At 60.4% G+C, this 138,489-nt stretch overlaps 2 protein-coding genes across 7 annotated transcripts; both read left to right on the top strand.

Moving 5' to 3' along the window:
* Nucleotides 1–12,698: 12,698 nt before the first annotated feature.
* Nucleotides 12,699–41,733, top strand: H6PD (hexose-6-phosphate dehydrogenase/glucose 1-dehydrogenase). Of its 3 annotated transcripts, none has more exons than XM_079777456.1 (5): nt 12,699–13,022; nt 21,987–22,623; nt 23,617–23,734; nt 34,553–34,822; nt 36,416–41,733. In XM_079777456.1, the coding sequence occupies exons 2-5, from the start codon at nt 22,006–22,008 to the stop codon at nt 37,774–37,776; spliced, it is 2,367 nt and encodes a 788-aa protein (XP_079633582.1). In that variant the 5' UTR covers nt 12,699–13,022; nt 21,987–22,005; the 3' UTR covers nt 37,777–41,733. The 3 variants fall into 3 exon arrangements, with proteins under 3 accessions (XP_079633582.1, XP_079633581.1, XP_079633583.1); XM_079777455.1 differs by lacking the exon at nt 12,699–13,022 and adding an exon at nt 17,888–17,977; XM_079777457.1 differs by lacking the exon at nt 12,699–13,022 and adding an exon at nt 19,522–19,601.
* An 8,223-nt stretch (nt 41,734–49,956) lies between these two features.
* Nucleotides 49,957–110,170, top strand: SPSB1 (splA/ryanodine receptor domain and SOCS box containing 1). 4 transcript variants are annotated; one of them, XM_079776392.1, is made up of 4 exons: nt 87,511–87,761; nt 88,189–88,490; nt 103,222–104,030; nt 108,234–110,170. In XM_079776392.1, exons 3-4 carry the CDS (start codon nt 103,337–103,339, stop codon nt 108,359–108,361), a joined length of 822 nt encoding a protein of 273 aa, XP_079632518.1. In that variant the 5' UTR covers nt 87,511–87,761; nt 88,189–88,490; nt 103,222–103,336; the 3' UTR covers nt 108,362–110,170. The 4 variants fall into 4 exon arrangements, with proteins under 4 accessions (XP_079632516.1, XP_079632518.1, XP_079632519.1 ...); XM_079776393.1 differs by having other exon boundaries at nt 88,186–88,490; XM_079776390.1 differs by lacking the exons at nt 87,511–87,761; nt 88,189–88,490 and adding an exon at nt 49,957–50,110.
* The last annotated feature ends 28,319 nt before the right edge of the window (nt 110,171–138,489 follow it).

Raw genomic sequence — 138,489 nt, 5'->3', positions numbered from 1 at the left:
GGCCTGAGTAGGTGCCTGGGTTCCTTCCCCGGTGGGTGAGGTGAGGAAGGAGGAGGCACTGGAGACATCTTTCACATTCCTGACCAAACTCATCCAACGAGGAGAATTCCCATTCGCTGAGGCTCCCCCCGACTGGGCCATGAAGGCCCTCACTGACGCCTGGCTGGCGTAGCTCAACCACTTGAGTGTCGACCTAGAAACCAGGAGGTCGCAGTTCAATTCACAGTCAAGGGCACATGCCTGGGGTTGCAGGCTCAATCCTCAGTAGGGGGTGTGCAGGAGGCAGCCGATCCATGATTCTCTGTCATCATTGATGCTTCTCTCTCTCTCTCTCTCTCTCTCTCCCTTCCTCTCTGAAATCAATAAAAACATGTGTGTGTGTGTGTGTGTGTGTGTGTGTGTGTGTGTTTGTGTGTGTGTTTAAAAAAAGACCTCACGGACTGTGAGCACTCCTACTGGGGACTCGTGTTTGGGGGCAATTCTCTGAGCCTCCTGAAGTCCCTCAATGGTTCACACGGGTCCCCTGAGTTCTGCTGGAAACATTTCACCTTTTAGGTTTAGTATTAAGCGCAACCCTGAACCGAGGGGGGGAAAGAAAGCCTTGCTTTTCATCAATCCCGCTGTCATTTAACAGGATGCTAAACGGGACTCGGGCTCCATGTCAGTCGCAGGCCCAGGCTTGAGGCCACCATTCCCAGCTCCAGGCTGAGGTGGGGGCGCCAGGGCAAGCATGCACAGGACGTGGCCGGTGGCTGCTCTCGCCCTTAGCTCAGTAACTACCTTGAGGAAGGAAAGAGAGGCAGCAGGTTTGCGATGGAAGAAAGTTTCCCAGAGCCAGTGGCTGGCAGCAGCGCCCCCACGTGGAGGAGCGGGGGCTTGCCTCCATCACCTCCCGCTGACCCAGAGGATCTGTAGGGAGAGGATCCAGAGGTCAGGCCCGTCCCCCAGGACCCCGACATGGCACTCCCGGGCGAGAAAAATTCTGGGGTCGAGGTGTGGGTCTGGAGAGTCTTAGACCTCCCAGAGGACCACCTGGAGGGAAGGGAGGCCTCCAGGGGCTGAGGGTGGCACGAGAAGCAATGAAAGAGCAGCTAGAGAGGTTTTCACTGGAATCCAAGGAACAGCAGGTGCGTCTTCCCTGCGGAAGGAGTCCCCGAAGACCCTTTAAACACCTGCGGAGCCCAGGGAGCAGGCAGACCTCACCTGGCCCCTTCGTCGCCTTCCTGCCCTGCTGGGATCCCGAGGCAGAGGCCACAACTAGCAAGGGAGACACTCACCTGTGTGTGTGTGTGTGTGTGTGTGTGTACACAGGATCCCCCCCACCCCCACCCCAGGAGCCGGGGCAGGCAGAAGCTGTAACGGGGTTGTGACTATCACATGGGACTAGACTTTTGAAGTCTGGGCTGGACAGAGAGGCCAGGGAGGTGGATTTCATCCTTAGGTTTCCTCCAAGGCGGAGCAGAGCATTCCAGCAGGCGTGTACCCGCAGTGGGAGGAAGATGAAGTTCTCTCTCGCAGCCAATGAGTCCCGGCGGCCACACACAGAAGCACAGAAGCTTTAAGGGGTCAGGGCTCATTTACCCTCTGCAGGGGGGCGCGATTGGCACGTGCACTAATGAGGGCTCCATCTGCACCCCGGCCTCACCTCTAGATCCTGCTTCTGTGCAGGCGGCGCTCAGGGCCGCACTCACTGGTGTTCTGTTTGTAACTCGTGTTTCTTCGAGGACCCGGGAGCCTCGCTCTGACATTGCCTGACGTCCTGGAACTCAATGCAGACACTCACTTGGTGCCTCGTCCACGTGGCGCTCACTTCTGGAAGCGCCAGGGAGACGTCATGGTCGCATGACCCAGTTGCACGGGTCCTGGGAAGGGAAGGTCTCGGAGACCTTGGTGTCACCTTGAATTTCCTTCTGACTTTGGAGCAGGGACTCACATGAACTGAACCTTCTCCCATCCTGGACCGGTACTCAGGCAAAGGGTCTGGTTTAAGCCAACACATGGCCATCCTTCACAATCAAATTGCGGTGGGACAGGTGCGGCGGCGAACGGGCCCAGGAGGTGTGGAGGAAGAGCTGGGCCCTTGAGGCGGCTTTTGCTGCGTGGACATTGGCTGCAGTCCCAGCTCTGATAAGTGTCAGTCTTGGGGATAACCCTCCATGTGTCTCCCTTTTCAGTGATTTTTAAAAATATATATATTTTTTATTCATTTCAGAGAGGAAGGAAGAGGGAGAGAGATAGAAACATCAATGATGAGAGAGAATCACTGATTAGCTGCCTCCTGCGCGCTCCCCACCGGAGGATCGAGCCCACAACCTGGGCATGTGTCCTTGACCTGAATCGAACCTAGACCCTTTAGTCCGCAGGTCGACGCTCAATCCATTGAGCCAAACCGGCTAGGGCTTCAGTGATTTTTTAAAAAATTGTGATGAAGCCCTAACCGGTTTGGCTCAGTGGATAGAGAGAGCATCAGCCTGGGGACTCAAGGGTCCCAGGTTCGATCCGGTCAAGGGCATGTACCTTGGTTGCAGGCACATCCCCAGTAGGGGGTGTGCAGGAGGCAGCTGATTGATGTTTCTCTCTCATTGTTGTTTCTAACTCTCTATCCCTTTCCCTTCCTCTCTGTAAGAAATCAATAAAAAAATTTAAAAAAGTTGTGATGAAGTACTCATCACATAAAGCTTACCATTTTAATCATTTGCAGTGTTCAGTTCAACAGCGTTACGTACTCAAATGCTGAGTAACCATCCCCAGCGTCCATCTCCAGAACTTTGCTCATCTTCCCAAACAGAAACTCTGCACCCAAACAATACCACCTCCCCGTGGCCTCCCCCGCCCCTGGCACCCACCTTCCTACTTTCTGTCTCTCTGAGGTGCCTATTTGGGGCTTCCTTCACTCAGTATAATGTCTTCCAGGTTCATCCATGTTGTAGCGTGGATCCGAATTGCCTTCCTTTTGTGGCGGGATCATATTTCACGGTGTGGACAGCCACAAGTTGTCTGTCTGCTGACTGATACTTGGGTTGTTTTCATCTCTGGACAAATGTGAATATGCTGCTGTTGAGCGCTTGTGTACAAGTTTCTGAGTTGAGGGCTCCATCTGCACCCCAGCCTCGCCTAGCTTTCGATTCTGTGTGTGCAAACCTAGACGGGGAATTGCTGGGTCCCACAGGAATTCTGTGTAACCTTTGGAGGGGCCTCTAGGCCCGTGGTCGGCAAACTCATTAGTCCACAGAGCCAAATATCAACAGTACAACGATGGAAATTTCTTTTGAGAGCCACATTTTTTAAACTTAAACTTCTTCTAACGCCACTTCTTCAACATAGACTCGCCCAGGCCGTGGTATTTTGTGGAAGAGCCACACTCAAGGGGCCAAAGAGCCGCATGTGGCTCGCGAGCCGTGGTTTGGCGACCACGGCGCTAGGCTGTTTTCCAAGCAGCGGCACTCCACCAGCCACGCACAAGGGACCCGATTTCTCCACATCCTCACAGCACCGACTTCCCCTTTTGTGCGTTTGATCCCAGCCACCCTAGTGGGTGTGAAGTGGTGTCTCATTGTGGTTTTGATCTGCTTTTCCCTAAGGACTATGATGTTGAGCATCCTTCCATGTGCTTGTTGGTCATTGTGTCTTCTTTGGAAAAAACATCTATTCGTGTGTTTTTGGCCCATTTTCAAACGGGTTTTTTTTTGTTTTCTTGTTGTTGAGTTGTATGATATTAGATATTAGTTGTAGGATATTTTAGATATTAATCCCTTATCAGACACATGATTTTCAAATAGTTTATCCTATTCTGTAGATTGTTTTTTCACTCCCCTTAAAAAAATGTTTTTATTGATTTTTGAGAGAGAGAGGAAGGGAGAGGGAGAGAGAGAAACATTGATGTGAGCGAGAAACATTGATCAGTTGCCTTCCGTATGCACCCTGACTGGGGATTGAACCACGACCTGTGCATGTGCCCTGACCAGGAATTGAACCGGTGACCCTTCAGGGCATGGGATGATGTTCAACCAACTGAGCCAAACGGGCCAGGGCTCTTTGCACTCTCTGGATAGTGTCGTTTGATGTAAAAAAAACTGGCCTGATAGAAACCTGCCACTGAGGGCTATGCTATAGTAACGAATTCACCATTTTAACCCACAAGCATGAATTATGGGGGGCCTTGTGCTGGATGCTGGGGAGGGTTATGTTCATAAGACACAGAAGCCACCAGACAGCTCACCTTCCAAGTGTCTACGGTCTAGCTGACAAGACACATAAACCAGAAGCTGAAAAACAGTGACAATGAATGTCAGCAAGCGCCATCCAAGCATCTCAAAGATGTGAACTGCAGTCATGTGACCAGAGAGAGCCACCGTCAAGGGAGGTGGGTCAGGGCAAGCCGCACAAGCCCTTCACCGCCTGCCCCAAACCACACGATCCAATCTCTCACCAGCAATCGATACTTCCGAACGCATGGAAGGCGCGCTGTGATAAATCAGCAAGAACTCGAGAACCACAACTCCAGGCGTTGTACCATCTGCAGCTCATTGAGCCCCTTGCCAGGTCGAGGGTACGGCAGCTTCTCTGTAGCTACAACTCCAGTCCTGCTTTTGGTTGGCGGCTACGCCATCACATCAAGTTACAGAAAACTTTCTACTGAGCACCTATTTTATGTCATAGGTGTTCTGTTTTCTTTATCTTGATTTAAAAATAATAATAAAAAAGTTATTTACTGTTACAGGTCATTGGATTTAACTAGATTAGATCTTACAAAACAAAAGAGTTAAAGGACAATTCTTTACATGAGCAAAGGAGTCTTTCTGAAAGGCTTCGTCCTAAACGCCCACGAAGAGATTTCCTCGCCCAGAGAAGACGGGTTTATAGCGGCACTAGATTCCCCGACTCGGGCAGCAGAGACCCTCTAACAGAAGGGTCCTGAGCCTCGGACAAGGGAAAGCGAACCAGAAATCACAGTTTGAGATGAATGAAAGTACACATGGGACACACTGATACCATTCCAATAGCACGGTTATTAATTAATAACTGGAAAGGAGCAAAGGGAAGCTGCTTAGCTGTCAGTCACACCCAGAAGCAGTTCATTGGCCAGAACAGTGTGGCCACTGCAAGGGTCAGAAAGCTGAGATGCACAAGCTCCTAGACCAGTGGGCGGCAAACCGCGGCTCGCAAGCCACATGCGGCTCTTTGGCCCCTTGGGTGTGGCTCTTCCACAAAATACCACGTGCGGGCGCACATGTACAGTGCGCTGACTAGCTTTCCCTACTTGAAGTGGCCAGCTTTCCCTGCTTGAAGCCAGGCTCTCCCACGACAGTCTACACCAGTGGTCGGCAGACCGCGGCTCGCGAGCCACATGCGGCTCTTTGGCCCCTTGAGTGTGGCTCTTCCACAAAATACCACGTGTGGGTGCGCACGTACAGTGCGATGGAAACTTCGTGGCCCATGCGCAGACGTCGGTTTTCAGCCTGGGCGAGTCTATTTTGAAGCAGTGGCGTTAGAACACTCAAGGGGCCAAAGAGCAGCATGTGGCTCGCGAGCCGCGGTTTGCCGACCACTGGTCTACACTCCCTGTGGGCAGCTACGTGGCCCCAAAGACTCGCTTTGAGAGTGAGGGGCCCCACTTGCTTAAGCCGAAAGCCCAGACAGTATCTTTGATTCTTCCTCTTCCCTCGTCACTACATCTAACATATCAGCAAACCCTGTCAATTTCCTTCCTTGAGCCTCTCTCTGCGGAATACAGGTGCCTCCTGTGTGTTAACTGTGAGTTTCTGAGGCTTTGGCATCGGGGCCTGGCTGACCCTGAAGGAGGTGCCCCCCCTCAAGGCCAGCCAATTCCTAGAAATAGTAAATGATTCACCCTGGAGGGCACATTTCACTTACAAACCAACCCATAGGAAGCCCACACCTCCAACGTCCTCCTCCAGGGGGCGCTCACACCCAGGACCGCTGTCCCCTGCCCTGATCACCCAGGGCAGGTACCAGACAACCAAGGGCAGCCCTTAAGTCCCCAAACCAATGAAACTATTCACACTGGCTGGGCCTGAGCCTGCTCACCCCGTGTTCCCACAGAAACCGCAATGCAGGCTCTTGCCCGCGTTCCCCTGCTCCCTCTGCCTTCGGACCAACCCTGGTCCTGCCCCATGTGGCCGTGCGGGTGACATGGCCTGCCCCCTCCTCTTGGGGACTGTAACAAACCATCTTCCCAATGGCAGTCACCTCCCGATCAGCTGGCCTTGCCACACCGGAATGATCACACCTTTCCAAACACCCCGGAGTTGAGTCTCTTGCCTGTCTGGACCCTTTGAAAACTTCCCGCCCCCTCAGTGTGCTCTCCTTGGGGCCCGAGGCCCAGGGACCGGGGACTTTTTCCAAATGAAAACAATTATTTAATATCCTCCAGAGGCCTCCACTACACCTGAGAAGAAAACCCACGTTGCTCCATGGCCTCGGAGCCTGTGCGCCCGGCTCCTACCTCTTGCTCAGTATCCCGGCCACATGGCTTCCTTTCAGTTCTTCAGAGCCGCCAGGCGAGCTCCTGCCTCAGGCCTTTGCACACGCCATTCTCTCTGCCTGGAACACTGTCCCCAGCTGTGCAGGACCGGCCTCTCCCCCTCTCCTCTCAGTCAAAGGTCACCTCTCGGAGTGGGCTTCCTCAGCTAGGCGGTCAGACATCCCATTCCATGTTCCTGTTGTATTTTCTTCACCACACTTGTCACCCTGCCATGTTCTTTACTTGTTTATTGTCCGTCTCCCCGCGCGCCCCCCCCCCCCCCCCACATCCCCACTTGGAGTCAAGCATAAGGTCCTTGAGAACAGGGGCCTTATTCACACTGTGTCCCCCAAGTCTACACAGCCTGGGGTGTAGCACTGGACAGATTCATGCGGGGGCCTTACCTGTACTTCCAGGACCGGACAGGGGAGGGGTGGAAGGAGCTGAGGGGTGCTGAGTTGTCCCAGGCCGTGGCCCTGCAGCCGCTAGGGAGTGACCGGCTCAGCAGAGGCTCCCACACTCCTGGCCCGGGGCCAGGCCGCCGCAGTGCCAGGGCCGGGAAAGGCAGACCGTCCTGCTTCCTGGCCCAGCTGACGGGAAGCGCCTCTGTCTCGTGAGGTCCTGCTGACCATCGCATTTCCCCTGCGAGCGAGCGTGCCCGGTCCTTCCCCAGACCCCAGGCTCATCGGTCGCCTGCTCCACAGCTGGGCTGTCCCCGGCCGCACCTCCGCTTGGCCCGCAGGGTGCAATGCAGCGTTGCTGGTGCAGAGACGTCTGGGGTGGCTGCCAGCGCTTTATCTTTTCATTTCATCTGCCAGCCAAGAGCCTTCCCCTGCTTTTGCCTCTGAAAGCTTAAAACAAGAAATGCTGACCTTGAGTACAGGTGCCCCTTGCTTTGTTACTCAAGGTCCCCTGTCCTGGTCCACATCTGGGCCAGCTGCTCCCCAGTCTTCTCTTTTTTCCCCTTGACACCTCCCCCCTTACCCCCCCCCCCCCTCAACCTACACACACACCCCAGGCAGCCTCAAAGCAGAATTTGGGATTTCCCGCCCTGAGGTCTGGCTCAGGCAGCAGTAGCATTTCCCTTTCCCCCAAGGGCACTGGGGCACCTCTTCAGACTGGGGCCCAGTGGCCACTCCAGTTCCCAGAGTCACTCAGCCATGTGCAGAGCAAAGGGGATCCGGCACCCGATCTCGGTGGCTCTGGCTCCCCACCTTGCCTCACTTTCATCTGACAAGCACTTGTGGAGGGTCTATCATTTGCCAGACAGCGGTCAGCCAGGGCCTGCCTCACTGGACCCGGTAGGGACTGTGGTCACGTCAGTGTGGTGTAGCTATCCAAGGAGATGCTCCTGGAGCTCATACAAAGCATCCTGGGACAACTGGATACCTGTGTGCAAGGGAATGAACTTGAACCCACTACCTCTCCCTTCATATATAAAAACTAACCAAAAATGGATTAAAAGTCTAAGTGTAAAAGCTAAACCTATTTGCCGGGAACCAATTCCAGCATGCAATAATTACAAGAGTTTCATCAAAAGGTTGGTGAAGCTTGGGTGGTTCAACAAGGGTGAGCCACATATGTAATTTACCTGTTGGAAACGGCTAAATGGCACTTCCCCCAAACCTGAATAGGATTGTTAACTGCCAGACAGCTCAGGGCATTTTATTGCCTCTGTTGGTCAAACACCTGAACAGCTGTAGGCTATTCTCCAAACTGATAATGCTTTTGTACTCTACCCTTTAATACCCTACCCTTTGAAGTGTATATGTCCATCTTGCCTTAGGACAAATTGTGTTGAATAAAAGCACGGGTCCTTGGTCAAGGTAAGAGTCTTTTAGCTCCTTCAGCTGAAGATCCTCTGACCCCCAATGCCTTTCAAAATTATCTTTCATCTCCGGACTCTTTAATCAATGTGCAGCCCCTTTCTCCAGAATGCTGAGCCCTTTGTAAGGCTGGGACAAGAACCCCGGCACCTATTGAACGCTCATAAGAAAATTCAAGCGTCAATTTTCATGACATTGGATTCAGCAAAACCTTTGTAGATATGACACCAAAAGCACAAGCAACAAAAGGAAAAAGAGATAAGTTGCACATCAATAGAATTAAAGACTCATATGCCTCAAAGGACGCCATTGAGACAGTGGAAAGACAACTCACAGAGCAGGAGAAAATCTTTGCAAATCATACATATATCCAGGAAGGGACTTGCATCTAGAATATATAAGGAATTCTAACAACTCGATAATAAAAAGACAACCCAACTGAAAAGTGGACCAAGACTCTGACTTGATTTCTCCAAAGAAGACATACACATGGCCAATAAGGCATAAAAGGATGCTCAACATCACCAGATAAATGCACAGCAAAACTACAGTTAGATCCCACTTCACACCGTGAGGGTGGCTAGAATGAAAAAGTCAGATGACAGCAAGTGCTGGCGAGGATGTGGGGAAATAGAACCTCTGGTAGATTGTTGGTGGGAATGTAGAGTGGCGCAGTTGCTGTGAACAAGTGTGGCAGTTTCTTAAAAAAATAAACATAGAATAATCATATGACCTAGCAATTCCGCTCCTACAAATGAAAACATACGTCCACACATGTTCACAGCAGCATTATTTACGGTAGCTAAAAAAATGGAAATGTCCGTGAACTAATGAATGGATGAATAAAATGTGGTGAATCCATACAGTCAAGTATTATTTAGCAATGAAAAGGAATGAAGCACTGGTACATGCTACAACATGGATGACCCTTGAAGACATTATGTAGATACACATAGATGTGTCTATATAACCTATATGTAGACAAGGCCACATACTGTATGGTTCCTTTTTAATGATAAGTCCAGAGTAGGCAAATTCACAGAGAGCAAATCAGTGGCTCAGGGGGACCTGGGGAGTGACTGCTAATGTGGACGGGGTGATAAAAAATGTACCAAATCAACTGTGGTAGTGGCTGCACAACTCTATGACAATACTAGAAACCAGCGAATTGTACACTCTAACCGGGTGAATGGCATCGCATGTGAATTATATTTCAGTAAAGCTGTTATTAAAGAAATCATGTGCCCGGCTGGTGTGGCTCAGTGGTGGAGCGTCGACCTATGAACCAGGAGGTCACGGTTCGATTCCCGGTCAGGGCACAGGCCTGGGTTGTTTTTGGTGTTTTTATCCCTTTTCCCCTCTCCCTTGCTCTCTGAAATCAATAAAAACATTTTTTTAAAAAAACACCATGTGACAAAGGTCCTGGACAATCCAGAGGGTTTGAGAATCTGCAAACGTACGATCTGCGGTGCACAGAATGACTCTAAAGACGCCCAGGCTTTAACGTCCGGAACCCGTACGTCGCCTTACCTGGCAAACGGGACTTTGCAGGTGTGACTAAAGGTAAAGACTCTGACAAGGGGAGAGTCAAAGCATGTGACGGTCTGTTGCTGGCTTTGACGATGGAGCTTGGGGGCCACAAGCTGGGAATGTGGTGTCCCTGGACGCTGGGAATGGCCTTCTGCTGACAGCCAGCAAGGACGCATGGATCTCGGTCCCAAACCACAAGGAACTAAATTCTGCCAGCACCCAACTGAGCAAGAGAAGGGCTCCCCGAGGAAGGAACGCAGCCCATGGAGACCCACCTGGGACTTCTGACTGACGGGACTGGAAGAGTCTATGTTTGTGTTGTTTAAGCCACTAAATAAATGGTGGCAAGTTGTTACGGCAGCAACAGAGAGCGGACACACAGCTATTCGTGGAGACTCTATGAAGCCATCCTTTACAAAGCAGAATGCTGGCGTTCTCGTGCCTGGGGAGGGAAAGATCTACTACGGCCGAAAACCCATGACACCTGTTCGGTGTGCCCCCCCCCCCCTCCGAAAGCCAAGAGTGAACGGGCAGGGCTGACTAGGGAGCGCTGCCCAAAAATAGAAACTCCACAGACATCCTCGTGAGTCACTCATCACCCTGGGTCTCACTGTCCGTGTCTGAGTCTGCGAAGCAGCCTGAGACCCTGACTTCTGCCTACCCCGCGATTGAGGAAGACAACAAAACCTGCTGACAGAGCCCCAGGGCGCTCCTGGACAGGCCCAGCTCAGGTCCCGGCGGGGGGGGGGGGGGGGGGGGGGCATCTCCTCTCTCAGGCTCCCTCCAGTGTTCCGGGCACACCTGGTCACCGGTGGTGTGGCCTGGAGTGCCTGCTGTGCATACAGAAATGAGAAAAGCTTCAGGTCGACAACACCGGGGATCAGGCCCAGGGACGAGGTTTTAGATGTTTGCTTTGGGGGCCGTACTCTCACACCTGGATGAGACCAAACCGTTTGCAGGTGGAAAGAAAGCAAAGCAATGATCATCAGACAAGAAGGTGCCGAGTGGGGAGAGACTGAGGTAAGCACGAAAGGTGAGCGAGGAGGGCGGAGAAATGGAAAGGCCTCCGTGACGTGTGGGAGTGGAAACACTCCCGGGAAACCAGGTGTGACATCCTAGGCTCGCTGCCATCACTCCTCAGACCCCACCCCACAACATGCAACTCAACATACATTTTCTTAATAAACCGGTTACCACTGATTGGCTTTGGGGTATTTTTAAAGATGCCTTCAAGGTACCTGACGATCATCCTTGTGATGGCTGCAGAGGGGTCTGGGAAAGGTCCCCTCTGCTCACCTGCCTCTGGGCACCTGGCTTCTCCCATCTGTGCCTGCCTTGGCCCGGGTTTACATAGCTGTGCGGGTGCATGGTGCACCCAGGGTTACAGAGCATGGGAAGGGCTCCTACCAGGAGTCCTGGTATCACCCAGTCCGATTTGGCTGGTCCCTGCCCAGACCCTACTGCCCACATCCAGTTGTGGAGGCAGCCTGTGGGTACCTGGCTCCTTGACCCTCTGCACGAGTCCCCCCAGGATGGCTGAAATCCCTGCTGAGTCCCAGCAGCCCAGTGCAGGCCCCCAGATGGCTCGGGCCTTGGTGACGCCAGGGTCCAGCCCCCCTTGCCTCCCCAGCTTTCCTGGAACCCTCTTGCCCAACATCCTGTGTGGTAATTACGCCTGTTGGCCCTACTTCGTCCTGCTGGCCACTGCCAAGTTCCCTCTGCTAGTTCCCGACCGGCTACCTCCACCAGACCCTTCAAGAAATAAAAGCTGCTTCCAGTTTCCCCGCTCGGGTCAGATCCCCTCTCCCAGGGGGTCCAGCGTCCTTCAGCGAGATGGCCATGCATTCTCCCGTCTCAGGGATGGGAGGAAGGCGGGTCTGGAGAAGGAACGGAGTGGGAAAGGGGGATCTATGTCCAAGAGGTGGTCCTGGGTGGTCCGGCTGGCCACTGTGGCAGTGTCCCTGCCTTCGTTAGCCCAAGGTCACTCGGGGCCTGCTGAGAAGCAGCCTCTGAAATGCCTGGGGCCCGCTGGGCGCACTCACAGCACGCTGGGGCTGGGAGAAAAGTGGGCACAGGGCTGCTGCAGGCCGAGGGGCGGGTACTGCGTGATAACAGTGAGGCGTCGGATAGAGGCCCACATACCATTCGCTGGATGCCGAGCCAGGCAGCTGGCCAGGCTGCCTCACTGTACCCCACACGTCGCCCCACAGAGAGGGCAGGGCCTTCTTCCCACTCACTGTCTCCCTAACAAAGCCACCCAGGGCCAGGCTACCATTTACTGGGCACGTGTCACAGGCCTGAGAGCCCTGGGGCAGGTGCTCTCTCACTGCCCCGTGGCACAGGTGAAGGAACTGAGTCCCAGGTCACCGTCTTCAAGGTCACGCGGGTATCAACAGAGAATAAAGCTGCCTGGTGGAGGCATAGGAACAGCGGGCTCTCCAACCCCTAAATCAATACCTCTGATACTGAACATGGGAGGAACCCGGCCACTCAGTCAGACCGCCCGGATGGAGAAAAGCGAGGCCTGGGGGGGGGGAGTCAGTGGTACCCTGTTCCCACAGCGCGTGTCAGATTCTGGGGAGGAGCCAGCGAGCAGGCTCCCGGGCTTCCGCCAGGACACAGCCTCTTCCCGCGGCCCCCGTGCGTCTCAGAGGCGGCCCCTCCTGCGAACGGGAGGGAGGGCGCGCCACCTGCCCGGGCATTGCGCTCCGAAGACCAGCGCGACCACGCGAACTAGGAAATCCTTCCCGAGGCCCCGCCCCTCTCGCCCCCTGACCCCGGGCCAGGGGGGCGTGGCCTCGCCTGCGCCTCCGCCTCCCTCGCGCGCAACCGGCTCAGTCCCACTGCGCGTGCGCGCGCCCCTGCCGCGGGGATTGCCCCCCCCCCGCCCCCTGACGCGGGGACCCCCTGCGCGCGCGCCGAGGACGCCTGGGTCTCCGCGCTTCCGGGCAGGGAAAGGGCGGCGGGGCTGAACGTGGCCTCGCGCCCTCCGTGCTCGCCGCCCCGGCTCCGGTGGCGAAACCCGAGCGCGCAGCAGGCGCGGGGCCGTGACGCACACCTGCCGGGCAGCCCGGCCCGCGGAAAGGGATGCGCGGGGCCCCGGCTTGAGCCGGGTCTACAGCGCCCCGCGCCCCGCGACGTTCCCGGAGCAGCGGCCGAGCGGCTCGGCTGGGCGAGACGCAGTAAGCTCCTCCCCCGCTTTCTCTCGGCTCCTGCGGCCACCGGCGCGCCTTCTGGCCCGAAGGCGGCTGCGCGCGCGCGGGGCCGAACCCGAGGTCGGTGGGTCGGCCGCCGGCCCCGCGCGGCGGTGAAACCCCCGGGCATTTTGCTGGGACGTCACCTTCGCCACCCCCGCCTGCCTGCAGCCGCCGGGAAGCAGGCGGGGCCAGAGCTTGCCGGAATTCCCCTCGCACCCTCGCAGCTAAATAAATGACTGGTCCGCGCCCTACCCCTGGGCTTAGGTCTGTCTGATGGTGGGTCTGCAGCCGGCAGCCTGGCCCCGGCGCGGCCAGTCCGGGGACCACGGGCCCCTTCCCAGGCTCCCTGGAATGCAGTTCAATGGGAGGAGGCACTCAGTGCTTTTTTCCTGGGAGCTGCTTCATCTTTGGCATCAGCCCTCGGCTTTCAACCAGCGTTTCCAATGCATCGATACAAGGAATAGTTTTCCAGAAGTAAACCTGCCCAGAGCTCTGAAAATCAGCTCACTCAAATTTGAAAGTTTTGCCAGAAATGAGAACTTACGGAAAAATCATAAGCCTCGGTTCCTCCCCCCCCCCCCCCCGTTATTCCCCGCCCCAGGAGGAAAGGTAGCGGATGAGGGAACGCTGGTGTAGCCTGGGCATATTTTAAGCCGTGCTCTGCAGCCATGAATGGCTGATTGAATATTTGAGCGAATGAGGCTCAGTGTGTAAATATTTGAGCGTATGAGGCTCAGTGTGTAAGTTATAGGAGCACCTGAGGTAAAAATGCTCTGTGTTTGGCATGAACAGAACTCATTTTCCTGGCGGCTTTTTGCGTAACTTTCTTTGAGGTACATGACTGCTCATCAGTAACCACTCCAGGCAAACACGCAAGTCATTTGTATCCAAACGCTGGAGTTTACTAAGTTACTCTTTTTAAAAAATTGTTTTTAAACAATGATGTGTGAGAGAGAAAGAGAGAGAGGAACATCATGTTGTTCCACTTATGTATGCATTCATTGGCTGATTCTTACATGTGCCCTGACAGGACCAAACCCACAACCTTGGTGTATCTTGGTGTTTCAGGATTAAGCTCTAACCAACGGACCACCCAGCCAGGGCTGCTAAGTTCCTGTCGGATGCTTTTAGGCCATTGAAAAGGGAAACAGTTACAGCTGCGGGCAAGGAGAGGGAAGCCGAGAGGCACGCTGGTCACCTGTGGCCCGGCCACTCTCACTCTATGGATGCGATTGTCATCCCTGGTTGGCAAACTGCACCTGGAGTGTGTCTGACCCTCACCCGGGGCAGAGCAGGGAGTCTGGTTTTGCTTCTTGCTGCCCCCGTTGGGAGCCAGGAGTCTCTTGGGGAGAGTTCTCACCACTGTTGCCTCCCATCGTATTTCTGGGGGTTTTGGCCAGGGATTAAAGTGAGGTGACGATCCCCATTTTACAGCTGGAGAAAAGGCCCTCAGCAGTGAAGCCAAAGCCTAGGGCCACGGGGTTAGAGGGTTCCTCTCCTGTGCTCTCTGGGCCCAATTTAACCCCCTTGCGGGCTGGGGGGGGGGGGGGACTTTTAATCATCTCAGCAACATTGCCCGTTGCTTTTCCATCTGTGTGGTAGGAAGGTCAAGGAGCTGTCGATGAGCTAGCTCGTTGTTCCTTGGCATTTTCTGCCGTGAAGCGGTGAATTGGTCTCGTAGCCGTTCCAGGAAGCTAGCAAGAAAAGTCCCTTGACTCCTGACGCCGTTGGTTTCACAATAAGTCCCTTTACTCATGGTGCCGTTGTTGCGTAACGGTGGGGCTAACGTTTCTTGGGTGCTCACTGTATGCCAAGCTTCTTTATACGGAGCGTCTCGTTTTGTTCTTATCGACTTGTTTTCCCTCTCTGCGGTGAATACAGGAAGGTTAAACGATGTGCCAGGTCGCACAGCTGTTGTGTGGCCGAGCCAGGGTTGGAACCCAGAGTTCTCACACTTCAGAAACTGGAAGGACCTTCCTGGTTTTAACAGAGCCACTCAGGCTTAAACACAATGTTTTCCTGACGTCAGGGGAAAGGAGGGGAGTGAATCACGGTCAGGCAGAGTGGGCCGAGGCTGATGACAGCGGCTAGTGCTCAGGGCCGCTTGACCTCAGGGTGTAGAGCTGCCTCCCTGTGTGGGTAGCGGGTGCTAGAGAAATAGCCTGTCTCTCAAACCACTGGTGTCCGGGCTGTTAGAGGAGCAGGACCCGTGTCCACGCTAATACAGTGTACACGTGTCGCCGTTTGGGGCTGGAGTCATGCATTTTTACAGGTGGGGGGGAGGTAGGGCTGGAGCCAGTCTGCCTGGATTCAAATCCTGTCACCTCTAAGCTGCCTGACCTTCAGTAAGTTACTTCACCTCTCCCCACCTTCGCTTCCTCTCTCCTCATTCTAAAAATGGGGACAGTCAGTATTTCTTCCTAGGTTGTGGTGTGATGCATGTTGAGCTCTTAGCCTAGCATCGGACACATGATTAAATACTCTATAAAGATCTCTTTTATTATTCATAGTATTGGTACAAGCAGTAAGTTGCTGCTAATGTGTGCCGTGCCACGGTGCTTGACGTCACCGCTAGAGACTTGTTCCCGTGTGCCATCGCTCACGCGCAGAGAGCTCAGACACAGTGGTCTCGTGCCAGTGGGATGTACTTGCTCATTCAGCAGATGTTTATGGCTCACCCTCTGAGTGCCAGGCCCCTGTTTTGGATACTGGAGACATGCAGTGAACCACCACGGAAACCTCTGTCCCCATCGGCACGTATGTTCTTGTGAGGGGAGGGGTGACAGACAATCCTCCTATATAATAAAAGGCTAATATGCAAATTGACCGAGCGCTGGAACAGCCGGTCGCTGTGACACTCACTGACCACCAGGGGGCCGACGCTCGACGCAGGAGCTGCTCCCGGGTGGTCAGTGCGCTCCCACAGGGGGAACGCCGCTCAGCCAGAAGCCCTGAGCCAGGCTCACGGCTGGCGAGCGCAGTGGTGAGGGCGGGAGCCTCTCCCGCCTCTGCAGCAGCGCTAAGGATGTCTGACTGCCGGCTTAGGCCCGCTCCCCATTGTCAGTCGGACATCCCCCGAGGGCTCCCGGACTGCGAGAGGGCTCAGGCCAGGCTGAGGGACCCGCCCCCTCTCCCCCCCAGTGCACGAATTTCATGCACCGGGCCTCTAGTAACAAAATAAACACACTTATCACACATTAAACAGTGACATGTACTGTGGAGAGAAATGAAACAGGGGTTGACTTGGGGGCAGGAGGTTTCCGGTTTTACATAGTCGGCCGAGAAAGCCTCACTGAGAAGGTGACATTTCAGCAGAAAATTGAAGTTGGTGAGGAGTGAACCAAGTGGATGTCTGTGGGAAGAAGTAGGTGAGGCAGAGGGACCAGCAAGGACAGAGACCCTGGGGCGGGAGAATGGGTGGCTGGAGCCTAGAGGGGGCAGGGAAGCCGGGGAAGAGATCAAAGAGCTAATAGCTGGGAGGCCAGAATGTGTAAACCCTGCAGGCCCCTGAACAGAAGAACATCGTGATCTGACCGCCTGTGAAAGATCACTTGTGACTGCTGTGTTCCGGGGAAGAGAGAAGCGGGAGGCCAATTAGCAGGTCTCTGCAGCCCAGACAGGTGCCGGGGGCGGCCAGGACCAGCGTGGAGCTGCAAGGTGAAGAGAGGTGGGTGTTTTTACCAAACTGTCGGATTTGCTGACTCATTGATGACCCGAAGTTTCCCGGCCTGAGCACGGGAAGGATAGAGGTGCCTTTTACAGAGAAGGGGGACATGTGCATTGGGAGCAGGCTGGGAGATAAGTCAGTTTGATTTTAAGCGTGGAAAGTCTTGTAGACAACAACTAATGGTGTCAGAGTAGCAGTTGGTTGTCTGAGTGTGCAGCTTAGGGGGAGAAAGTCCAGCCTGGAAATACAGACTTGGCAGAGCAGGCCAGGCATGCTGGTAAATGTGTAACAACCTACTCGCAGGGGTGCAGGCTGGTGGGGAGCAGGCTGGTGGGGAGCCTGGTGTGCCGTGTTCGCCAATATCTGCTGTGTAAACACTCCTGGCTGGCCATTTTCAAGCACTTGTTACCGAACATCTTCCCTTACAGATACAACAGATGGAACTAATGTCAAGAGCACGGATAATAGTAAAATGCAGTCTTACCTGTGTTTTTAATGTAATGGGTTTAGTTCTAAATTTGCATCATCCCGTTATTAACAATGGCTGCGTTTAACAACTGGCTTGAAAAATTCCTGGAAGTTTAGCATTTGAATCTTGTGTGGAGGTACAAGGGGGCCCTGCACAGCGTTTGGGTCATGGGGACCCGAGATTGGTACCCAAAGAGGTGATGGGAATCAGGACCCTCTGAGAGTAGGCAAAACAGCCCCGAGTTTAACGTGCATGTGCGAGGGGTGGGGGAGGTGGCACAGACGGCCCCCCAAGCAGGAAGGAGTGTAGGGAAAGTTGAGTTCGCCCTCACAGAGGGACTGAGCACGGCCCCTTGTACTTCAGTTGGAAAGGCTCTTTCGTTTCACTTGCTTTCCTTTTAAAGATTCCAAAGTCCCGGGCTGTGGTTTGAGAAAACCTTCCTCCTTCCTGCCTGGCACACAGAACGTGGGCGCCCAAGGTGTGGGTACCAGCAAAGGTGTGGATGCCATGCCGTGCTGGGAAGGGGCAGGGCAGCAGCGGCCTCTGCCCTTTACCTCCTGCTCCTCTCCCGCCCTCGGCTGCTGGGCCCCGAGGACCAGAGCTGCTTCCTCCCGGGCGTTACAGACTCCGCCAAGCGCAGCACGCGCCGGGTCTGTGCGGGCCTGGGCAGGCACGGCGTGCGGTGCCCCATAGCCGCCCCTTTTGCTTGGGCAGAAGCAAAGACTGGAACCCCGATTCTGACCCGGACCCTCTGGCCGGCCAGTGTCCACACGTTGCGATGTTAGCAGAGCTGTGCTGTAAAAGGTGAGTCCCCAGGATGCCTGCAGACCCCTCAGTCTGGAGCTGGGGTGCCTGGACCCTGGGCATGTGCCCGGTCAGCCCCAAAGCCCTGATGAGCCGCCAGAAGACCTGCCGCCCCTCCCCCAGGAGGCCTCGGGCCTGCCCTGTGCTGTGCAGTGTGTTTCTGGCGAGTGTCTTGAATAATAATGGTTGTAAATGAACTTGCATCTATTGTGCATGCAACTTACAGCTTCATAGAGTTTTGTCTTAACTTCTGAATGACACTCATTGCTTCATATTTTATTATTATTATTATTATGTTTTTATTGCTTCATATTTTAGTTCTGCATTTCCACCTGCTACTTTGGCCTCGGGCTGTGTCTCTCTGTTAATAGATGGTTATCTCCTTTCCTTGGAGAGCATAGGACTTGAGGACAGGAGAGTGTGGTAGGTCCTGGAGCTCAGACCTCATGTCCTGGATGGGACGCTGGGGCCCAGCCCGCGTAGAAGTCTCGTTCAAGGTGGTGTGGTCGTTTAGCAGCAGGCCCCGGGCAAGAATCACCACGTGTTCCAACTCGGTCCACTGTTCCATCCGTCCTGCCCCGTGGCTTCTCGACCTTTTCACTGAGGGTTTTCTTGTTTATTAATGATAAAGAGAAGAGATTCAGAGCAGGGTCAGCGGTCAGAGTGCCCCCTCCATGCTCTCGCGTGAGCTTCAGGGATGTAACTTTAGATTTCTTCTCTCAGAGCAGGCGAGGAGGCAGGAGGACGAGCTTCAGCAGAACCTCCCGAAGGAGAGCCTTGAGCAGAGCGGGCTCAGGCCACAGGCACGTGCTGGGGCCACCGGGGGCCCCTGTTTTTCAGTGAGGAGACGTGGACCCTAACTGTTGAGGTGACTTACTGTATGTCAAGCCAGGGTCGTGTGGCCGAGCCCGAGGTGGCTTTGAGCCAGGCCCTCTGATTGAAATGGCACACTCTGTCTACACAGGCACGGAGGCTCAGGCTGTGTAGCCCCACAGCTGCCGCACCTACACTTTTCTCGGCTGTAAAACGAGCCTCCTCGCTGAGCCTCCTCCACAGGCTCTGGAGGAAGGTCGAGGCACTTAGCCCTCTGCACACACTGCCTGCTCGGGCACCCCGGGGGTTAGCGTCAGGCTCTCGGGGGTCAGCAGCCGGCTGCTGGGGGGACGGGCAGATCTAAGCCTGCCGTGGATGCGGAGGCGCCCATCACCGTGGTTAAGGGAGCAGGAGGCAGGTGTGCGTGTTTTGATCTGCGGCCCCTCTGATGAGAGCTGTCGCTCTAGACGCAGTGCTCCGTACTCCAGAGTCTCGCTGTTCTAAGTGTGCTCTTTAGACCAGCTGTCGGCATCTCTGGCCCCTCCCTGGACCCTCTTCATCAGAATCTGCATTTTAAAAAGGTCCTCAAGAGACCCAGATGCACATGAAAGTTTGAGAAACACTGTTAAGGTTAAGCAAACATGGCAATAAGCAAATCCAAACACACACACACACACACACACCGCCCACACTGGTTCAGGGAGGAGCTGTTCCCGGGCGTTTAGCAACCACAGAGTAAGCAGACTGGCTGCAATCACTGGGAGCTCTGATTTGTGCTTGTTTCACGGCGTTCTGGGGACGTCCACAAGAGGTAAGGGGGCAAACCTGGGAACTGGGCTGGTCAGGGGCGGCTGCAGCAAGAGCTGAGTCAGAACCGGATTACAGAGGGACCTGGGAGGTGGGCAGGCCCGGGCCATCCGTTGCAGCTTTCTGCAGTCTTCTGGGGCTGGGCCGGCGGTTCTGGCCCGGGGGCTCCCTCACCTGCCCACCCAGGCACCGGAGGTTCTTGAGCTCCTTCCCCTGATGTACTGGCACATCCAGAACCCTGGCCGCCACTCGGATCAGGAGCCCTGAGACGCAGCCTGCCAGCTGGCGGCTCCAGGCTTCACCTTTCTCCTGCTCTGACCTTGCAGCTCTTCCTCCCTCCCACAGGGCATTGCCACTTACGAAGGAAATGCTTGAAGGGCCAGGGCCAGGAGTTGGAGAGCAGGAGAAGGAAGCAGAAGGGGCCTGTGGCTCCTCTGCATTGGCGGGGGGGTGGGGGGGGACGAAGGGGGTGCAGGTGAAGGAGAGGGGAGCCCCTTGGCCCTCCAGTTAAAGCTGCAATAGGGAAGGTGTCCTCTGCCTGCTGGTGCGGACACTGTGGTTGGATCCTCCTCTTGGTTTGGCTGCTAATGGTGCCGTCTGGGCGATGGGTCCCCAGAGAGATGAGGACGAGGCACAGGGCAAGTGGAGGAGGGGGTCAGATGCCTGAGTCAGGAGGCAGCTCCGGGGCCTCGATCCAGGGGCGATGCAGCCTGCGGAAGGTCGGCTGGCCGGGCTGCAGGGCTTCTGTCCCGTCCTGTGATTTCTTTAAACCTCAGTTTCGCTCTCTGTAGACCAGATTACAGACTCGTGGTGGAGGATTTCGTTCATCCTTTATCTGCCTGCCATATAATAGGTGCTAATCAGTCCTTCTAGTTCCTATTTAATTAATAAATAAATAAATAAATAAATAAATGTTTATATGGTATTGATTTCAGAGAGGAAGGGCGAGGGGGAGAGAGAGAGAAACGTCAATGACGAGAGAGAATCATTGATCAGCTACCTCCCGCAGGGCACCCACCAGGGATCGAGTCCACAACCTGGGCATGTGACCCGATTGGGAATCGAACCATGACCTCCTGGTTCATAGGTCGATGCTCAACCACTGAGCCACACTGTCCGGGCCTAGTTCCTTCCTCATTAGCACACCCAGGCTGGGCTCATTCCCGCACCTGTTTCTGAGACCCAGCTGCTGGCCGGACTCCTTCCTTCCTCCCTCTCTCCTGCCTCTCCCTCAGAGCGCGGCCCTGGTGGAAATGGAAGGATGGGAGAGCCTCGGAGTAAATTGAGCCCAATGAGCTTTACACCCTCAGTTCAAACAGAGGCCAGAGAAGTCGAGTCCTCGGGTGCGTTGGTGGCAGGTCCGAGGCCTCTCGCCCTTCATACATGTCAGCTGCTCCAAATAAGGCTGCAACCAGCCAAGTGTTAGGCCCGCCTGGGGGAGGCCGCAGCGTGCCATTGACGTGCAGTCAGCTCAGGAGTCGGGGCTGGTGCCTGTCCAGCTCCCCCACCTCTCACCTGGGGACCTTCAGCTGCCTCGGCTCTTCTACCTGCAGGAGGGCAATGAGGTGGGACCCACCACTGAGTCTTCTCAGGTTCCTGTCCGCATTCCGTGAGATCTAATGCTCACGCGCATCAAGTTCATGCTTGGAACGTGTTAGCATTCAGTGTTGGCTGCTTTTATTAATATACCATGATACTTATACAGCACTGTCGCAAGCACAATATAAACATTAACTCACTGTAATCTTGTAACAACCCTATGATGTAGATACCTCTAATACCCCCATTGCAAGTGAGGAAACCGAGGAACAGAGGTCATATAATTGTCCAAGGTGAGGGAGGGCTTGAGCTGAGATTCAAACTCCGTCCTTTGGTTCCGGTCTGTGCTTTTATCACCTGGTGTAGCAACGACCCGTATTCGCTGTGTGCTGGAGCCAGTGGGAGAGGTGAGAGGAGTGGCATCTCTCACAGCTCCGGCCACCAGCCAAGGACCTGCCACCATCCCTAGCTGCCCCGATGGTGCAGGCAGCCTGTGCGCCGGGCAGAGACTGGCCGTGGTCATGAGGTGGACAGCTCCGATCCCATGGCAGCCCTCCCTCATGGCTTGTGCCACCTTCCCATGCTCCTGCAGCAGAACGTTCCGCCTCCGCCAGGGGCCTGCCACCTTCCCGGGCAGAGTCCTGTTGACAGAGCACGCTGCCTACCCGCCAGCTTCCTGGCACTAACACAAGCTGCGGGGGGGAGGGGGCGCTGGGACTAGCGGTTTCCTGAGAAACACGTGGCTGTTTGTTGCCAGGCAGGAAATGTTCGATAGCCTGGAATCGTGTTCGCCCCACATCACGCCACCTGAGCGTGTCTGATCCTTCCTGTTCCTTGTGTGTCTCCCCAGGCGCCCGGGCTTTTGGAGGATGCTCGTGGTGGCGGTGTGCATGGCCCTTCTGGGCTGCCTGCGGGCCCAGGGGCTGCAGGGACACGTCTCCGTAGTCCTGCTGGGAGCCACTGGGGACCTGGCCAAGAAATACCTGTGGCAGGGGCTGTTCCAGCTGTACCTGGAGGAGGCGGGGAAGGGCCACAATTTCAGCTTCCACGGGACTGCCCTGACGGCCACCGAGCAGGGCCAGGAGGTCGTGGCCAAGGTCTTGGAGTCCCTTTCCTGCCCCAAGGATGTGACACCCGCTCGCTGTGCTGAGCTCAAGGACCAGTTCCAGCGGCTGAGCCAGTACCGCCAGCTGAAGACCACGGAGGACTACGTGGCCCTGAGCAAGGACATTGAGGCGCTGGTGCAGCGCGAGGGCCTCTGGGAGGCGGGCCGCATTTTCTACTTCTCCGTGCCGCCCTTCGCCTACACCGACATCGCCCGCAGCATCAACAGCAGCTGCCGCCCGGGCCCCGGCGCCTGGCTGCGCGTCGTCCTGGAGAAGCCCTTCGGCCACAACCACCTGTCAGCCCAGCAGCTGGCCGCGGACCTCGGGAGCTTTTTCCACGAGGAGGAGATGTACCGGGTGGACCACTACCTGGGCAAGCAGGTGAGCCTGCCAGGCCGGAGTGAGCTGGGCGCAGGTCCACCCGTGGACGGGGCCACAGCACTGACTGTGGGGTTGGGCCTGAAGGCGTGTGAGACCCGCGCTCCGTGGTCGTTTTGAAGGTGGGCGGGAGGTGAGGGGCGAAGGGCAGATGGTGAGCAGGTCTGTGTGGCCCTTGTCCATGTGTCCTGTCCTGTTTCCTCGCAGAGGCCGGGCTCCGATCTCTCAGTGGTGCCCTGTGCCCCCTCCGGAGGTGGCCCTGAGACACGGGGGTCTGAGCCCGGCTTCTGGCTGGGTATGCTGTGGGAATTAGAATTGATCACCTTATTCCACACCCAGTGGCCTGGTTTTCAGTATTTTTTCTTCCTGGGTTCTGTTTTGAGCCAGAAGGCCGGCAACGAGATCCTAAAACGGAACAGGGACCCGAGGCCCATGCTTCTCAGTCGGGCCTGTGGCAGAGCGCGGGGCTGACCCGAGGGACGACCTCTGCTGACTGCGCCCTCGGAGCCCCGTTAGGACACTTCCCCCCGGAAACGCCAGCAGAGGGCGCGCCTGTGTGCCCGGTGCTGACCAGGCGGTGAGCCCAGGCCTCAGGCGTGGCTCTCTGTCCAGCCTCATTGAGTTGCAGTATTCCCAGAGTGGTCCTCAGGCCAGGGCCTGGCCCGGGGAGATTTCACTTGTTTATGAAAAAATGAAAAAAGTAACACTGAATGTCAACTTGAAGCTTTCCTTATTCCATTTTTGGTGTTGCAGTATCTTTCTGTTATTTAATGTTGATGGTAAACGGCAAAAGATCATCTTAACTATTCCTTTTCCTGGCAAACTAAAAAGCCGGTGGCCCTGTGGTGGTCACCTAAAGGTTGGAGTCCTTCCTGGGCCGGGAAGCCTGACGGCCAGGGGCCATCGCTCTGATCGCCTCTCGGAGTCAGGAAGAGAGGGTGGAGCCCTCCTGGGAGCCAGGAGAACCCGCAGCACACCCGTCTGCTTCCCTGCCAGGCCGTGGCTCAGATCCTGCCTTTCCGAGACCAGAACCGCAAGGCCCTGGACGGCCTGTGGAGCCGGCACCACGTGGAGCGGGTGGAGATCGTCATGAAGGAGACGGTGGATGCAGAAGGTGCGTGAATGGTCCCGCTCACGCCTCCTTGTCCTCCTGCCCTGTGTGTGCTGCGGCGCTGGCTGGCCTCCTGCCTCCGCCCGTGCCTCGCAGAGGGATGCTGTCGCTGGTGTGTGGACCGCTAGCCCCCAGGGCCCTGCAGGCAGACCTGAGTGGTCAGCGCTGCCCTCAGAGCGTAGGGTCTCCTCAAGTAAATGTGGCTCTGATGCTGAGCGGTTGGCTAGCAGTAAGTGCCAGAAGGTACCCCGAGTTCTCTGAGGGTGCGGGGGACCATCGGGTCGCGTGAGGCTTCCTTAGACTTTTGTACTTGTCCAAGTGGCAACCTCTGCCTGGAAGGCTTCTCGTCATCTCCTCGCCTTCCGGCCCCTCCGTGCCTGGTCCTCAGCTCAGGTGTCACTTTCCTAGGAAGCCTCTGCTGAGCATCTCAACAAGATCCACTCCCGTGGCACAGCGCCAGGCGCCTCCCTCCACTGCCCTCCTTCACTTCCCCTGTGGGGGGGCGGGAGGGAGAGAGAGAGAGTGAGAGAAACATCAATGTAGGAGAGAAACATCGATGTGGGAGAGAAACATTGATCAGTTGCCTCCCTCATGCGCCCTGACCAGGGATCAAACCCTCAGCCTTTTGGTGTATGGGACAACGTTCCAGTCAACTGAGCCACTGGCGGGCTGCCCTCCCATTTCTTTCCTCGTCATATCCCTGTCCCTGCAGGCCGCAGGGTCCAGGCCACCCCTGCTCTGGCACCTGGCACCCTCCTGGGAGGTGCGGGATGACACCCCCGTGAGCAAGCAGGGTGAGCTGGGCGAGGAGACCTGCGTGTGGGCCCGTTTCTGCCTCACCTGGGTGACCTCAGCACACCGCTCCCCTCATCTGGGAGATGAGCAAGTTGCGTAGATGACCGTGGCCAAGGCCCCTTTGAGCCCTGGCATTCTGGGAGTTCATCAAATTTTTTGAGCATGGATACGTTCAAAGCATTGGTTCTTACCTGAAATAATAAAAGCTAATTCTTGTCGTGCCCTGAACCCTTCATTAGCCAAATGAGGTGGATACTGTTATTACCTCCACTACAGGTGAGGTTCGGGGGTACGCCCGAGGTCACACCGGAAGTGGTGCACCCGGGTTCTGGGCAGACGGTCTGGCTCCCACACCGGCTTCCAGCTCATGCTGAGACCGCTTCTCAGTCCGTGTGCCTGGGCGGAGCGGGACCGGACCCTCGGGCCTGGCTGGGGGACGAGGAGGTCTACCTCTTGTTCTTTGCCTTCTCCTCTTTTTCTTTCTCTCCCCCTGGTTGCTCTCTCCAGCTTGCTCTCCCTCCTCTTTGGATGTGTATGTAGAGCTAGAAGTCTGGTGACCCAGGGAGCAGTGAGATGCAGCCTCTGTCCCCCAATACCTCACAGATTCATGGGGGGAGAGAGTGTATCGGGACAGACTCCAAACTGGATGAGGCAGGCAGGGGTGCTGTGAGGCAGGGGCGGGAGGCACGGTGGGCTGGGGCGTCAGGCAGTCCTTGGGAGCCAGGCCCGAGGGCACTGCTGTCCTTCAGAGGAGCTGGGTTTCTCCAGCCTGGACCCACATCAGAAGAGAGGTCCCCACGCAGCGAGCTTTCCGGGGTCTCGGGATCCCCCCAGCCCTGCCAGATCCCCCTGCTGTCCTTAGCGAGGGCTCAGGCCGGGGCTCCCTCCTGGGGCCTGTGTGTGTCTGATGTCCTGGCGGCATGAGTGCTGGGCCTCCGCTTGCTCTCTGCAGAGGATGCGCGCAGGCCCTGCGCCGAGGGCGGATGGGCGGGCTGAGGGCAGGCAGGTTGGGGAGCCCGGCCGCACCTGCTGGGGGAGCCAGCACCTGCACCTGCTCTGCCGGGACTTGGCTGCTCACCGCAGGGCTAGGACGCAGGACTCCCCCTCCTCCACGCCTGTGTGGCAGCTGCTGCTGTGCCCGCGCCGGGTTGGGGAAGAGCCGCACTCTCTGGAGGTCCCGGTGGACGCCATGGCCTCTTATTTCTGGGCCCCGTTGTCATTTGGGGTTTCTTTGCAGGATCCCCATGGAACCAGGGGCTAGACAAAGTGCAGCATTTTGGAGGAAGTGAGTTCTCTGTCTCTGTGTCTCTCTTTCGCTATCTCTCTGTGTGTGTGTGTGTGTGTCTCTCTCTCTGTGTCTTTCTCTGTCTCTCGCTCCCCCCAACCCCACTGGGACTTAGGACACGCATTCTCCACATCCGGGAAGTGGCCTGTGCAGCTCTGGTGCCCCAAGCACTGAGCCTCGCTGTCCCCTCTGGGTCCTGCTTTGGAGCCCAGACCCGGCAGCCCCCCCACCATGGCCAGGAAGCCCTGTGACCAGCATGTCAGCGCCTCGGCTCGCCTTCTCCGGGGTTGGGTAGGAAACAGGCAGGGCAGTCTTTCCCCCGCTGCTGGGGGTCAGCGCCCGCTGCGGGGGGTCACCGCCCGCTGCTGGGGGTCACTGCCCGCTGCTGGGGGTCAGCGCCCGCTGCTGGGGGTCACCGCCCGCCGCAGTGGGACTGAGCGTGGCCAGCAGGCAGGCTCTGAGCCCGGCACTCTGCTCTGACCATGAAGCCACAGGGCAGAGTGGGGCCTTCTCCCTCCAGCACCCCAGCAGTCAGCCCCTGGCTTTTCTCCTCCTGCAGGTGTGCACCCCTCGCTGAGTCCTGGGCAGGGAGGCAGGGATGGGTCCCTGGTGGAGGCCTAGACCACCACCGAGTGCTGGCAGGGGCGGGGGTTTGAGCTGTTCTGGCCTGAGCTACTGCAGATCCCGGGAGAGGGACTTGTGAGCTGCAAGGTCATTAGGATGTCCCCACCCCCACTCGCTCACATCCACAGGGGCGGGTTGGCTGCCCCAGCTCCCTCCCTCCACGGCTGCGAGTGTTTTATTTTTTTCCTCCTTTTCTGCCTCAGCTTCTGGCCCAGAGGAGTTTGCTGCAGCGTCAAGGCTGCTGCATAGACAGCAGGGAGGGGGTGGAGGGAGGAAGAGAGCGAGACGCTGAGAGAGACATGGGAGGAGGGAAGGAAGAAGCAGTCCTCCCTCCAGCTGCTAGTGCAGCTCCCTCTTCTCATCTGGGTGCCCTCCCGAGGGGTCCCCATCCAGTGAGCCCCTGAGAGTCACAGGAACCTGGGACCCGGGTCCCCTGAAACAGCCCTGGGAGCCATACAGGAAGTGACCGCGGCTGGGCCACTTTGCTTCTGTGGAAATGACGCCTGCCGGTCCCAGCCCGGGCTCCTGGGAAAGCCTCTGTGGAAGGAGGGCTGGGCCGCTAACGGACTGAGGCCCAGCTAGCGAGGGTCCCTGTCCTGACCCTGGGGAGGGAGCGTGATGCATGTCCACCTCTGAGGGCGGAGTGGCCGCTCAGTGCCTCTCACTGAGGGATGGGCAGCCAGGGTCCTCCCAGGTACCAGCTGGCCTGCCTTCCGCCTGGTGTGCCAGAGGGGCCGGAGCGCACTCAGCAGTGCAGTTGTCTCCCCCCCCCCCCCCCCCATCTGCAGAGCTGCCAAGGTGAGCGCAGGCAGGGCCAGGCTCCCTGACCAGTGGCCGCTGGCTCCTGGGCCCAGCCCCCTTTTTGTTTTCAGTGATCCCGGAAGGCATTGGTGCGGATCTCAGCTGGCTTTTAGTTTCTTGTGTTTTTAAAGCCCTGTTTGTACCAGGAAATTGGGATCTCCCGTAATGTGGAGGCAACAGGACCGGTTTCAGGTCCCACCGTCATAGTGACGGTGACCCAGGGTCTGTCTGTCTCTGTCTCTCCCTCTCTGTCTCTCTCGGAGTGTCTTGAGGGTTACATCGGATGATGTATGTACATGGGAATACTTTACAACTGGAAATGCTGCTCTCTGTGTACGTTGGCAAGGACAGGAGCTGGGCATGGCCTCAGGCCCTGGGCTCCACCTGACTTTTTTTTTTTTTAATATATTTTTATTGATTTCAGAGAGGGAGAGGGAGCGAGAGCGAGAGAAACATCAATGATGAGAGAGAATCACTGATTGGCTGCCTCCTGCATTCCCCCTACTGGGGATCGAGCCCGCAACCCGGGCATATGCCCTGAATGGGAATCAAACTGTGACCTCCTGGTTCATAGGGTGGTGCTCAACCACTGAGCAGCACCAACCGGGCTAATATATACCTTTTAGTGGCTCTATATTTCTGTTCAATTCTGTTTATGCCACAGAGTATGGATTGTTCTATTATTAGGCATTTTGGTAGTTTCAGTTTTTGCTAATTTAAATAGTCCTTTGTGAGCTTTCAAAAATAATTAAGATATAATTCACATGCCATAAAATTTCCTGGTACAAACAGGGCTTTAAAAACACAAGAAACTAAAAGCCAGCTGAGATCCACACCAATGCCTTCTGGGATCACTGAAAACAAAACGGGGGCTGGGCCCAGGAGCGAGCGGCCCACTGGTCAGGAAGCCTGGCACTGCCTGTGCTCACCTTTAGCCCCAGCTGGTTTGGCTCAGTGGATAGAGCATCGGACTGTGGACTGAAGGGTCCCAGGTTCGATTCTGGTCAAGGGCACATGCCTGGGTTGTGGGCTCCATCCCCAGTTGGGAGCGTGCAGGAAGCAGCTGATCTGTGATTCTCTCTCATCATTGATGTTTCTCTCTCTCCCTCTCCCTTTTTCTATGAAATAATAAAAATATATTTTTTAAAAATTTACCCTTTTAAAATTACAGTTCACTAGTTCTTAATATATTCACAAAGTTGTGCAACCACCCTCTAATTCTAGAACACTTATGAGTATTACATTTATTTTCCCTCTAAGTATACTTCTGAAGTGGAATGAATAGGCCAAAGGAGAAAGTCTTCTTTGTTATTCCATCTCCCCAGACTTCTGCCTCCCATGGGATGCCACCCCTTGAGGTTTCGAGGGACAGCGCAGCCGGGGGCAAAGAGGTGGGTCTGTCCAGCTTGTGAGCGTGGACGAGCCCTGGACTCGGGCAGGATGGAAGCCAAGTGTATTGGGCCTTCCTTCCATCGTCCATCACACTGTGCTGTGGTCCATCCTGTTCACGTCGATGGACTTTAACCCTCACCTTTCAACCCAGGAAAGGATGCTAGGGGTCAATATAGATCATTTTCAGAAAAAAACAACAACCTAAAAGAGTCCACAACAGCTGGTGGCAACTAGAAAAACCCAGCTTGTTGGGATCTTCAGGAGGCCCAGCCCCTCCCTCCCCTGGGCCTGTGCTTAGCTGCAGGGCCTCCCCCTGAGAGGCACAGGTTCTGGTCACTGCACTTGAACTCTGCAAAGACAGAGCCAGCCAGGAAGGGATCAGAGCCTGCAGTCTGGGCCGTGCTGAACGCGGGCACCCCCTGAAGCTGGAAATGAGGAAGAAAGGAAGCTCTCTCTCACACAGCGGGCAGTAAGCCTCCAAGTGCTTTCTCCCCATGGATCGAGGGGATAAAAATAGGAAAAGGGCCGCTGAGGGATTTGCTAAACTAATGAATAGTAAGCAGATAACAGGGCCTTTAAGGACTCCGCTGTGTTCTCGCCATCAAAAATTCCTCTGTCTGCAAAGCTTTATGCTCTTTATCCTCTTAAATCTGCTGCGATTCATTGATTCTAAGACACGTTTTCCCCATCTCTGAAGTTGGGTTTCCCACTGGCGAAGTGACAGTTGAATTGGCACCCCTTTTCTTCGAGGTTATAAAAAAATGTTTCTTTCACCATCGATGGCATTTTTGATTTGACGAAATCCAGCATATCCCCCAGTCATTGCCTCCCCAGGCCCGTCTCAGACCACCAGCTACCTTTTAGGATTTTTTTTTTAGAGGAAGGGAGAGGGGGAGAGAGATAGAAACATCAATGATGAGAGAGAATCATTGATCGGCTGCCTCCTGCACGCTCCACACCCGGGATTGAGCCCGCAACCAGGGCACGTGCCCTGACCGGGAATGGAACCATGACCTCCTGGTTCATAGGTCGATGCTGAACCGCTGAGCCACACTAGCCGGGCCCCTTTTAGATTTTTTTCACTGGAGGCCACACCACCTCTTCAGACTCAGCAGCGTTAGGACTAAAACCATCCTTGCATTTTTCTCGTGAACTATAACTACCCTTTCTAACTCTTTTTTATTCCCACGTGGTGACTGCTGTCCGAGTTGCCTGGCTGGGCCCCGCTCATGCCACCCCTGTAACAGTGCAAACACCAGCCGGTGTTCATGGTGCTGCTGTGTGCCAGGCACAGATCCCAGGCCTGCGTGTGTGTGGGCTCATTAACCTCGCAGCAGCCCCACTGGGAGGCACGTGACGATTCCTCTCGTGTGTGAGACAGCCACTCGCCGGGGCCACGGGGCTAAGGCACGGCCGAGCAGGCGGCCGGGCGGAGACCCCACTCCAGGTCCCGACCCTGAGCTGCCTTTCGCCCCTCCAGCCCGTCTCCACCCAGTGTCCACTCAGCCACGGAATACCGTCCGCTCACTGCTGCTCCCCGTACCCCGCCCTGCTGCTGGATGTCATTCCGCGGCCGCTCTGACAGGTCCCCGGCAGGCCCTGGCCGGCGATCTCCCCACAGCGCCTCTTTCACGTCCCCACTTCCCGCCCTAACCCTTTGTAAAACACACTTCTATTGAGGTGATTGTGTGTCACACAGTTCACCGCTTCGAGGTGTGCGGTTCAGCGGCTCGAGCATGTTCCCGGAGTGGGGCAGCCATCCCCAGGACCCACTTCAGAGCGTTCTCATCACCCCCAAAGGCGCCTTGTGGCCCCTGGCTGCCTCTCTAACTCACCCCTCTCCCAGCCCCCCGCAGCCCCTGACCTTTCTGTCTCTATGGATTTCCTGTTCTGAGCATTTCACATCAATGGACTGGTACTATCTGTGGCCTTTGTGTCTGGCTTATTTCACTTAGCATGATGTGTTCAAGGTTCACCCATGTTGTAGCGTTTGTCAGAGCGACATTTTTCATTGCTGCCTAATACTCCGTTCTGTGGGTAGACCACATGTTAGTCATGCGTTCGTCAGCTGGTGGACATGCAGGACGCTGCTCTTTTGTGGCTATTGTGAATAACGTGGCCATGAGCATCCATGTACGAGTTTTTGTGTGGACATACGCTTTCCTTTCTCTTGTGTATACGTGACAGTAGGATTGCTGGGTCACATGGTAGCTCTTTAACTAGTTGCGGTCAAGAACTTACTAGCTCCTCAGACTCCTCAGTCTAGTTCCCAAGGCCCTTCCCATCTGTCCTGGATTCCTGCTGTTCCCAGCCGCAACCGGCTGCTTCTGCCGGGCCAGGCGTTGCCTCTGAACTGTGTGCTGGCTCTGCCCTCTGGCTCTGCTGTCCACCCCAACTGGGATGTGGCCCAGGGACAGTCAGCCCAACATGCATGTCTTTGAGACACGCAGCATTTTAAGCAATCTGAATTATGTGTGCACATTGAAAAATCATGAGGTTACACTCAATGGTCCAAATGTTTATGTTCTCCAAAAAAATTAGAAGACTTGGTCACCCTGAGCCCACACTCCAGTGAGGCACCACCTGATGGCAGCGGAGGCATTTAACTGTCCTGGGGGATGTAAGTGCTGCCCCATTCCCCTCACACCTGCACTGGGTCCCCAGGCACGGGGTCCCCGATCTTTGACTATCTCGTCCTCTGGAGCCCCGCTCAGCTTGCTCCTCCAACCACGGTGCTCTGTTCTGAAGTCCCTGGTGCTGGGCCACCGAGCATCACACTGAGGGCCATGTTCTGTGGTCGTTTCAGTGGGGTGGCAGGAAGTTGAAAGGGAGGTATTTGGTGGCAAGAACTGCAGGTGCTGGGGCCAACTGCCTGGTTCAAACCTTAACCACCTGTGTGACCTTGGGCAAGTTACCTAACTTCTCTGAGCCCCAGGGGTCACAGCAGGACGTCCTTAGATATCGGAATGTGAGGAGTAAGTGGGCTGATACCATACATTGTTATTGTCTTAGCTTTTTCCTGGTGTTGTCTCAGCAATATTGTAAGAGCTTTGACGGTCAGAACGCTGTGGGGCGGGCTCGGCCATCGTCTTTTCAGTGGGGGTCTCTGAGCACGCGGCTGGGCAGGGCCGGACGGTCCGCTGTCCCAGGGTTTCCGCTCTGGCCAGGGATGCTGAGCTCTCGGTGAGAAGAGTCAGCACGCCCCACCGGGGACGCGGTGCCTTCCTGCAGGCAGGCTGCGGCTTCCTCTCGCCCCACAGCACTGGCCCTCGCATTGGGCGTGGCGTGTTGGGCTGAATTCAGGGCGGGGGGTTGTTCCGTTGCTCACGGCCTGGTCCTGCTCGCCGTCCAGCTGGCCGGAGCCGCGCTGGGAGCCGGGCAGGCAGGTGGCTTGGGACCTCACTCAGGACCCCGGTGGCCGCTGAAAGCAGTGTGCTGGCCCAGCCGGCCTGAACAAGGAGCCCTCCTCGTTGTTTGTTTGAATTAGATATTGACTTGATAAAAAGGAATGCTTACAAAATACACATAAGATCTACAGGACTGTGGTATAGCAAATACCACGCACCCCCAGCCCGACTTTAAAACGGCTCTAGTGTCTCCGGGTCCCCCTCCCGCCCCCCCCGCCCCCCCCCCCCCGCCCCCAGTTGCCTCCCGCCTCGCCTGCAGTGCTCCAAACTGCGGTAGACCGTGCCCTGGCCCCTGCCTGGTGTTGCCATGGCTGTGGCATTTGAAGGGCGCCGTGCTGTGTGTTGGCTGGGGGTGGCTGTTTTTGTCCCTTTGTCCTGCGTTCAGGACAATCTCTGAGGTCTGACTTCCAGTAACCGACTCTGACTCCTTCCCTTGTTTCTGATCCAGAAAGCATTCCCAAGTTCCAGGAGCAGTTTTCCTGTCCAAGTTCTGTTTCTCTGGTCATTTTCCATCCTGTGTTCAGAATTAATTTTTTGGGGGAAGCATTCATGTTTCTTTCTGTCGACATGGTTTTTGCAATTGATCCGTGACGACGCGTGTCTATGCGTTTTCTCCGCCGTACGGTGTCCCGGGGCTGCGGGCGGCGTGCTCAGGCGCCAGGGCTGCAGCGGTGAGCAGAGACCAGCCCCTGCTCCGACGGAGCTCCGGGTGTCGTGGGCACCGACAGGCGGGCACTGAGTCCGGCAGGGGCCGGCAGGAGGCAGGGCCCGCAGGGTGTGCCAGAGGTCAGTGACATCTCCCGAAGCTGACCCGCGCACGAGTGGCGCTGCCGGGGTAAGAAGCAGCCTGCGTCGCGGACAGGGCAGCGAAGCCCCCACCGCCATTGCCCTCCTGTCGGTCGTGATGTGAGGCTTCCTCTGTGCCGTCGGCTGCGAGTGCGGATAGGAGCCCTGCGGCGCGAGGAGCTGTGCGCCGGCACCTCGCTCTCACACAGCTGGAGCGTCTGCACTTGACTCTGACAGTCAGAGCTCACGCCGAGCTCTGGAGGAGGGTGTGTGTGTGTGTGTGTGTGTGAACCCGCCCTGGGCTGCTGTTCTCACCGTGGGCAAGTACACTCGTGCTCTGGTGGAGCAGGGACAGTCGTGGTGGCTGCCGCGCAGGGCCTGTGGGGTGGCCAGAAGGGCACGGGAGCCTCTGCGCCGTGCCGGGCACAGCGAGCGCCGGGCTGTCCTGCGGGCTGTGCCCGGTCTGTTACTGCCCTCACCTCGTCCACCTGCCAGCGTGACGTCTCCACCTGGATGTGCAGCTGAAACTCACCTGAAACGGAACCCGTGTTTCCCTCCGTCCAGCTGCCCCTCCCCGTCTCCCCATGGTGGTGATGTCGCCGCCGCCGTCCTTCGCTGCGGCCCCGATTCTAGGAGTTACTTTGGCTCCTCCTCTTTGCACAGCAGCCCAGTCAGTCCCGACTCCAGAATGAGTCGTCCACTCACTCCGGCCCCTGTGCGGCCACTAAAGCCTGTCCCCAGGCTCCTCGCTTCTGCAGCCCTTCTCCCCACAGCTCTTCTCCCCACAGCCCTGCAGCCCTTCTCCCCACAGCCCTGCAGCCCTTCTCCCCACAGCCCTGCAGCCCTTCTCCCCACAGCCCTGCAGCCCTTCTCCCCACAGCCCTGCAGCCCTTTTCCCCACAGCCCTGCAGCCCTTCTCCCCACAGCCCTGCAGCCCTTCTCCCCACAGCCCTACAGCCCATCTCCCCATAGCCCTACAGCCCTTCTGAACTTGTCCCTTCCTGCTTGAAACCCTCCGGCGCTCCCCCTGAACTCAGAAGCAAGTCCAGCCCCTTACCTGGGCTCCAGGCCCCTGCCCTCCTGCCCCTCCCTCTGGCGCATGAGCCAGCCGGGCTCCATCCTGCCTCAGGCTTCTGCTCGAACTGCTCCCCCTGCCGCTGCAGGGCTGACTGTCTCAGGGGCCTTCCCTGCCTCTGTCACATCTCCACGTTTCTCTATTGACTTACTTTGTCCTCCCTCCATCGTCCTCCCTCCATCTCCCTCCCTGGAAGCCGAGGACAAGGACCTGTGTGTGTCCTTGGCGCCTGCATGTTGCTGGCACCCTGGTGCACGGTAACGGGTGGCAGTTGTCAGCCCCGTTGATTGGCGGGAGGCAGACACAGGCACTCGGAAGTCACACCAGTAAGCGGCCCTCAGACCCCAGAGCCCGGGCCCCCTCTGTGAAGCCAGGGAGGGCGGGGCAGGGCGGGGCCGGGGCCAGGCCGGCCAGGTGTCTGCACGTGCAGCCTGGCCTTGGCTGGGGCCAGAGCCTTCCCCACCACGTCCTGGAGAAGCCCAGAGAGGGTGACACCTTCTCTTAAACGGCTCTCGGGGGTTTCTGCATAAACCGTGTTGTGGGCTCTGCGGACCGGGCGTGGGGGTGCGGACGAGGCACGCGGGCTGGGGTCTCGGTGCACCTCGGGGCGTCGGGCGTGTCGCCCACCTTCATGGCCTCCCGTCCTCCTCCCCCAGGTCGCACCAGCTTCTATGAGGAGTACGGCGTCATCCGCGACGTCCTGCAGAACCACCTGACGGAGATCCTCACCCTGGTGGCCATGGAGCTGCCCCCCGACGTCGGCAGCTCGGAGGCCGTGCTGCGGCACAAGCTGCAGGTCTTCGGGGCGCTGCGGGGCCTCCGGAGGGGCAGCGCCGTCCTGGGCCAGTACCAGGCCTACAGCGAGCAGGTGCGCAGGGAGCTGCACAAGCCGGCCGGCTTCCTCAGCCTGACGCCGACCTTCGCAGGTGGGCCCCGGCCGGGCGCGGGCTTCTCCCCGCCGTCCCCCCCCCCCCCCCCCCCCCCGCCACGCGCTCTCCCAGCCCAGACGCCCTTGGGTTTGGGCGGAAGGGTCTTGAAGTGGGATTTTCAAGGGGCGCTCAGTGGCCTTCCATCAGCTTAAAGCAGCAGGCCCCTGCTGGCTCCCTCAGGGCGCAGGACACCCCGTGACAGTGTCAGTTCAGTCCCTGTCCACAGATCCTTCCAGGCTGGCTCACGCCTGGCTCTCACCCTCGTGTCCCCACCCCCCCCACCCCACCCCCCCGCAGTGAGGCTGCAAGCCTGAACGGCCACTGCCCAAAGCACCTCCCGCGGGCAAGGACCGCGCTGGTCAGGCAGGGCCCCCAGAGCCACCCTCTGGGCAGTCCCCGAGGCGCAGAGCTTTCTGGGAGGGGTGCTCCCTCAGACGGCAGATAATACCCCCAACAGGAGCAGCATCTGCTGTGTGCCAGGCACTTCGTATACATCATCTCATGTAGTCCTCACGCGTGCACCACGAGGCAGTCATGGTTATCAGCCCCACTTGGAGGGAGGAAATGTGAGGTTCAGTGACGGTGGAAAACCTGCCGAGGTCGCAGGCATAGTGATGGGACACGGGCAGGGAACTGAGTCAGGAGGACGCTCAGCCTGGCTCTTAGTCCACCCACCCACCACCCTCGAAGTCCTCCGTACCTGCACACCCCCTCCCTTCTGCACCTGACCTTGCTCAGGCATGCCTGAGCCCCACCCCAGCCCCCCAGCAGTCAGCATCTCCCATCCTGGGACTCTTCTCAGAGGCTCTGGGTCCGTCCTCAGCCCAGTTCCCCTTCCTCGGGGTCGGTGAGTCTAGGAGAGGCGGTGTTTGCGATGGTCCCGATGCTGTTTTTCTTTCTCCTTTTTCTTCTTTTTTGGTTGATCCTCACCTGAGCATATTTTTCCATTGATTTTTAGAGAGAGTAGAAGGGAGGGGGAGGGACAGAGAGAAACGTTGATGTGAGAGAGACATGATTGGTTGCCTCCCGCACAGGCCCTGACCAGGCCAAGGATTGAGCCTGTAACTGCGGTATGTGCCTTTAAGCAGAACTGAACCCGGGACCCTTCAGTCCGCAGGCTGACACTCTACCCACTGAGCCAAACTGGCTAGGGCTCCTTTTCTTTCTTTCTTAAAAAAAAAAAATATTTGTATTGATTTCAGAGAGGAAGGGAGAGGGAGAGAGAGATAGAAACATCAATGATGAAAGGGAATCATCTATGGGCTGCCTCCTGCATGCCCCACACGAGATTGAGCTCATAACCCGGGCCTGTGCCCTTGACGGGGAATTGAACTGTAACCTTCTGGTTCATAGGTTGATGCTTAACCACTGAGCCACACTGGCCTGTCGAGGCTGCTTTTTGAGCACTGCTGGAGGGAAGATCATGGTGGGCGGGGGTGGAAGGTGGGGGTGAGCCTAGCAAGGCCGTGGGTGCCCAGAGGCGGGGCTGGGGGAGAGGGCTGGCGGGCAGGGAGGCGGGAAGGGAGGCGAGTGGGTGGGAAGTCCGTTTCCCGTGCCGGAGTGTCACCTCCACTGTCCTCGTCCCCTCAGGCATCCTCGTTCACCTGGACAACCTTCGCTGGGAGGGCGTCCCTTTCCTCCTGATGTCGGGCAAAGCCTTGGACGAGCGAGTGGGCTACGTCCGGGTCCTGTTCAAGAACCGGGCGTGTTGTGCGCAGAGCGAGCAGCGCTGGGTCGCGGAGCAGAGCGCGTGTCTGCCGCGCCAGATCATCTTCCACATTGGGCACGGCGCGCTGGGCAGCCCCGCGGTGCTGGTGAGCCGGAACCTGTTCAGGCCCACGCTGCCCGGCAGCTGGGAGGAGGTGGGGGGCCCGCCCGGGCTCCGCCTTTTCGGCCGCCCTCTGTCCGATTTCTATGTCTACAGCCCCGTGCGGGAGCAGGACGCCTACTCCGTCCTCATATCACGCATCTTCCACGGCCGCAAGGACTCCTTCATCACCACGGAGAACCTGCTGGCCTCCTGGGCCTTCTGGACGCCCCTGCTGGACAGCCTGGCCCGCGAGGCCCCCCGCCTCTACCCCGGCGGGGCGGAGAGCGGGCACCTGCTGGACTTTGAGTTCAGTGGCGGCCAGTTGTCCTTCTCGGTGCAGCAGCCGGAGCAGCTGGTGCCGGGGCCCGGCTCTGCTCCCGCGCCCAGCGACTTCCAGGTTCTCAGGGCCACGTACCGAGATGGCCCGCTGGTCACTGCCTGGCCCGAGGAGCTGATCGCAAAGCTGGCCGACGACGTCGAGGCGGCCGCCGTGAAGGCCGTGCGGCGCTTTGGCCAGTTTCACCTGGCGCTCTCGGGCGGCTCCAGCCCCGTGGCCCTGTTCCAGCAGCTGGCCACGGGCCACTACGCCTTCCCCTGGGCCCGCACACACCTGTGGCTGGTGGACGAGCGCTGCGTGCCGCTCTGGGACCCCGAGTCCAACTTCCAGGGCCTGCAGACGCACCTGCTGCAGCACGTCCGGGTCCCGCACTACAACGTCCACCCCATGCCCGTGCACCTGCACCAGCGGCTCTGCGCCGAGGAGGACCAGGGCGCCCAGGCCTACGCCGAGGAGATCTCCGCCCTGGTCGCCAACAGCAGCTTTGACCTGGTGCTGCTGGGCATGGGCTCCGACGGGCACACCGCCTCCCTCTTCCCGCAGTCGCCCACCGGCCTGGAGGGCGAGCAGCTGGTGGTGCTGACCGAGAGCCCCTCCGGGCCGCGCCGCCGCATGAGCCTCAGCCTGCCCCTCATCAACCGCGCCAGGAGGGTGGCGGTCCTGGTCATGGGCCGGTTGAAGCGCGAGATCACCCTGCTGGTGAGCCGCGTTGGCCACGAGCCCAAGAAGTGGCCCATCTCGGGCGTCCAGCCCGTGTCGGGCCAGCTGGTGTGGTACATGGACTACGAGGCATTTCTGGGGTGATGGGGCCTCGCCCTCTGCTCACTCCCGGGCTGCCTCTCCCCTGTCCTCTCCCCTCCCGAGTCCTGCCACCTGCCCGGGCGCCTGGCTCTCTGGAACCGGATGCCTCAGGGTCAGCCCGGGAGAGGCCCGCCCCAACCCCTTTGATCGTCCCTGTCCAGATGTGGTCAGACCCAGAGACTGAGATGGAGGCTCGTGAGAAGCTTCAAATCCAGGTTAGGAGAGAGGCGTCCCCCTAACGGAGAGACTGGCGCTTCCACGTCAACATCCACATCAACAGCAGGGAGCCTGGCACAGCGGGTGCAGGGGCCGTGCCAGGCAGGTGCAGCCCCTGCTTCCCTTTCCTTCCGGAGCCTCTGCCGTTCTGCTGCTGTCCTGCCCCCTGTGGGCTGCCTCCTGCTCCGTGTGTCCGGTCCTTCCTCCTCGTCCCGACTCGGGGGCGTCCATCCCTCCGTGGTATCTTGGCTGTCCCCAGACGCTCCATGTATAGACAGGAAGGTGATGACAAGAACACAGCCACAAACACTGGGTGCTACAACGGTGCCAAAAACCTCGTGACTTATTAGGGGCCCTTCCTCAGTAATGACCTTCTCTGCATGGGGGGACCCCGCCCCGCCCTGCCCTGCCCGCTGGGCATAGCCATCAGGCCATCCCAGGGATCCCTCCTTCCGAGGGCTCTTTCCACCTCAGGACCTCCCGGCGGGTGTTGCGCGCTCAGGGTCCTCCCTGGTTTACCAGGAGAGTTCTCGTCAATCTCTCTTTGATGGGGACAGCCCACTGGGGGAGAGATGTGATGTCAAGTGATGCACCATCCAGACGCTCTGATTGGACCAGACAGGAGCCAGGCCTTTGGCTGGGGCGGCCGCGGCTCCGGCAGCCGGGCCTGCAGCACCCTCCTCACACTGCCTCTCGTGGCACCCAGCCCGCCACGTCCTGCCTGCCGGTCCCTCCGGCCACTCCCTGCACCGCTGCATTGTGGGAGGCTCGGGAACAAGGCGCAGCTTCTCCTTAGGAATAGGTGAGGTGCTCCGCTCTCGAGAAGCGGGGCCGCGGGGCCTGTTCTCCCGAGACCCCAGGGGTGTCTGAAATGCTGTAAAAACCAGCAGTGACGGGACACAGTGTTTCAGCTTTCCACCTGGGCATGCCCCCAGCTGTGGCTGTCAGGAGTAAGGGATGCTTCCTGTGACTGAACCCCGCCTCCTAGCCTCACTGGGAGGCAGACACGCCATCAGACGGGCTTTCCTTGGTGAGGAGGGCACCCCGAAATCCGTTCCTCTGCTTTTGACTGTTCAGACTTTCCTCACTGCTGCAGATTTAAAGGACTATTGCTTTCATGTGAGATGGGAGCCTGGGAGGTGGTGCCCGTTAAAATGCTGCTTCCGCTGGCAGGCGGGCCGCTGACCTCGGCAGCACAGGATCAGTGCCGGGTGGGGAGTCTCCTCCCTTCTGGGTCAGCATCTCAGCCTTTTTGCTCTAGAGATGCTGGTGGACACAGGTGGTGGCAGGTCGGGGGCCACGGTGGCCACGTGGGGGCGCTCACGCACCATCCCTGCCGGTGTTTTGCGATCTGACTCCCAGGCGTTGCCCCTGTGTCCCAGGAATTCCCCGTGTCCTGCTCCCATTTTTGCATTCTGCCTCCCTGGGCCCTTGGCCCCAGCTCGCCCAGCTGTTCCTTGGAAACTTGTTCCTCTGGGGTTGCAACACCAGAGAGGACGGGACCTCCACATGCCCGCGTCTCGGTCTGGGATAAAGGGTGAGCTGTCACCACTTCTGAATAATCGTGAGTCACTGCGGGCCTGAGCCGAGGATGTCCTGTTCTTAGAGGGTTGCCTTGCCCCGAATGCACCCTCTGTCTGTGGGGAGTTTGCACACGGGGTTGGGATGGGGCAAAAATGCTAACGGTTTCCTTTCCACAATCAACTGCTGTCTTCAAAGTCCCCTGGGGGGCACTGTCCGCCCTCCCTTTCCCCACCCCTCCCCTTCCCCTCCTTGCCCTGAGCGGGAAGCTTGTCTCAGAACTGCCACCTCAGCTGGTGGTTTCCAAACGTTTGGGCCCGTGACCCACAGCCAGACCCTGTCTCCAGCCCAGCGTGGTCAGGACCTGAGAGCATGTTGCCCTCTTTTCTGTCTCGTTAAGAAAATGCTGCTTGTCATCCGCTAACTTGAGCTGATACATAGTTTGAAAAATGCTGCTGGAATCCAGCTTTACCCAGTTCCACAGCCGAGGACCCGGGCTTGGGAGGGAGCACGCCTGCCTGGCTCCCACGGGGACACTGCCACCATGCTGGGCCTCGAACCCGGGCTTCCCAGTCCTGCAGCCTCACGCCTGGGCCCACCCAGCACAGCGAGGCTGCCTGAGCCAGAGCAGGGGCTCCCCAGCACTGCAGGGCTGCTGGGGGGGGCGGGGCGTCCCGAGGGGGAGAGAGCAGTGGGTGGTGAGGAAGCTCTCCCCAGAAGCCGGGGAGTGATTGTGACGGAGAGGCTAAGTCCCGGGCTGAATACTAACAGTTTTGCACAGCGTGGTCTTGTCTGATCCTTTCAGCACCCTGTGAGGTAGTGGGCGGAGCCTCCGTCACTGGTGATTCTGAACTGACGTCTAATGACAGGCCAGGTGCTCCTAAGCCGGGTCTGAGGACTCTAGACGTGCCCTCCCAGCCCCCGCGGGGCCACCTCCCTCCGGGGAGCCCTGGGTGCTCGTGCAGCGCAGCCGGCCTCCGCGGAGCCCTCACAGGCAGAGGCCTCGGGGGCCTGTCGGGTTGGCATCTCTGGAGAAACCTGGTTGCCATGTGTGTCTGGAAAGGAGGAGGGACTTTCCAGGTTGCTGTGAGCTGGAGTCTGATTTTGATCTGGGAGCCGCTTTCTGCTAACCGCAGGCGAGCAGTCCCAGGCCGGCTCCGGGGTGCTCCTGCCCGCTTTCTCTGCAGACGGCGCTTCATAGCCGCGAGTCAGCTCTCTGCCGGGGCTGGCACCCCAGCTCTTCCCCGGGGTGTCGTCCAGAATCACAGGCTGGGCTCCCGGCCTGGGCGCTCCGGCCTCCCCGCCCCCCAGGGGTGGCGTGGTAGAAAGGAGGAGAGCGCCCATCAGACCTTGCCTACAGTTTAGTTTTCGGAAACAAAGTTTTTTCAGTGGAAACACCCACAGCCTCATGTCGCCATTGGCCTTGCCCAGCGCATCTTTATCTTCAGCCAACGGCCCCGCAGGCCTCAGTCCACACGGAGAAGCTGCCTGGCGCGTGTCAGGGAACAGCTCCAGGAAAGGCCAGTGGTGACAGGGCCCGGGGCCCCAGTGACAGGCCAATGCGGTCAGCACCTGCCGCCCCGGGAAAGACAGACCAGAGGGCAGGGCCCACGCGGGCCGGTCCCTGCGGTCACCTGCTGGAGTGGAGAATGTGGGCTGCAGTCCCCCCGCCCCCCCCCCCCTGCACACACACACCTCCCCTATGCTCTGCTGGCACCACAGGCCTCGGGGTGCCACTGGCTTTTTGAGGTGACGATTCCATGAGAAGGGGGCCACTCCCCCGACCCCTGGCTTCTGCATTGGGGAGAACGGGGTGAGAAGATGCCAGCAGGGCCTCCCTGGGTCCAGGGCTGTTGGCACCTGGGCCTGGTTTACACCTGGGAAGGCCAGGCTGTCGGGTGCTTGGGGCAGTTGCCAGCAAGACGCCGGGAGGGGGTGTGGGCACGGGAGCAGGTGCTGGGTCTGGATGGCATCCCTGTCTCTGTCCGGGGCTGGGAGACGGTCCTGGGCTTCTGATGTGAGGAGCAGGGAACCAGGGAGCCCCCTGGGCGGTGGGGAGGCGGTGGGCACGACACACCCCCTGCCAAGCAGCATGACTGCGGTGCCTTTTTGCCAAAAAACTGCCCAGTTTTTATGGGAATGCTGGGCCCTTAAAGAGCCTCAAACAGACACATTCAGATTTCAAAACGACTTTTTCTATGTCAGATGCAACATTTATTTTTTTAAACAATAAAATGGTTTTGCCAAAATTCCTGCTTTCCTTCTTTCTGTGGGAGCGGGAGGGTGGCGGGCTGGGGCCGTGTCACCGGGCTGTGTGTCCTCGGAGGAGGACCCACTGCAGATGGGGCCGCAGAGCCCAGCCCTGCATCCCGTCGCCTGGGGTCCCTGGGCCTCCTGGCCGCGCCGGTGGCCAAGACAACCCGTCTCACGGGTTCCCCATCTTCCTGGCAGCCCACGGGATGGGGGGCGTGCACTGGGGCACCCAAGAGGGAGGGCCGGAGGGAGCAGTTCCAAGCAGCAGGACCAGGGGCCATTGCTGGTTTTGTCTTGTCCTCTGCCTGATGCTCGCCCCCAACCCCAACCTGTGCCACCAGGAACGTAAGGGTTGTGGGCGGTCAAATAAAACTGCAGAACCACGGGAGGGGGGTGGGGGGAAAGGAGGTGGAGAGAGGCAAGAGCCAGAGCGGTGTGCACATCAGAGGGGTGGGCTCCCCAGGGACCCAGAGGCACAGGTGACAGACCCCCCCACTCAGAGCCCACAGCGGAGGGATGGTCCCGGCGGTGATGAAGGCTGGAGACCAGAATCCGCAGTCCCGTCCTGTCCCTGATCACGCCTCTGCCCGGGAAGCACACAGGGAAGGCGCTTCCTAGGGGAGGTAGCCTGGGGCTGGGACAAATCGGTGGCGTGATGGGCATTGGCTGTGCTGTTGTCATGGAAACGTGGCCAGGTGGCTCACTGATACCCCTTGGGGAGCCGCCCTGCACTTGGGTTGCAAGTGACTCGAACTGGATCTGAAAGAACAAGGCCACGCTCAGCTCCTCCCCGGAAGGCCCTGCGTGGGAGCAGCGTCAGCCGAGCTGGACCAGGGGACCGGGGCGGTGTCCCCAGGACACAGCTCCGCTCCCGTGCATTAGGGTTGTTAGATTTAGCGAATAAACCGACAGGACGCCCAGATAAATTCGAGTTTCAGACAAAGAACAGAAGTGCAATTCAAGTAGAAGTATGCCCCATGCAACATTTGGGACATACTTCTGCTGAAACATCACTGGTTGTTTTTCTGAAGGTCACATTGACCTGGGTGTCCCGTGTTTAACCTGGCGACCGTGCCTGTCCTGCCAGGGGGCGTGGCTGCCAGTGGCTCACAGCCCCTGGGCGGTGCAAGATGCCAGAGGAGGGGAGGGCATCGGGCTCATGGCTCTGCCTGGTTCGCCCCGGGAGGACTATGTTGGGTCCAGCCTGGGTCACTTGGGCGGGGGGGGCCAGCACCAGCAGGGTCCTGGGGAGCCCTCCCCCCTCCCGGCCTCCCCTCCCCCCAGTTCTCGGCTGTGAACCGTCATGATTTTCTGTCTTTGTCCAGTGCTTTGCCCATCAGCTTCCAGGCAAGAACCCTGCTCCCTTTTCTAATCAGATCCCTGCCCCCAAAGCCCTTCCTTCATGGGAGCGGGGGCAGGGCCTGTCTCTGGATCGGCCACTGGATGGGGGGGGGGGGTAAGGGGGAGCAGACATTGCCCACATGGATGCGCCACGCGTGTCAGAGCCTCAGCCCCGTGGCTCGTGCCCACCGGCCCGGAGGCACCAGGGCGGTCTCGCTCGCTGGCCGAAACAACAGGCACAGCAGTCGTCATTTCGTGTTCCGGAGGAGGGACCATCCGCCCAGAAGGTTTTCTAATCGTCCAGTGATTCCGGGAGCCCGTCATCCCCCCAGAAACCCAACCCAACGGCTTACAACCAGAGCTCCGCCGCGGCCTGCGCCGACCCCACCGGCTCCCCGGCACCACCGGCTCTGAGAGCGGAGCTAGAAGGAGCCGGAGGGGCCGCGCCCAGAAGTGCGGTCGGTCAGTTGTGCGCCCAGAAATGAACGTGGGTCACGTCAGTCGTGCACCCAGAAATGAACATGGGTCACGTGCTTTCCTTGGCTCCCCGCCGCCAGCGCGAACATCACTCCCGGTGCCTCTCGCTCCGAGGCGCCACAGCTGCTGCGTTCTGAGCGAGGGTTTGATTCCGTGCAAATATGACGACTTAACTGCTGCATGGAGGGTGTCCTCGCTCTCCGCTCACTGTCCCCGCTTCCTAAGGAGAGCCGGTGCCATCGAGGCCCTCCCCGGCCACGGAGAGGCCCCAGGAGAGAGGGTGACCAGCAGGGTCTCTGTTTGCCCGCCCTCCGCCTCCTCGCCCGCCTCTCCCCAAACCTGGGCCCCAGAACCTTGGTCTGCACGGCGCCTCTCCAGCGCCCTGGCCCCCGGCTCCTGTCGGATCCGCCAACGGGACCGTGTGGGTGGAAATTGATCACCAGCTGTGAGGGCCGCCCGGACTGGCCCGTCCCCACGGAAGGACACGGCGCTCCTGCAGCCTGGCCTCCCCGTGTGTCTCATCTCTCGGGGTCCCCGTGCTGTTCCCCGCCGTTGACCCTCCCTCCGACTCCGCAGGTCTGGGCTGCGGCTCGCAGAGGGCCCCTCCCAAGAGCGATTTGCTCTCAGACCCGAGGCCCATCCAGGCACACTTCCCGCCGTCGGGAGGATCTGGGCCCAGGACCCGGATCCCTGCTGCTCGCCGCCTTTGCAGGACCGCGTGCTGTGAGGGTCAGAGTTGGGCTCTGGGTTCAAATCCTGGTCGTGCTGGTTCGCTGCGGAGCGCGGGGCCTGGTTTACCACTGAGCTCGCTTTCCTCCTCTGCTAACCGGTAATGGGCTGCTCTCTGGGGAGGGGGTCAGGGTGGCCCTCACTCTGGCTCCCTCCGCGCTGGAGGCACACACAGGGACTGTGTCCACTCACCAAGTCCCTTCATCCGGCACTGCAGGTCTCTCGTGTCCCGGGGGCTGTGACACAGGGGAGGAGCCCGGCCCTGCGCACAGGAAAGGACAGTCTAGCAGAGTGCCGAGTGGCCGACAGGGCCGGCCCCCAGGTGTGCCGCCGTCCTCAGGGGGCGCAGGTGGACAGGAGGGCAGTGGGCACAGGAGGGCTCCGGGGAAAGGTGCCAGAGGCCGCAGATTACGTTCAGTTGCCAATTGACTTCACATACACCCCCCGGTGTTTATTGAGCACCTACTACGCGCCAAGCACTGTGCTTGGTTTGGGCATTAATGGGGGCCCAGGACAGAGGGGGACCCAGCCTGTGGCTCCCAGTCCGGTGGGGAAAGAGACAGGACCAGGTGGTCGCAGGCTGGCTGGAGCTGCGGGGGTGCCTGGTGGGGGCACTGCCCACCCTGGGGCACCACAGACGTTCTCCAGGGGGTGCTATAGCGGGGAGCCCTGGTGCGAGCCATGGGCCCAGCCCAGCCCAGCCCAGCCCCCTCTGGGCCTGGGCCTCATCTTCCGAGAGCCGTGGGCCGAGGGTTCGGGGGCTGTGGCTGTCGGATTCTGGGGGCTGATAGGATGCAACTCCCAGGCCCCCTGGCCCCAGAGGATCTGCTCCTACTCAGTGACCTGGGAGCCCCTCCGAGGACTCGAGGACTCGGTCAGCTGTCAGGATCGTGGCTGTGGAGGCAGATTGGTCCACAGAGCTGTCCATCAGCAGCCCAGCCCGGGCAGGGCCCCTCCTCTGCGCCTGCTTTGCCCACACACCCAGGTCTCAGTAGATCTGCATGCCCCTCCCCCAGCCACACCGGGAACCCGGAGCCCCTGATGGGAGGCAGAGCTCGTCTCTGGGCCTTTGCTGCCATCCCTGTGTCCTTCCCAGCTGCCCTGGGAGGCAGGGGTGACCCCCTCACAGGCCAGCTGCAGGGTCGCCTGGAGCCCCTCCTTGCACGGGCCCTGCCGGGCACAGAGACGCACAGGTTGACAGATGGCTTCAGGCATCTGCTGCAGAGTGTCTCCCAGATGCGGCTCCCAGACAGAGCTCAGCCCACTCCTGCTGAGTGCCAGCCGCCTGGGTGGTCTGGGAGCGGAATGAAATCCAGAGGCCAGAGCAGCCGGGTTCTGATTGCCACCAATTTCCTGAGAGTTCCTTCTGGAGCTGGTTGAGTGGGGAAAAGCAGACCCCTCACTAAAACCAGATGTCAGCATCTGTCCCCACCAGCCCAGCACCGCCCGCCACACAGCCGATGGGGAAGGCCCTGTGTAGAGGAAGCCGCTTCTTAGCTGGCACCTAAAAATATTGGCTTGGGTTTTTCCCTTTAAATAGAAAAAAAAAAATCAACTCCCTTCACCCTAGTTCTTCCCCTCCGGGGTTCAGAGTGGGCACCCTGGGGGCTTCACCCAGACTGGGCTTCCCCAAGGGACTGGAGCAAGGACAGCGTGGAGGACAGGAAGGGGCTGGCCTGCCCCTGGGGGGCATTCCTGGGGGAGGTGGGGAGGGGCTGACCGGCATTGGGTGGGCCCAATCTCCCAGAGCACCATTCATCCCGGGAGGCCCTGGGCATCTCTGTGGCACATAGAAATCAGAGGACAAGGGCGACCAGATGACCCAGAACATGAGAAAGGGGCAGGGAGGTGCTAATGCCCAAAGCCACCTGGCTCCTGACGGCGCCTTCGCCTAGATCCTCCACGGGCCTGTGCCAACAGGGGGTGGCGGCTGGGGCAGAACCTGTCCCTCTGGGTCGGGTGCCAGCGCTCGGCCGGGACTGAAGGCTCTGCTCCCACATCTTGGTAGCTGGCTGCATGGGGGTCCTCAGTGGCTGGCTGCAATCATTACTGTCACAAGTCCAAGGTCACTTCTTTATGAATTTCTTTTCAAAGTTATGGGAACTTTCCTCAAGCCTGGCTATCACCCAGTGTCTCATTTAAAGCCACTGGAACTGCGTGATTCCTTTATTCTGATGAGTGACAATGTCTGATCGAGCTACACTGCAATATCATATGTTGCCAGCAGGTGGCACTGTCCAATATGTGATCCTTAATGAAACCCACAGAAGTTGAAGGCCAGAGTCTATGAAATGAATCAATGTACTAATTCATGAATGCTGTAAGATCAAAGTTCTGTAAGATAAGGTCCACTCTACTTCAGTGTCACTGCCAGAGATAAGAAAATCTTTTTTATTTTTAAATATATTTTATTGATTTTTTACAGAGAGGAAGGGAGAGGGATAGAGAGTTAGAAACATCGATGATGAGAATCATTGATTGGCTGCTTCCTGCACGCCCCACACCGGGATTGAGCCTGCAACCCCGGGAATCGAACTGGGATTCCTGGTTCATAGACTGATGCTCAACCACTGAGCCACGGCCGAGCAAGGAAACCCCGTTTCATTCTTGTCAATAATAATATGTAACATGTGTCCATTATCTGGAAAGTCCTCAAAACCCTATGATTTCATTTTAACACAATCCCCTGCACATGTGGTGCTCAATTAATATTTGTTGAATGATTGTCCCTCACCCCACAAATTCTGGGAAACATGTAGAGCTATACTACAGATGAGGAAACTGAGTCTCATCGAGGTTAAGGAACTTGCTCAAGTTAAGGAACTTGCTCAAGGTCGCACAGCTAGTGAATGATAGAGCTGGGGTTTGAGTTAGGCGTGTCTAGTTCCAAATTCCTTGCCCATTTACTCCAATCAGCAAAGGGACTTGGAGAAAATGGAGTCCCTCATGCTTATGAAAACAGTAGGAGCCCGGCCAGTGTGGCTCAGCGGTTGAGCGTTGACCTATGAACCAGGAGGTCACGGTTTGATTCCCGGTCGGGCACATGTCTGGTTGCTGGCTCCATCCCCAGTGAGGGGTGTGCAGGAGGCAGCAGATTGATGATTCCCTTTCATCATTGATGTTTCTCTCTCTCTCTACCTCTCCCTTCCTCTCTGAAATCAATAAAATATATTTTTAAAAAAAGAAAGAAGGAAGGAAAGAAGGAAGGAAGGAAGGAAGGAAGGAAGGAAGGAAGGAAGGAAGGAAGGAAGGAAACAGTAGAATTCTGCTCTAGGGGCCCAGAGAGTGCACGAGACATCTCTGGACAGACTCTTCGTCATCAGAAAAAGCAGCTGCTGTTCATTTTGCTATCTTATAATTTCTCCCCGTCATTTTCCTGAGACAGATTAGAGACGTGAGCAAATTGTACTGATGCAAGTGATGAAATGTGTGTGTGGGTGGGGGCGGAGCTGGGGGCGGGGGTGGCACCACCAGGATCCCAGAGTCAGCCTCCTGCCTCCTCACCCTTGTGGAACACAGATACTTAGTCGAGGACTTGGAGTCTGTCTGCAGATTCCTGGATGGTGTTTATCAGCTGATGTCACGGCATTGCAAGGTTATGTGTCTTCTAACCAACAATAGTATCGGCACTGCTATGCGGAGCACACAGGGGCATCATTTGGTCTCCTCGATTGCTCAACACTGCTCCCTGCGGGTCTCTGCTGGGTGACCAGCTTCCCAAGATCACCTGGCCCAGCAGCCCAGTGTCCTGGCGGGGAGGAGGCCCCCAGGGACGCCTCTGGGAAATTCAGGTCAGCAGGATCTAATTACCTGCGTGGATCAGAGCTGGGAGTTTTAGATTCATGCTGCAGGCGGGCGGGGCGCGAGTGCTGAGGACGTCAAACTGGGAACCATCTGTCAGGGTTCCCATCAAAGGTGGGGTCTCTGGCCCCAGATAAACAGACCCTGCCCCTTGAATTAGGTCCACGCAGTCTGCATTGTCCACTCGGTTCCGGAAGATGCCTCCAGGATGAGAAGCGAGGCCGCGCCGTGAGAGGCCGGCACCCGATGGGGGCTCACCCTCAGCGCATTACAGCCCTGGGATCACGGTTACCCCTTTGGGGGAGAGGAATGAAGCCCGAGGCAGCTGTGCTTTTTCAAGACCACACTCTGGGGTACACCAGGGGCCTGGAAAGACTCCCCCCCCAATCTCTGTGCTCTCACACCTCTCCCGCGGGCCTGACGTCCGTCAGGGACAAGGCACACTTCTCAAATGGCAAAGGGGCTAAAGGGAGTCAGTTCCAAGCGCCCCTGGCTTGTGGGCAGTGGCTGCCCACCTGACGAGACTGGGTTCAACGCCCCGAGGCAACTTGAACCAGGAGTGTCAGCTGAGCGGCCAGGATGCCCACACAGGCCTGTCCACCCCATTGCAGCCAGTTGAGCCACACTGTTTTTAAAATGCAAAACAAAGCAAAACTGATTTACAGCACGAGGTGGGGAGACATCAAACTTTGGAAGCTAACAGAGCCCGGTTGGGCTCCAAGCTTTGCTAGGCCGGGGCCTCTGGCCGCGTACGGCTTCCTCGTCTTTACAATGAGCTCAGCCGCCCTGCCCTCCAGGTTCTGGTACAGATGAAATAACTAGACACCGCATTGTTTATAACAGCTTCTCCAGCAATGCCAATTCCCCATACCCTTCAAGGACGCTACACAGCGCGGGGTGGAGGAATGTAAGGTTTTGTTCTTAAAACACACATTTCTTTTAAAACGTCCCCGTTCTAGGGTGCAAGTGGCTGCTGTGTAGGGGCCGGGGAGCAAAATGCCTTTGATGAGCGAGAGCCACAGGGCACCGGGTAGAGAAGTCGTCAGGCATGGGGACCTCCCGGGCAATTGCTCGCTCATTCATTCATTCATTCATTCATCATCACGCATGGAACGCGGCCTGCTGTTTGCCTGGAGCCATCAGGCGCTGGGGTGCCCAGACCCTGGGGTCTGAGTCCTGAGACACCCCCCGCCCCCGCCTCCTTGTGGGTACCGGGTACCCAAATGGACGTGCATCCGGGTGCTGGAGCGGGGCTCATCTCTGCCCACAGCCCCTCTCCTGTGCCCTAGAATTACGGAACTTCAAGCTGCCGGGAATGTCAGATGAGGCAAGCGAGGCCTTGCTCCGGGGTTACCGAAACAGCCCCCGCTCCCCCAGAGATTGCGAATTATTATTAGCAAGACCACCCCCTCCCGGGGCCGGCACTGCGCGCTCCTGCGTGTGTTGCAACTCCGGCCTCTGGCCCCGCGGAGGCCGCCCGCCCGGCGTTTCCCAAAGACGCCTCCGGAGGGACCGACGCCTCGGCGCCACCCCGCGCGCCCCGGCGGCCTCGGCGGGGCGAGGAGGGAGCGGCGGAGGGGGGCGGCCGGAGGGCGCGGGGCACGGGAAGCGCTGTCCCCCCCCCCCCCCGGCCCCGCGGGACCGCCGGCGCCCCGCGCCCTCCGCCGCCCCAGCCTCACGCAGCCGCCCGCACGCCCGAGCCCGGGGCGGGGCGGGGCGGGGGCGGGGCGGGGGCGGGGTCAGGCCGGGCCGCGCCCCCCCCCCCCCCCCCCCCCCCCCGCGCTGGGCTCGTTTTTTCACTTTAAAGCCTTCGGTCGCTTTTTCTTCTTTGCACAGAAGTCGCGCTCGGGCGGCCCGCGCGCTCGCACCGGAACCGGCTCCAGGCGCTGGCGCCGGGCCGCGGGGAGGAGGCGGCTTCGGTCCCTGCGGCGGGCGCGGCCCGGGCGCTCAAGCCTCTCGGCCCCGGAGAGCGGGCGGCGGCGGCGGCCTCCCCGGCGCGGTAGGCAGGGCCGGGGTCGGGAACGGGGGGCTGCGGGCCGGGCCGGGTGGGCTCGGGGATCGCGCACTTGGGGACCGAGTGGGTGGGCGCGGGGCCGGGCACGGGGGCGGCGGGGTCCCGACCTGGGACCGTAGGGGGCGCGGGGAGCCTGCTGTCGCCTCGGGTCCCGGGAGAAGGGGTCGGGCGCCGCCCAGCGCCGCTGCCGATGCTGCCGCTGCAGGCGCGGGCGGGTCGCGGCAGCCGGGGGTCCCCACCTGCAGGGCAAGACGGGGCGGGGGTCCCCGCGGCTGCGTCTCGGCGGCTGCAGCCCAGGTGGAGGGGCCTCGGGCGCGCGGCCCCCGCCGACGTCCAGGTGCCGGGACCCCCCGGGCCTCTGTTCCCGCGACTGTCCCGCGGCCGAGGCGGGGGCGCCCACCTGCCCCGCCCGCTCCGCGAAGTTAGTTTCGCTTTTCCCGCCAGTCCGCCCGCATCTGCAGCGCCGCGGACCGGCCCCTCGCTGTTCCCCGCCGGCCCGGGAGCGCCTCCCCCGGGGAGCCCGCTGGGCGACACCCGGGCGGCGCCACCCGCCCGCCTCCCCGGAGCCGCCGCGGCTTGGAGCCGCGGGTTGTGTCGGGGGATCGTTAAAGCGGAGAACCCGGAGCAGCCTGGTCCGTGGGTGCAGCCCCGCGATGGGCACCTGGTCCGGGTGTGAGGACTGGGCGGTGGTCCTGGTCACGTTCAGGGCACAGGCTCCTGGGGATGTGCATGGCCCCGCTTGGCTGCGCCTGCAGGTTTGTGAGTGAGTGAGTGAGTGAGTGAGTGAGTGAGGGTGGTGTGTGCCTGAGCTGTGTGCCCTGTGAGTGCGTCCCTGTGAGCCCGTCTGTGTGGGTGTGTGACTAGGTGTGTACATGTATGTGAGAGTGTATATGTGTGGCTCTGAGGTATGAGTATGCTTCTGCATACATGTGTATCTGGGAGTGTGTGTTTCTGAGTGCATGTGTGTGTGTGTGCATGTCTGTGTGTGAGTGCATCTGTGTGTGTGAGTGCATCTATGTGTGTAAGTGCATTTGTGTGTGTCTCTGAGTGCGTGTGTGTGAGTGCATCTGTGTGTGTTTCTGAGTGCATCTGTGTGAGTGTGTGCGCGAGTGCATCTGTGTGTGTGTGAGTGCATTTGTGTGTGTGTCTGAGTGCATCTGTGTGTGTGTGTAAGTGCATCTGTGTGAGTGTGTGAGTGCATGTCTGTGTGTGAGTGCATCTGTGTGTGTGTGCATCTGTGTGTGTGAGTGCATCTGTGTGTGTGCATCTATGTGTGTCTGAGTGCATTTGTGTGTGTGTCTGAGTGCATCTGTGTGAGTGTGTAAGTGCATCTGTGTGTGTCTCAGTGCATCTGTGTGAGTGTGTGTGTGAGTGCATCTGTGTGTGTTTCTGAGTGCATCTGTGTGAGTGTGTGTCTGAGTGCATCTGTGTGTGTGTGCATCTATGTGTGTCTGAGTGCATTTGTGTGTATGTCTGAGTGCATCTGTGTGAGTGTGTGTGTGAGTGCATCTGTGTGTGTCTCTGAGTGCATCTGTGTGTGTGTGTGTGTGTGAGTGCATCTGTGTGTGTGTGAGTGCATCTGTGTGAGTGTGTGAGTGCATGTCTGTGTGTGAGTGCATCTGTGTGAGTGCGAGTGCATCTGTGTGTGTGCATCTGTGTGTGTGCATCTATGTGTGTCTGAGTGCATCTGTGTGAGTGTGTGTCTGAGTGCATCTGTGTGTGTGTGCATCTATGTGTGTCTGAGTGCATTTGTGTGTATGTCTGAGTGCATCTGTGTGAGTGTGTGTGTGAGTGCATCTGTGTGTGTCTCTGAGTGCATCTGTGTGTGTGTGCATCTGTGTGTGTGCATCTATGTGTGTCTGAGTGCATCTGTGTGAGTGTGTGTCTGAGTGCATCTGTGTGTGTGTGCATCTATGTGTGTCTGAGTGCATTTGTATGTATGTCTGAGTGCATCTGTGTGTGTCTCTGAGTGCATCTGCGTGAGTGTGTGTCTGAGTGCATCTGTGTGTGTGTCTGAGTGCATCTGTGTGTGTGTGTGTGTGTGTGTGTGTGTGTGTGTGTGTGTCTGAGTGCATCTGTGTGTGTGTGTCCGTGTGGAGTGAGTGTGTCTCTGAGTGAGTGTGTGTGTGCCGTCCATGATCACCTGGCTGTGGACCCTCTGGTTCCTGACTTTGGGCTGTGTTGGACCCCACACTCTGGACGAGGGGTCCCTGCTGGTGCCAGCTGAGGCGGGTGCAGATGCCTCTCCCTCCCCCTCTCTCTTTCTCTGAAAATGAACTGTACGCTTTGGGGTGAGTTGGCAGGGGCTGCTTCCTGAGTGAGTAATATTTAATTAAACACTCCAGCCGGTAGCATCAGAAACTGGTCATGAGTGAGTTTTCACAGGTGTTGGTGGGAAAAGCGCCGTCCAGTGACTAAGGTTTGGTGTCCCTGGAATAAGCCTCCCTAGGGTGGGGGGGGGGTGTGTGTGTGAGGAGAACAGCAAGCCGGGACGCTCCCTGCCTGGGCTCCCACTCTGGGTGCTGGGAAGCGCTGGCTGAAGCTCTGGGGCAGAGGCTGGCCTCCAGGAGCTGGGAAGTCCTGTCTTACAGGATGAGGCCCAGAGAGGGTGGCTGACTTACCCAAAGTGCACAGCCAGGGCTATGGACCAAGTCTTCGGAGCCCTAGCTGTTGCCATTGGTTACTGTCCCCCCGGGCTGAGGTCATGGGCCAGGCACTCATGCCTCCCCAGCTGTGAAGTGATGGGTGGATTAGATCATTTAAGCACTCCGCTGACTGCTTTTCTTCTGCAGAGAGTGCTTTACCAGGAGATTGGGGGAGGGGGGGAGAGAATGTGCATGTACATGGATCGGGGTGTGGCATGACCTAATGCAATAACTTTATTAAGTCTTCCTTTTCTTTCCCAGGGAAGCACAGAGACCAAAAAGCAATGGCATGTTGACGGCCTTGGCTCTGACAGCCATGAGCCAGGACGGATGTGGCTTTAGGGAGGTCAAGGGTCAGGGGAGAATCCGTGGGCTCTGGGGGTGCCAGGAGAGAGAGGTCCTGTTGGGGGCGCCAGTGATGTCACTCGGGAGCTGGGTGGGGCTGCATTCCGTGGGCTGGTCCGGCCAGGCTGAAACCCCCCTCCCGGGCTCCGCAGGGCTGCCTCTCAGAACCCGAACGCCCCGGGCAGGCCGCAGGGCGTTGACTTTCTCTGAGGGTCAGGGGCCCGCTGGTGGGGGTCACGCTGGTGGAGGACAGAGCTGTGCCTTCCGCGCTGTGCCTGGTCCTGGCACCCCCTCCTCCTGGGGGAGCAGACACGTGCCTGCTGAAACATCTTCACATTGAGCCAAACCTCTGACCCTACGGCGTTCCCGAGCTTAGCCTGAGAATTGAGCACATCCTTCTTAAGACATAGGTTGTGGTACGTGTGAATCGAATTATCTTTTTGTTCCTGAAAAGTTTGCAAAGGAGTGTCTTTTTTAAAAAAATATTTTTATTGATTTCAGAGAGGAAGGGAGAGGGAGAGAGAGAGAAACATCAACAATGAGAGAGAATCATTGACTGGCTGCCTCCTGCACGCCCCACACTGGGGACCAAGCCTGGAACCCAGGCAGGTGCCCCGACCGGGAATCGAACCCTGACCTCCTGGTTCACAGGTCGTTGCTCAACCCCTGAGCCACGCTGGCTGGGCGCCAAGGAGCGTCTTTATCAGACCAACGTGCAGGGTAGGGACGGGTGCCGTGGTCTCCCTCCACATAGGGCACATCACCTGCTGTGGGTCCTTCCCCACAGGCCTGGCCGACAAAATCCAGACTTAAAGGGACTTTTCTTTTGGATGTTCCACCTCCTTCTCACCCTGGTCCCCGTGATCTCATCCTCCCCGCCTGCGAGGAATAGCCCGCCCCCCGCCCTCCGCCCTCCGCCAGGGGCCAGGCTCAGGCAGCAGGTGCTACGTGCCCCATGGGGGACCTTGTTTGACGATGATGATGATGACGATGATAGTAACATTAATGCTGGGAAACGGTGTCATATGGGTGCTAGGCCCAGGCTCTGGTCTGAGTCCTTGACACATTCACCCTTGTCCTCTGCTAGAACGCTGGGCACCAGCAGGGCTGGCGACGGGGCCTGTGGAAATGGTTTGTCACAAACTCTGGACCCGACTGACCTAAATGCACGTGTCACCGGCTTGAATTCACCGTCTGGGCGATGGGTGGGGGAGTGTGGGAGCATCTGCGGGTACCTCTGGGAACACGAGGGGGGCAGTGGGTGATGTGGGCCAAGACCAAGGGCATGTGGGATGGCAATGGCGCAGGCAGCAGGATTCTGGGATCGCCCTGGTGACGGGGTCCGGGCGGCTGCGCCAGCTCCAAGTGCCTTTGCCAGACAGGCCGCTAACAGGAGGGTGTGTGCTGGGGTCTCTGCAGTGGGAGCCACCCGGGAAAGGCTCTCTGGTTTAGGGTTTTCTACGTCTCTCTTAAAAAGAAATCACAATAACATCCGCATAACATCCAACTTACCATTTTCACCATTTTTGAGTGGACCGTGCAGGGGCAGTTAAGCACACTCACACTGTTGTGCAACCATCACCTCCGTCCACCTCCAGGACTTTTCATCCTGCCAATCTGAATCTCTAACACCCCTCCCCTCCCCTCCCCCAGGCCCTGGCGCCCACTTTGGGTGTCTATGCGTGTGACTACTCGAGGTCCCCTGGAGAAGTGGAGGCACACAGGCTGACCCCTGTGGCTGGCTTATTCACCCCACGATGTCCTCACGGTTCATCGTGTTGTAGCCTGTGTCCGCGTGTCCTTCCTTTTTAACCCGCACAGCAGTCCGTGGTGTGGATGGACCACATTGACTTTATCCGTCCACCCCCCGAGGGACCCTTGGTCTCTGGTGTTCTGTTGCTGTCTCTGAGTTAGGGCTCCAGGGAGGGGCCTCGTGGTGAGCCTTTGGGGTGCTGTGGGGATGCAGGGGCTCTGGTGGTGGACTTCTGGGGTTCCTGCCTTGCCCTGAGGCCCAGCCTCACAGGCCGCTCGCTGCCCCTCTGGCTGCTTGGAGAAGAGCTGAGGCTGCTGGTGGGAGCTGGGGGGGCGGGGGGCGGGCTGGGAGCAGGGTCTCAGGCCAGGACCCGGGGTTCTGGCTTCAAGCAGCCTCTGCACCCCCAGGGCTGCTACCGGGGTGAGAGGAGTGGCCCTCCAGCTGAAGGCCAGCCTCCTTCCCAGGTCAGCACACCTGGTCCCATGTCCTGGCTTCTGCAGCCTGGAGGTCACCCCCTGCCGCCCACATGCACAGAGTTTCCAGTTCGCTCCACTCACCAGCTCTGCTGCTTCGCTGCTGCCTCCCCTGCCCCCTCCTTTCTGCTGAGAGAGCTCCCCCCGCACCTCCTCACCCCCTCCTGCGTCTGCTGAGCCTCCTGGCCCTTCCTGCTTTGTCTCCCCAAACCCCCTCCTCACAGCTCCTTGGGTCCACCTGCCTCCTCAGCAGGTCCCCCCACCCCCCCTTGCTTCAGTCACCAGCATCTATACCCGGTGCCCCCGACGCTGCCCCCCGCACAGACGCGCCACCTGCACATTTCACGCCAACCCGATGGCCTACACGCCCTTCTCACTTAACGTCTAAAAACCAAGTCTCCCCTCGTCCCAGACCCGCTGGCTCCCGGGTACCTGTAGGGAGGGGGGGGCAGTCACCCCAACCAGACACACACTCACCCCTGGAGGCACCCCGGGAGCGGGTGGACTGTGGGCTCCAGGAGAGCAGGGGGTAGGACGCATGGGTCTTGTTCATCACTGCATCCCCAGTGCTCAGTGCACACAGTAGGCTCCTACTGGATACCCACTGGCCGCATGAGCGCAGCCGAGGCCTGAAGAGGGGTGGTTCCAAGCAGGGCTCGGTGAGGCCTGGACCCGGGCTCAGAGGACACGCCAGCACCTCCCGGCCGGGTGGCCTGGGCAGACAAGCTTCCCTTCATGGCCTCGGCCTGCCTGACCGCACCAGGTGGAGTGAGGTTACAGGGAGGTGACATGCATCAGGGCTAGCCACGGCACAGGGCTAGCCACGGCACAGGGCTAGCCACGGGCACAGGGCTAGCCACGGCACAGGGCTAGCCACGGCACAGGGCTAGCCACGGGCATCAGGACTAGCCACGGGCATCAGGACTAGCCACGGGCACAGGGCTAGCCACGGCACAGGGCTAGCCACGGCACAGGGCTAGCCACGGGCATCAGGACTAGCCACGGGCATCAGGACTAGCCATGGGCACAGGGCTAGCCATGGCACAGGGCTAGCCACGGCACAGGGCTAGCCACGGACACAGGGCTAGCCACGGGCATCAGGACTAGCCACGGGCATCAGGACTAGCCACGGGCACAGGGCTAGCCACAGGCATCAGGACTAGCCACGGGCATCAGGACTAGCCATGGGCACAGGGCTAGCCACGGCACAGGGCTAGCCACGGCACAGGGCTAGCCACGGGCACAGGGCTAGCCACGGGCATCAGGACTAGCCACGGGCATCAGGACTAGCCACGGGCACAGGGCTAGCCACGGGCATCAGGACTAGCCACGGGCATCAGGACTAGCCACGGGCACAGGGCTAGCCACGGCACAGGGCTAGCCACGGGCACAGGCCTAGCCACGGGCACAGGGCTAGCCACGGGCACAGGGCTAGCTACGGCACAGGGCTAGCCACATGCGTGGTGCATAGCGTGTGGGGTGGGCGGTGGGCGATGGCATCTCTCTCACCGAACCTGACTGTCAGCTTTTCATTTCTAGACCAGAATTTCCCCTCGGACCCCACGGGAGGTCAGGAACTCCAAGACGAGGCCCCTCTCGTGAGCTGTTATTGGGCCGCTTTAACGCAAACATGTATTGAGCACCTACTGTATGCAGCCAATCTCCTGGGGCTGAGGATACAAAGGATGGAGAGGGGGTCTCGCTCCACCTCCGTGTAGTGGGAGAGACGGGCCCTGTGATGGCAGTGCCTAGGGCAGCGGTTCTCAACCTTCCTGATGCCGCGGCCCTTCAATACCGTTCCTCATGGTGTGGTGACCCCCAACCATAAAGTTATTTCGTTGCTACTTCATAACTGTAATTTTGCGACTGTTATGAATCGTGATGTAAATATCTGTGTTATATCTGTGTTTTCTGATGGTCTTAGGCGACCCTGCTAGCAGTTCTCAACCTGTGAGTCGCATAATTACGTTATATGAAGTAGCAACGAAAGTAATTTTATGGCTGGGGGTCACCACAACATGAGGAACTGTATTAAAGGGTCGCGGCATTAGGAAGGTTGAGAACCACTGGCCTAGGGCATTATGGGACGGCGACAGGCAGAGGGTGAGAGGCAGAGGCAGGAGGCATTCCTGGTGGAAGGATGGCAGGTGTAGACAGTGAGCATGGGCCGGTAAGAGGCTGGAGAGGAGCTGAGTCAGGACAGAGAGGCAGGAGGATGGATGTGGGGGGAGGGGCTGTGGACCTTTGGGGGGAGGGGCTGTGGACCTTTGGGGGGAGGGGCTGTGGACCTGTGGGGGGAGGGGCTGTGGACCTTTGGGGGGAGGGGCTGTGGACCTGTGGGGGGAGGGGCTGTGGACCTGTGGGGGGAGGGGCTGTGGACCTTTGGGGGGAGGGGCTGGGCACAGGGGGTGGACCTGTGGGGGGAGGGGCTGGGCGCAGGGGATGGACTGTGGGGGGAGGGGCTGGGTGCATGGGATGCTCCTGGAGGGTGAGCTCTGACCTGACCCCTCAGGCAATGGCTCAGGGCCTCCGGAGTGATTACTTTTCCCTGTCAACTGCCCCCCTTCTTGGCCTTGGGTCCCTGCAGCGGGTCCCTGGGTCCCTGGGTCCCTGGGCCTCCCTCGCGGTGGACACTGTTTCCTGCCTTTTGCTTTGCGCTTTTTCACCGTAAGTAGCCAGGCTTTGACCCATGAGCTTTCTGGGCACAGCAGAGTGGGAGGGGCGAGGAGGGGGAGATGCCGTCCTCCTGCGGGGGTGGGGATTAATTGGACGTATGGGGCGAGGACAGAGTGGCCCCAGGTTTGTGAGGAAATGGGGGCTCCCAGCAGCAATGGGACCAGTGTGGCTCAGTGGAAATCAACTCCAGGAGGGCTCTAATCCTCTTAATATGCTGATGGCTCTGTGACGTGGGCTCATTAGGGTGGGTTTTTAAAATTGAGGTGAATTTCACGTAACATTACAATTAACCATTTTAAAGTGGACAACTCGGTGGCATTTAGTGCAATTGGCCCTCTGTTTCCTGCGTTCTGCATCCGTGGATTCAACCAGCCGCAGGGTGAGACGGTTTGGGGGTAAAGTTATGTGGCTGCCGATGTGCTCTGTGGTTGCGTCTGTGCAGAACACATACAGGCCTTTTTTCTCGTCATTATTCCCTGAACAATACAGTATAACAACTATTTTCACAGCACTTCCATTGTATTGGGCATTATGGGTAATCTAGATGTGATTTAAAGTAGACAGACGGGAGGCCCAGCCAGTGTGGCTCAGTGGTTGAGTGTCAACCTATGAACCAGGAGGTCAACCTTTGATTCCCGGTCAAGGGCACAGGCCCAGGTTGTGGGCTCGAGTCCCTAGTAGGGGGCGTGCAGGAGGAAGCCAATCCATGATTCTCTCTCATCATTGATGTTTCTCTCTCTCTCCTTTCCTCTCTGAAATCAATAAAAAAAAAAATCTATACTAATAAAAGGGTAATATGCAAATTGGTCACGATGCCCTCACAGTAACGACCAAACAGCAGGCTGCGTGGGGCGACAAGGCTGGCAGGGGGGTTAGTGAGGGATGACCAAATGACTGAACAGCAGGCTGCATGGGGCGACCAGGCCGCCAGGGAGGGGCAGTTAGGGGCAATCAGGCTGGCAGGGGGGGGGCATTTAGGGGCGATCAGTCAGGCAGGCAGGTGAGCAGTTAGGAGCCAGCGGTCCCAGATTGGAGAGGGTGCAGGCTGGGCTGAGGGGATCCCCCCCCACACACACACCCCGTGCATGAATTTCATGCACCGGGCCTCTAGTATATAAAATAAGTAAAATAAAGTAGACAGGAGGCTGTGTGTAGGTCATATGCAAATACGGTGTCATTTTGCATAAGGGACTTGAGCACCCGTGGAGTTTGGTATCCACAGGGGGTCCTGGAACCGATCCCCTGCAGATACGGAGGGACAACTGGGCATGCACGGTGCTCTGCAACACCCTCTCTCCAGTTCCAAAAGGAAACCCTATATCCAGTGAGCAGCCACTCCCCACGCCCCGCCCCAGCGCCCGCAACCACCATCTGCGTCAGTCTATGGACGTGCGTACTCTGGACATTTCCTAGGACTGGAAGCGCCCACCCTGTGACCTCCGGGGCCTGGCTTCAGATTACGGTGTTTCCCAGGACTTCCCTTCCTGGTTCACTGGAGGGCGCCTGGGAGGTGGGACCAGTGTGGTTCGGACAGTTTGTCCACAACGGCCGCCTGGAACTGCAGACACCTGCCTGCCTCTCCCCCTCATTGCCACCAAAGACCCAGCCCCGTCCCCTTGTCGTGAGCAATCCTTCTCATTGTTTTTCGTTTTTTTCCAGTGATCTTTTAAAAATGAACACTTGGAGCCCGGCCGGTGTGGCTCAGTGGATGAGCGTCGACCTCTGAACCAGAAAGTCAGTGTTTGATTCCCAGTCAGGGCACATGCCCGGGTTACGGGCTTGACCCCCAGTGTGGTGTGTGCAGGAGGCAGCCAATCAATGATTCTCTCTCATCATTGATGTTTCTATCTCTCTTTCTACCTCTACCTTCCTCTCTGAAATCAATACAAATATAAAAAATAAAAATGAACACCTGGGAGCCCTGGCCGGGTAGCTCAGTTGGTTAGAGCGCTGTCCCCGTATGCCAAGGTTGTGGGTTCAATTCCCCATCAGGGCATATACAGGAAGCAACCAATGAATGCATAAATAAGTGAAACAATAGATCAATGTTTCTCTCTCTCTCTCTCTCTCTCTCTCCCTCTCCTCTCTCCTTTCTCCCTTAAATCAACAATGACAACAATAAAGAATACCTTGCAATGTCAACTCCCTTCTTAAAGCTCATCAGCAGTGACCATTGCTTTTAGGGTACATTCCCAAACCTGTTTTCTGAGACCAGTCAGGGTCTGAAGGGGGTGGACTGTCTCTCAGTCATTTGAAGTTTGGCCCAGAGCTTCCTGCTGGTCTCCGAGGTAGTGATGTCCTGACCAGTGTCAGCCAGAAATCATGCTATTTGCTCTCTGCCTGCCCTGACCGGTCACCGGCATTCTAGCAGTGGGCCCCGGCCTGGGGGCCCCAGAGCCATGCTACCATGACTGCGGGTTGGGGGGCAGCTTGTAGAAAGGAGACCGGTGGGTCCTGGGTCATTGGAGCCCTGACGTCTTTTTCCTGCCTTTTCCCTCCCACCCTCCGGCTGCCTGCCGTTTCGTTCAGGGGTCTCCGCTCCCATCTGCTCTGAGCAGGAGTCTTAGCCTTTCTCGAGTGCCTACCGCGTGCCAGGCCCGGTGCTCACCCCGTCGATGGGTTTCTAGTCCTTCCGGCGGCCCAGTGCGTCAGGTACTGCCTCGCCGTGTGTGGACGAGGAAGGAGTGAGCTGCAGGGGCATCTTCTAAGTTGCCGGAGGTGACAGGGCTGCGTGGAGGGTGTAGTTGGCCTGATTCCACAGCCTGTGTCCTTTCTACCGTGAATATCGAACACCTGCCATTTATTGGGCGCTTACTGTTTACCTGCATGGCTCTGGAGGCGTGAGAAGCAGCCTCGGCCCTTGAGAGTCTGCAGTAGAGCAGGTGGAGGGACAGGGTGGGCAGGAAACGCTGGCTGCCTGCCAGGAATCTGGGGAGGCACGGCGGGCCTCGGGGGGCATGTTCTAGGCTGGGGTTTTCATGGTGGGGGGCAGGGAGGCAGAGGGACCCCAGGGAGGAGGGACGGGCCAGGATGAGAAGGATCACAGGAAGGCTGCCACGTGGCAGGGGCACCTCGAATGCCAGGTCCAGGGGCTGTCAGTGGGCACAGGGCTGTCCTTGCATTCCTCTCCCACCCCATTCACCCCAAAAGTTGCTCCTGAGAGTGGGGATCATCTCCATCTGCCTGTGCCTCCTTCGTTAACCCCTCTGGCTGTCTCCCTAGGCAACCCCAAGTCAACTCCCCCGTCCTTGTGCCTGGACGCTCCGGGGGCCTTCCCGGCAGATCCGTAACCGTCCACTTGGTGATTTGGCTGCAGGTCTGACCGAGGCCGGGGTTTCTGGCTGGGGTGGTGCCACCCTGCGGCTCTGAATCTTTGCAAGGTCAGGGGGTGCTGGGGAGTGTCCGTGATGGTCCCGCACCCACTGCGGGAGGGCCAGGCAGGAAACGGCCATGCTGGTGGGTCTGCCTCTGAGGTGGGTCCCAGGAGCCCCAAGCAACCCTGCGGTTAAACACGGGGCTCAGGGTGCGGTGGGTTTTGTGCAAGGCCAGTACTTGAGGGCCCCTCCGTGGATTTCCGCGGGAGGGACCCCTGGATAGGACAGGAGGACCTGGACATCAGAGCCTCGCTGTTTGCTTACCCTGAAGATGGGGGGCGGGGGGACCCGTGAGGGGGTCTGCCTCTCAGTTTGGAGGCTTTGGGAAGCTGTCCTGAGAAAGGTCCCCTCGAGTGTGAAGCTTGGAAAGCCATCCTAAGGGTCAGCGTGGGTGTGAAACGTGTTCGAATTACGTCAAATTAAGTGCAAATGTCAGGATCCCTTTCACAAAACTTCCTGTCCTTGGAGGGATGTGATGTTCAAAGGGCAGGTCCCCCTCCTTCCCGCTGTGGCCCGGGGGCCAATTTTGAACCGATTTGCCGGGTCCCTTTGCCCTGCCTGCCCTCCAGGGTCCAGCAAGCCCCTCGCCCTCACTGTCGAGTCACACTCAGGGGTGTCTAGACAGCTCGGGGGAGCGGGTTTTGTAAATTCCTTCGTCGTTCAGCCGATACTCCGTGAATGCCCGCTCTGTCTGGCTGTCACGGTGCCTGCGCTGCGCCGCCCAGACAGCCCCGACCCGGGAGGCCACGTCTGAGCGGAGGCCTGGGCCGTGACTGGGGTTCCTCCCCGCCCCAGGGGGGGTGTCACCACCTCTGAGGTTGTGCTTTGCTGTAGTGTTTACATGTATTTTTTTTTTTTCATGGAAAATTTTGAGCCCCTGCGAGAGCAGAATGGGAGCCGCACGCCGTCACCGCCCCTGCGCACGGGCGGCTCTCCCCGCCCGCCTCCTCGATGCCCGTGGACGGCCTCCTTTCCGGGAAGATGGGGCTCAGGGGCGGCATCGACGTCCCAGAAAGGGGCAGCTGGGGCTCTCGTGCTTCGGCTTTTTGTTTGTTTATTTAAAATATTTTTATTGATTTCAGAGAGGAAGGGAGAGGGAGAGAGAGCTAGAAACATCAATGATGAGAGAGAATCATGGATCGGCTGCCTCCTGCACGCCCCCTACTAGGGATCCAGCCCGCAACCCGGGCACGTGCCCTTGACCGGGAATCAAACCCTGACCTCCTGGTTCATAGGTCGAAGCTCGACCACTGAGCCACACGGGCCGGGCAGCTTTGGGGATTTAACCCTTTGCACTCGCTTGCTTTTTTCTCGATTCCTTTATTCTAATGCTAACCGTGTAAAAGGTTAAAACCATGTCCTGGTTTCCGGGGCAGCTCTGACAAGGGGCACCGAGCTCCCAGGGATGCCAGCCCTCCTCAGCTTGCCTGGCTCTGGGAGGAGCTGCCCTGTGGGCGCCGCTGCCCCCCCTTCCGCCCCCCCACGCCCCCAGGGTGGGAAGACAGGCATTGGACCCAGCGCCCTCTCACTCTGATCTTTTTTTTTTTTAAAGGGGGGTAGAGTTCTGTATAAGACTTAATTTGGGGCGCGGGGAAGTGCTTGAACTGCTGAAAGTAAGTTGGGGGCGGGGAGTAACTTTGGGGACCACTTTCCTAGAGGCAGGCGGGGGGTGGTCTTCTCCCGCCTCCTGCCTCTGCCCTCTCCCCACACTGCTTCAGGAACTGGCAGCACCCAGGGTGGCTCTGCCGGAGCCGCCGGGTGCTGGGCGCCACGTGGCTTTATCCACCAGGTTTTGGGGTTCGGGGTGCGATCTGTGTTTTCTTCCTGGGAAGGCGGGTTTGGAGCCTCCTGGTGAATTCTCTGCGGCAGCCGGACCACACTTCAGGCCCAGCCGGGGAAACAGCCGTGGGGACCAAGAGGAAACGTGGGGCTGGGTTTCTCTCCTGAGGCCAGAGGGGTCAGGACGCACCGAGACGGGAGCCCTCGCGATGACCAGGTGCTTGTCTCACTGTAACTGTTTCCCCTGATTTTCTAATAAGACAGGCGGGTAGCGCCGACCTTTCTGGGTGGGGAGCAGTGGGAGGCTGTCTCTTGGGGATTCGGCGTGTATACAGCAGGCGCTAATGTAGGATTCCTTTCTAGCGTTGCAGTTCACATGCTACCGTTGTACATGCCCACTGTGTACAGCTGGGCAACCCTAACGCCATCAGAACCCATTTCTTCTCAGAACTGAAGCCTGCCGGGCAGGTGGGGCCCGGGGCCGGGGGTGCAGCCATCCCGGGCCCCCTAAGTGCCGGTGGCCATGCAGGCAGGTGCGGCCCTGGAGTTTCTGGGGGAGCAGCCCCCGAGCTGCGTTCCGTGGGGACTGGACCATCTCGCACCTGCCATCACGTTGGAGCAGGCAGTCGGGTAGAGTCCCTACCGAGGGCAGCGCAGGCGGAGGGTGTCACGTTAAGGTGACCGTGACAGGGCGTGCCGCTTGTCCCCGGCCGGGCCCGAGGCCGCGGTGTCCCCAGCAGCCCGTGCACAGGGGGCGCAGTCCAGTGCACTGGAGATTTCTCGGGCTCCTGCAATGCGCCGGGCACTGTTCTTTACCTTACTGATCGCTGCCTCGGGCTCTGTCAGCGGGGCTTCTGATGCCCACTTTAAAGATGGGCAAACTGCAGCACAAAAGTCACGTCGCTGGTCGGGATCACACAGCCACGAAGGGAAGCTGGACGCAGACCCAGTGTGTGCTCTGCAGACCCAGTGTGTGCTGGGTCACTGCCCCACACGGCCGCCGAGCGCGAGGAGGCTCCCGATGTGGTGGGGACGGGGCTGGGTCAAAAGGCAGCAGTTCTGTGATCCGGGGGTGCCAGGTGCCACGGGGGGTGTGCCGGGTGCCACGGGGGGGGTGTGCCAGGTGCCACGGGGAGTGTGCCGGGTGCCACGGGGAGTGTGCCGGGTGCCACGGGGAGTGTGCCGGGTGCCATAGGGGATGTGCCAGGTGCCACGGGGGGGCGGTTGCCAGGTGTCACGGGAGATGTGCCGGGTGCCACGGGGAAGGGCAGGTGCTAAGGGGGGTGTGCCGGGTGCCACGGGGAGGTGCCGGGTTCCACGGGGGGGTGCTGGGTGCCACGAGGTACTGGGTGCTAAGGGGGGTGTGCCAGGTGCCACGGGGGGGTGCCGGGTGCCACGGGGGGGTGTGCCAAGTGCTAAGGGGGGTGTGCCGAGTGCCATGGGGGTGTGTGCCGGGTGCCACAGGGGATGTGCCGGGTGCCACGGGGATGTGTGCCAGGTCCCATGGGGGTATGCCCCTGCCGTTCTCAGTGGCCGGCCCCCAGCAGGCGCTCCGTGGAGGTGGATGAACTCAGTGTCCCTGCGGAGGCGAGAGGGTGGAGGCTGTGAGTCTCGTGCTTTCCCCTTCGGGAAACTTGAAAACGCCCTCAAACGTCCACCTGACATTTTCCCATCTCTGCGGGGCTGTGAGTAGACCAACTGTGTTCCTCTTGACCCTGCCTCCCTTGGCCCCCAATAAACAAAGCAGCCGGGGGCTCCCCGTTCTGTGAGCAGCTGTCCTGGACGCGCCCGAAGCGGCGTCTGGACCCCCCGGCCCACCTCCTGTGTGTCCAGCGGGGGGACCCCGAGCAGGAGGCCTCTCCCGGCTCACCCGCCGGAGGAGGGGGAGGTTAGGAAGGAAGGAAGGGCAGGCTCGGCACCTGCCGCTGCTCTCTGGCCCGTGAACCACAGGAAGAGTTTCAGAAAATGACTGCTGCGGCGTAGGGTTCCCCTCGGCCAGACTGGGGCCTGGGTCTTCTTACGTCGTCTTGTTTTTCTGCAGGAAAAATCAGCCTTAACCGTCAGACTTCAGTTACCGTCCCGGGGGATACTTCCTGTGAACGTTTCGAGTGGAAAGTGGTTCATGTCACGCTTCTGAGTAAAATTGGGGTTTTAAACTGGGTCGCAAACTCAGATGCCCCGAGGGGCCTGGAAGAAGGTGCAAGTGAAGAGTGGGGGTGAGGCTACAGGGGCGGGGGAGGACTGTGGCAAAGTAGAATCCCCGTGTCCGGTGTGAGGGGTGGCCTCGCTGACCTGGAGGAGTGGCGTCCAGGGCACTGATAGTGTCCGTTTCTCTTTTGCGCTAAGAGAAGCCAGGAATCCCGTTTTTAAAAGAAATGTTGGCAAATAACTTAGTGGGGTTGTTTGTTTGTTTGTTTGTTTGTTTTAAAAGAAACAACGCAGAATAAACTGTCTGGACCCTCCGTGTACAGATGAGGAGGGCAAGGCCAAGGAGCCCAGAGGGTCCCATAGCTTGGGGCTCAGGGCGCTGGGACTAGACCTGTACCCGCTGGCGCCTGGCCTGGCTGCTTCCCCCCTCACAGGCTGTGTCCTGGGGAGAGCAGGAGGGCTGTGCACTAACTCAGCCAATTCCACGGCACCCCAGGGGACAGGGCTCCGGGGGACAGAGCCCCCACACAGGGACACCCGCCCATCTTAGCTCCCCCCGGAGTCAGCCCTCAGGGCTGCTGCTGGGGGCCAGGCACGCAGTGCTTTGTGGATGTCTCTGGAGACCCTGACAGGGCCCCTGTAGGTTCTGGTGCCCCATCTTCCCGATGAGGAAACCGAGACTCGGAGAGGCCCCGCTCCCTGGATGGCGTGGGTTTATTCAGACGAGGGCCGGATTCCCGAGGCCAGGCTTTTAAGCCATTGCATGTCGTGACCGGGGCCCCTCGTGCCATGCACCCTCGACCTGTGCAGGCGAACATGCCCTCCCAACCGACGGGCCATCCCTTCTCCTTTGGACCCCTGCCCGGGGCACGCCCTGCCGTTTGGTGTGGAGGTCGGGGCCACCCCACTCCCCTCTCGGGTGGATGGGAACCTCGAGAGCACGGAGGCTCCGCCCACCAAGGGGCCGCTCCCCGGCTCACCGTGCCGCTGACTAAATTCTCTTTGCAAACGGCTCAGTTTCACATGCTCAAGTTTCCAGTAACTACGTGGGTGGATTTGTTTCATTTAAGGGGAAAGCAAAACAAAACAAAACATGGAGGGGGTTTTCTTTCCCAAGAAGAGGGCTCGCCAATTATGGGTTTTGGTGTGTGCGGTCCGGGCATCCTGGGCCGCTTCTGCAGCCAGCGGGCTCTTGGCAGGCAGGCCCCGAGGTGGAAATCGCTTAGTCATTGGCAAGTGGGGACGGGAGCAGGAGGTCAGGGAGGTGCCGCGGCCACCGCCACCGGTTCCTGCAGAGGGAACCGCGGCCCCAGCTCTTCCCTACGCAGCCTTGCCGGGCAGGGCAGGGGCGGGGGAGCTGGGGGAAGGGGGCCTGGGCTCGGAAGGAGACACTTCCCAGCGAGCCGCACCCGCTGCGGGGCCCGCTTCAGGTGAGTTGGAGATGGTGGTGCACCCAGGCACCTTACATTCTCCGGGGGCGGGGTGGGGAGGCAGTCCCCAGGGGACAGCGAAGGGCTGCGGGCATGTGTGTGCGCGCACACGTGTGTCTTCCCAGGTCACGTTAGCACGCTGGTTTGGGTGGGTCCTGGCCAAGCAGAGAAGACTTCGGAGTTGGGTTTGGGCAGGGTCCTGGGGCGTCTGTGATGCCAGGCATCTGGATGTGGGGGTTGGGGGGAACCTGGGGGGTCCGGGGCCGACGCTCTTTACCAACACATCTGGGAGAGCGTGGGTATCTTAGGGGCCCTGCACCCCTTCAGAGCACCGCAGACAGACCGTGTGTGACGTCTCTGGTTGATGGGTTTCTTCTCTGCAGGAGGCCACCCAGAAGCTGTATTTAGTCTAGGTGTGTTGGCTGGAGCAAGGTGCAGCCTGGCCGGGGAGGCAGATGGAGGTGGCTGGAGGGTTGCTCTGGTACTTCCTTCTTCTGTGACCTGGGCCTCAGGTCCCCATCTGTGAAAGGGGGTGGTGAGAGTACCTCATGGATGGAAGGGGCTGGTGTGGGGCGAACTGTCTGGGGCAGTCCTTCCCATAACTGGGACCCTAGGCCTGCGGTGCAGTGGGCCTCACCTTTCATCTCCCTTTCTGCTCTGCGGAGGGAACATGCCTTGGAGTTTCCAACCCTTAATCCTGGCCTTTGAGAGCTTGCTTCCTGAGCTTTCTGGAAGGGAAGAGGGCAAATCTACAGTTAACCCTCAAACAGGATCATCTTAGGCATCACCCGCCCCAAGCTAGAGCAAGGAGAGGCAATCGGAGGTCTGGGGGATTTTGATGAGAATAAGGGTTTACGCTCAGCAAGTGAATCCAGGAAGACTTCCTGGAAGAGGTGACATTGGGATGTGTAAGAACTAGAGGGGAAGGAGGAAGGGAAGAGATCTGTCACTGGTGGAAGGGCATGTGGGCATGCAAAGTCGCTAGGGGCTTAGAGGGTACCTGGCACGTAGTAAGCACTTAATAAAGATCATTGTAAAACTCAGTGTGACTCCAGGATTTTTAGTTTAGGTATCTGGGAGAAGAGAAAGAGAGAGAGAGAGAGAGAGAGAGAGAGAGAGAGAGAGAGTGTTTTTCAAGCCACCAGCTAGGGGAAGGGTTTCAGATTGTATGCCACTGATTTCCTGTGGCGTGGGAACCGGTTTCTTTTTTTTCAGCCCTGCAGTCGCTCAGCTCCTTGGTGGCACTCTTCCTTCTTTACCTCCCCCCCCCCCCCCCCCCCCCCCGTCCCACATGCTCGCACGAGCCTCTGAGTGCCGGGCTTGTCCTGCTCCGGCGGCCTGTGGGGTGCCCCGACAGGAAACAGGACACGGGCGAGGACCTAGGGGAGTCCCGCCCTGTCACTGCTCGGTGGGGTTTGAAGGGCCTGCTCTCCTGGAACTTCCCGGGGCCCGGGGCGGCCTGGAGAGCCCGGGCTGGGTGCGCGGCCCCGGCTCTCGGGCCCTGGGAGCCAGGGGAATCGTGGGCCGTCGGGGCTCCGTGACGAGCCCGGTGGGGCCACAGGAAACAGCTGGGCGCACTCTCCCTTTCCGGGCAGGTTGGGGAAACGTGGCGCTGGTTCTGGGAAGCTCCAGCCTGGGACAGATGGCATTTCCTGTGGCCTGGTGAGGGGGGGCCGTGGGGTCCGGCTGACAGCGGGCGAGGGTCATGTGCATGTGGGCCTGGGAGACCCATGACGCACCCCTGGCTCCTTGGCGGGGACACCCTCATGCCTCGGCTGCCACCCCACGCTGGTCCCTCCCGGCCTGGGCGTCTCTGCTGACTGGCCCTCTGGCCACGGCCTCTCTGCTCTCTCCCTGGCGGGGTAGCCCTGCCTGGGGCCCCGCATCCTCAGGCTGCAGGGGGGGCGGAGGAGACAGAACCAGGGGCGCATCCTTCGCCGTGGCCCACAAGGCCTTCCTCCATGTTCTTCTTTGTCCCCACGGCCACCGCCACCCCCGCCTCAGGCGTCCAGCATCCCGGGAGGAGCGTGAGTTTTGATTCTGGCTCCGACCTGGGTCCCGGACAATTACTTGGCCTTTCTGAGCCTCAGTTTCCACATCCATAAAAGTGGGCATGAGCCCGGCTGGCATGGCTCAGAGGTTGAGCTTTGACCTATGAACCAGGAGGCCACGGTTCGATTCCCAGTCAGGGCACATGCCCGGGTTGCAGGCTCGATCCCCAGTGGGGGGTGTGCAGGAGGCAGCCAATCAGTGATTCTCTCTCATCATTGATGTTTCTAGCTCTCTCTCCCTCTCCTCTTCCTTCCTCTCTGAAACCAATAAAAATTTTAAAAATTTTGAAAGTGGGCATAAGACCCATGTTGCAGGGCAGGGAGCGCTGCGGCTCCCCCTGAAGTCGCGTTGCGGAGGCAATGGGGACATTTCGGGGGGGGCGGTGAAGTGTGGCTGATGATGGATGGGGAGGAGGCCGGACCGTGGAGCAGCCCCAGGTGTCCGCCGGGAGTGGGGAGCGGGGGCGGCAGGGGCGGAGGGGAATTGGATGGGTGAGGCGGGGTGATGGAAGTGCCCGGGTGTGGCTGGTGTGGTTTGGGCGGGGGCGGGGGGTGTTGGTGAAGCACTGTCCAGCCTGGTGGTTAGAGACAGGACAGCCCCTTGGAGTGAGCTCCCGCGTCCACACCCCCCGGGCCTGGGGCGGGAAGCTGCTTCCCGCCTTTCCTGTCTGCAGGCATCCAGCCCACACCTCCTGGGCGGCCCGGCCAGACACCTGCCTTCCTGGTCCCGGGGTCAGAGGCAGGGCGCTCCTCAGGAGGGAGGACGGGGATTCACACGCTCACGCCCATGGGATGCATGACTCCAGGTGTGGCAGCCGGACTTCCTGCTCGGCATTGGGCTGGGGTCCCCGCCAGGGCCTCCACATGTCCGGTTGGGGTCTGCTTTTCACTGTTTCTGGGCACTGCCCCCCCCCCCCCCCCCCGCTAACTTAGGTTTCTCTTTGCCGCCCTCTTCAATGTTCATAGCAGAAGCTCCTGCAAATATTCCTGAGCACCCACATGTGCCAGCATTGTCCTAGGGCGGGGTGGGGCGGGGTGGGGTGGGGCGGGGCGGGGTGGCGGCAGGAACAGGCAGGCTGGGGGAGGGTTACCCATGGTCTCCGGACAGCGCGGCCCTGTGCGGGCAGGTGGGTCTATCTTCCACCTGCAGCACCTCCTCCCTCCCTCCCTCCCCCAGCCGGATGGCTTTACCCTCCTCTTGCCTCTCCTCCCCCTGCCCTACCTCAGCTGTGTGCAGATGTGGGGTGCCCCTGTCCCCCATTTGATTGGGAGGTCTCGGAGAGCCTGTTCGTCATGGTGCTCTGGGGCGCACTGTTGCTGGGGGTTTACACACGGGGTTCGCTCAGTGCTTCTCATCTATCCCTGGGTCCTCAGGGGATCATGCGCCCACCTGTTCTGTTTGGCAAGTGTTTCAGGCAGCGGAGAGGAGAAACGGGTTTACCCCACGTCACCGAGGGAGATGGGGGGGGTATCTCCGTGCTCAGTGGCTCCGAGGACATCCTGGGGGATGTACTAGGAGTCGCTGAAGCGTCCTGCAGGGCAGAGACCTGGGTTATCACGGGTGGGTCCTGGTGCCCACCTGGCGCAGTGGCTGGGACACATGGGGGCTCCGTGGGAACTTGCCGAATGGATGAATGAATGAATGAATGAATGCCAGCCTCTTCAGGACACGGAAGAGCTCGCATCCTTCATCCAGGCAGCTCAGATTTCACGGCCGTCTGTTAACTGTGTCCACGAAGGCAGGGCTCCATGTACCTTGTCCGGCAGCCCCTGAGCCTGGCACAGTGCCTGGCACACGGTGGGATGGGATCCGCCGATTGCTTTTCAGCCATCGCTCCATCCAGCTTTAGGGTCTGACCGCACCTCCTGAGGGGCTGCCCCCTCTGGCTGACCAGGACCCTCCTTTGGAAGGTGCCCTGGAGGTGGGCTCTGTCTCTTGTTTCCTTGTGGGGGGCTTTTCATGGTCGTCACCGGTGTTTCCGAGGCCGGTTTTCGGGGGGCGGAATTATAGGAAGGGTTGGTGTGTGACCCGGAGGGGTCTCCCCGAGGCTCCAGGGGGAGACCTTCCCCCTTTTCAGACAGGCATCTTGCTGCTCCTCCGCGCGGGTCCCCTCTCTGGGTCCCTGCGGCTGACACGCGCTCCAGGCCCCGGCAATGGGACGGCGGTGTAACTGCAGGGACTGGAAACGGCCCTGTTTTCCTCTGAGCCTCCTCCTCCTGCCCCCCGCCCGCCACACACACACACACACACACACACACACACACACACATACACACACATGCGCACACACACACGCACGCACACACACGCCCTACGCTGACAGACGCTCTTAAACCTTAGTTTAGTCTGCAGAGCATCGCAGGCGGGGGCCTTAAACATTTACATTCCTCGGGCTTAGCCGGTTCTTTTGGATCCTTTTGTGTCGCGTTTCTGGGTTAGGGGTGTGCGGAGGGTGAAGCCGGTACAAAGGAAGCGTGTGTGGGGGTGAAGTCCCAAATGTCCCGGATGGCACGGGCGGCCTCCGAGCACCGGGCCGTGCTGGGAGAGGCAGAGCCTGCGCCCCTCCGTGTGACCTTGCCCGGCCTGCTCGCCATCGCCCTGGTACCCACGGGAGGCGCCTCAGGGGCTCGGCTCTCAGACCTCCGGTGAACATGGCTGCTCAGCCCGGACGGGGTAGGAGAGCTTGCGAGAGCCTGTGACCAAGGAGGGCAGTCGCGGCGGCCCGTGAACGCCGTGTTTCATCACATCCAGGACCCACGAGAGGAAGGGGCGCTGTTTGTCATAAGCTGCCCCGACCGTCGCTGTCACCTGCCATCGACTCCAGGCCCAGCCCGAGAGCCGCGAAGGGAAGATGTGACGCATGCGGAGTCGGGGAGACAGGATGGGGGCATTGGACTGGCCCAGACGCTGCCCAGTTCATGGGAGAGGCCATTCGGCGTCAGCGGGTACCTGGGGGGCACTTTGGGGGCAGAGCGGGGCTGGGACCTGCAGCAGCAGCAAAAGCAATGCCCATGGGCCCCGTTGACCGAGTGCCCGCCGCGTGCGGCCCCGTTTGGGCCCGAGCTGCCCCTTTTCCCGCTGCAGCCCCCGCCCTGCGGGCGCAGCCCCGATGTGCCTGTTGTGCAGACGGGCAGAGGCCTGGCCTAGCGCTGGGCAGAGAGTCAATTCCCGCTCTCCCCGCGCTCCCAAAGGGCCTTGATTGGCTCTTTATTAAGGAACCAGATCCCAGGGCGCAGTCCCTGGGGCCCGGCTCCTCCTTCGGTTCGGGACCCGACCCTGCAGCTTCTCTTGAGCGAGCACTCAGCACGGACCAGGCCCCGGGGTGTGCACCGGCACCATCTCACCTTAAACCGTCCTGGGAGAGAGCGCCGGACGGAGAAGCTGCAGCAGCCGCCGCGACCCGTCCCAGACCCCCCTCTTAAAGGGGACCATCGTCCCCGGAGCCCCCCTCTTAAAGGGGACCATCGTCCCCGGAGCCCCCCTCTTAAAGGGGACCATCCCCATCCGGCGTCGATAACGGAGGGTGGAGGGCGCGGTCAGAGTCTCCTGTGTGCTTTGGCTTTGGCTCAGCTGTCGGGGAATCGCGGAGAGCACCGCTGGGAAGGCGGCGAGGATCCCGCGTGTTAATGGCTTTAACGGAGGAGTATGTTATCCCTAGACGATGGCCGCGTTTCTCTCCTCCCCGGCGATGTCCCATCAGCCTTTGCATGCTGGAATTGCCCGTCTTAGGAACTTCAACAGGAATGCTGTTCTGTTGTGGGGAGAGGGGGATGCATCTACCACCTAGCTTCTGACGGCCACTGGGGGGGAAAATACCAAATAATAATAATAATGTTAATAATAAAAATCCCAAAACAAAAACCACAAAAAGGAATGAAACCCCTAATTGCTCGCAATGTAGTGTGACATCCAAAATCGGCATCTCCATAACAAGTGGCTGGTGGTCAGTTTGCTGTCCCAAACGCTGGCCTCTGCGAAGTAGTGACAAGTCCTCACTGAACAGCGACGGTGCTAGATGCCCGCCTGCCCCTGCCCCGCCCCTCCCGGCCTGCCCCTGCCTCTCTCTGTGACCGGCCTGCGTCAGTACAAGTGTTTGCACGCGTGATGAATAAAACTTCTCTGTGTGTCTCAGAAACACGCATGTGCACACACACGCACACACCCTGTGAGACCCATAAGGTTGTTGCCCTTGCTTTGTAGGTGGGGAAACTGAGGCCCAGAAAACCTCAGGTCACAGCCAGGGAAGGGTCAGGCCTGGGATTTGAACCCGGGGTCGTCAGCTCCATCGCCCCTGCCTGCCTCTCGCCCCCACAGCTTTTCCCCAGTCTCGCGCGCTCGCCTCCCAGGTCGTGTTGTGACTGCACCTGTAGGCAAACAGGATTTACAAGTCCTGACGTGGTGGTCGACGGGGAGGGCGTCTCAGGAAGGCCCGGCGTGGCGAGTGTCGGGCACAGCCGTGTGGGAACGGCATGCTTGCCCGTGAGCGCTGAGCTTACAGGGTCCTGTGCTGAAGGCCGGGGAGGCTGGGACCAGCCAGGCTCCACGGGGCTGAGACGGACAGAACCCCCAGAGGTCAGCAGGGGGAGGCTGGTGGAGCACGCTCGGTCCTGCTCCGGCCGCCCTGATGGTCAGCTGGAGGCTGAGGGGCAGCCATGGGCCCCTGTGATGGAGGGGAGCGCGTGCGGGACCATCAGACACCTCCGCCCTCCCTCCCCCTCCCCTTTGTTGTCTGGCCGCCGCAGACGTCTGGGCTTGCAGGGAGGTTCCTGAATGGGCCTCGGAAAGAGGTCACTCCCTTCCCGTGCCGCCGGCACTGACCCACACGTGACCTTCCCCGTGGTGACAGTGTCTGGCCGTCACTCTTTGATGCTGGCTGTGCAGGGACAGGGAGTGTCTGGGAGCAGGGTGGCCGTCCCTCCCTGCTCTGGCCTTCGACGGCCGGGCCTCCCGTGGTCCTGCCAGCGTCCCCTCCCCTCTGCCATCTTGGAGAGGGGAAACCCACACGGCTGACCCTCTGTCTGAGCATCCGACCTTTTCCGCTCCATGGCTCCTTGGGGCTGGCGGCTTTGCCTGGCCAGACGGGACAGACTAATTCCTGCTGGGCCAGCGCCGAGGGGGGTGGCGGCTGCACTTGGCCCCTCTCCGGCCCCCCAGCCCCTCTGCCTGGCGCTCAGCAGCGGATGTCTCTTCCACAGAATCGCTGGGGTTTTCCATTTCTCCCCCCGCTGGCCTGGGCGCTGTCCCACAGGGCCTGTCGGCAGAGATCACGGTGCATCTCGGAAGATGCCCTGTAGCCCAGGCGCCAAGGCAGACCCTGAAGGCCCACACCGTGTCGCCAAGCCGCCCCGCGCCTGCAGCCCTGTCTGCAGTGGGGGCTGAATTCGGGCTTCCCCTTAGTCTCCATGGAACCCACCCCGTCTTCCTCCAAGGAGGTGGTTCCAGCTGCCTCCCCCCACACCCCGCCCCGCCCGTGACCCCCGGGACCGGAGCCCAGCTGGGCCGATGCTGGGGAAGTGGCCCTCGCAGATCCTTAAGGCCGCCTGGGCCTCAGGGAGACAATGCCACGTTCACACCACGGACGTCCCGCAGCTGGGTGTCCAGGGTGCTGAGGCGTGGGTTTCTGCTGAGATGCCCACAGACGGCAGGGGCCGTGCCCACGGGACCGTGGGACCATGGGACTCTGAGCCTCCTCCCTCTCCGCCTCCCTCCCTCTCAGGCCCTTCCTCCTGTGGCCAGCGGGAAATTGGGGGGACTTTTCCTGCAAGAAGAAGAGCCAGCATACAGACCCCAAAGAGGGGGGGTGGCGCCTGCAGGCTTGTCACTGTCTCCTCTTGGCCCCTGGAATTGAGCTCTGAATCTTCCTTCCTTCCTTCCTTCCTTCCTTCCTTCCTTCCTTCCTTCCTTCCTTCCTTCCTTTCTTCCTTCCTTCCTTCCTTCCTTCTTTCTTGCATTTCTTTCTTTTTTTTTTTTTAATTTTTAAGGCCGTATCCCGTTTGTGTGCCAAGGTAGGGGACCAAATCCCTGCGAGTGATCACACGTTAACGCTTCTCTCAGCAAGTTGGCGCATCCGCTGCAGCTGCAATGGGCCCCAGGTGGGCGGTACCTTCTTCTCGCCCCTGCAGGCAGGTGCGTGGTAGGACTCACAACGATGGGTGGCATCAAGGAATTGAATCCTAATTAGCTGTCATCACATCGATCGCCTGCCTCTGTGGCAGGTTCCACTTGGACCCCATTGCTCAGCACGGAGTGGGTCCTCTGTGAGGTTCCGGTGGGGGACGTGGGCTGTGTTCAGCGTGGGGAGCGCGTCCCTTGCTGTCGTCTGTGGCGCCTCTTTGTGCCCGGCCTCGGAAGGGCTGGCTGCAGGGGCCTGGGGCCTGGACGCTGTGTACTCGGCAGGAGGCCGGCCAGCCAGCTGGTGGGGATGGGGCGAAGTCAAGACAAAGGCCTGGTTGTGCCCTCGGAGAAAACCCAAACCTGGGTTTCCCTGAGGCTGAGACTGCCGGTGCCGGCTGCCGGGCTGCCATAAAGGGAACTTTGTGTGGCTCCGGAGGGAGGAGGCGCCCAGACTCTCTGGGAACGGCCGGACCGCCTCAGAGTCACAGCTCACAGCGGAGATAACTCCTGTGACCCTCGACCTCTCAGATAGAGCTGACACCCGGCCAGACGGTCATGTTTGGGACAAGTCTGTGCTGGGTGCCTGGGGCCAGCATTGTCTGGTCCAGGCCAGACGCGTGGTTTCTTGGAAAACCGAGTGGGAGGGGGCCGCAGGGAAGGCTCCCCCATAGCCGGGAGGAAGCCACCTCTGCCCCCCTGCGGACTGGTTTCCAGGAAAGGGCGGCCGGTGCAGGTGAGGGGCTGGCTGCGCCCCGCTCTCCGATACCGGCCAGCCCCACACGCCGGGGACCGTTTGGGGTGAGGAGTGAGCTCTGGCCGGGGACAGTTTGGGGTGTGAGGAGTGAGCTCTGGCCGGGGACAGTTTGGGGTGAGGAGTGAGCTCTGGCCGGGGACAGTTTGGGGTGTGAGGAGTGAGCTCTGGCCGGGGACAGTTTGGGGTGAGGAGTGAGCTCTGGCCGGGGACAGTTTGGGGTGAGGAATGAGCTCTGGCCGGGGACAGTTTGGGGTGTGAGGAGTGAGCTCTGGCCGGGGACAGTTTGGGGTGAGGAGTGAGCTCTGGCCGGGGACAGTTTGGGGTGAGGAGTGAGCTCTGGCCGGGGACAGTTTGGGGTGAGGAGTGAGCTCTGGCCGGGGACAGTTTGGGGTGAGGAGTGAGCTCTGGCCGGGGACAGTTTGGGGTGAGGAGTGAGCTCTGGCCGGGGACAGTTTGGGGGGTGAGGAGTGAGCTCTGGCCGGGGACAGTTTGGGGTGTGAGGAGTGAGCTCTGGCCGGGGACAGTTTGGGGTGAGGAGTGAGCTCTGGCCGGGGACAGTTTGGGGTGAGGAGTGAGCTCTGGCCGGGGACAGTTTGGGGTGAGGAGTGAGCTCTGGCCGGGGACAGTTTGGGGTGAGGAGTGAGCTCTGGCCGGGGACAGTTTGGGGTGAGGAGTGAGCTCTGGCCGGGGACAGTTTGGGGTGAGGAGTGAGCTCTGGCCGGGGACAGTTTGGGGTGAGGAATGAGCTCTGGCCGGGGACAGTTTGGGGTGAGGAGTGAGCTCTGGCCGGGGACGGTTTGGGGTATGAGGAGTGAGCTCTGGCCGGGGACAGTTTGGGGTGAGGAGTGAGCTCTGGCCGGGGACAGTTTGGGGTGTGAGGAGTGAACTCTGGCCACGTTGAGGAGTGAGGGGCCCCAGAGGGCAGACCCGGGCAGTGGAGCTGCAGATCAGCCGGGGGAGGGTCCAGACCAGGTCAGGGACAGACAGATGGACACCTGTTCCCCCTTCAGGAAGCTGGTGTAGGAGGGGGAGGCCGAGGCCCTGCTTCTGAGGGGGTGGCATTTCTGCAGAGCATGGCGGGGTTCAAAGTGGCTTCATGGGATGGAAGGAGCCACCCCCTCCTTCAGCAGGTACTCGTTGAGCACCCCCTGTGCTCCAGGAGCTGCCCAGGCCCCGTGGGACACGTGTTCTTGTGCGGACAGGTGAGCATCATTGGAAAGTGCTGTGGAGAGGAGCTGAGTGGGACACGGGGGCAGGAATGCTGGGGACAGAGAACAGTTGTCACTTAAACGAAGGTGGCTGGGAAAGGTGTCCGTGATGGAAATGAGGGAAAAGCCACCTGAGTGCCCAGGCCCAGTGTACCTGGTACCAGGCAGAGGGCCCGAGAAGTGCAAAGGCCCTGGGGTAGGAGCTTGGCATGTGCCAGAAACAGCCAGAAGGCCAGTGAGGCAGGCCAGTGAGGCAGGCCAGAGTGTGGGAGGACAGAGGGGAGAGGTCGAGGAGGCCCAGGAGGTGGGGCTGTCAGGGCCTGTGGGCCGCTGTGGGACATGCGCTTTTCACTGAGTGGAAACACTGGGGGGTCCGGGCAGAGGAGGCTGGTGCTGGGGACCGGGAGGGGACAGCGAGGTGATGAGGGTGAGCAGGAGCTGCCCACGGCCCATGGCTGGGTCCTGGGCAGATTGAAGTAAGACCGACAGGGTTTGCCTCACTCTCGGATGGGCTTAGATTTCCACCCCAGCGCCCACTCATGATGCAGCCGTGGAGGAGGCGTGCCACCCTGAGGCAGGGGGGCGTTGTTTGCCCGGTGCCTTCTGCACGCCAGGCTCTGGGCCTGGTGCTGGACAGCCTGGTCCCTGCCTTCCAGGAGCAGAGGCAGGTGAGAAAACAGCCTGGCAGCGGCTCCACGCCGACCGCGGGGCAGGGCGGGGCTGCTCGGCACATATTTGAGGACGGGGTGCATGAATGGAAAGCACACACGGGCGTGAAGGACACGGAGCAGAGGCCTCTGAGTGACGCCGGGGAGAGGTCAGGGAGGCTTCCCAGGGGGAACCTGAGTCCAGGCTCATAGCTCCCCGGGGGAAAAGCCTGATAAGAAAGCCGAGCGTTCCAAGTGGGAGAAACAGCATGAGCAAAAAAAGCGAAGTCTTTCAAAAGCTTGGCTTCGAGTCAGGTAGGACTTTTCCAGTGGTCAGGGACAGGCACCCAGTCCAAACAGCCTTCAACACGCCACAGGTTTGCTGAAGTGGAAGCAGCTAAAAAGTCAGGGGGTTTCAGGCGTGGCTGGGTCCAGGGGCTCGGACTCTGGCGTGGGCAATTGCCTCTCAGTTTAAGCATCTGCTTTCCGTGTTTGGGGCCTCTTTCTCAGAAGGTCATTAAAGCTGAAATCCCAAGATGGGCTCTGACCGGCCTGCAGACTCCCTGGTAGGGGGTGGGTGACGCCCCAGTGCAGTGGACTGAGGCGTGTCCCCGCCCCCAGAGCTGCGACAGAGCAGGCGCAAACCCCGGGGCCAGGAGTGGGAAGACAGAGTCTTCCAAGTCAGAATGGAGGGGGCGTCACCGAAACAAGAGAGGCCCGGGGCTGGGCAGGCGAGTCCGATGCCCACCCCAGCGTGGCGGGGACGCTGTGTTTTGTGTGTTGCAGCCGGAAGGGCAGCGGGGAATGAGGCCACCATCGTGGTCAGAACCAGGTCATAGAAGGCGTGTATATGGGAGAGTTGGATCGCTGACCCTGAGGTGGCCTCATGACACTGGCATACAGCAGGCACTCGGTGAGCTTGCCAAGGTGGCCCGTATGTTTCACGAACGGCCACCAGACGGTCTGAGCAGGCCCCATGAGAGGCGGGTTGGAGAGGGCTCTGGGTGGAGGTTGGAGGCCGGCAGGGAGGGTGGGCACTGCCAGGACCTCAGGAGGGCTCAGCACAGCCCGGCCCGGGGTGGGGGGCCCCCCTCCAGCTTCCTCCCGCCGTCTCAGGCTCTGTGAGGCCCCTCTCCCTATGGGGCCGTCTGGACAGATTTGGGTGGCGGAGCTGAAACCTGTCATTAGCTTTGCCCCGGCATCCTCCGTGCCATCCGGAGAGCTGCTCGTTCACTTCCCTCTTTTAGCGCCGGCGAAGGTCTGCGGCGGCCGCGCAGGGCGTTTCTAAAAGCGGCCGCTGCCGGGAGCTGCCTTTTCGCCTGGGTGGCCCGCTTCCTGGGCTGGCACGCAGCTCCGTGGCCGCATTTCTTTTTCTCCACAAACACTCGAGGGGAGATGTACTTGGATCCCCTGGTCTGCCCTGGCGTGTCCCGGGAGCCGGGAAGATGCGACGGACGGGGAGTCGGGGTCCCTGAGGCTGGTCAGGCACCTGCACCTCCTGTAGTCCGTCTTCCCCAGCGGTGGGGCTGGGCAGAGGCAGGATCCTGCCGCCCCTGGCACGGGAGGGCCCGGCGGAAGGCTCTGCGTGGGGCCGAGCCTGCTCTGCCCTCCTGGGGTCTGCTGGGCCCGGGTGCTCACGAGATGCCTGGGCAATGAGGCATCACCCCGTGGGGCCGCGGGGGCCTGGTCCGCCCCAGCACCGCTCACGTCACTATTCTGAGCCCGTCTCTGCCCCGTGCCATGGGGGCCACCAGACTCGCCCCGTGCAAGCACTCAGACTCACCCGAAGTGTCCGAGTGGCTGCCCCGAACCACCTTGAACAGGGGCTAAAGGCCTCCAAACGGCCGAGGAGGTGAGACGGGGCCTCGATTCCCGGGGCCACCGACTGGGCGCAGTGTTCTCCCCGGTGATGGGCTGCCTGGAGGGCTGCAGTGGGGGCCCTGGGAGGCAGCCGCTGGGCAGAGGTGCCCGGCCCTCCCACCCCTCGCCAGCCCCCAGAAGTCTCTTTCCTCCCACTCCCTGGCAGCAGCCGTCACCCCGCCGCTGCCTCTGAGGGGCTTTCCTCATTGCTGCATGTTGGTCTGCGCTGGTTTAATCGGAAAGACACAGTGCTCTGAGTCAAAACACAGAAATCCCCCTGCGTGGCCCTGGTGTCTGCTGTCGGGGAGCAGCCGGCGCCTTCTGTGGGGGGTCCCTAATCCTTCCCTTCCTGCCTGCCCAGCGCCAGGTGGGTGTGGCTCCTGGTCCCGGGACCCAGCCTCCCCCCACCCTGGGGTTTTCCGGGGCAGCGCTCAGGGCAGGCATCAGGATGACCCCTGGCCCTTGATACATCCACTGCCCGTCCCTGGGGAGAGGCGGGCACAGTGCCTACGTCCGGTGCATGTTCCTAAGACGGAGTCCACCACACAATCTAGGTCTTTTGGGGGTACACGTTTTAAAGTTGGCAAATTGGGTTCATAACCCAAAAAAGACTGGTAGCTGCTTTAAATGAGGCTGTGGTTTGTGAAGGGAAGGGTCAGGGGGCCAGGGAGGTTGGGGGGGCGGTGTGTGGACAGACAGCAGGGTCCTGGCACTGCCCTGTGCTTTGGGCACGAGGTGTCAGCTGGTGGGCATGACACGGGGCCTGAGCCTGCTGGGACCGGCTCTGGGAGGAGTTGGGAGAGGGGCTGGGCCCTGTTTCTTCAGTGGTCAACGACATTTTCCAGGTTTAGACCAAAGGTCAGCTAACTACGGGCCAGAGAGTCAATGCAGGCTGCGTGGACCGTGTGACCTCTGCTGCATTTACTTCACTGCTGGTATCGTGGGCGAGTGAGAGAGCCAGTCAGTATGTGAACAGAAGGGCAGGGATGGGTGCCAATAAAACTTTACTGACAACACCAGGCAGTGGGCCCATCGATGGCCAAATCCTGGTCTGGATTCAGAGGACGGGCCCAACAGGGCTCAGAACCAGCCAAGATTGCCCGCCGTAAAGCAAGGCCCTGACCTCTGACCTTGGCTCGAGGCAGACCGACACGTGGGGGCCTTGGGGATGCGGTGTGGACCTCGCAGAGTTTGCAGAGCTGGAGGTAAACAGCGTCGCACCTCACAGTGAGCGCGCTCAGCTCTGCCTGCACGTTTAAGGGCCAGGTAAGCGGGCATGGGGAGAGGCAGGGGCCCTGCTCGGCACAGAATGGAGAAGCTGCAGAGCCGAGAGGGGTTCCGGGCGCTCCACACGGGCGTCCGGGGTGTCATGGGAAACGTGCTGCGGGAAGAATGTCCCTTCTCGTCCAGTGTGGGCGCCACAGAGTTCAACACCTGCCAAGCTCCTGTCCTGCAGGCCTTCTCAGAGCCCTTTTTAAAGATACGTTTTATTGACTTCAGAGAGAGGAAGAGAGAGAGACAGAGCCATCCATGATGAGAGAATCATGGATCGGCTGCCTCCTGCACGCCCCCTACTGGGGAGCGAGCCCGAAACCCAGGCGTGTGCCCCGACCGGGAATTGAACTGTGACCTCCTGGTTCGTGGGTTGACGCTCAGCCACTGAGCACACTGGCCGGGCCCTCGGAGGCTGTAAGATGCTGGTGGGTTTGTGACTCTCTGGCGGGGGGGGGGGGTCTCCGCTCCCACACTCGGTGCTCTCAGCAGCCTGCGGATCTGTCCGGACCCCGTGGGGGAAGAGCTGATCTCCCTCCGCCTTTCGTCTTAGGGATGTGGTGTCGGGCAGCGGGTTCTGGGCGGCGGGAGCCAGTGGCCACACGTGGGTGCAGGCAAAGAGGAAGCTGAGGGTCTGCACGGGTCTCAGGCCACTGTTCTGGGTCCGCAGGGCACCCTTGCTCACCAGAGTCCGTGAGAACCTGCCGGGCTCTGAGGGCAGGGGGCGCACACGGAGGTTTGTTTCCAAGTCCAACGTGAGGTCGTGGAGAGCAACGGTGCTGCAGTTAGTTAGCTCGTGGCTGGGTAGTTAGCACGTGGCTGGGTAGTTAGTTAGCTTGTGGCTGGGTAGTTAGTTGGTTAGCTCGTGGCTGGGTAGTCAGTTGGTTAGCACGTGGCTGGATAGTCAGTTGGTTAGTTCGTGGCTGGGTAGTTAATTGGTTAGCTCATGACTGGGTAGTTAGTTAGCATGTGGCTGGGTAGTTAGTTGGTTAGCTCGTGGCTGGTTAGTTGGTTAGCTCATGGCTGGTTAGTTGGCTAGCTCATGGCTGAGTAGTCAGTTGGTTAGCATGTGGCTGGGTAGTTAGTTGGTTAGCACGTGGCTGGGTAGTTGGTTAGCTCGTGGCTGGGTAGTTAGTTAGCTCGTGGCTGGGTAGTTAGTTGGTTAGCTCGTGGCTGGGTAGTCAGTTGGTCAGGTTAGGTGTTGTTTAAGGTGATGCGGGTCTCCCAGGGGGTCCAGGGCTCTGCATGGTCCTGTGGGGAGGGCCCGCCTCCCAGGTGCGTGTGGGTGCATTAGTGTGGGCACCTGTGGAGCTGCCTCCGCCCGCCTCGGAGGTCTGGGTTCTCGGATAGGCAGCAGGAAGCCACCCGCAGCGTCAGAGCAGGAGCGGCCCGGGGGCAATCACGCACGTTCCTCGGAGAATGCACGCACGCTACGGGCGCGTGTTCCACAGGACGCTCCCGGGGACACAGGCGGTCTGCGTCCGCAGTTAACAGGGAGTCGGGGTTTGTTCTTCGAGCCCGTGTGCCTTTCTGAAGGTCACTGTTGCCACGATGCAGGCAGCTTTATTGTTGTTGCCGCCGGTGTGGCGCCTCACGGTGAAGAAGTGAAAGATGCTGGGTCTGTGGACATAAATAAGGACGGATCACCTGACACCGGCCTCGTCACGCTGACGGTTCCCACACATCCGTGGCTTCACGTGCGCACTTTTGGGGGGGACTGTTTCGTCTTTGCCAACCACCCCTCCTCCCTTCCTCCCTTTCTGTCTCTGTCACGCCCGTCCCAATGTTAACCTGGAGCATGTCTTCCTGTCCCTTTTTGAAAAACTGTGGTAATACACGTAACAAAATTTACCATCTGGCTGAGTCATCTTGAGCTGCTCTGACAGAAGACCACAGACACGGTGGCTTGCACAGCAGACGTGTATTTCTCACGGTTCTGGAGGCTGGAAAGTCCGAGGTCGCAGTGCTGGCAGACCCAGTGTCTGGGAGAGCCCTCCCTGGTTTGAAGACCTCCTTGTATACACGTGTGTGGAGAGAGATCGTCTCTGGGGTTTCTGCTGAGAAGGGCACGAATCCCATTCACGAGGGCTCCACCCTCATGGCCATTTAATCACCTCCCAGAGGCCCCACCTCCATTGAATGTTTTAGAGAGTGGGAGGGAGGAGGGGAGGAGAGAGAGAGAGAAACATCGATGTGAGAGAGACACAGCGATTGGTTGCCTCCCACATTCCGGGGATCGAATCGAGGGAGGTGCATTTGTTTGGGAATCGAACCCCAGACCCTTCGGTCCGCACGCAGGCCGACGCTCTAACCACTGAACAAACTGGCCAGGGCTGTTTGTTGACTTTTCTCCTGAATTGCCTGTTCGAATCTTCTGACCACGTGACCGTTGGGCAATAGGAGGGCCAGCAGCAGATGTGACAGGCTGTTGACAGCCGTTCATTGTAGGTGTTGAAAATATGCCGCCTTTGTGCATTTTTTAGTTATAGATTTTCCAAAGGAAGACAGTGTCCAAGGGAGAGCGTTGTGGGAAGATCGGCTGAGGTCAGAGAGACGCTGTGGGCAGGGGGACCCGTGTGGAGGCTCTTAGCGGCACCAGCCTGGGAGGCGATAATGACTTCACACTGAGAATGGGGACAGGTTTGGGCAATTATGCGCGAATTCGTACCATTTGCTAATAATGTGGGACGCCGAGAAGAGGAGGAATCCAGGAAGATGGGGCGTTTGGATCTGGGTGACGGGCTGGGAGGATAAGGACAGAAATAGCAGAGATGTAGGGGCTGGGAGGAGCCCCATTTGTCGGCGGGGGGGGGGGGGGGGCTGTGAGTGATGGGGGACAGGGTTGCCCTAAGAGTGCTGCGTTGGGCCAGCCTGTAAGCTGCGTGATTGTCTAACCCAGTGGTCGGCAAACTTCATTAGTCAACAGAGCCGCATATCAATAGGACAACGATTGAAATTTTCTTTTGAGAGCCAAATTTTTAAACTTAAACTTCTTCTAGCGCCACTTCTTCAACATAGACTCGCCCAGGCCGTGGTATTTTGTGGAAGAGCCACACTCAAGGGGCCAAAGAGCCGCATGTGGCTCGCGAGCCGCAGTTTGCCGACCCCTGGGCCGCTAACCGCTACGCTGTACACCTGAAACTCGTACAGAATAATACTGAGTCTGAGCTGTCGCGAGTGGTGCTGTGGGGTGGCTGTGTCGAGTTCAAGAGGAGCCCGTAGAGGGGGGTGGCCCCTCAGGAACATCTGTGTGTCGGGCAGGAGGAAGAACCGGCAAAGGAGCCGGGGTGGGAGCCCGGCCGCACGGGGAGCATCCATCACGGAAACCAGCGTTCCAAGGTCAAGGGCGTGGTCGGGATTCTTCCACGCGGTGGGGAGGAGGAGGAGATGCTTTTCCGGCCGCTCGATGTATTGATTAGGAGGTTGTGACCTTGAAGGAGTACTTTCCCTAAAGCGGTTGGTGCGAGAAGTCGTCGGCTTGCTGGGTTCCGCAGCCTGAGTGCGTGGAGGGTGACGAGGCCACAGGAAGTGTGGGCGGCTGCAGGAGAGGGTGCTGGGGGCACGGGCTCTGTGGCACTCCGCCTCGGCCTTGGGTCCCATGCTCTTCACCAGCCGCCCTTGTGGTCCGTGAGTCCTAGCAGGTTCCCGGTCCCCGGTCCCCGGGGGAATCTACCAGAAGCGGCCTCCTCCTGAGAACCCCGAGAGCCGGGGTCTGCCTGTTGGGTGTCTGCTCTCGGTGCGGCCCCCAGGGACCAGCGGAGACATGACTCATTTCCTGGACAGCAACCTGTCCCAGCTTCTTAGCCATTTGGGGCCTGGCCTCGAGTCAACGTATCTTCCTTTCAAGGCCCCGTCTGTTTCCTGCCGGCTCTGTCTCCCTGTCAGGTTCGCGAAGCACCTGCCGTGGGAAGCAGCGGGTGAGGAGCCCCATAGACTTGCCCGGGAAGCAGCCTGCGAACATTCAGGTCTCTTCCTTCTTATTTCAAACTAGAGGCCCGGTGCATAAAATTCATGCATGGGGAGGGGTCCCCTCAGCCCAGCCTGCACCCTCTCCAATCCGGGACCCCTTGGGGGATGTCCGACTGCTGGTTTAGGCCCTGAGGATTGGGCCTAAACCAGCAGTCGGACATCCCTCTCACAATCCAGGACCACTGGCTCCTAACTGCTCACCTGCCTGCCTGCCTGATCACCCCTAACTGCTCCCCCTTGCCAGCCTGGTCACCCAAACTGCCCCCCCCCCGCCAGCCTGGTTGCCCCTAACTGTCTCCCTGCGGGCCTCGTCACCCATTACTGCCCCCCCTGTGGGCCTGGTCACCCCACACCGCCTGCTGCTCTGTCATTTGGTTGTCCCTCACTGACCCCCCTGCAGGCCTGGTCACCCCACGCAGCCTGCTGCTCGGTTGTTTGGTCGTCCCTCACTGACCCCCCCTGCGGGCCTGGTCACTCCACGCAGCCTGTTCGGTCGTCCGCTCGGTTGCGATGGTTGCTTAGGCTTTTATATATATAGATGGAAGGAAGGGAGGTTGGCAAACAAGGAGCCTGTTAGCCAGGTAAATAAATGGTGACTCTCTGCCTCTGCTGCCTCGAGGCCGCCTTCCCTGCCCAGCACAGCTCCTGGGAAAACTGCTCCATGCATGGACACTGGTCAGCTTACAGATCAGACGGGGCACGGCCAGGGACAGCTGGCCAGGTGTCTGAGCATCGTTCCAGGAGCCTCAGGATAGAGGGGCCCCTTTCATCATGTAATCTTTCTAGGCCTCGGATTTTCCTGTTTTCTTTTCATATAAAACGAAGCCTCTTTTAATTGTGTAAAATACAGGTACCCTAAGATTGGCCGTTGTAACCGTCCTTACGGGTGTGCAGTTCAGTGGCAGAAGCACCGTCCCACGGTGGTGCAACCATCGCCACCGCCATCTGCAGAACTTTCTCACCCTCCCAAACTGACACTGTCCCCAGGAGGGGCCACCATCCCACTGCCTGTCCTCAGGGTTCTGGCTCCTGCAGGTGCCTCACCCGAGTGCACGCGTGCGGTGTCTGTCGTTTTGTGACGGGCACGTGATGTCCTCAAGGTTCATCCGTGTCACTGGATCCGTGACCAGGCTGTGTCCCCTTCCAGTTCCATTGACGAGACCTAGTGCACAGCGATGTCCGTTCATCTGTCCAAGGGCACGCGGCTGCTTCCAGCTTGTGGAGATTGTGAATGTGTTCGAGACCCGGCTTGCCCTTCTTCTGGGTCTGTGTCCCCAGAAGTGGAAGTGCGGGAACACGTGGTACTTCTGTCTTTACTTTTTTTTATATATGTATATAATATGCTTCTTTTTTAAAATACTTTATTTTTTAAAATATATTTTATTGATTTTTTTTTTTTTTTTTACAGAGGGGAAGGAATATCGATAGAGAGTTTGAAACATCAATGAGAGAGAAACATCGATCAGCTGCCTCCTGCACACTCCCTACTGGGTATGTCACCGCAACCAAGGTACATGCCCTTGACCGGAATCGAACCTGGGACCCTTCAGTCCGCAGGCTGATGCTCTATCCACTGAGCCAAACCGGTTAGGGCTTATTTATTTTTTACAGAGAGGAAGGGAGAGGGATAGAGAGTTAGAAACATCGATCAGCTGCCTCCTACACACACCCCACTGGGGATGTGCCCGCAACCAAGGTACATGCCCTTGACTGGAATCGAACCTGGGACCCTTCAGTCCGCAGGCCGACGCTCTATCCACTGAGCCAAACCCGTTAGGGCTGTCTTTACTTTTTAAAAAAATATATGTTTATTGATTTCAGAGAGGAGGAGAGAGGGAGCATGAGATAGAAACATCAATGATGAGAGAGAATCATTGATCAGCTGCCTCCTGCACGCCCCCTACTGGGGATCGAGCCCTCAACCCGGGCATGTGCCCTGACGGGGAATCGAACCGTGATCTCCTGGTTCATAGGTCGACACTCAACCGCTGAGCCACGCCGGCTTCACCATACTACCCTCCGCAGCAGCTGCCCCATTTTACAAACGAAGCATTTTTATCCGGTCGTCTGTAAGGTCTCTGTGGGCTTGACCAGACAGTGAGGGGTCTCTGGTTCCAGGGTCAGTGGCTGGAAGATGACCGTGGGAGTTGAGGTGGGGCCACCTGAGCATCAGGTGACAGTCATAATGACAGCCAGCGCCTGACACCTGACTGTGTGTGAGGGGCAAAGTGCCCGAAGCGCCCCAGCATAGCGAGGGCCGTGGCAGCACCCAGTATTGTCTGAGGACCCACATGTGCGGGGGGACCCGTTGGCCTCTTCGTGAGTATTCCTTGTCGCCTGGGACTCTCAGCACGCCTGCACAGTCCTCTGCGGAGGCTGCGGGGCCTCCACCCTCCTGCCTCCTGTGCCGTCTGCTGCCTCCCCGGCTGCATTCTCGGTTCCTCTCCCTGTCTCTGTCTCTGTCTCTGCTCGGTATGTGTGTCTCTGCTTTTCTCTCTCTCCCTGTTTCGCTGTCTTTCTGTCTGTCTCTCTCTTTGTGTGTGTTTGTCTGTCTGACTCTGTGTCCACTGGGAGGCCTAGGAGCCAGGGTCTGACTGGGGAGAACTAACCTGTGGGCCGTGCGGGGTCAGGCGGGTGCGACAAGTGTTTTGGTGACTCCCCCGTTTGTCGGGGGTTTGCACCTGCTGCCACATTCCCCCTCCCAGGTCAGCGGTCTGTCCCCCGAGAAGGCTGGGGGGATGGGGTGCTCCCCTTCTGAAGAGGGAGCAGAGAAGAGAGCATGGCTGGATCTGTGCAGGGCTCAGGTGTAAACCCACAGGGACGGGGGGTGGGGAGTGGGGGGGGGCCTTCACGTGCCCCTGCCACCTGGGGGAGACCTGGGGGAACTGTCACTTCCTGTACCCCATTCCACTCCGGTTTCCGCTTATGGGGACCTGGGGACCCCGCCAGGGCCCAGGCTGCGGGGTGCCCCCGAGTGGGGGAACCCCTTTTCCCAGGGAGGAGGTGGTGGCTGCTTGGGGGTTCCAGGTGTGCGTTGCCAGGAGGCAGTGGGGATCAGTGACCAGGCTGTGGCCCGGGGGAGGACCGCGGCGTGGGTGCAGCGGGAGCCCGGTGAGCAGGCATCTTGTCATTCGCTGGTGAGTTTCTGTCCGTTTCATGACACGTTGCCTGGGGACAAGACAGCTGGCCGTGCGGGAAGGGGTGCTCGGAGGAGGCTAAGGGACAGTGCTCTCCCGCGTCCGCCCTGCAGCCCGGGCGGGCGGGGTCTGCGGGGAGGGCGCCTCCCCACCTGCCGGGCCGCCTGTCACTTTGCAAACCTGACTCAGTGGCTGCTGAGATGGGCGAGTGCACCCCCTTGCGTCTGCGTGGGCGGCCTCCTCTGGGACCTCAGCCGGCTCTCGGGGCGTCCGTCCCTGAACCGGTGGACGGGTGGGGGGAGGGTCCCTGGGTCCCGGGACGCGCAGCAGCAGGAGGAAGGGCCTGGTGACCGTGGGCCCCGGGCCCCAGCCGCCCTGCTGCGGGCGTTTGAGAACCGGCCGATTACCTTGTAATTGTTCCCAGCAGTGAGGCCAGGCCCGAGGAGCAGGAGCCGCTCCAGGGTTTGTTTGCCTTCTGTGTTCCCCGGGCCGGTGGTAACCAAGGGCCGCTTCCCCTTGGCGACGGAGGAGCTCGCTCCGGCCAGGGCCGCTCCAGCCCCAGCGAGCGAGGTCGGGGGACCCGGCAGGACCCGGCAGGGCCCGGCGGCCGGCACACAGGGGCCAGGTGCTGCCTGCAGACCTCTCAGCGCCCCTCTCCGAGGACCGAGGGCTTCTCTCCTGGCGCTCTCCCCCGGCACTGCCCGAATCATTCCAGAACTCCGGACCCGGGTAGGTGTCTGGGCGCCCGTGAGGCCACTGGCCAGCGGGCCGGGTGGGGTGGACCTCAGGCAGGTGGACCTCAGCCAGCATGCGACGTGGGGCCAGGAGTGACCTTCCTTCTAGCTTCCCGCAAGCCCCTGGGCCCTGAGTAATTCGGGGAGGTTTGCGGGGAAGCAGAGCCAAGCTGTGAAGCAGCCCAGGTCTGGGCCGGGGCAGGCGCTGTGGCCAGAGGGCAGGACAGGTCCTGGATGGAGGGGGGGGGGGGGGGGGTGCGGCTGTTGGTGTGAAAGGAACGGCATTATGACAGGTGTGGCCACGAGAAAGCAGCAAGGCCGGGTGGCTGGTGGCCTCGGGGATCCTGGAGGAGCAGAGAGAGCTGAGGGGGCTTTAAGGAGCTTGGAGGTGGGCAGAGGGGAGCCCCTACTCAGCTGTGAGCAGAGGAGGGGGCTGGACATGGTGTTTGCCGTAACCTTGGTCTTCCCGACCCCGAGCAACCGAGACCTTCAGGAAGGCAAGGACCCCACAGGGCCCGCTCCCGTAGGTCCGGCAGGGGACGGGCCGGCAGCCCTGCCTGTTACTGGGTTAACCTGTCGGCTTCTGGGCTTGGTGTGTTCTGAGCCAGTTTCAGGGCCGGCGTCCTGCAGAGGGATGGCCACCCTGTGTCTCTCTTCCTGAGGTGGTTCCTCCAGGCCTCCACGTCGGGAGGACTCCCACCACAGCCCGCACCCGCCTGGGCAGGCCCGCCCCTGGGTGTCCGGCTGCGGTGCCATCCCCAGGCCGTCGGCGGGGGAGGGGCCCGGGCGCCGCCTTTCCGGCAACTCCCAGGTGATGCCTGAGCTGGGTCCCGGCCGCCCTGGTGGGACCCGATGCGGGGGGCACGCAGGGTGACGGGCGCCGCGCCCCGAAAGGGACTGCCTCTCCAGGAAGGAGTTGGACGGCTCCGCGTGCAGGATCCCGGGCGTGCCTGCTTTTCCATTTGGGGACCTGGAGAGGGGGTGCTGTCCATCAGGAGAGGTGGGATATCGGGGCGAGGGGCCCGCCCGAGCTCCGCTGTCCGGCGTTCACACGGATTCCTTCCACCGGCCCAGCTGCCGAAGCGATTAAGCCTCCGTGATTCATGGCAGCGCGTTTCAAGGGAAGGCGTTGTGTTACGAAAACGTGGGTCCCGGCGGCTTGTTTTGTTGGCAGGTCTGCTGCCTCAGCAGAAAGGAGGCGCTTCTGATACGGGAACGGAAACGGGACCGCGTCAGCCGTGCGCGGCGGAGAGGACCGCGGGCTTCCTCCAGCCACGGCAGCCCGCCGCCCGGGGGTCCCCACGCCTGGGGCCGCGTCTGGGCCGCCGGGCTGTGACGAGGCAGGCCCTCACAGACACAGGAATGCGGGACATGGCCTCGGCTCCCCGTTCTGCCTGAGAAGGGACGTGGTTTTATTTTACGGGAAGCCCACCGTGCGGAGGAAGTACCTCTGCAGCACGGCCTGTCTGAGGTCTCGGGGCAGCCGTGCCGAGGCGAGCACGTGAGCTGTGCATCTGTAGCCCCTGCGTGTATCTAGGAACGGGGGGCAGGGGGAGTGGGGGCCTGGAGTGGCTCGAATGGCCGGTCCTGGGCTGGCTTACGCCTTCGTTCTTGCTGCTTCTCCCCTCGGCCCTGATTGCCACCCGGGACTCGCCCATTAAATGGACATGGGTCCAGTTTCCCTTTTCCCCACTTCCCCTTCTTCCCCTGTGTTCTCAGAGGTGACAAGTGGGACAGACTCGCCCCGGGTCCCAGTTGCTTTCCTGAGACCGTTTTCTGAGTGTGTGTGTCCCGGCCATCTGGCCCCGGAGACACCGAGGGCCCCACAGACCCCCCGCCACAGTAGCCACCCCTTCCTGGAGCCAGCACAGTGGGGGGCTTCCCGCGGAGGCCTCGCTGTCGCCGTTAGTGAGCGTGGGCTGAGGGGTGGGGAGTGGGTTTCGGGGTCTGCGTGACTGCTCTGGAGACCCCATTCTCAGGGGACCAACCCCCCGCCCCGTCCTTGGGCCACTGGATGACAAACCCATCACCGGCGCTGGCTCTTTGCAAAGTGCCGAGCTTTCCAAGGGCTCCTCGTGCAATCCTTTACGCCCATAACGGGGTCAAACAGTCATCACCCCCATTTCAGTGGATGAGCACCCCGAGGCTCAGGGAGGCTGGAGAACGCGCCCAAGGTTGCCCAGCACGTGGAGCTGAAGTTTAAGTCCAGGAGGCCCCACTCCAGACTGCAAGTGTCTTCTCCATCTTTGTCGGCACCTCGTAAGCCAGTCGCCCTTGACCGGTCCTGGTCCAGTTCCAAGGAGTCTCAGATAGAGGCGGGGGGGGGGCACTCAGATGAGGATCCCGAGGGGTGGACTGGGCCTTGGGGTCACTATAGCTGACCCCCGTATTGCAGGATCAGGAACTGGGTCCCCCCCCCCCCCCCCCCCGTGTACCCAACGTTGATAGAGTTCGGAGATGTCTACCAAGCTCACAAGAGCCTGATGTACAGACCTGAGGCGAAGGGGCCACAAGGTCAGGATAAGGAGTAGGCAGTCAGGTGCGCTCAGGATTGGCGTTCACCTCGGAGAGCGGCCGATGGGAGGTGCAGAGCCCGAGCTCAGGGCACCTCTGGCCTGTGGCCCACTATCTCTTGGTCATAGCTAGTTGGGGTGACGCTCTGCATTCTGGCTTTCCCACCACCCACATGCTTCCGAGCTCTGGCCCCCTCGCTGGTCACCCTGCTTCCACTCTGGCTACCAATAGCCTCGTCTCAACAGCGCCGCCCACAGGGACTCTGCTGGAAGGAGTCAGACCGCGTCCTCTGCCTGCTCAGAGCCCTCCTGGGTTTCTCCTCACACCGGAGACGAAACCCAGTCCCCTCCGGCCCCCGCGGCCCGGGGCGCTGCCCTCTGCATGCTCTCACCCTGTCTCCTCCGATAGCCTCTCCGTCCTCCGCTCCAGCCAGGTGGCCTCTGTTCTCCCAACATGCCAAGCGTGCTCCACCTCAGGGCATTTGCACCTCCTGTTCCCTCTGCCCAGAATGCTCTTCCCATTCTTTCCCCCTCCCCCGCTTCTCCCAGGTCTCTCTTTGTGTATCACTGGATCAGAGAAGACTTCTCTTGATTCCCCCCTCCCGCCCCCCATCTCCTGCTTTGTCCTCACTCCCAGGCTTCGTCTTTCTTTAACACTGACTGCCTGACCCTGTAGTAGCTACTCATGCATTCCGGGCTTGTTTCTTGAGCACCTACTATGTGCCAGGCTCTGTTCTAGGCATGGGGGCTACCACCGTGAGCATCACAGACACAGATCTCTGCCCTTGAAGCTTTCGTTAATTGTTCAAATGACTGTTCCCCGTCTCCCCCACTAGACTGGAGCTCCATGAGGGCAAGTTCTACTTGTGTGTAGATTGCAGGTGCCCAGCAGCTACTGGTGGAATGGATTCCTGCCCGAGTCCCCTCGTGTGGACGTGGGTGTTTTCCAGGTGCCTATCAGCGGACCCTTCACAGAGTGCTCTCAGGGTGGGCCCTCTGCAGGGGACGGCCTTGTCGATGTCGGTTCCTGCCAGTTCCCACCAGGGACGATGCGGGCGGGACACTGCCTCCTTTCCTGAACTCCAGTCACATGAGGCTCCCAGTTGGGGAGTCACCACTTTGTTGAGGTCCCCAGGGGCTGAGGAACAAAGAAGGGGGTCTTGGGAAGCCCATCTGGGCTTCGCAGGTGCGTGTGGGATGGGCGAGTAAGCAGCTGAGACTTAGTTGGTACCTACTGTATACACAGAGGCCTTGAGCAGGGTCCTTCTCGGCCAGCTTTTCGTGTTTCACGGGAGTGAGCCTGGCCAGACAGTGTCTGTGGGCGGCGGCGGTACCGGCATCCCCGGGTGGCTCTGTGCGGCAGCTGGTCCGGTCACCTGTGCCTTAGCCGGGCCAAAGGCCGTGCTGGGGCCTCACCGGTGACAGGCAGGCCCGGGCGCCGTGGGCGGAGGGAGGAGCGGATCGGAGGGCTGGGGTGGCGTCCTGCTGTGCCGATGTGGAGCGCCCGCAGGGTGTTGCCTTGCTCTGTGGAAGAGCAGGGCCTGGGGATCCCTGCACGTCTCTCTGCTCGACCCGCCTGGTTCCCAGGGTGGGGAGTGTGCGTACAGGCGTGATCCGCCGTGACATCGGTTCTTCCATGTCCTCATCCTCAGGCCGGCGGCCCTGGTGCGTGCCGGCCACCCCCTCCCACATCACACTTGGGGTGCAGGCGCAGCGGTGCAGGCGCGCATTCCGGATTCCTCCGGAGAAACGCGATCTACAGGTGCCGTCTCGGGGCCGTGGTGTTGCCAAACCGCAGCTCTGCGCTTTTTCCTCTGGAGGAAGGGGAGGGGCGGGGCGCGGGGGACGCAGCTCTGGGAGGCGGACTCCCCACGTATGACTATCGTTAGCCGTGTCCCTGTGGGTCCCCCCGGCGAGCAGGCCGCTTCTCTGCGCTGCGGCCCCTCCCCACTCCCACCGCCTGCCAGGCGGGTTTGGGAAGGCGCACAGTTTTCACCTGTTTTTTTATTTGTTGAGGTGAAATCCACATAATAAAGCAATAACCTTCGTACAGGTCCAATCAGTGGCATTTAGTACATTCACGATGTTGTGCAACCACCACCTCTATCGAGTTCCAGAACATTTTCATCCCCCGCGCCCCCAAAAGAGGCTCGGACCCCGTTAGCGATCGCTCACCATTCCCCCCTCCCTGGCCCTGGGCTCCTGGCAACCACTCATCTGCTTCCTGTCTCTGTGGACTTACCTATTCTAATTATTTCATATAAAGAACATGTAACAGCCCTAGCTGGTTTGGCTCAGTGGGTAGAGCGTCGGGCCTGGGGACTGAAGGTCCCGGGTTCGATTCCAGTCAAGGGCACGTGCCCAGGTTGCGGGCTTGATTCCCCCAGTAGGGAGCGTGCAGGAGGAAGCCAATCAATGATTCTCTCTCATCATTGATGTTTCTATCTCTCTCTCCCTTCTCCATTCCTCTTTGAAATCAATAACAATATTTTTTTAAAAAAAAAGAATGCAATATGTGACCTTTTACACTGAGTGGCCAGATTATTATGATCTCTGAACACATAATAATCTGGCCACTCAGTGTATATCCTATATAATAACAGGCTAATATGAAAATTGTCCCCTTGACCAGGAGTTCGACCAGCAGGCAGTCCGGCCAACCGCCCATGTCCCCTCCCCCTGGCCAGGCTGGCCGGACCCCACCCATGCACGAATTCATGCACCGGGCCTCTAATATATATATATATATTATATATATATATATATATATATATATATACACACACACACACACACACACACACACACACACACACATTGAGTGGCCAGATTATTATGCGTTCAGAGATCATAATAATCTGGCCACTCAGTGTATATCTGGCCTTTTTCACTCAGCATCAAGTGTTTGAGGTTCACCTACATTGTAGCAGTCATCAGTACTGCATTCCTTTTTTTTAAAGCATATATTTTATTGATTTCAGGGAGGAAGAGAGAGATAGAAACATCAACGATGAGAGAGAATCATCGATCGGCTGCCTCCTGCACGACCCCCACTGGGGATCGAGCTTGCAACCCGGGCATGTGCCCTGACCGGGAATAGAACCCTGACCTCCTGGTTCCTAGGTCGACGTTCAACCCCTGAGCCACGCCGGCCGGGCAGTACTTCATTCCTTTTTATGGCTGAATGGCATTCCACCGTGTATGTGTTCTACAACTGGTTTATCCATCCATCCACTGGTGACCATTGAAGTTCACCCCTCTATGGCTTTTCTGCAGTAATGCAGCAACGGTGAGGAAGTCTGAGAGAAAGGGAAACGCAGAAGCTCATCCCTCCACACACAGCGTTTTCACTTTCCTGGGTCCCTTTCAGCCCTTTCCCCGCATCTGCCTGCGGAGGTTTTTTTCTAGATTTCACTCTCAGCGCAGATACAGTTGTGCCCTTCGCTCCACTTGCCGTAGCAAACCTTTGCCTGTGCCCCTGCACGGCGATCCTTCCGGCCAGCACTGGGGGGCTGTCACACCCCCAGAGGCGCAGCGGGGGCGGCCTCCTCCTGCCTCCCTGCCTGCCCCCCGCGGGGCCCGCTGGCGCCATGGAGCCGGCCCCCAGACCCTCCCGCGTGCCGCCTTGGACTCGCTGAGGCCCTCCCGGGCGGCCTCGGCGGCCCAGGTGTTCAGGACGTTCCGGGTTGACTGGGTCGGAGGAGGAAGGCCGCAGCCCACGGAGGAAGTTCCCGCAGGCCGCGGTGGCCTCCGAAGTAGGTTTAAGTCCTTTTTGCACCGACCGGCCTGTGCCGCCCGGATTCACCTCTCCCGGGGCTTCCTGCTGAGTTCCCAGAACCCCCAGGGAGGGGGATTAGGTTGCGCCAGGAGCCACGCTGCCCGGTTTCTCAGAACCCTTTCCAAGTTCATTGGCTGCCGTCCCTTCCAGGCCCCGCTGACAAACCTTCGGTCCACTGAGCCGCGCAGAAGCTCCTGAGCCGGCAGCCGCCACGGTCAGCTCGTAGCCCGGGAAGCCTGGCGAGGGGGTAGACATGGGGTTTCCTTCCACAGTGGGGTGGGGGGGGGGGCGTGCAGAGGTCCAAGATTTGAAGGGTGGTGAGAGGAGAGGTGGCCGTGAACGAAACGAGCAGAAACTGCTCTGGGGCCGTCCTGTTACGGGGAAAGCCCTCGCTTCGTACAAACACCTAGAGGGCCATCTGTCAGGGAACGTTGCGGAAATGATGACAGTGGGATATGGTGCCGCTCCTGACACGTGAACGTGACCTCCGCGCTAATACATGAGTATTTGGGGAAAGCACACTGGGGAGGACTTGGGGCGGGGGTGGGGGGGTCCTTTGCTTTGTATCTGCACTTGAATGCGCACCAGAGAGTGGGAGGGGGACCTTTTACCTTATGGTTTACATGTTCCCGGGTGGAACTTTCCCAGGAGCATATGTAGCGTTTGAAATCTGTCACGTCAAGATAGCTCAGGAAGTTTTACAAATTGTGGCTATCAACCCGCGCCTGCTGGTTCTCGTGTCCTGTGGATGGGAGTTTCCAAATATTGAGCTCGAGTCCTTTCAACCAGCAGCGCCTGATCCCCAGGAGGACTCGTTAGGATGCAGACGGGGCGGGGGGGCCGGGGGAGGGGGCACCCCGCGTCTCTGATTCTGGAGGTCCGGGCGGGGCGGGGCGTGCCTTTGCGGCTCTAACCGGCGATGCTGATCTGCTGGTGCCTGGGGACCTCACTTTGAGAACCACTCCCGTGAACCCAATGACAGGAGAGCATCCCTCCAGCCTCTGCCCCTGGAGGACGTGTGTGGGACGTCTGCCCTGCGGCGGGCCCAAGGGGATGGTTGATTTGGGGGTTCTGACGTTGTGCCCCCACAGGCAGCTTTGCCAAAGCTGTGGCCTCACAGGGGGCGTCCCACCTCCCCACCCTCTTCCCGCCTGATGGAAGGGTGTCTGCGGGTCTCCCCTCCCAAAACACCCTCCAAGGTGGGCTGGGCTCCTCAGGCCGCCCTGTGAGGCCTGAACCTGGGCCTGCCTGGGCACTGCCTGGCCGAGTGCCCTCCGCACTTGGCATTCACCATTCCATCCCTTCAGGTGTCCACGCGAGTTCGAGGGCGGCAGGAGGGGCGGGGCGCGTCGTGGACACAGCGGCTGAGGCTGCCTGTCACCTGGGGGAGTGCAGGCTGCTGCCCCCGGCCAGGGAGGGGCGAGGAGGGACCAGTGTCCCCGAGCCTTCCCCTTGGGCTCCCGTGGGCTCTCCCCGTGGAGGTGCCGTGCACTGCTCTCTGCCCGCCTCCCTGCCCCCTTTCCGTGGGGCGCCCCGGCTCCTACGTGGACCAGGCAGGCCCGGTGAGATAGACGGATGCCCAACCCCAGGCTGGGCGACGTCAGGGGCCTGGCACCGAGACTCCATCCCCACTGCCAGGCGACAGCGGGCCTGCCACTGTCCTGGCGCACTTTCCGGGAGGTCGTGGTGTGCCGCGGTGTGGCACTGAGGTCCCTCCGAGCCCAGCCGTCGCCATCACAGCCGTGGCGGGCTGCGGCGCGCCTGTGAGCTCTAGTCTCTGTATGAATGTCGCCCCGCTTTCCCAGGCCCGGCCCCACGGGCTCGAGCCCGTTCTGAAAGTGCCCGATGAGTCATCCGGGTCCTTCCGTAGGTGTTTACGGCAGGTGCGTTTCTGGTCTTTTGAGGTCAGAGGCTAGAGCTCTGGACCGACCGTGGGGGGACTTTTCCCTCCAAAATCACTCGTCAGAACTTTCCAGAAGGGTCCGACACTTGAGTTGATTCTAGGGGCAGAGACGTTTGCGTCCCTGCTTGAGCGAGCACACAGCTCAGGGGACAGGGGGGAGGGGGCGGGGGCTGTGACCACATGGCACTCATCCTGCTGCGGGGGCAACGCCCCCAGGGGCTCCGTGGCCAGGCCTGCATGGAGGATGCCCGGGGCGCTCCCACATGGAAGCGTGGCGGCCGTGGCTCCCAGGAGCCCGGGCCCTCACCCGCAGGCAGAGCCGGCGCTCAGCCAGGCGGCAGAGGTTGCCGTCACAGAGCTGCGAGGATCACAGATCGCTCGGGGCGGCTTCTCTTGCAAAACCCTGGGCTGCAACCACCCGCGTGTGGGGCGGAGCTGCAGCGGGAGGGAGCGTGTTTGATCTTCAGGTGAAAGGAGGCTTTATAAATAGGTCACCTTGTTCCACATCCTGAATTTCATTCTTTCCCCGTCTTGGGTCAAAACAATGGTGTTACTGTTCCGGGGTCAGTGGGACGGACGGACGGACGGACGGACGCACTGAGGGGGAACTGAGCGGAGAGGAGGTGAGTGTGTGTCTGCCGCTCCTGTGGGCCCCGCCCCCACCCCGCTCCATGCATTTGTCACCCGTCACCCTGGAGGTGCCGCCGGTACCACCCAGAGCGCTGCTCCCTCGGTGAACTCTCTCTGACACACGGAACAAAAGGATCGGTTCATGGGGGCGGGGCGGGGCGCGGCGCTGCGCTGAGGGGGCCTTTGGAAGGCTGTCGTGGAGGGGACCCCACGGAGCGCCAGGCAGGTGCTGAGCCTGCTGTCCTCGAGCCCAGGGTTGAAATTTCTACCCCTCTCCGGTCACTACCCTGCCCCTCCCCCGACCCCCCTGCCCAGCCTGCAGAGTGGTGCCCGGCCCGCTGTCCAGCCCGGCGGCTGGGGTTCGGTTTCCCAGCTCGCTCGTTTCCTGGGTGGGCCGGCGGAGACAGACGGCGATCCCGTTTCTGCGGGCAAATGAACGTTTGCCAGTTAGAAGCAGTGTCACTGGGCATCTCGGGAGAAATCGCGGTAGAAATAAGGCCCCCCTTCCCCCCTTTGGGGTGGTTCCTAGAGCTCCCGCTGGGCGTTTGGACCTTCAGTTTCACTGTCCGCTGGGGACTCGGGGTGCATCTCGGTGGGCAAACGAACACGTATCCTCTGCTCGGTGAAAAGGCGCCACACGAGCGGGGAGTCTTCAGGAATCACGTTGGTGGCCACTTGTTCTTGTGAGTGGAGGGTGTTCAATCCATAGTTTCCAGCCTTGTATTCCTTTGGGTGTGCTTAACAGTCATCGTCCTGACAATGCAAGTAACATTTGCATCTTTTAAAGTTTCCATTCAATACGTGTTGAAAGTGAACTGCGTCCCCACTTTCCGCGCACCCCCCCCCCCCCACAACCTCCAGGGTAAACTATTGTGAAAGGTCTGGTGTTTGTGCTTCTAAACCCCTCCCTCCCTCCACCTACAAACAGATACAGGCGCACAGAGAGAATCTTCTTTTTTTTAAATATATTTTTATTGATTTCAGAGAGGAAGAGAGAGGGAGAGAGAGATATAAACATCAATGATGAGAGAGAATCATTGGTCAGCTGCCTCCTGCACACTCCCCACTGGGGATCGAGCATACAACCTGGGCATGTGCCCTTGACTGGAATCGAACCTGGGACCCTTCAGTCTGCAGGCCGACGCTCTATCCACTGAGCCACGCCAGCCAGGGCGAGAGAATCTTATTAATCCTGTTCATACAAAGCTGGGATCGTGCGCTGCATACTGTCCTCCAAGTTGCTTTTTAAATGTGAGCATCACGTCTCACTTTATGTGACGTCAGCACATCAGCGGGGGGGCGGAGGGGCTGCCTCCTCTGTGCACGGCTGCGGAGTTCGCCGCTCGGTGCGTGTCTTTGCCCACGTGCCCCTGTGCGGGGTTCTAGGGTTTCCTGGGAGAGCGAACGCGAGTGGGGGGACCGCTGGGTGTGTTACGCCTGGGTGGCACCTGCAGGCCGAGAAACATGTCCCGATTTGGGGTCTGTCTTTGTGTCTGGGGCACACCCACACCTGTCCCTGAGAGGCACCCCCACATCCTCTTGGGTCCCTCAACCTTTTGTAACCCCGTGGGTCCCACATCCCGTCCCCTCTCGCTGTCCTCGGCCACATCCCTTCTCTCCGTGAAGTGTGAGGTGAAAACAGTGGGTGTGTCCACCCCCTTGTGTCACGAGAGAATCTCTGCCTCAGATCATTCAAGGCCGGGCCCCCCACACCAGGCCTCCGACCCCCCACAGCGAGCCTGGTGCCTCTGACTCCTCCTCGCCGTCCAGGGATCAGCATCCGGTGCTGGGCTTCCTTCGCCGCGCCTCCAAGTCCCACCTGCTGCCCCTCCACCTGCGGGCACAGAGGGTCCCGCTGGAGAGACGAGAGGGAAGGGGTTTGTGGGTGCTGCTCTTGCCTTCTGTGGGGAGCTGTGGCCCCCCAAGCCCCCTCGAAGCAGGCCTTTGTGATGCGGGCGCTGATCCCGGGCCCCAGGCTGAGCCCACGCTGGGGGTCGGCCCTGGGAGGAGGGGGGAGGCTTTGGGACGCGCCTGGGTCCCCTGGAATGCATGATGGGCAGCCGGCTCTGGTGGGTGCAGGGACAGGGGGGGCTTTTGCCCGAGAGGCACCCCTTTCGCCGTGAGCCATGAACTGGCTTTGGGCTCAGCTGATGACGTGTGGGGCGTCGGGGGTGGGGTGGGGGGGTGCTCAGGAGGGGAAACCATAGCCCTTAGTGACTCTGACTGAGAGCGACGCCCATCCCCTCGGTCCCAGGGCTTTTGGTCGCGTTCGCTCTATCGTAAGTAAGTGCAACATCTGGAAGGCCTGCCACGCTTCTCGTGTGTGTGTGCGTGTGTGTGTGCATGTGTGTACACACCTGTGCACACTCATGCCCTCTGTGTCCCTCTTCAGGGAAGATGAGTCGGTGTCCGGGTGCAGCACAGGCGTCCGCGCTGTGGCCGTCACTCCTGCTTCCCTTGTGTGGTTGTGTGGTCCATCCCCCCGCTCCCCCGAGCCCAGCCCTCCAGCGCACGAGACGGGACCCTCACAGCCACAGGCCCGGCTTTGCTCTTGGGGACTGTGCTCCTCTCTCTGTCACCGTGCCCTGCGGGGGCCAGTGCTGCCGGGCGGGGACGGGACGAGAGGGTAGGTGAGTGGGAGGAGGGCCCGGTGCAGCTGTGACCAGAGGAGCCGAGGGAAGGGGAGCGTGAAGATGAGGCGGCCTCGGGGGCAGGCTCCGCTGTGTCCCCACAGAGCTGGGACAGGGAGAAGGCCTGCGTGATGTGGTGGCCTGGGCGGTGTGCCTGCCGCTCGGGGGAGGACGTGTCCACATGACACTTCCCGGGCGGGCGAGTGGGGCAGCTCTCACTCGCCCTCGGGCCTGCGAGCCAGACCCCAGCCGAGCTGCCGAGCTGCCGAGCTGCCGAGCGGCCGCCGTGCCGACGCACACACCTCCCGGGGTCTCGGGAAGGCTGTCCTTTCTCTCCTGCGCCCCCGCCTGCCTTTATGGCCACTAGTTCTTCTCTGACCCTTTCTGGTCTTTAACTGGCTTTACCTGTAGAGAAAGATGCTAGGAGAGCCCAGCCCAACAGGCCGCCCCGTTACCATAGAAAAATGGTCCTGCAGGTAGCGCTCCTTTCAACACGATGAGCACACGCATGGGGATGCGTGCATGGGTATTCATATGTACACACACGTGCCTCCGCCTGGTGGAATCCTCACCCTGCTGCATTTGCGCGTGTTGACGGCCTCCTCCCCCGAGCCCCTCCCCCAGGCCTGACACCAGCCCTGCAGCCCCAGGGACTGAGGACGGTGGGGACAGGGTGTTATGGGGTGATCAGAGGTTGGTGGCACAGGAGGGGCACAGTCCAGGAATCTGCCTGTCTTGAGGGTTGACTGAGACAGCCGTGGGGAGGAGCGGGCGATGCGGTCTTGGAGACACGGTGGCTGACGTGCCATGTGCTTTCTGGGAACATCCTGCTCATCAGCCTGGATGCCGCAGCTGCTGGTGCTGAGGGTGTGCGCCCCTGTGAGCACCCATGTGTGTGTGCACCTGTGTGTGTGCCCATGTGTGTGCACCCGTGTGTGTGCATCCGTGTGTGTGAGCACCCATGTGTGTGCACCCATGTGTGTGAGCACCTATGTGTGTGAGCACCCAGGTGTGTGTGCACCCGTGTGTGTGTGCACCCGTGTGTGTGAGTGGTCTCCCCACGACCATCCTCTCCCACAGCGCCCTTCCCCCCCCCCCCGCCCAGGGTCACCTGTCGCCATGGTCTCCCCACCGCCATCCTCTCCCACTGCGCCCCCCCCCGCCCAGTGTCACCTGTCACATGGTCGGGGTGGGACCCTCCTCAGTGAGATTCCGAGGGGCCTTCCCGCTGGGATGACAGAGCCAAGAGCAGGGCAATGGCTGTCCTGCTCCAAGGGGCAGTGAAATGAACTCGGGAAGTTAATTTCCTCCCCGTCCTCCCAGAGAGCCGACCCGTGTCCCCACCGGATCCTGCAGAGGGGTCACTGGGCACCGGCAGAGGGGGGTGTCCACACAGAGATGGGTGTGGGTGCTTCTGACTGAGACCCGCCGTCCCCAGCTCAGAGGATGCTCGGATGGAGGTTGGGGGGCATCCGCAGGCCAGTCTCTGGGGTCACCGGGACCACGTTTCCACACCCAGCCTCAGGCTCTCCCTCCCTCGCAGGCCTGGCACATCAGCCCCGAAGCCATGGGGTGCCCCTCAGTGGGGCCGTAAGGGGGATCCTGGAGGTGTCAGTGGCTCTCGGGGGTCGATGGGACTGAAAGCTTGAAACGGATTGTCCTGGGAGATCCAGGATGTGAGGTCTCCGAGGTCTCCATACGCACAGAACTTTCTGGAACCAGGTGGCCCCCAGCTGCAGAAGGACGCCTCAGCTCTGCACCGGCTTTGCAGGCATTTGTCACAAGGGGTCCCCAGCCTGTCTTAGAAGAAACGACTGGGAGGGGGAGAAGCATGGCCTGCCGCTGAGTTACGGGGTCCGGGGCCAAGGGTTCTCATCCGGAACGTTCTCTCCGCCGGAGCCAGCCTCCAGGAGGCCGGCCTGTCCCGAAGGAAGACATCGTCTCCCGGGGCTCCTCCCAGGGCAGGGCCAGCTCCGGGCGGCTGGAGGCCTCGGGAGCGCCCAGCCCCTGCACGTCCCTCCTCTCCGGGCCTGCTGGTCCCAGGCGCCCAGCTTCCCTGGCCCCCGCCCTCGGGGCCCCGCAGCGCTCTGTCTTCGCTTCCCGGCGGGAAAGCAATGAGCCCACTGCGGAGGGGAGCCCCGCAGCCCCCACCCAGGCTCCCTCGTCCTAGGAGCCCAGCCCCCACCGGGCAGCCAAGCGTCCCGCAGGCCCAGAGGGAGGCTCAGGAGCCCCGTCCCTGTTACTTTCCCTTCTTCAAGGCGGGCACGGGGGCGGGGAGGGGGGGATAGAAGGGGGACGGGTCGGCAGGGTGGTTGAGTCCCTCAGCCCCACGTTTCAGCCCCTCCCCCTGCTGAGCCCCCTGATGGCGGGGGCGGCACAGGGGCAGTGAGGTCTCTCCCACCCACCACCTGCCCTCCCTTCAAGGAGCCAGCGGCTGGGCAGCCAGAGCAGGATGAGGGGTCTTGGAGTCGGACTTCCTCCCAGAGGGTCTGCTGGAGCCCGAGGAGCCCCACGTTGGCTTCCGGTTGAAGGGAAAGGCGGTGGTCATCCATGGGCTGGCCCAGAACGCTGGGCGGCGGGCGAGGCTCATGCCCCCTGGCATGGGGCTGCCTCAGGGCCTCCAGAGAGCGTCGTGGGCACCCCAGTCCAGGCACGATGCGGATGTGGGACCTGCTGGGGGGCTGCTGCAGGCTCAGGGCCCGCGAGCGAGCAGAGAGCCCGGGGCTGAGGCCCTTGCTGACCGGGAGTTCCCTGGCTGCCCAGCCCGGCTCCCTCGCCGGCGTGAGCCGAGGGGCCTGCGGGAGGCGGCTGTGCCGGGAGGGAGAGCGGCTGCGGGGGGCGTCTCAGGGCTTTGCCTCCCGAGGCAGCAGGCATGGGAAGTCAGCCCCCGCTTGCTGGCACCAGGGCAGATGCCCACCGCACGGGCTGATTCCAGACCTGTGCCCACTGGGCCTTCTGCCTGAGAAACCACGATTAGGAACATGGTGCCCCCGGCACAGCGAAGCATCTCGCCGCCGTTCCGGAGCCTTCTCTCTCCCGGCGACTGCCAGGCTGGGGCCTCTCCCTTAGGACAGCTCAGCTGCGGGGACAGGGCAGGGCTCCCTCGGTGCCAAGGCCCCGGCCGGCCCGTGTCGGGGGTGATGGGAGCCCAGAGCCGGGCTGCGGGGACGTGTCTGTGGCCGGCCTGTCGCTCTGACCCTGGCCTTCCCGGTGGACCGTCTCCCCGCCCCCACCCCCCGCTCACCGGGTCCTGTTTCTCTTCCCCCCGGTAGGCAGCACGGACCCCGCCGCCGCGTGCAGAGGCCGCCTCGCCGCCTCGGGAGCAGAGACCCCGCCGTTGATGCGTCTGCCTTGGGAGTCGGGGACGCCGTGAAGCCGGAGGCGAACATGGGTCAGAAGGTCACCGGAGGGATCAAGACGGTGGACATGAGGGACCCCACGTACCGGCCCTTGAAGCAGGAGCTCCAGGGCCTGGACTACTGCAAGCCCACCCGCCTGGAGCTGCTGCTGGACATGCCGCCCGTGTCCTACGAGGTCCAGCTGCTCCACTCGTGGAACAACAACGACCGCTCGCTCAACGTCTTCGTCAAGGAGGACGACAAGCTGATCTTCCACCGGCATCCGGTGGCCCAGAGCACGGACGCCATCAGGGGCAAGGTCGGGTACACGCGGGGGCTGCACGTGTGGCAGATCACGTGGGCCATGCGGCAGCGGGGCACGCACGCCGTGGTGGGGGTGGCGACGGCCGACGCCCCCCTGCACTCCGTCGGCTACACGACCCTCGTGGGGAACAACCACGAGTCCTGGGGCTGGGACTTGGGGCGCAACCGGCTCTACCACGACGGCAAGAACCAGCCGAGCAAGACGTACCCGGCCTTTCTGGAGCCGGACGAGACGTTCATTGTCCCCGACTCTTTCCTGGTGGCCCTGGACATGGACGACGGGACCCTGAGCTTCATTGTGGACGGACAGTACATGGGCGTGGCTTTTCGGGGACTCAAAGGCAAAAAACTGTATCCTGTCGTGAGCGCCGTCTGGGGCCACTGCGAGATCCGCATGCGCTACTTGAACGGACTCGACCGTAAGTGTCTTCGGCACCGTCCCAGGTGGCACTGCCCCGGCCGCCTGTGTCCGTGGGGTCCTGGGCGGGCCTGGCCAGGAGCTTGTGCAGTCCTTGGGATTCAGATGTCTTTCAGTAGACGCCCCAGCATCCTCAGGTCCTCAGAGGCGACGCTTGCTTGCCTCTGGTTAAATGAAAAGTTCTCGCTGGAGTCTGCCAGCCAATCTGGCAGCAGCACCTCGTGGATGAATGAACGGGTGGATGGGTGGATAGATGGGTGGCAGGTTTGATGGATGGGTGGGTGGATGGATGGATGAGTAATGAATGAGTAGATGAGTGGGTGGATGAATGAATGGATGGGCGGGTGGGTGGGTGGATGGATGGACGGTGAGTAAATGAATAAATGAATGGATGAATGGTCTTTGATAGCTGTAGTTTGTTTCTGGTTGACCTGCCTTTAGAATTTGCGTTGACCAAATTCTAGCACAGCAGCCAGCGTGTTGTTGAGCTGGGGTTTGTGGCGTTGGCGGTAGTAGGTCCTCTCGCATAATTATGCTCACATAGTTGTAAGCAAGTGGCCTCTCTCGCTCATTAGGGTCTTTCTCTCTGTGCTGACGGCTCCTGGGTCCCCTGAGGGGGTCTGGGGACAAAAGCCGGTGAGGGACGTGGTTGTTCTAGATGCCCTGCCTCCCCAGGGACAGTGGGCTCTCAGAGTTGAGGGGCAGGGGACCCGGGGTGGCCACGTTACCCGGCCAGGTGCCAGGCGTCCTTCCCCAGTTGGCAAAGATGAGGGGTTCGTGTTGGGTTTTGCTGCTTTTTTGTAAGAGCTGCTGCATGTAAAGGGACGGGCACACATATCCCAGGAGGGCAGTCCCACCACGCATTCTAGAATCCATCTCACGGAGCATTGTCCCTGCCGCTGCCGGCAGGAGTGCGGCCAGGCCCGTGACGGGAGCGGAGAAGGTGAGGGTGGGGACGTCGCTGAATCCGGGGCACTTCCAAAGCACATTCATTTAGCCGTGCACTAGACACGGCGTGGGCTCTGGATCGCGAGTTGTGTCCCAATCTCCGAGGCCTTGGAGAGTGTGATGGGAGGTCCCTCCTGGGCTGTGGTGCTGGGCCGAGCATGGTCACACAGGCCCCCAGGTAACCGCTTCTCCGAGAAACGCGGAAGTGGGCGCATGGACGCCCCAGTTCCTCAACCTTCTGCTCCCATAAATAGCGCCTGATTCACTTCCTGATTCCTGAGCTGCGTCCTGGCACCCGCCCCCTGTCATTCATATAAACGATGCAAATGAGCAAGATGGCACAGCGGCCAGGGCTCACCCAATAGCTCGGCCTCCTCTGTTTGGGAACCTCGGTGGATCCCAGTGGGCACCCAGCTTTGTGGGTGGAGCTGGGTACAGAGCCTGCAGCTCCCAGCGAGAAGTATTGGGGCGAGAGGGGGACTTCTTGGGGCCTGTTAGCAACCAACCAAAACCCGGGGGACAGACATTTTCCGTAGCACAGCGCCCACACCTGTCTCTGTGGCTGGCGCACTCTTGGTCTCCCCGGCCTTTGAAAGCAGCCGGCCCATGCCCCTGCCTCACTGTTTGGTTCCTTCCTGCGAGATCGGCTGGGGAGGGTGACCTCTTTGTGTACTGAGGCCCCGGGAATAGACCCACGCCTGGGACGCCTGGGTGATGTGTCCTATTTTCAGCTCATAAGGCATCCCAGCAGCCGTCAGCTGCCACTCCAGCAGCCCATCGTGGGAGAGGTGGCATGTCTGAAGGACACGCCCTTCTGGTCGCGCGAACCCTCCCTAACTGGGCTATTCAGTGTGGCCCAAAGGTGGCCAGGCAGGGGAAGCACCCCCCCACCCACCTCCCACACACACACCCTCACCCCCCCACACACACACACACACCCCCCACACACACACACACACCCCACACACACACGCCACAGCTGCTTTTGGGGGGAGCCGTCGGGCCTGCCCCTTTGGGTGAGCTGCAAAGAGCTACTGGGAGCTTTCGCTTCACGTTGGTGCAGAAAGAGCCACACGTTAGCGTTTCTTAGACGGATGTATTTCCGTCTTCTGGCCTTGGGCTCTCAGACCTGGGGCCCCGGCTCTCACCCCCCGAACCTGCTTCCCCATCGGTCGGATGGGGACCACAGCCCCCACCAGGCACACGCTAGGAGCCCCACGAGCCTCGGCTGCCACTGGGGCTGTGATGAGAGCCCCCCGAAATAGGGCAGCCGGACGCCGGCTGGTGCCGGCCCGCTGTGCACAAGTGTCTCTTCATAAGGGGAGAGTGAGTTGACCCGAAACCCATTAAGCCAAGAGAGTGTGATGGGAGCTCCCTCCCGGGCCTCACTCCACAGCCCGGCGGGGCTCTCGGGCCACCGTCAATGGCTGTCGGTGCCTCCACGTGCCTCCGGCCACCAGGGGAAGCCCCTCTGCTCCCGGTGGGGGCTGAGCCACGTCATGAGGAGGAGGGACTGGGGAGATGGAGGAGAGCCGCTGAGTGGAGCAAGGAAGCACCCCCAAACTCCCCCACTCGGCCCAGCGGAAGGGCCGCTCCCCAACCAGCAGGTCCAGGCCAAGCGCTGCTGTTTCTGGCCTTCGGGACCTCAGCTGGATGGGACTTTGAGGACCATCTGGTTCGATTCTGTATTAACAGATGGGGAAACTGAGGCCCAGGCAGAGGAGTGATCTGCTGTGCAGGGCACAGGTGAGGAGCCAGATCTGGGGCCGCCTGGGCAAGGATGCTCTATGGTGAGGGAGACCCCCAAGGCCCTGCAAGGAGGAAGGGGGAGAAACCCGGCCCTGCTCACCCGGAGTCTGTGGCAACCTTGACCTTCAAGGATGCAAGGTCGTTCGGTTCATCCTCCGGCCTCCAGGCGCGGCCTGGGTTCAGAGCACTCCATGGAAAAGGTTTACTACTTCAATTCCTTCTCCTGTGACGGCCCACGAGCGACGGACAGCAGTTGTTTATCTTCTTCTAAAGCCTGGGATTTAGCAAACGCGTTATCAATCCTAAGATTTGTTTTTTCTAAGAACAGGTTTGTTGAGATGTAATTCACACGCCATCCCTTCACCCACTTAAAGTGGACGACTCGGCGGCCTCTAGTGTATCCACGGCTGTGCAGCTGTCGCCACAATAGACTTTAGAACCGGTCCGTCACCCCAAGAGAAGCCCACCCCGTGAGCCGTCACTCCCCTCACCCCGACACCCTCAGCCTTAGGATTGGTCCTCAGTAATCCGAGGTTTTAACGTGACTTTTAACATTCTGAGACACAATGGTGACTATTGAAGAACTTGAACCCATTTCGTGTTGGTGGCATGGGCTCCCAAGGGAAATGCTGGGGTCTCTCTGGGGTTTTGGGGGGTCTGGCCTTCGCTTTGCTCACAAAGGAGTCTCAGAGTCAAGGGGCCCCCGTGGGTGAAGCCGCAGACCCGTTCGCGTCCACCCTTTCTATGTCCAGAACACTGAGCTCCCCGGGCCTTGCTTTTAGGGACGAGGGCACGGGGAGGTCACCTCGGGAGAGGGGTGAGCAGGGCCTCTGCCTGGGAGGGAAGGACTGGCGGGCTCCTTCTGAGGCTGAAAGTCTATCTGAGCCACTGGCTGCACGGAGCCGCCCAGGCAGGAGGACAGGGCCGGGCCCTCAGGGGACACAAGGACATGGGCGCCCTTACAGGCTGCAGCTAGAGGCCTCTTCCCAGTCCAGGTGCCCGGCCTGTGACCTTGGCCTATGACCTCTGTGCCTCAGTGCCCCCAGCTGTGAAATGCAGATGGGAACAGTACCCGTGGGCAGTTGGGGGTCTCACAAGATAATTCCTTTCCCGAAAGCTTGCGTGCAGTCTGGTGCGGGGCGCACGCAGGGAAGAGCCGGCTGCTGGCGCCCTGGTGTAAGAGGGGGACAGCCTGGGTCAGCACCCTAGCTTCCTGTCCGCCTAGCAGCGCGACCCTGGGCGTTTTCCGGACTCCATCCCTCCGTTCCCTCGTCTGCCTGTGATGGTGAAATCATCGTCGCCCAGGTGGTGGGGAGGGAACGCGTGTTTGCAGAGAGCTTGCGCAGGCGCCCGGCCCAGGGTGGGTTCTGTGCTCGCTAGGAACGATGACTTTAAAATGAAAATCCCCCTGTGAGTGTCCACGCGAATAGGAAGGACGCTCTCCTATGGGTAGTGTTTGCCCAGAGCCGAGCCAACCTCACACGCTCTCTCTCCTCGGTCTCCGCAGCCGAGCCCCTGCCGCTCATGGACCTCTGCCGCCGCTCGGTGCGCCTGGCCCTGGGGAAGGAGCGTCTGGGCGAGATCCACGCGCTGCCGCTGCCCGCCTCCCTCAAGGCCTACCTCCTCTACCAGTGACGCCGCCAGGACCCGGCGCGACAGCCACCGGTGCCAGCGCCCAGCTGCCCGTGGACCCTGCGCCTCGGACGGGCGTCCGCAGCCGTGGGAGGAAGGCCTGCTCCTCCTCTTCCTCCTCCTCCTCCTCCTCCCGCCGCTGCCCTTCGGGACACGGACGCGGACAGCTCTGGACACAGGCTCCCTGTCCCCTCCCCTGCATTGGCGAAGGCCCTGCATGCCAGTCCCAGCCCCTCCTCGGAAAAGGACACAAAGGACCTTCGGAAGCCCGGCCCTGCGCTCCCGTCTGCTCTCGGGTGGCCCGGGGAGCCTCCACCTGCCGGGTCCCGGGGTGGGGCCTGCAAGAGGCGCCCCGGCACCGAGAGCAGACCCAGGGGTGCTAAGAGGTGCTCAGACAGGGCTTGTGCCGGGACCAAGCTCAGGACGTCAGAAACACGCCGGGACGAGGCAGCAGCCAGGAGGGACCGCCCGCCCACGGTCACAGAGACTCAGCGTCCGTCCCGATGCCGGTGCCCCGGACCCTGTATTTATTCTCTTAACAATAACGAAAGCCATTTATTTATTCCACTTAGAAAGGGACCTGGCTCCGGTCACCTCGCTGGAGGGCTCTCTTGCTTTTCTCCCACCCGCCACTCCCCGCATGTGTGTGCCTCGCCTGCCCTCGCCGGGCTGTCTGTGGTGTGTCCCCACGTGGGCACCAGTGTCTTTGTTTGGGTCCCTTGACCTACGGTTCCCCGGGGGCTCTGCTCTGAGTTCCGAGCGGTCGGAGTATCTTGGGGGTCACGGCTCCACAGCGGTGGCGGCTCCCGTGTCTCCCTGCCGTGACTGACACGCGGGCTCCCACACCTTTGCACGTGGTTTATTTCCGTGTCTTCCGTGGGCTTTGGGCGTGGGTTTGGTTTTGCTTCTGCCTTCCTCGCTGAGATGTCCCATGTGCACCCTCAGAAGCTCCGGCTTCCCACGGGACGACCGGACCGAGGAGGGAGGAGGAGCGGGTCTCTGTCCCTGAGGAGCGAAGAGCAGGCTGGGGTGCAGGAGACGAGAGAGGCGTCACGCCTCACACAAGCCCACGCACGTCTCCGCGTAGTGCCTAGTTCATCACGACCCCCCAGAGCCAGAGGGGCGGGGCGGGGCGGGGCAGCCAGCAGGAGAGGGCCCCCCCCTCCCTGCCACAGCCCCCCCACGTAGCAGACCCCAGCCCCTGCCACCACGTTTGCCATTTCTTTATCTCGAAGTCGACTCCGTTCATTTCTGTACAGGTACAATAGATGACTTTATTTGTTTAAAATGTTTAATATATATGCATATATATTTGTCCGTAAGAATTATGTTTTAAACAGCTGCTGTAGGGTACCTTTAAAAAAAAGAAAAAAGAAGTCTTCCAGTGGAATATATTTTTTAAAGCACAACATTGGTGCCAAGACTGGGTGAGGAATGTAAATTGCCCCTTATTATTGTGAGGTTGCTGTTTCAGGCCTTACCTTCCCTGTGAGGCTTTGGAAGATCTGCCTCCCTCCTGTTTCAGGCCGGGTCCCGCTCCGATGAATGTTGCACACGAGAGTTTCACTCACACAGCCCCAGCCTTCCCGCCGGACCCAGCGCCTCCCGCCGCGGCTGGACGCTTGCAGGGCTCTGTCGTCTCTGCACCCCCTCCCCCGCCCCCAGCGTCCCCCTCAAGCCCACCCTTCTCTCCCCTCAGCCCAGAGCCCTGTGGCCTGTACAGTCTTGACACTCCCATTCTATTTTATGATGGTTGATCATAGTCAGTAACCGAATAAAGGAAAGTTTATTAACTTTTGAGTCCCTCTTTGTGCCTCATGGGAGGGGAAAGAGGCGTGGCCGACCCCTCCTGGGGCTAGCCAGCTCCATGGGCCCCGGGTTTCAGCGGATAATGAGGGGATTGCCGCCCCCCCACCCCGTTCCCCTCGTCAGATGCCAGCCAGAGCCCCCAAAAGAGCAGGAGGACCCTGGATGGGTGATCCTAGAACGTCCCCACCTCTTTTCGGAAGTCTGTGAGCCCGCACCCCGGACTGCGGGCCTTGCTAACCTCATGGGAAGGACTGCACGCGTCCCGGGGCGCCTGGGGCTGCCCCCGTGCTGCGAAGCTTGAGGTGACAGTGGGCTGTTAGGAACAGGCGTGGGTGCCCTTGGAGTCCGGGCTCAGGGCAGTCGGTGGAAGGAGCTGGTCATTCATCTTTGGGTCTGTCCCCAGGGCCAAGCACGGGGATGCCCTGGCCGCTGCCGTGGGCAGGGTCCTCACACCCACCGCCCCAGCCGAGACCACAGGAAAGGCTGACTTATGGGAGGATGGGTGAGTGAGCAAGAGAACAGTCAAGAAATGATCACGTGTCGTGACTAGTTTCCAAAGAATGAACCAGAGTGCATCCCTGTGGGCATTTTTCATCCTCAAGGCATGTCGGGGTCCGCTGGGCTGGGGAGGGTGCTGGCCCGACGGCTGAGCCCCTGGGACCAGAGTCCTGTGTCCCTCTCGGAGAGCCCCCGGCCCGCTCTCCCCAGCCCGCCTGCGTCAGCAGCACCTGGGAGGTGTTTGTTAAAATGCATGTCTCCAGGCCCCACCTGAGCCGGACCGAATCCACATTTCTGGGGCCAGGCCCAGGAATTGGCTGTTTTCTCAAACTCCCCGAGTGACCTCGCCCGAGTCGGGAGCCCACTGGGACGGTGTCAGCTCTTTCTCTCAGAAACTTGCTGGGTAAAGGGGAATTCTTTCGGTGTGTTGGTGGGTTGGCCCGGCGACAAGCACACGGCCTCCTGAGTCAGACCTGGGCTCAGATGTTGGCGCTGACCCTCGCGAGCGGTGTGATCTGGGGTGAGCCTCCCTGAGGGACGGTCCTCCTGGGCCCATCTCCTGGGAGGGGAGCAGGGGTGAAGTGAGGTGTTAGAACCGGCCGGCCGGGCGGGCACCCTGGCCAGCGTGCAAGCACACGCTCTCAGAGCCACGCACTGCTTTCTGTTCTGGAAAGGGGCAGTCCGGGCCTGGAATTGGCCTCGGAGAAGGGACCGGACGTTCCTAAACCGACTTCCTGATAAATGTGCTTTCTTCCCGGGTACAGTCCCCAAAGATCACGGTGGGTGTTGGGAAAGGGACCCCGAGATGCCTTCCCCAGACACGTGTGGAGGGAAGGGGGGTCTGACATGGTTTTTGGGTGGCGTTTGGAGCTCTGGCTGGCTTGGCCGGGGTGGCCAGGGAGGCGTGGGGTCAGGCGGTGGGAGCGGGGCGGGTGTCGGGAACACAGGGAAAAGGAGGGCCTTTGTGCGGCCTGGAGACTTCTGGGGTCGGGGGGGGGGGGGCAGGCTTTCGTGTTGAGGGGAGCGGTCTTCATAAAACCATCCAGTGGACCGGCCCATGTGGATGTAATTAATAGCCTGCCCTCCAGCAGGTAGCGAGCAGCCTCTCGATGGGAAGGGCCCTCCCTCCTCCCTCCTCCCTCCTCCCTCCTCCCTCCTCCCTCCTCCCTCCTCCCTCCTCCCTCCTGCCTCCTCCCTCCTCCCTCCTCCCTCCTCCCTCCTCCCTCCTCCCTCCCCATCCTTGTCCATCTCCTGCACTCAGCTCCCCCCACCCTTCCTCCCGCCCCTCGCTCCTCTCCTCGGTGAGATGAGGAATGTGGACTTTACTGAACCATAAAGTATGCCGGGGGAGCCGGGGAGGGGCCGAGGACAGAGCAATTAGTTCATGCTGCAGCCCAGACACCCAAGCGTGGTTGGAGTCCAGCTGCAAGGAATATTTGAAATAAATGAGCTGCCCGGGGCCAGGCGTTTGCTGTGTTTTCGGGACGGGGCCATGGCAACCGGGGAGGAAATCATGAGCTAGGGACTGGGCTCTAGAATCAACAAATGATGTCCTGGCCCGCGAGCCCAGAGGAAGCCGCTCACGGCCCTCGGGGGCTCCTGGGGCTCAGCTGCTGGCGGCACCGGCCGCGGCCTGGTGTGCTCGGCACAGTCCCGTCCAGCTCGGGCCTCGGTGTCCTCGGCTGGGCTCTGAGGGTCTTTTTCTTTTCTTCCTTTCTTTCTTTCTTTCTTTCTTTCTTTTTTTTTTTAAGAAACACTTTTAAAAACCGCTTCTCCGAACCTTTCTTCCCAGGCTGCTGGCCTGGTGATGCGTTTCCTGGGCAGAGGGGTGCTCCCCGTGGGAAAGCCCGGACTGCGGGCAGCGGGCCACAGGGAAGGGGCGCTGACCTTGCCCGAGGCCTTCCCCCCCGGCCCGGTGCACCCCCTTCCTGGCCGGCTCCAGAGGCAGGAGAAGCGAGGCCGCACTCCCCTCCCTGACTCCCCTGAGGGCGACCTTACCGCGTCCCTGAGGAAGCCCTCGAGAAGCACACGAGCCACAGGACCGAGTTTGGGGGCTTTCGCGTGAACGTCACAAGCGCCTCCTGCATCACCAGGGGCCTTGGGGGGGAAGCAGAAATCCCAGAAACGCGGATGCAGGCGCGGGGCCGGGACTGCGCTGTGAGGTGCCCGCTGCCGATGTGGACACGGTGGCGGGTTTACGTGCTGAGCCTGCTTCCTCCAGAGGCCGCAGGGGCTGCGGTCCGGGGAGGCTGAGGGACCCCGGGGCGGCCGTCAGCTCTGTCGGCTCAGGGCTCAGAGCACATGCAGAGGCTGCCAAGGCCGGGGCTGCGACGCCCGTCTTCCCGGGCCCCGAAGTGCTTGTCTTTGAGGGAAAACTCAAGGGGGAATACCGGGAGCCGGGAACTAGCTCGGGCTCCTCGGCCCTGGGTTTCCCCGAGGAAGCGAGTGCTGGCAGCTGGACCGGGAGCTCAGCGTCTCGGAGCCACCGCTCCGGTGCCGTCCAGCCGGGCCGTCCACTCAGAGGCTGCTCGCGGCGGTTTCCACGGCAGCACCCACCCAGGACCACGTCTCTCCCCAGCCGCGTCTCCCCTGTCTCTTCACAGGCGTCCCGTTCTCCCTCCCACCTGCACCTCGGGGCCCCACCTTTTGGAGATTTTTCAACGAAAGCACGTTGGTGAAGGTCCTTCCCAGGGATCTCTGTCAAGCAGGGCGGCCGGCAGGGCTGCCGATGACCCCGGGGAGAATGAACTTCCCCCGAAAGGCAAAGCCCTTCGCCTCGCAGCTGGTCCCCGCGCTGGGGCCGCGTGGGGGGAGAAGGGCCGGCCCTCACTGCCCTGGGGATGGAAACCCAAGAGCCCTGTGGCCTTGGCCAGGCTCTCTGACCCCCCATTTCCACTTTGTGTTCGTTTCCTGTGGCTGCCACAGTGAATGACCACCTGCTGGGTGGCTTCATACAACACACATGTGAATCCTTGCAGCTCTGGAGCCAGAAGTCCGAACTCAGAGCCGGGCTCCCTCCGGGGGCTCTCAGGGAGACTCCTTCCTGCCTGGCCTCCCGGTCGGCCTCAGCAGGACCATTGCCATGGATTGGGGGCCCCTGGGTCATCCAGGATGAAGTCATCTGAAGACCCTTAACTCAGTGGCCTCTGCTAAGACCCTCTTTCAAATAAGCTCACATCCAGCCCGGCCGCCATGGCTCCGTGGTTGAGCGTCGACCTATGAACCAGGAGGTCACAGTTCAATTTCCGGTCAGGGCACATGCCCGGGTTGCGGGCTCGATCCCCAGTGTGGAGCATGCAGGAGGCAGCTGATCCATGATTCTCTCTCATCGTTGATGATTCTATCTCCCTCTCTCTCTCCCTTCCTCTCTGAAATCAATAAATAAAAATATATATTTTTTTAAGCTGGCTTTAAAAAAACACACAAATAAGGTCACATTCACAGGGCCCAGGGTCAGCACATGGACATTCCTGTCTGAGGGCCAACACTCAACCCTCCACACGCCTTTAGAACCAGGACTGAAACAGTAGCCACTGGTGGGATGACCGTGAGGGTTTATGGAACAATGAGGGTGGGACACAGCCCAGGGCCAGGCCTGTCTGGATGCTGCCGAAAAGGCAAGTCTCCCCGTGGTTATCGCCTCCCTCCTGCCCCTGCCCCTGCCCCTGCCCCTGCCCCTGGCAGCAGTCCCCTGAAAGCAGATCTGCTGTAAAATTGAGGGGCTTTCTTCTAGGGGGTGGGTGCCCAGGTTGCACGTGGAATCCTCAGGCTCAGGCTCAGGCCAGATGTGGAGAGAACTTGACACCTGTCCGTGGACAGAGACTTGGCCTCCCTCTCTCCCTCTGGGTGTCCCTCCGACCAGCTACAGTGAGTGGGTTGGGTGGTCTGGGAAGGCGCGGGCATTGCTCAGAAGTCGTCGGAAACAGAGGCCGAGCCAGGGACGTGATGCCCCCGGTGCCAAGCTCCCCGCGGAGGCTCAGTGCTCGTCTCCCTCCATCTTTCTGTGGGAGAGAGGGAGGCGGCTGGCCGCCCCGCAGCTGCCCAGCCGGGCCCACTGGGAATTGATCGTACAAGGAAATGGAATGTGAGCCCCGGGCTATTTAAAGAGCAAGAGCGCCTGGGGGCGCGGCGGGGGCGGCCACGCAGGGTGCCTCGGGGCGGCGGGCTCCGCGGTGCACGCTGCACATGGTTTGATTTACTGGACGGCCGCGAGCAGCTCCGACTTCAGACAGAGAAGTATTTGAAGCAGCTGCCAGATGTTGTGTCTGAGCCGGGTTTTTACAACTTGCTTACTGGTTAGCAGCCTGCCTCCCGCTGGAGTCCGGCTCGCCCCGGCGGGTTCCGGGCCCTGGCACGGGCCCATGGGCCTTTGCTCAGCGTCCCAGCCGCTCCCTCCCCCACCGCCGAGCCTGTTCGGCCTGAGGGCAGCCAGGGTGGGAGCCCGGTTTCCGAAGCACCTCACCTTCCCGGGGGTGGCAGCGTGGCCCCGACTTCGGGGCGTCTTGCAGGCACCCTGACCTTATGGAATGTTCTGGCTGCTGGACGTTCTGGGATGGACAGAGACCCCCAGACGGCTTTGCCACGAGGCACCTGCTGGTGCAGGCCCTGCTTTCCAGCCTCTACATGCCGCGTGGAAGGCCACGGGGGACCAGGGCTGGGACCGGTTCCTCCAGGGGGTTCTGGAAGGTCCCCAAACCTCTGGAAATCCCGGTGAGCCAGGGAGTTCCCAGGGAGGCACCAGCGGGTCCGACCTCTGCATGGAGGCCACCGTGTCGGGCCAGAGGCCAACCTGGTGAGCGAGCCAAGATGTCCCCCATGTGAGACTGTGGGGGTGCACAGGACACAGGTTTGGGGGTGTTTCTCAGCCCCTCCCCCCACCGAGGAGGCCTGTGACGGGAGGTACATGACTCAAGTGTTCACTCCTGAGGCCACTTGGAAGGGCTCCTCAGATGCTGTGGGTGACAGGGGGAAGGGGGGGGGACGCGGGCGGCGGGGGGGTTAATCTCGTTGCATGTGAAAGCGCACTTGTCGGCCCAGGAATCCCGGACGCCGCCCAAGTGGACACAGTGTTCAGTCCCCTCCTGCGAGCGCCACAAGTGTTTTGTCCGCTGGACGGGAAAATAGCCCCCGCGAACGTGTTAGCGTTTGGCTCTCCTCGAACGGGACGCCTCGAGGGCCCGCTGGGAGGAGCAGGGTCCCGAGGCTGCGGGGCGGGGGGAGCAGCTCGGGGCCCTGGAGACCTGCCTCCCCGGGCTGCCAGGGGAGACCCCCTGCGTGCCTCTCCGACAGCCCTAAGGAACCCGACTTCTGGGGAAAGAGCACCCCAGGGCACCCTCTCCCAGGAGCCCGGGTTCCCAGAAATGGTGGCGGAATGTGGGGAGTTCCCAGGCTGGCCCACGGCAGGGAGAAGCCCACAGCAACCCCGCAACCCGCAGGAGCACAGAGAGACCCAGCAGGGGGCAGGGGGCGGGGCAGGGGTGGGGGCTGGGACAGGGGGCAGGGGGCAGGGGGCAGGGACAGGGGGCAGGGGGCAGGGAGCAGGGGGCAGGGACAGGGGGCAGGGGGCAGGGGGCAGGGAGCAGGGGGCAGGGAGTAGGGGGCAGGGGGCAGGGGGCAGGGAGCAGGAACAGGGGGCAGGGGGCAGGGGGCAGGAACAGGGGGCAGGGGGCAGGGGGCAGGGGTTCGGACTCAGAAGGCCCGTCGCCGATCCCATGACTCAGGACGCTGCCCCTGGGAGCCTCAGTTTCCTCTCCTGTAAAACGGGATAATGACACCTTCCGGCCAAGCTCGTGGTGCTACAAAGACCAAATGAGTCTGGGTAGGGGCAATGCCCTGAGGAGCTGCAGAGCCCGCACATGCCCAAGGTTTATTATTATAGCATCTATTTATGGGAAGAGGTGAGACACGCACCTCAGATGGGCCTGCCCCTCTCAGGGAGCACCCCTCCCTCGGGCCCTGTGGCCTCTCCTCCTGCACCCGCAGCCATCCCTGAGAGCGGGCACCCCTCTGCGTCTCCCCCGCCCCCAGCTTCCTGGAAGGATGAGCCGAGGCAGCAACCAGCCCAGAGGCCCCTCGGAGGACCCAGGCCCTTGAAGTCCTCCTGGCCCCCTCGGAGGGAGACCAGCAGGCTTTTCCTGCAGGAGGCCCCGTGGGAGCAAGAACAGGGGCCACAGCCTCCGTTGTCCCATTTGGCAAACATGTCTGGACCCCTTGTCTCCGCCAGACGCCGGGGTGCACCAGGGATTCAGACTCCGAAAACCAAGCCTTTGAGCAAAGGGCTCAGGGGGTGGGCACAGACCAGCAGACGTGAGCAGTGGGACTCAGAGTGATGCAGGGGAGGGTGAAGGTCCTCTGCCAGGTGACCAGGGCAGGGATGCCCGGCGAGCTTTGAAGGGTGAATAGGAGTTTTTCATGGGGGGAGAACTGAGCCCCTCGGTGTAGGTCCCTATGAATCGGGGGCGGGGGAGCCTGCCGCGGTGAGTGGCCTTGGGTGAGGTGCTGGGAGCAGTGTCTGGCCCACGGTGAGCGCCCTTCCGTGGTGGGTGCCCACAGCAGTACGACTTCTAGTAACCTCAGTCGTGCTGGGCTCACAGCCTCTGCGCCCCACGGGCACCCCTGGAAGGAGCCCTAAACTCAGAACCTCAGGGTCCTCTGTTCTGCTCCCGCCTGAGGCAGCTCCTGACCTAGGCCCTGGCTCTGGATCCCCCGGCTGCTCCTGGGAGAGCCTCGGCCTAATGTGTGGCCCCTTGAGCCCCATCCTTGGGCGTCTCTATTTTGGGAGCAGCCACGGTGGCTGCTTGGGGCCCACTTAGCACAGTGCAGTGTCCTGGGAAGGGGGTTCGGTGCTCCCAGACCTCTTCTGTGCATGGTGAGCGCCCCCCCCCCGGCACTCTGGGGGTGTCAGTGGGTCAGCCCAGTGAAGCTGCTGCCATGTGTGGGGGCGGGGGACAGGGCCCCAGCACCCCTAGGTAAATCGAGGCTGCGACAGGCAGGCCGGGCTGGGCCTGGGCCTGGTGAGACATGAGGCTGGCGGCTAGGAAGGGGGGCCTGGGGCGCCCAGGTCTCCTCACGGCGCCGGCCCTTTAACTAAGGGGCTGATACGATCAGATCATTGTGAGTCTCCTGCCTGTCACCCAGGACCTGAGGCTGTTTTCATGTCTGTCTCCGGCCATGTCCCTCGGCGGGTATCTGGAAGGAGAGACCTGAGTCATGTAAATAAACGCTCCATCTGTGTTTGTGGGTTGATCGAGGGAATGAATGAACGAATGAACGAACGAACGAATGAATGAATGAGGTGGTGAATGTGAGCCTAGAGCAGGTGTCCTTGGTCCATCACCCAGAGCCTGGCTCTGCCTTGAAGCCCAGAGAGCAGGTGCCCGGCCACAGCCTCTGCCGGTTTCTGCAGCCTCCGCGGCCTCAGGCCTGCCCCGGGCGGGCGCCGTCGCCCTCGTCCCGTCGGCCACCCTGCTGGTGAGGGAGAGGCTGTAGCTCCCGACGCGCCTCCCGCGGAGGAACCCCAGCAGGACGTGCTGGCTTCCCTGGGCCCGTCCCTCCTTATTTTCTCTGAAAACATCCCCACGGCCAAGAGCACTGACCGAGCGGGTACCTTGCTCTTCCCGCCCAGGGTTGTTCCCAGCTCGTTTTTATGAGCTGTTTAATCTGCCGTCTTCTGTTCTCAATAAACGGGGCTGCGCATTCCGGGATGGCCTCGAGTGATAACACCAGCTGTCTAGACAGAGGCCAGCCCACGGACACGATCGTAAATAAAAATAGCTTTGTGCTCGGCTCTCGTGAGCCTGGGGAGGGGGGAGCAGACTCCCCGCGGGCGGCTGGGACTGGCTGCCCGTCTCCCGCCCGCCTCTGCCCCTGCCCCTGCCCCGCAGACCCCAGCCCCACAGCCCCACACCTGGGGGGCCGATGAGCCCACACTGCCTGTGGGAGGAAGGAGGTCCGACCTCTCGGGGGGGGGGGGGCTCCTGGGACCCCAGCAAAGCATCCACCCCGTCCATCTGGCCTGGGGCAGTGGACACCCAGCTGGTCAGTGCGGGCTTCAACTTTGAACTCCCAAGTCAGTGGCCCACCCACTGGTCCCGGGCAGGGAGGCTGGGGAACCACTTGGGTTCAAGTGAGAAGGAAGGGCGCCCTCCCCCAGCACAGACCCCGGCGGCCGGTCTGAGCCCCGCTCAGCCCACGAGGTCAAGGCAGACTTTCCAGCCGCTCGCCGCTCCTTCATCATCCATTTGCCCTGCCTGTCTCGTGCCGCGCCTTCATTCCTTCACTCATTTGGCCTCCACTTTTCCTTAAGCCCTGCCGGCGATGGTGGGGATCGGGGCTGGGTCCGAGAGCAGCAGGCCTGCAGAGGGCCCTCAGGGTATCCCCGAGCACAGCTGCACATGCATGTGCGTGCGTGTGCGTGCGTGTGTGTGCCAGGAGTGTGCAGGGGCCTCCTGAGTGCATTCAGGCCAGGGAAGGGGGCTCGGCCAGCTCACACCAGCACAGGCCGGAGTTCTCACATTTGCCCTCACGCTCCCACATAGGCCAGTTTATGTCGACGCGGACAGCAGCCCTTCCCCTGCGGCTGCCTGAGCAGCACGTGACCTCGGCCACCTCTGCCCCTCCCCCAGGCCCCAGACTGAGCCCCTGGGCAGAAAGCTGGCTCCTCCTCAGCGGTGGCCTCTGGTGTGGACTGGGGGAGCCCGGGGTCCGTGGGCGAGCAGAAGAAGGAGATTTGCACAGAACCAAGAGGCGATGCTTGGAGACGGCCCCTGGCCTGGGGGTGCGGGAGGGGGCGCTGTGGGCTGGATCCACTCGGGACATGCGTGTAGGTGCCGGGCACACGGTACTGGTGCTGTGGATGAGGGGGCTTCTGTTTTCATTACCAGGGCCCTGGACCGGGCTCCGAATCCGGTGTGCAGCCCACCCAGGACAGGAGGGCCTCCCAGGGGGACTCACTGGCTTCTCCAGCCACACAGGGCAGGGCCCCTGGGAGCCGAGACAGAGAAAATCCGGGGGCCACAGGCAGGAGGGGAGGGGGGCGCCTGGGCCCTCCCCCAGCTCCCCAGAGCGACAGCCAGGGGGGTGCCGGTGTCTTTTCTGTGGGTCTCTGCTGACCTTTGGCATCTCGAGGGCAGGCGTTAGCGAGGAAGTCCCCAAACCAGGCCCGCAGCCTGCGCTGGAAGGGCTGTCCCGCTCAGCCCCCACGCTGGGGTGGCCTCTGCCAGGACCACTCAGACCGGGGTCCCTTCGGGAAGGGGACTGCGCACTCCTGGGATTTTTCCTCTTCTCCCCTCCCCCTCCCCTCTCCCCTCACACCCCCAGCGTCAAAAGGAGAGGCTCTGTCCCACACATTCGATAGTAAGAGAACGCTGTAAGGGAAGATGCTTCCTGTCGCCCCGAATTACTCCGGGGGCCAGTGTCCCTCCCCTTACTAGGAGGCCACCCCTGGCATCTTCCTTCCCTGGCTGTGCTGAAAGGTGTCCGGGAAGTTCCAGGGAGGGACAAGAAGTCTCTGTCCCCGTCCCCCTGTCCATGAGCCTCACACCTCCGACGTATCAATGCCGGTGGCGTAAGCTGGAGGGAAGTCAGAGAGGCAGGTGGGCCTGCTAGGGACAAGCAGGAGGCGACAGGCTGTCCTCTGCACCAGGGAGGGCCGGGCAGGGGATACCTCGCCCAGGACAGGAGCCGAGGGGAAGAGGAGACCACAGCAGCCACTGGCTCCAGAGAGAGGACAGCAAGGCCAGGGCAGATGAGGCCACACCTCTTGTCCTGTCCCCCGCACGCCCTCCCCCCTCCCCCCAGCTCACAGGAGTTGCTAACAGAAGCAGAGGTGATTGAAGACCTGTGAGTCCAGGGCCAGGAAGGAGCGGTTTGACCGAGCACCGCTGGGGCGAGTGACCAGTGAAATCAGACCACGCGGGGCTGGCGGATAAACCACCTACCCACCAGCCACGACGTGGCGGCCAGGCCCGGGCAGGGCCCTGGGAGGGTCTGCCTCCGTCCGCTCTCAGCACGACCGTGAGGCCGCTTGGTTTCACGGAGGAGGAAACTGAGACACAGACGGGACAGGTTTCCCCAAAGCGCCCCTCCCATCTGGGAGGAGGCAGGGCCCGGGGCCACAGAGAGACGCTCTGATGCCGAGCCGGCCTGCCCCTCCGCCTCCCCGTGTCCCAGGCCGCCTGGCACCGAGTTGGCACCAAACATGTTTATTCAACGCGCGAGCCAGAGAAAACAGAGCCTTCCCTGCCTCGCTCCCGGGTCTCTGGCATTCGCTGAGGATGCCGAGGGAGGCGAGGAGCACAGGACCCGCGGCCCAGCCTTCACGGGCCTCCCGCCTGGCTGGACACCAGGTGGCCAGAGGGGACGGGAAGACACAGGACCCGCTGCAGAGGGTGGCCCGACGGCCAGGCCTGGGGACGAGACGCGGAGGCGAGGATGAGATTGGACAGGACGCGTGTCCCGTGTCTGCTGGGGGTTGGGCAACCTCTCACATCCCGAGTCCCATTGGGTCCTCGTGCAAAGGGCGCGGGATCCTTCCCACAGCAAAGGGCCCTGCGGTCCACAGGGTCGGGGGGCCCGGCCGGCGGGGCTCCGTGGTTGAGCATCGACCTATGAACCAGGAGGTCACAGTTCGATGCCCGGTCAGGGCACGTGCCCAGGTTGCAGGCTGCCTGGTGTGGGGTGTGCAGGGGATGCCGATCAATGACTCTCTCTCATCAGTGAAATAAAAATATATATTTTTTAAAAAGGGTGAGCCTGGGGAGGGGTGAGCTGATCCAAAGCGCTAGGAGGTGGGGGCTGGGCTCCGGGCTCGTTCACTTTGTGGGGAGCAGCCTGGCAGACGGAAGGGGAGTTCACGGTGTCCGAGTCCTGAGCTGTCCATCTGCACACAGCGCCCACGCGCTCGCCCCCGCCCGGACAGACTGCCCGCGCCCCCCCGGACCTCTGCGGGCCCCTGTGCGGTGGAGAGGGAGGCCTGGGGCCGGTCTGTGTGCCCAGCCTTCCTGTGGCTGCGGGAGCCTGAGGAAGCCTGCCCACGGTTCCCACAGCGCTGCAGCCGCCGCACCGCCCTTTCCAGAAGTCTCCGCTGCCTCTGCCTCCCTCGGGGAGGGGGGGTCCTCACTGGCATGGGACCCACTCCGGTGTCTTCCCTGGGACTCGGCAGCCACTGCAGGGAGCCTGAAGCCCAGGACGAGAGCCACCTCAGCAGCTGCTGGAGAACGGAGCCAGCACAGCCCACGCGGTCAGGCCTCGCTCCCCACACCCGCAGAACTGCTCTCCGGGGCACGCAGGCTTTCCCGGGGACCCCGCGGGCATGGCCCCTGGCAGGGAAGCCCGGCGGTCCGGAGCAGGGGTCTAGTGCCACGTGCCTGCCACAGGGATTTGGGCAGTTAACGCGGCCTCACTGAGCCCGTGCGCCTCCAGGTGGGAGTGAGGCGGCGGAAGGGCCCGGCTGGTCATCGTATCCGCCTGCATCCCTCCAGGAAACGGGGGGGGGCACCTTCGCGAGCACTCACAGAGGGTCTCTCACAGCGAGGTGCCGGGGACCCTCAAGAGAGAAGAGGAGCGTGTGGGAGCCTGCGGCTGGCACCCCAAACATGGAAGGACAATGGTGGGTGGGGAACAGTAACCCAAGCCCAGCATGAAGGATAATCGGGCAGAGCAGGGCACCGTGAGGGGAGCAGTGACCTTTGCTCAGGGGACACAGCCAGTCCACACGGGCTTTGGAGTGTGTTGAACAGTGTCCCCCGAAATTCACATCCCCCGGGAGGCGGCCACCTCGTGTGATTAGTTAAGGATCTCGAGAAGGGATCCTCCCGGATTTAGGGTGAGGCCTGATCTATCCCTGGAGAGGGCGCCGGAGAGACAGACAGAGGAGGCCGTGCGAAGACCGAGGCAGAGCTCGGCGATGCTCCCACAGCCAAGAAACACGGGGCGCCGCCACCCCTCCCCCCCGCCCCGGGGCTGGCGGACCCTCCCCGAGGGCCTCAGAGAGTCCGGGGCCCAGCCCACACCCTCATTCAGACTTACGACCCCTGACCTGTGAGAGAATACATTTCTGTTGTTTTAAGCCGCGGGGTCTACAGCTCCAGGAAACTGACCAAGGCCTGAAGGAAGAGAGCGGGGGGAATGAATACCTCGTCCTCGGTCTCCTCCCTCCCTCCAGCCCTCGGTGGGGCCCCCAACCAGAAGGTGGAGGGCAAAGGGGTTCCCTGTGGTCCACGCAGAGCAGCCCCGAGGCGGAGCCAGGACCCGAGGGGCAAGTAGAAGACACGAGATAACGGGTATTATTACGGTGACATCCCACCCGGGCCCCAAAGGGAGGGCTGTGGCTCCTCTGTGCCCAGGAACGTACAACCAAGGCCTCGGAGACCCTGATGGAGCCCCGCCTGCGCCCAGCTCCTGTGCTGACGGTGCCAATGACAACGCTGGCAAAGTGCCCGCTTACTCTTTGCCCGTTATCACCTGGGCATCCAGCTGCTTTCCCTCCATGCCCCCGGGCCTCTGCCCAGACCGTGGTGGAAGAAAACATCAGAAAAGAGGGTCCCCATTTGCAGGAGGGGGTCCAGGAGAACTGAGGTAGGGGCCACCTGAGGAGGGGTGTTCTCCATCCTCTCCCAGGCCACACAGCGGAGGGTGGAAGACGTCCACGCAGGGGGCTCGCTCGGGGTTCGGGGAAGGTCCCAAATAAAACTGTGGGAGGATGAGTGCAATGCCTCAGGATGCCCCCAGCAGGCAGGGGTGGCGGGCATTGCCTCTGCTGGCTGTACCGCAGCCTTCCTTCCCCGCCGAAACCGCTCGCCTCCGTGCAGACGGCGTTCGGGGCATCCTTAGAGGACTCTACGTCAAGCTAAACAGGGTCTAGTGGTTCCTGTGTCGGAAGGCTCAGCATGGGGCTGCTCGGGGCCTGACCCCTCTCGGTTCTGGGTTTGACTTCCTGCTTGGGCTCCCTCGCCAGGCAGGTCCCCGCCCCGCGCTGGCCAGATGGCCACCGGCTGCTCCAGGCTTACGTTCCTCCTCAGCCACCTCAGTGGAAAGAGTGATTCTCTCTTCCCCACATTTCAGCAGAAGTCCCCGTGGCCATGGAGATGCGCTGTTCTGACCTTCCCATCCTCTGTCCCCCTGCTCCGGCCTGGGACCCAGCAAGGCCTTAGGCTGTTTCTGCAGAGGCTTTTGATTGGCTTTACCAGCTTTGAGTCCATCTTTTTAAACATGTATAGATTTTTTATTTTTTTCAGAAAGGAAGGAAGAGCGAATCCTTGATTGGCTGCCTCCTGCACATCCCCACAATGGGGACTGAGCCCGCAACCTGGGCATGTGCCCTGACTGGGACTCAAACCGTGGCCTCCTGGTTCATAGGTCGATGCTCAGCCACTGAGCCACGCCGGCCGGGTGAGAGTCCATCTTAATTCTTCAGGCTTTCTGGTGACATCCAGAGTCCAGGCGGGTCTCTCTGAGACATGGCATTCCAATCAGAGTCTTAGTCAATAAGACCACACAGTTTGGAACTGGTCTTACTGGGTTTATGCAAAGAAATGTATTGCCATGGCTCATTCATGAAGAGCTGCCAAATTCTGGAGAGATGGGGTGAGGAGAAAAACTAAAAGTGAGCAATTAGCGTTCCCTGGAGTGGCCAACAGACCCCACAGCCTTTTCGAAACAGGCTTCCTTGTTGGCAAACACATTGGCTCTTCGAGCGTCAGGAAGGTGAGACCAGGGAGAAGGAGCCACTGAAAGGACGCCAAGAACCGGCCACTGCCCCGCTCTCTCCGTCCACCCCGCGCTCTCCGTCCACCCCGCTGTCTCCGTCCACCCCGCTCTCTCCGTCCACCCCGCTGTCTCCGTCCACCCCGCTCTCTCCGTCCACCCCGCTGTCTCCGTCCACCCCGCTCTCTCCGTCCACCCCGCTGTCTCCGTCCACCCCGCTCTCTCCGTCCGCCCTGCTCTCTCCGTCCACCCCGCTCTCTCCGTCCACCCCGCTCTCTCTGTCCACCCCGCTCTCTCCGTCCACCCCGCTCTCTCCGTCCACCTATGTGGGCTCTGGGGGAAGCACTCCAGACACAGTAACGGGCTGTGCGTTTTGTTTGTGTGTGTGTGTTTTTAAGGGGAATGATTTCCGGGAGGAGAGGAGGGTGGATTCCGACCGTCACCCTTCCCTGAGTTGGCACCTACGGGACGGATCACACGTTCAGCGGGATCTTGGCAGCCTCCGGGGCCGGAGGGGTCCTGGCAGTGCTGCTGGTTGGCCAGGGACTGGGCCCTGCCGGACGTGTCCCGGGATGGTCTCGGAGGTCCCAGGAGGCAGGAGAGGACGGTGCTGCCCAGAGAGTGGTGGGCGCCGAGGCCCAGGGTCGTCTACCTTCCGCCAACCGCGGGGCCACTCCAGGAAAGCCCGGAATCCTGCCAAACTGGCCCCCAGGCGCCTGAGGCCCCCCGCAAGCTTAGGGACCAGCTTGGGTAGGACCCTGGCCTTTCTGGCCTCCAGGAGGAGCAGGTCCTGCGGGGCTGAGGGTGGAGGCTGCTCCTGGTCCCTGCAGGCTGGTCCCCGAGGATGGATCCCAGAGCCCACAGTCCTCTGTCCAGGCCTCAGTGACCCAGCAGCCGAAGAGATTTAAAATGACGCTCCAGCCCTGGCCCGTTTGGCTCAGTGGATAGAGCGTCAGCCTGCGGATTGAAGGGTCCCAGGTTTGATTCCAGCCCAGGGCACATGCCTGGGTTGCGGGCTTGATCCCCAGTGCAGGAGGCAGCCAATCAGTGATCCTCTCTCATCATTGATGTTTCTGTCTATCTCTCCCTCTCCCTTCCTCTCTGAAATAAATTTTTAAAAAAATAAAATAAATAAACTGTGAAAAAAGATTTATGAATAAATAAATAAATAAATAAATAAATAAATAAATAAATAAATTGACTCTCCAGCCCTAGCTGGTTTTTCCCAGTGGACTGAAAGGTCCCGGGTTCGATTCCTGTCAAGGGCACATGCTCAATCCCCAATAAGGGGTGTGTAGGAGGCAACTGATCAATGATTTTCTCTCATCATTGATGTTTCTATCTCTCTCTCCCTCTCTGAAATCAATAAAAAAAAAATTTTTTTTAAAGAAAGAAAATGACGGTCCGGCGACATCAGGGAGGCTGAGTGGTGGCCCTCGCTTGGGGTGTGAAGCCGGGCACTGCGGCGGCTGCTCCGTAGGCACGGGGCCCCTGGCCGAGGCCAGCCGGCCACACCCTTGGACAAGCCAGGTCTTTCCTGAGTGGAACGCACCAGGTCTTTCCTGAGCGGAAGCAGCGTTCAAGTCCCGTGTGCTCTGCGGGACTGAGGAGCGCGCCGGCCGCCCCGTCCCACAGAAAAGGTGGGGAAGTCTGGCCGGCAGCCGGGAGCTTATGGGAGAGGAGGCTGAGGCGCTTCCAGGCGCTGCTCCACCCTCCTGAGTCACACGGGAACTGGGCAGGTGGCCGGGGAGGGCTGGGGCCCCACAGCCTTGCTAGGCTCACAGTGGGGACAGGGGGAGGGGCCTGGAGCCAGCGAGGGAACGCTGGGAGGAGGGTACAGCTGCAGGCTCGGCCGGACAGCTCCCCCCCACCCCCCGGCCCCCACCCCGTTCCAGGGACAGGGCCCACCGAAGACCTCATTCTCTGGACACGCTGGTGGGCCCCACCCACAAGGACCCAGAGGGGGTGGGGTTGGGAGGTGGCCTCCCCATTCCCAGCTGACCCCATAGCAGCCACGCCTGGACTCATATCCCTCTCACTCTCCCCCACCCACCCCCCATTTAGCTGCTTGCCTTCATTCCATCCCCAACATCCAGCGCCAGGCCCCGCTTTGTCCCAGAGGGTCACCCACAAATTAGGGACGAAATAATCAGCAAGAGCGGGGTTGCATGCCCTGGGAAAGGTGGCTGAGAACCAGCCAGGGCCCCATATACTGAGGGGAGGGGTCCCCGCCCCGCCCTGCCCCGGGGGGGACGCTGATGCAGACCTGCCCGTGCCAGCATCCTGGGGCCACCCACTGCCCCACCGATTTGCAGGCTGCCTTTGGGCACCCCCCTTGCTCGCTGTTCGGTGCCTCGGGCAAGCTGAGCCATGTCGTGCCAGCTGCCAGGCTGGCAGCCTCGCGCGTCCTGCAGCCGGAGGCCCAAGAGGGAGGCCCCAAGAGGGAGCGGAGCCTGCGGAAGCCTGGCCTTGGCTGACACCTCCGGCCTCCCACCAGGGAACCCCACCGCCTCTGGTGTGGACAAACACCCCCAGAGCCCGAAAAAGGGCAGCCATCTCCCCAAGAATCACGCAGCCAGGCGTGGCTCTGCTGGGAGCCGCTGCGGCAGACGCTGGGGGCCGGGACCGTGGCTCTCTGCCAACCGACACGGGCTTTGGGGTGCAGAAGGGGAGCCAAGCGAGCTCAGGCTGCCGAGCCAGCCCGGGTCCGGCCACCCGGCCTCCTCTCACCCAGGCGGGCCGAGGAGGACCTGGGGGAGGGACTTGGTGCCAGCTGCTCCCCTGCACGGGGACTAGGGGCCGGGCAGCTGGGATTAGTCAGAGGTTCCGCGTTGGGTCCTTGGCCAGCCCGGCCATGGGGCCCTTCTCCAAGCGGAAACCTCGGCCCGGGCTTACCCAGAGGTTGGCTCAGGAGCTGGAGACATCGATGGCCAGGCCGCGCCATCTGGAATCTGCAGGGAGAAGGAGCTTGGCTTTGACAACTCTGGCCCCGAAGGAGAGGGGTGAGCGCCTTCCTGCCGGAGCTGGGGGGGACAAGAGGGGTCTTTACACCAACGGTTGAGCCTCTGATTCAGCCAACCAACAAGTAGCCCTGAAGCCCGCGCTGTGCCAAGCCCTGGGGTGGGCGATGGGATGCGGAGATAGACAGGTCTCAGGCCCTACTCTAGCGGGATCCCGGGCAGCCCGGTCGGTCGGTCTGTCTGTCTGTCTGTCCGCATAGATGCCCAGAAGCCCGGAGGAGCAGGCTGGGAGCCACCTGGGACCTGCCCCAGGCCGGGCCGTGCAGGATGGGGAGTGAGCTGGGCTGCCTGGGCCCCAGGACGGGGTGAGGATGCGGGGGAGAGGCTCCGGGGCGGGCAGTGTCTTGTTCAGCCGTCCCTTCCCAGCGCCCACAGCGCGCCAGGCCCTGGGAGGCCCGAGCAAGGGTGCCAGCCCGCAGCCAGGGGAAGTGACTCGCCGCCGAGGCTCCTGCAGGCTGCACCCTGGAGAGCACACAGGAAAGACTTTGCAAGTTTTACGGCCACTGAAGTCAGCGCAGGCCGGGGAGGGCGCGGGCCAAGCGGCCGGTTCTAATTAGGGGATTGGGCTCCTTGCAGTGGCCCTCGGGGCCGGGCGACGCCAGGTTTGCAGAACGACCAGCACTGTTTGGCAGGGTGTCTCCCAGCAACGGGGCCACGCTGGTGGGGGGTGCGGGGGACACCTGGAGCGGGTGAGAGCCACGGCCAGCCTTGCTGAGTGGCCTGGGAGCAGCCAGACCTGGACCCCCAGGTCTCACTCTGGCCCCCGCGAGGGGCTGCTCCTTGAACCTCAGCCCAGGGCAGCGATGCCAGGATCCCAAGGGAGTTAGGGCGGGGCCTCGTTCTGGGTTTCACTCACTGCCTCGGGTTGACCAGGTGAGCATTCACCACTGTGCCTGGCACACACACACACACAGTAGGTGCTAAAAAAAAAAAGGACAAATAACTGGAACCTAGTGTCCAGACAAAGCCTAGCATACAGTAGGTGCTCAAAAAAAAAAAAATGTAGACCTGCCTGGCTGGTTTGCTCGGTGGTTAGAGCGTCAGCCCCCAGACCAAAAGGGTCACGGGTTCAATTCTCGGTCAAGGGCATGTACCTCGGTTGCAGGTTCTCCTAGCCCCCGGTTGGGGCACGTGTGGGAGGCAACCGATCGATGTGTCTTTCTCACGTCGATGTGTCTTTTTCACGTCGATGTTTCTCTCTTTCCCACCCCTCCCTCCCTTCCACTCTCTCTAGAAATCAATGGGAAAAAAATATCCTCGGGTGAGGATTAAAAAAAAAAAAAAAAAGTAGACCAAATAGCCAAAGTCAGTGTTTAGAACTCGGCCTGGCATACAGCAAGCACTCAATGTGTGTGTTGGACGAACGAAGGCACGCGGTGCATCTGCAGCCGGGGCAGGAAGCTGCGGAAGCAGGTGGCCCGTTGTGTGTGCCCGGTGTCCGCAGTGCCCGAGCCTGGTGGGGGCGGGGTGACGGAGGGACGCTGGCCAGCGGCTGGTCGGACAGGGTGAGTCTGGCCCCTGAGTGCTATTCCCGGCAGTTCCTCTGATTCACGGCTGTCCCAGGAACAGTCATGGCTGTGTCAATAAATACGGGTGACTCCGAATGACCTCTCCCTCTGCCCCGAAGACCCAGCCGGGCCGTTGTTAGGGGGCCAGCCTGGGAGTCCTGGCCGGTGCAGGTCGACCCGGGAACCCCTCGCTGCTCCCAGCTTTGCATCGCGCCCACAAATCCCAGACTCCCGGGAATTCACAGGCATGGGTGCGAGGGGAGGCTGACAGGGAGGCTGAGGCTCAGAGCCAAAGAGCTGCTCTACCTGGGCTGCGGGGGGGGGGGGGGGGGGGGAGGGGCGGGTAGCCGGCCCGTCCTCCCACACCCTCGCCTGGAGAGCCCTCTGCCTCCCTCCTTGTTCTGAGAGGACAGTGTCAGGTCTCGTGTGGACAGGACCGGTGGACGGCCCTTGCTGTGACCGTCACTGTCTCGGTTTAGCCTGAGAGAGAGTTCCCAGTATTTCCTCAGCCGCATCCCCTTTACCGGGCGGCAGGTCTCGCTGGGAGAGGAAGGGGTAGCCGTGAGCACACAGGATTGTGTCACCTCAAGTTCAAAAACCATGGATTGGATCGGGGAAAAGGAGACATGTAATACTTTAAACAATAAAAAGATTTAATTAAAAATAAAACTATGATTGGGTGCTCTGAGGAGTTGGGGGACACACCCAAGCCCGGCGTCTCGGCCCTGCCTCTCTAGAGCAGGCTCAGGGCTGTGATGGGCAAGTCCAGCTGCTGCCGAAGGGACTGTGGAGGTGAAGGGGCCATGCCAGCAGACACCACGTGTAACTCCTGGTCGGCTCCTGAGTGACAGCAACGTGTAGGGACTACTGGAGCCCAGTCCCGCGTCGCATGTGGTATAGCACTTCTGCACCCAAGTTACATTCCTGGCTATAAACAGGGGACTCTGGTCACGCAAGAGAGTGTCCTTGAGCTTAGAAGACACTTGTCTAAATAGTCAGGAGTGAGCCCGGCTGGTGTGGCTCAGAGTGGAGCGCTGGCCCACGAACCAGGAGGTCAGTTCCCGGTCAGGGCACACGCCCGGGTTGCAGGCTCAATCTCCATTAGGGGGCGTGCAGGGGTGTAAAGAGATGTTCCTCTCTTTTCCCTCTCCTTTCCTCTCTCTAAAAATCAACAAAAATATATTTAAAATAAGAAGAATATTCCGGAGTGAAGCGTCACTGTGTCTGCACAGGAGTGAGCCCAGCAAAGCCGGGGAGGGTACCCAGGACGGGGGCAGCCTGGCGAAGGCCCGCACTCGGGGACAGCTGCCCGGAGAACAGGCGGGGCCGGGAGGCCTCAGGAGGCGTGGCACTCAGCACTCAGCACTCAGCAGGCGATGGCAGGATGCGAGCAGGACCAGGAAGGGGGCAGGACCAGGAGGGGGCAGGTGGAGAGACTCGGGAGGTCCTTGGGAGGTAGAATTCACACGGCTCGGTGCTGGCTTGGATGTGGGGAGAGGGTGTAGAAGGGTCAAGAGCTCCTGGTTTGTGACATGACATCCGGGCACATGGAGGGGCCACCGTCAGAGGCAGGAACCTGGGGGACGCAGATTCCCAGGGGAGACTCTCGGCCAGGGGCTCAGATGCAGACATCCGAGCTTGGGGCCGTGGGGCATCTCAATTAGAGTCCCAGGATTTTGCCTAAATAACCGTGAAGCCAGAACTCCGGCCTCAGTGATGCCAGCCAGGTATGCTGGGCAGGAATGGGAGACAAGAATTTTCAGCCTGGCGGGGGCGAGGGGGACAGATATATAAACGGATAGTTGTATGGGGCCAAGGAAAACTTCGTGGACACCAGAGCTGAATGCCCAAGGCTTAGCAGGAGCTGGACAGCTACGAGTGCGAGGCAGAAGGCACAGCTGGGGGAAGACATGAAGCTGAGAGAGGGAGAGAGGGGATTACTGGGCTGAGTGTATTAGTTTCTTGTTGCTGCTATAACAACTTACCACAAACTTGGTGGCTTCAAACAACATGCCTTTATTCTCTTCTACTTCTGGAGGCCAGAAGTCTAAAATCAGTCTCACTGGGTGTTTTGGAGTGAATTGTGTCCCCCACAAATTCATACGTTAAAGCTCTAACCTCCATTGTGACTACATTTGGGGAAAGGGCATTTAAAGAGGTAATGAAGGTTAAAGCAGGTCATAAGTGTGGGGTGTTGATCCAATAGAAGGTGTCCTCATAGAAGGAGGAGACACCAGAAGGACCACACACACACACACACACACACACACGTGCACAGAGAGAAAATGTCATGTGAGGACACAGTGAGGAGGTGGCCGTCCACAAGCTAGGAAAAGAGACCTCATCAAAAAGTGAATTTTCTGGCACCTTGATCTTGAACTTCCCCAGCCTCCAGAATTGTGAGAAAGAAATGTCTGCCGCTCCAGCCTCCCAGTCTGTGGTATCTGGTTATGGCGGGCCAACCAGAGGAATACCCTGGGCTGGAATCAAGGGGTCAGGAGGGATGTGTTGCTCTTGGAGGGTGTAGGGGGGGATCCGTGGCCTCGCCTTTCGCAGCTCCTGGAGCCCACCTGCTCGGCCTCGGTTCACTCCGTCTCTGTTCCCGTCGTCACATCGCCATCTCTGACCTGGACCCTCCTGCTACCCTCTTCCAAGGGTCCTTGACATTGCATAGGGCCACCTGGATAATCCAAGGAAATCTCCCACTCACGGTCTTTAACTCTCATCACATCTGCAGAATCCTTTTTGCCATGTGAGGTCACATAGTAGCGAGTTCTGGACACAGGGACCTCTTCGGAGGTCCAGTATTCTGTCTACCACACTGAGCTCAGCCAAAGAGAAGCTTGTGTGTGTGAATGTGGGGGTGTGTTGGGACTTGGGGGGCCATGAGAATGCAGAAAGAATCTGAGGTCAAGACATTGCGTATCGGGCCTAGTTTTAAAAAATCAACTTGAACTGGTTCCTCCTGAGGACACCAGGCCATTCCAGCAGGAAGAGCTGCAGCAATAACCCCTGCAGGCTTGTCTCTCACGCAACAGAGCCAGAAACCCAACTCAAACCAGCTTAAGGGGGAGGGAGGGAGACCTATTTGTTTTTTACCTGAAAACCATACATGGGCCAGCTTCAGCTTCAGGGACATCGAGATCAGGAGCTCGGCCCGGTCAGCGTGACCTATGAACCAGGAGGACACAGTTCGATTCCTGGTCGGGGCACGTGCCTGGGTTGTGGGCTCGATCCCCAGTGTGGGGTGTGCAGAAGGCAGCGGATCAATGATTATCTCTCATCATTGATGTTTCTCTCTCTCTCTCCCTCTCTCTCTCTCTCTCTCTCTCTCTCTCTGAAATCAATAAAAAAATATATATTTTTAAAAAAGATCCATGAGTTCAAATGACATCATCGGGTCCCCATCTTTCTCACATCTCTAAGACAAAATCTCCTCTATGGGCAGAGAATGAGGGTCATCGAATCTTAAAGCCTCCCCACCTTCCCACTCAGTAGCCCCCAGAAAAGAGAGCAGTTGCCCAACAACTGGCCAAAAAAACGGGGAAAGTACCTGGGAGGGTTCTGATTGGCCAGCTGGGGTCATGGCTATTTCTAAGCCAATCGATGCAGTCAGACTGTTGGGTGGGTACCCTGATTGGCAGGCTCCGAGTCATGGCCCCGCTCCAGGGAGAGGAGGGTGGGGTCTTGGAAATGATGGGGACAGAGGGACACTGCTCCTAGCAGAGGGAAGGGGCCCTGGGCCTACAGGAAGAGCAGTGCCCCTGAGGGCGTGGCCTGGTTGAGGCCCCTTCCAGCTTTAGCTCCACAATCTTCCTCCCAGGAGACCCCCAGTCTCTAAGGAAGCCTCGAGTGGGCCCTTCTATCCCTGAAACCAGAAGAGTCCAACTATAGCCCGGAGGGGGGTTCCTCTCCCCTCCAGGCACCGCCTTCTCCTGGGCCAGTGGCCATCTTGTGGGTTCGGCCATCAATTCTGGGGCACCTTGGTGTCTGAGGCCCCCCTCATACCATTTGTCATTTAATATCATTTAACCATGATGTTAAACGTACAATCCCAACCTAAAATACACGTCTGGCGGATTAAAGGAAGCGTTGCTAAGACGGTTCATCTAAATTCCAACACACCGGGCCTGGACACATGGCCGGTCCATAGAGCATCCCTCTCTAAAGCGCATGTTCCACATCCAGCGGGCGCGCAGCGGATGCTTTTTTTTTTTTTTTTTATAATATATTTTATTGATTTTTTACAGAGAGGAAGGGAGAGGGACAGAGAGTTAGAAACATTGATGAGAGAGAAACATCTATCAGCTGCCTCCTGCACACCCCCTACTGGGGATGTGCCCGCAACCAAGGTACATGCCCTTGACTGGAATCGAACCTGGGACCCTTGAGTCCGCAGGCCGACGCTCTATCCACTGAGCCAAACCAGTTAGGGCAGCGGATGCTTTTTGGTGGAGTTAGGCCGTTAGAGAATGGAACCAAACTAATTGTCATCATCAAAAAATTAAAACGTGACCCTCTCCGGTGCCACCTCCCCTTGGGGCTTGGGGCAGAGCATCTGTTCTAGAAAAATACCCTCAAGCGCCTCCCGTGTGCCGGGCCCTGGAGGGCAGTGCGGACGGCAGGTCCCGGGCGCCTCATCACCACCACCACCACCGCCCCCCCCCCCCCCCCCGCCGCCGCCCACTCCTGCCTGGGCCCGGCCCAGCCTCCCAGCCTGTCCTCACCCCGACCCCAGGGCTGGGCCAGCCTGACCTGCTTTGCCTTCTAAGTGGAAACAGACTGCTGCAGAGGGAAGTCGGCTCAGGGCAGAACCCCGGGACTCTGGTCATGGTCACCTCTGACCACGAAGAAACAGCTGTGGTTCTCAGAAAGCTGCTGAGAGCCTGGGGGGTGGGGGTGAGGTGGGGGCCCCAAGAAGGAGGAGGCGGGGGATGTGGGGAGAATGGAGATGCTCTGAATCACAGGATCTTATTCGCGAGGGCAGATGTGGCCACAGGATGGGCTGGGGTGGGGGCGGGGGTGGGGGCGGGAGAGGTGGCCCTGGGGTGGGGAGGCCATGCAGACACAGGCCTTCTCACCCCGCGCCCCCCTCCCGCACACACCCTCCCCCATGCATTTCCTAGGAGGAGGAAGGAGAGCTCTCTCCTAGATGGAGGGTGTGTGGGAGGGCCCGGGCCTGGGAGGGGTGAGCCGGCCTAGTCTGTGGGGGTACGTGAGTCAGCAGCCCTGTGGAGCCACCTGAATCTTGCTATCACACCCCCTGGGGGCCAGGGTGGGGGCCTCGGCAGAGCCGTGGGGCAAATGTCCCCACGTGAGCGGGGCGAGGCAGGGCAGGACCCAGCAGGCCTGGCCCCACCGAACCTGCTTCTGATGGGGCCACCAACCCGTGGCACCAAGATGGACACCCCCACCCACGGCCCACAACGGCCCTGCCCCCTGGGAGAGGGAAAGTCTCCCACTGGTTGGAGGCTCCAGGCTTTGGGCAGGTGGGGATTCATTCACCAATTAATCCCTAGAAACCCATGGAGGAGGGCCCGGAGGCGGGGGTGGGCCCGGGGACAGCCGGCCAGCAAGCTGGTCCCAGGGGCAGCTCCCAGGTCGAGGATGGAGGTTCCCGGGTCTGAGGGCCAGCACGGAGCAGCTCTCCCCCCGGAGCCCGGGCCGCAGGCCTCCCTCTGCCCGCAGCCACAGGGAACTTCCAGGGAACCGGACCTCGAGCCCAGAGAGAACGCCTCCAACATTCCTTGGGCTCTTTCTCCCCCGTCAACCGCGCATCTATTTATAGACACGGAAGTCTGCGCGGAGAGAGGCCTGGGAGGAGAGCGCCGCACGGTAACGTGCTGTTCTTCTCCTTGTTGGTGTTGTCTTCCCAACCCCAGGGTGAGGAGAAAAGATCTTTTCAAAGTATCCTTACTCTTGATCTCAGTATTCGTGCGTGTCATAAAAAAGTGGGAACGCCGAAACCAGTTTGGCTCAGTGGATAGAGCGTCGGCCTGCGGACTCAAGGGTCCCTGGTTCGATTCCGGTCAAGGGCATGTACCCTAGTTGCGGGCACATCCCCAGTAGGGGGTGTGCAAGAGGCAGCTGATCGATGTTTCTCTCTCATCGATGTTTCTAGCTCTCTATCCCTCTCTCTTCCTCTCTGTAAAACATCAATAAAATATTTTTTTTTTTTAAAAAGTGGGAAGGAGAAATTTGAAATCACCCAGCGCACATTTTGCAGGGTTTTCCGTTGCTTTCTCTCTTAGGCAGACCTGTCGGATAGAGGGCTGCGGTTTGTTTAACGTGGTTATCATCGTCTTACGTTATTGCGAAACGTCTCGGTGACCACTAAGTCAGCACAGGATTGCCTCTTTTTAAACGTCTCTCTCCTATCCACGCAGCGGGTAAAGCCATCCCTCCTTTAGCCTTCTCCCCCGTGAGCGAACACGGGAGCTTCCCACGCTCCACTGTTGTAAATAACACCGTCGGGAACATCTTCAGAGGGAAAGTCTTTCTGTTCTTGGGATTCCAGTCTTCGGTCACATTCTCCAACCTCCAGGTGCGGGCTGACGGGGTGAAAGGCTGCCGCACCGAGGAAACAGTGAACTTGAACCCAAGTTAGTCTCCCTCCCAGCCCCCACCTTCAATCCTAACAAAGGGCCCAGGGCAGGGCTGGGATCTCCCCTGCCTCCCACATGCCCACCCCACCCCCACCCCCCAACACCCATGGTTTTCAGGGTCAGCAGTGGTGGCGTCTGTGAGCCCAGCCCCGGCCACGCTGGCCAGGATGCTGTGGAGGAAGAAGAGATCTGAAAGACACCCCCCTTCCCCCCCCCCATATCGTTGGGGAGCTAAGGTGTGTGTGAATGAGCAGCTTGGACAAGAGGGAGAAAGCCCTGACCGTGGGTGGGACGGCACATGCTTAACTCATCCCCCCTCAAGTCCCAGGCCTGTCTCCCACCCACCCTCCCGGCCTCCCTCCGCTCCCTCCCAGGTGCCCGGGTGCCCGTTTTCTGCGGAGACCACAGCGTCCTTCCCAACTGGGGGGGTTGGGGGGGGAGGCTGCCCCATACACCAAGGGCCAGTGACTTCCTGTCCCAGCCAGACTGCGGGGACAAGGGGTCCTGGGTGGCCTGGCCCCAGAACAGAGAGGCAGCTGGCTCCTGGGAGCAGCACCCCTACGCACACACTCGCACCCCACACTCACCCGCACCCCACACTCATCTGCACCCCACTCTCCCATGCCCCACTCACCCGCACCCCACACTCACCCGCACCCCACACTCACCTGCACCCCACACTCACCCGCACCCCACTCTCCCATACCCCACTCACCCACACCCCACACTCACCCGCACCCCACACTCACCTGCACCCCACTCTCCCATACCCCACTCACCCGCACCCCACACTCACCTGCACCCCACTCTCCCATACCCCACTCACCCGCACCCCACACTCACCCGCACCCCACTCTCCCATACCCCACTCACCCACACCCCACACTCACCCGCACCCCACACTCACCTGCACCCCACTCTCCCATACCCCACTCACCCGCACCCCACACTCACCTGCACCCCACTCTCCCATACCCCACTCACCCGCACCCCACACTCACCCGCACCCCACACTCACCCGCACCCCACACTCACCCGCACCCCACACTCACACGCACCCCACACTCACACGCCCTCTCACGCTCCTGCCCCCACACGCCCCGCTCGCTGACTCACACCTGCACGCGCCCACTCTCCCCCCAGAGCTCGGAATGCGGGGCCCCTGCTGCCCCTCAGAGGCCGCAGGAGGAGCAACTCCTTCCCCGGGGAGAAGCTGCTGACAGGCCGAGGGCCTCACTGGAGGGGTAGCGCTGCCGACGGGCGATGGGCGTCCATGGCTCCGCAGCTGCAGGCCGGCCTCCGCGCCCTCCCTCCATGGAGGCGGGCGACACCTGCTTAAGGACCCGGAGAGGAATGGTCCCGGCGTGAGTCCTGGCTCCCCACATCCACTTCCGGGCGACTGGACGCAGCCTCAGTTTCCCTCTCGGTAGGTGTACAGGCTCCTTGCAGGAAGGCCGGGCGGGTAGGTGGCATCACTCTGCCCCGCAGACCTGGGAGCCAACACCACGGAGCTGCCCGCTTCCTGCCCGGCGCAGACACACCCAGAGGCCCCCGGCCCCCGACAGGCCGACATCATCCCCAGACGGGCAGTCAGCCCTCCCCGGGACTCCCCTCCGCTCCCTTTGGCTCTGCTCCCCTTCTCTGGTGCTTGTCCTCTCCTGCCCTGGGCACACGCTCCCCCTCCCACTTCCCGGACCACTTCTCCCCCACACCCATCCCCCGACCCTCCCCCTCCCCGTCTCCTCTCCCCTGCCCGTGGCTACTGGGTCAGCAAGGGCGCCCTGTTCCAAGCCCGGGAGAGGGAGGGTGGGAGCACGCGGCTGGGCTGGCGTGTGAGTCTGGGTTCCTATGACCCTCCCCCTGCCGTCCACCAGCACCTCCATCCTCACCACCAGTCAGCCCAGCCAGCGTTCCTGGAACCAGCTAGAACCTCAGCTAAAGAGGGCCCCTTCCCGGGAGCAGTCTCCACAGACAAGGGCGCGTGGGGGGCGGGGACTCCCCCGGGAGCTGCGGGAGACCACGACTGGGCGCGACCAGGGCGGCCTGGGCACCAGGAGCCATACCCGTCCATCTGGCCAGGAGCCCCGATGGCTGTGGCCTCTCCTGGCCCTGCTCTCGCTCGGTCTGGGGCCAGCGCTCATCGGCGGGTGCTGGGGGGCAGCCTGGGTTGAGGTTACCACGAATCCGGTGCCGCCGGGTGAGAACGACCAACAGGTTCTCTCTGCTTTCCGTTCTGAACAGACGTGAAGCGGGCCTGGGCCCGGCAGGCCGCGTGTGAGGCCCAGCAGCGGCTCTCCTTAGCGGTGTGACCGGACACGCGACCTCACCTCCCACCTCCCCAGGCATCAGCTCCTCCTGCAGGACGGCGGTGAGCAGAGGCCTCCCCTCTCGGACGGAAGGTTCTACCAGCTCAGGCCGCAGAGCCGGACACGTGGGAGCGGGACGGCCTCACGGGAAAGGAGCAGCGGCCGCGGCTCTTGTCGGGACTACGTCTCAGCTCCACCTGCGCCCGGGGGCCAGTGCAGGAGGCCGGGCACTGCGCCAGGTGTGCCCCCGCCATGAGGGGGGGGGGCGCTGAATGGTGGGGCCTGAGCACTGAGCTGACACAGGCTTCCCCCTTCTTTGCAGTCTGGACCCCCCACCCCCACACCCCCAGACAGAAGGGGGATCTGCTCAGCTCCTTCTGCAGAGCTCCGTGAGGCCGCCCCGTGCTGCAGGCAGGGTGGTGGGATGAAGGGTAATAGTAACTGCAGCTGGTTTTCGGGGTGCAGGGGAGATGACGCCAACCTCAGCTTGGGAGGATTCTGTTCCACTTGCAAGATTCTGTTTCCTTCCTTCCTTCCTCCCTCCCTGCCTCCCTCCCTCCCTTCCTTCCTTACTTCCTTCTTCCCTCCCTCCCTTCCACCCTGGCTCCCTCCCTCCTTCCCTTCGCTTCTCCCTCCCTCCCTCCCTCCCTCCCTTCTTGCTTCCTTCCTTCCTCTATCCCT

The sequence above is a fragment of the Cnephaeus nilssonii genome (genome assembly GCF_951640355.1).
Source record: "Cnephaeus nilssonii genome assembly, chromosome: 7".
Taxonomy (NCBI): domain Eukaryota; kingdom Metazoa; phylum Chordata; class Mammalia; order Chiroptera; family Vespertilionidae; genus Cnephaeus; species Cnephaeus nilssonii.
Note: the sequence above shows the minus strand (reverse complement) of the source record. Positions and strands in the feature narration are given on the sequence as shown.

What these genes read in the sequence shown, in the direction of transcription:
- SPSB1 (XM_079776390.1), top strand. Translation starts at nt 103,337, where the DNA reads ATGGGTCAGAAGGTCACCGGAGGGATCAAGACGGTGGACATGAGGGAC. An exon ending in CTACTTGAACGGACTCGACC is followed by an intron (nt 104,031 to 108,233) that starts GTAAGTGTCTTC and finishes CGGTCTCCGCAG; the next exon opens with CCGAGCCCCTGCCGCTCATG.
- H6PD (XM_079777455.1), top strand. Translation starts at nt 17,952, where the DNA reads ATGTTAGCAGAGCTGTGCTGTAAAAG. An exon ending in GGAGACGGTGGATGCAGAAG is followed by an intron (nt 23,735 to 34,552) that starts GTGCGTGAATGG and finishes CTCCTCCCCCAG; the next exon opens with GTCGCACCAGCTTCTATGAG. An exon ending in CCTGACGCCGACCTTCGCAG is followed by an intron (nt 34,823 to 36,415) that starts GTGGGCCCCGGC and finishes TCGTCCCCTCAG; the next exon opens with GCATCCTCGTTCACCTGGAC.